Genomic DNA, 121,896 nt, shown 5'->3' on the forward strand with positions numbered 1-121,896 from the left:
GGCCTTTTTTTAAGGTTACATTTGTTTACATGTTGTCCATTTAATAGAGCAGGATTTCATTTGAGGTTTGGAACCATATGCAAGGGAACGGTGGGGGCAGAGCCATGTTGTAGCTTTGCTGTTCATTCCAACTTAACCCTTACTGCGCCAAAGCCGTTGTCTCTACATTGATTTTTTTCTCACGTTCTTGTGATTAAGCACGTAGCTGTTGACAGCTAGTTGGCCAATATCCCCCTTGCTATTTAATAGGCTTTCATTGAACAGGGATTTTAAAAACTGATGTGGCAAAGCATTAACATCATAATCCACGCAAGTGTCGTTTTAATGTGCTACTGGAGACGCTAAAATGGCTGATGTGTGTTGGCAGGTGTCCGTGCTCCTTCCTGTTTTCGCAGGTCGCCCAGTACCATCATAAGGCTTCTAGCCATCTAGCTCTGTTCATTAAAACAGCCAGTAAGTCAGTCTGTCTGTCTGTCTCTTTCTGTCTGTCTGTGCCAATGCAGGTCCCTGTAGGGCAGCCATGACAGAAACGGTGACGGCCAGGCACGGCAAGTAAGAGCGGGGCTGTAGGGGATGGGGGGCGGACGGGTTGGTGGGGGTGGGGGGGGGATGGTGGAGGGGGAGGGGGGCTGGGAGGAGGGGGGACGTGGGTGGGTGATGCATCCATGGCAAGTAAGAGTGGGGCTGTGGGGGATGGGGAGGGGCGAGGGGGGGGGGGCAGAGGAGGTGGGGGGTGGTGGGGGGTGAGGGGGAGGGGGGAGGGGAGGCAGGAGGAGGGGAAGGCAGAGGGGGAGGGGGTGAGAGGTGGCAGGTGGATGATGAATCCAACCCTGCCCTAGGATAAAAAAAAACAGCTGTAAAGAATAGTCAACCTTTGAATGACCTTGCCATGGTCAATCACTGAGCTCTTCTCTCTTTCTCTCTCTCTCTCTCTCTCTCTTTCCACCCATCCTCCTCTTCTGGTGACACAGTGATAAGGACCAGTAAGTAGCCGGAGGACAAGGGGGGCTTCATCTCTGTCTGTGTGTGTTTATGTGCTCGTCCCCAACACAATGGTACATCCAACAAGAATGTCACAATATAGCGTCTCAGTTCAGCTGCTGCCTGCCAAAGCCAGGGGTGAACACACACACAAACTCACACACACAAACACACACACAAACTCACACACACAAACTCACACACACTAACACACACAAACTCACACACACTAACACACAAACTCACACACTCCGTGCCGGTCGGCAGGAGCAGGTGGATGCAGGGGAGTGAGTGTGTGTGTATATTTATGTACGTGTACATTTGACTGAGTGAGTGAGTGAGTGAGTGAGTGAGTGAGTGAGTGAGTGACTGACTGACTGACTGACTGACTGACTGACTGACTGACTGACTGAGTGAGTGAGTGAGTGAGTGAGTGACTGAGTGAGTGACTGACTGACTGACTGACTGACTGACTGACTGACTGACTGAGTGAGTGAGTGAGTGAGTGAGTGAGTGAGTGAGTGACTGAGTGAGTGAGTGACTGACTGACTGACTGACTGAGTGAGTGAGTGAGTGAGTGAGTGAGTGAGTGAGTGAGTGAGTGAGTGAGTGACTGAGTGAGTGAGTGAGTGAGTGACTGAGTGAGTGACTGACTGACTGACTGACTGACTGACTGAGTGAGTGAGTGAGTGAGTGAGTGAGTGAGTGAGTGACTGAGTGAGTGAGTGACTGACTGACTGACTGAGTGAGTGAGTGAGTGAGTGAGTGAGTGAGTGAGTGACTGAGTGAGTGAGTGACTGACTGAGTGAGTGAGTGAGTGAGTGAGTGAGTGAGTGAGTGAGTGAGTGAGTAACTGAGTGAGTGAGTGAGTGACTGACTGAGTGAATGAGTGAGTGAGTGACTGAGTGACTGAGTGAGTGAGTGAGTGAGTGAGTGACTGACTGAGTGAGTGAGTGACTGAGTGAGTGAGTGAGTGAGTGACTGACTGACTGACTGAGTGAGTGAGTGAGTGAGTGAGTGAGTGAGTGAGTGACTGAGTGAGTGAGTGACTGAGTGAGTGAGTGAGTGAGTGAGTGACTGACTGAGTGAGTGAGTGACTGAGTGAGTGAGTGAGTGAGTGACTGACTGAGTGACTGAGTGAGTGACTGAGTGACTGAGTGAGTGAGTGACTGAGTGAGTGAGTGACTGAGTGAGTGAGTGAATATGTAGGTATTACCGCGCAGTCATGAGCACCGCTGACGGTCTCTCTGCGCGGTCGGCAGGAGCGGCTGGACGCAGGGGACTCGCCCCACGGGGGAGGACCTGACGGACGAGGAGAAGGAGATCATCAACAGCGTCATCGCCCGCGCAGAGAAGATGGAGGCCATGGAGCAGGAGAGGATCGGGTGAGAAGCCTGATCCTGTCCCGACCCCCTCACCTTTCCCACAAACAAACATACCCCTACAAAATCGTACCCCTGATATGATTCAAACAGCTTTCCCAGTGTTCCAAAAACATTGCCCATGCTGCCTCAGTACTGGAGTCATGCTGTGGAGAGTTTCTGTGCCTGCTTGGCTTGCCTTATGTGAAGTAATCAGGCTCATGTCGCCACATAACGGAGTCAATGTGTGTTTCTGCTGTGCTGTCTGGTGTGACCAGTTACCAACAGCTCTGATTTAAGTCACGCCGATTACTCAACTTACTGGTGGAACATCATTGAATTGCCTTGTGTTTTTTTTGGGAAGACATTTGCAGAATGAGAGAACGCTGGTTCCTCTGTCCTATGCGGCACTCTCTTCTGCCTCATTTACAGATCAGGGTCTCCCATTCCATTAAAAGTCAGGACTGTGTGGCGTACAGAGGCCAGGAATTAAAGACTGTAATTATGAAGAGAGAGTGGGGAGGATGGGAGTAAACTCTGAAGGGGGGTGGGGGCAGACTCTACGTGGGTCGGCTGTTTCTGATTATGTGTTTTGGCTGTACGTAACCCTCCTTCCAGAGGGTGGTGGCGTAGACAAGCTTGGCCTGCCACCCAACCCGGGGAGCTGTTGTCCCACCCCAAACCCCAGCATCCGATAATGGAAAACCCTTCAACCCTAGACTCTAACCCTAAATCATAAAACCTAAGCCTAAACCCTGACCCTATACCCTAACCCTAAACGTGTAACCATCAACCCTGACCCTATACCCTAAACCCAAATCCGAGACCTTAAACCCTAACCATAAACCCTTCCCTTCATCCCGGTTCTGATCGCTCACCCCCCCCCCCCACAGGCGGCTGGTGAACCGGCTGAACGACATGAAGAGCGGGGCTCTTGGGGACGGCGTCTCCCGATGCCTGCTCTGCGGGGAGCAGTTCGGCGGGGCGGGGGCCAGCGCAGTGGTGTGCGCCGAATGTAAGAAGGTAGGGTACCCCACTGTCCGGCTGGGGCCCAGAGCAGAGCTGCGCATCCCAATGACATCATCACTAGGGGACCACAAGACAATGGGGAACGATACACTAAAATGCGCACAGCACCTCTGAAATAAGTGCTTATGGACCACGATCTGGGGGAGGCATCGGTTGCTTTGCAGGCGGTGCGTGTGTGCGTGCGTGTGTGTTTGTGTGCATGTGTGAGTGTGTATGAGGTAAATTATTCACAGGAAGAGGCAAACAAATTACAGAAATTAATCGACTACAGGTATGAACTGTGTACATATAAATGCACATTGCGTGTGCATGTACTGGAAATACTGCCCAGCCCAGGAGACTCACCTGGGTTGTGTGCTGCAAAATGATGTCCTCTGTAACTTTAAAACTGGCTTGAATTGACAAAATATTGATTGGCAGGTTGGGGAGGCAGTGAACAGCTCTCCAGTCGTATTTGAAATGTCACACCAGCAAGCTCCATGTGGGCATTTGTGAGAGTGTGTCAATGTGCATCGTATGTGGTCGCTTGCACGTGTGTGTGTGTGTGTTAAAAGCAGGCATGCCTGAAGGCGCGTGTGTGCGCGCACCGTGAGTGTATGTGTGAGTGTGTGTGTGTGTGTGTAACTTCCTGTGGAACCCGTTTCCTTCTGCAGAACATGTGCACCAAATGCGGGGTCCAGACCAACAGCCGGCCGCGTTCAGCATGGCTCTGCAAGATCTGCAGCGAGCAGAAAGAGGTGAGCCAGGGAGGGGGGGAGGGAGGGAGGGAGGGAGGGAGGGAGGGAGAGAGAGAGAGAGAGAGAGAGAGAGAGAGAGAGAGAGAGAGAGAGAGAGAGAGAGACACACACAGAGGGAGAGACAGAGCGAGAGAGAGACAGAGAGAGCGACACAGAGAGAGACATGTATGTATGTGTATATATATATATATATATATACACGTAAGTATATATTTTTTAAATAATTGATGACATTACACTGTACATTGTGTTCATTGTAATGTGTTTTGTAAAGCTTTGGCAACACGTATACTGAAGTATGTCATGTCAATAAAGCATTTTGAATTTAATTGAATTGAAAGAGAGAGGGAGAGAGACAGAGGGAAATAGATTATATGATTATTATATTTTATTGGAATGGAACACACTGCACAGGACATGTCATTTGCCAGTAGCCATGGTAAATGACCTAATCATGGTAGAAATGGCAGTACATCTGTAGTGTTTCATGCTGTGGGGGAGCAAGTCAGGGACCGGAGAAGGCTGGGAATTGAAAGAAACTTCAGCGTAATAGCAGTACAAGAGGAACAAATGGAGTTTCCACCGAGCCATGAAACCTCTACTGCTGTGGGTTGCTCATAAAACAGCCAGGTATTCTTCTACTCTGGCCTTTACTCTCCACAGATTACAAACACAGCCAGACAAATTCTTTCAGTTGGATTATCACAGACAAATCTTGGGGAACAGAAAAATAAAATTACAGGAATTACACCTAGTCTGTCCATTTTTCTTACTCTTTTCTTTGTACTTACAAAAAAAAAAATCCCACATGGTGTGCTTCTGGCTTGGATTTCACTATTTGGTTTGATAAATTTGATTGTTCTCAGACTTTCACATTCAGTTGTGAAATCCTTCCTCTTTGCATGTAATCCCCACTGTAGTATTTGCAATGATTTATGCATAGAGGCCATCATATATTATTCATGAGGAATTCATCTGTTATTTCATATTGGGCTTAGCTTTGGCCAGACCCGCATCAGACGATACTTAGAGCAGTCTGCTCATCCTGTTCCCGAACGGGGGGGGTGGGGGGGGGGGAAGAGCACCTGGTATTCACACCAGGCCCGATTTTGGCACGTTCTCCTGCCCGTGTGTGTAATCGGTGTTAAAGTTCCAGTCGGAGCTTTAATTTTTCTGGGCTCCAATCCAGGAAAGACGGTAAACCCCCCCCCCCCCTCCACCCCTCATCTAATCTCAGGTGGAACCACGCAGAGCTGGCACCAGGGGGCAGCGCCCCCCTGTGGAGTGCAGAGGAAGTATCACAGCTTGCTTCATTTCGATTTTTTTAATATATTACGGATTGAATTTGTGCCAGCTGGCACAGCCTCCGCTCCCCCCCCCCCTCAAAAACCCCTCCCCCCCCACGGGGGTTGGATACGCACAGTGACATGACAGCTATTGTATCAGCTTAATTACTATCATCATTGCGCTTTTGCTGATGTAAGAATCCCTCCCTCCCTCCCTCCCTCTCTCTCCCTCCCTCCCTCTCCTCTTCTCCCCTCTCTCTCCTCTCCTCTCCCTCTCTCTCCTCTCCTCTCCTCGGCCGGTCGCTCAGGTGTGGAAGCGTTCGGGCGCCTGGTTCTTCAAAGGAATGCCCAAGCAGGTGCTTCCCGCTCCCATGCCCGTCTCCAAGCAACAGAGCCCCAAAACCCAGCCGCGGGGCCCCCAGGAACCCCCGGCCCAGCCAGAGGCCACCAGCGCCCCCGGGGCACAGGGCAGGGGTGAGCATCGCATTCTGCGGAAATATATTCACTCTTCCGGATGGGTCCAGAACGCAATCCACCGCTTTCCCTTACAGAAACAGAATATGCTCTGATTTATTGAAAAATAGATGCATTTCATCAAGCTCAGGATGAAATATTGATACACTGTAAAATACATTGTGTGAGCAAATATCAACGTTATTATGACTTTATATTGACATTTAACAATGTGTGTGTGAGTGCGTGAGTTTCTAAAAATACATTTCTTTCATTTTTTGTATTTTCCAAGATGTGCATATATTTACAATATGCATATTCTGTTCCTGAAAAGTCTTCTGATACTGCAGTCTTGGGTTCCACAGTCAGCATTTGACATGGTAACCATTTAGTTAACATTTAATTTATTTAATGACATTTAATTCCCAAGGGCTTCAGCTGTCTCAGTGTGAAAGGTTGAACAGTGGTTAGACGCAGTATTATTTTCACCATCTGAAAGGAGAACCAGGATGTATCTGATCTGAGCTGTCAGATGTGGTATTCTCTGTGATGCACCTCTGCTGTTTTCTAACTTGGTAACACTGTGAATGGCTGTTTAGGGAAAAGGCAGCGATGTTTTAGGAGTAAGGATATATTACACCTGTTGTGTGTCTCAGGGCCTGTGGAGACCCAGCTCCCCAGCACAGAACAACAGGTGACAGGTGAGTGACGTTGCCCCTCCCCCACACCATTTATGCACTGAGCCACAGTACCTCTATGGTGCATTGACCCCTGACCCTTGACCTCTGATCTAACACCATAGATTCTTTACCCCCACCACATACTCGGCTCCAAACTCATAGCTGTATTCATAATTTTTGTGCAGGAGTGGACTATCGAATGCATTTACAGAATCTGTGCTGACTCCCCCCGGGAGTGCGTGGATAAATGTGCTGGACTCCTCCTTCGTGGTGGGGAGTGGGTGTGGCAGGCAGAGCATGCTGGGATTGGGCTTTAAGGCTCAGGGCCCTGGTGATGCATTGGAAGCATACTGTAATTGTCAGTAAAATGTCACTGTAGACCTGTGAAATAGTTCCCGCAAAAGTTAAAATAGATTACCGTGATCTATGTTGCTCACTATGTGGGTCAAGAAGAGTCGGCATAAAAGCATCCGTGCGTGTGCGTGTGCGTGCGTGCGTGCGTGTGTGTGTGTGTGTGTGTGCGTGTGCATGCATGCGTCTGTGTGTGCATGTATGTGTACGCGTGTGTGTTACAGAAGCTGACCCCTCTGGGAGAGGGAGAGGAGCCCGGCCCCCTGTGGCCCCCAAGCCCTCCGTGGGACGGGTGGGCCCAGGCGGGGCAGAGACGGGGGACTCCTACCTGAGGGAGGGGGGCAGCGAGGGCCAGGACAGCCCTGTGGTGCTGAAGAGGGCCGTCCCGGTCCACAGCTCCAGACCCCCCCCAGCCTCAGCCACCCCCATGGCCCAGCAAGGTAAAACACGGTGCCCCCCCCCCCCCCCCCCCCCCCCCCCCCCCCCCGTAAAGGCACTGCCTCAGTTGTGATCCCAGCATGCACTGCACTCTTATATCGGTGCGTCAGCTAGCACACTGTGAAGACTAGTGGACCAAATCCTGCTCCCAGATGGCTAAGCTGAAATTTTCCCAGTAGAAGCCAGCAGTTTAATCAAAGCAGCAGTTTCTTCAGTCTAGAGTGTGTAGGGATAAGGTTTATGTTGCATTACTGGCATTTTGTAGGCACTCCTATTCAGAGCAACTTAAACCCTTTTTGTTTTGTTTTTTACATAGTATCCATATATATAGCTGGATTACAAACCCAGTTCCTTTTCCCTTACTGATGCTACACTAGTGCTATGATCAGCCCAGGTGTGTGATTTCTGTTTGTGTTCCCCAGCAGCACCCCCTGAGACGGAGAGCAGTTACTCTGCCACCGGCCAGAGGGAAGAGAGAGCGCCCCCTGCTGCCTGGGAGGAGAAACGACAGCCGGTCGCGAGCAACCCTCCCCCGCCTCGGCAGCCACAGCCCCCCCCAGAGGAGGACGAGGAGGCTAACAGCTACGACTCGGATGAAGCCAGTAAGAGCCTCATCTGATCCCTCATGAAATTATAATGTATGTACTGTAATACATTGAAATAGGCTTGGTGGGTGTAGGTACTTTCTCCGGATGAAGGTGCTGTGGGTGTAGCTGTGGGTACAGGTGTTGTGGGTATTGGTTCTATTAATGTATGTTATGTGGGTGTAGTTGCTGTTTCTCGTGTAGGTGCTGTGGGTTTAAATGCTGTCTCAGGTTGTAGGTGCTGTGGATGTATGTGCTGTCTCAGTGTAAGTGCTGTGGGTGTAGATGCTCTCTCAGGTGTAAGTGCTGTGGGTGTATGTGCTGTCTTAGGTGTATGTACTGTGGGTGTACATGCTGTCTCGGGTGTAAGTGCTGTTGCTGTAGGTGTTGTCACAGGTGTAAGTGCCGTGGGTGTACATGCTGTCTCAGGTGTAGGTTCTGTGGATGTAGATGCTGTCTCAGATGTAGGTGCTGTGGTTGTAGATACTGTCTCAGGTGTAAGTGCTGTGGGTGTACATGCTGTCTCAGATGTAGGTGCTGTGGTTGTAGATACTGTCTCAGGTGTAGGTGCTGTTGCTGTAGGTGTTGTTTCAGGTGTAGGTGCTATGGGTGTAGATGTTGTCTCAGGTGTAGGTTCTGTGGATGTGGATGCTGTCTCAAGTGTAAGTGCTGTGGATGTAGATGCTATCACAGGTGTATGTGCTGTGGGTGTACATGCTGTCTCAGGTGTAAGTGCTGTGGGTGTACATGCTGTCTCAGATGTAGGTGCTGTGGTTGTAGATACTGTCTCAGGTGTAGGTGCTGTTGCTGTAGGTGTTGTTTCAGGTGTAGGTGCTATGGGTGTATGTGCTGTCTCAAGTGTAAGTGCTGTGGGTGTAGATGCAGTCTCAGGTGTAAGTGCTGTGTGTATAGATGCCATCACAGGTGTATGTGCTGTGGGTGTATGTGCTGTCTTAGGTGTATGTGCTGTGTGTTTGGATTGAGGCTCCTCGCAGAGCTAACGCACAGTCTTTTCTGATCCAGCTACGCTGGGCTCCCTGGAGTTCAGCCTGATGTTCGAACAGGAGAGCAGCACTCTGCACTGCAGCATCATCAGAGCCAAGGTAACTTACCACCTCATTCAATCAATCAAACTTTATTCATACACGCGTGTTTTACAAAGAATCTGTCACAGTATGCCTTAGCCTAAACTCCAACAGAGCAAGCCAGAAGTGACAATGGCGAGGAACAACTCCTTAGATGGTATTTCCGTGCTCGAATATGGGCCTCAGCATGAATTAACGTGACGATTCAATATAGTTGGTGGCAGTAGGCGAGTGTAAGCTATTAATGTGGGGGGGGTTCATGGTTATTAAGCAAATGCTTAAAAGTAACTATGTACCAACCCATACCTGGGAAGTCACCCAAGGGCCTAAAACAGCTATCCCCTACAGAGCAAACCAGTTTTAGCTGAAATACAGGATGTCCCGACAGCAATGTTAGTGACCTCATGGGCAATATTGCTGTGGCATGATAGAGCTAAGAGAACCTTCCCCCCCCCCCCCCCCCGTCTGGGATACAACGTTCCCAGTCAGCCAAAGAGCGCACGTCCAAGAGGCTCGTCTGGCAGAGTGTGACAGAAAGTGGCAGTTTGACGTTCTGGGACGCTGATTTGGGCGATGAATGAGAGACTCTGTCGTCCCTCTCGCCTCTCTTCCCCAGGGTCTCAAGCCCATGGACTCCAACGGACTGGCCGACCCTTACGTCAAACTGCACCTGCTGCCAGGGGCGAGCAAGGTAAGGCCGAGTCCATTTCCTCAACACGCCACAAGGGGGCGCTGTCGTAGACCGCCGTTAAACCAGGCTGCTGAGGACAGGGGGCTCGGGGGGAGGGGCAGTGTTGAAATGCAGTGCGGGAGCAGGTCTTCAGCTCAATGAGCACGTCGTCTCTTTCCTTCTGCAACTGGGTCACTTTAAGTGCTTGTTTTGGTATTTGCATTACCAGTTATTTGCTCCTTTCGAAACAGAATATTGCACTTATGTAGGTCGTGAGCTGCATAGGTCGCTTTGGAGCGGCTTCTGAATGCCTAAATGTAAAATGTAGATGTATTTCATACGGCTCATAAAAACATTAGCATCTGCGTATTAGCGTCAGCTGATAATGCCGGACAGAGAGGCCAGAAATAGACTGTGAATATAGGAAGCCATTAGGCCCTCACACTCATTTCACTGTGTGGGGTTCTTATTGAATGGCAGCAGCTAAGCTACAGCTTGGAAATCATAAAGACATAAGTGCGTAAGTGCATTTCCATTTTTATTGCTTTGGCATGTGCGGGGGGGGGGGGGGGGGGGGGAGGGGGGGGGGGGAGCTGAAGCAGAATTAATCCTGTAAGAGAGTCGAATGTAGATTTCATTCATTAACTCTCAAAACCGTTTTTGTAGAGAAACATCATTATACTTATTATTGCCTTGTAACTTATTATATTTATCTCACTTTTGTGATTATTTTTATGTGCCTTACAGCTTTATATGAATATTAGCCGTATGAGTCTATAATTTATATTATGCATATACACTCCGTGGTGTGGGAATGTTGTTGGCCAGGCCTATTACTCAGATTAATCAGATGGATGCACTTGTGTTCTAACAATACACTCTGCTCTGGATATGAGCATCTGCTGCATTAATGCTAATCTAATGTAAGTAGCTGAAGTAGTTTTGTCTTCATACTTGGAAACATATTTCATCCACTGATTTTCAAACTTGTTTCGTGGAGGGAAAAATAAAGTTCTCCAGAGACCCGAGGACAGGAAGAGGAAAAAGGGCAAGCACTGGAAGTCTTTCACACTCGAGAGCTGACTAATGAAAGCTTACGGTGCGTCAGGGTTTGTGCTGTGAAATCAGCACAAACAGGAAGAATTGGCTGTGCATTTCTATGGGCATATTTCAGTTTGAGTGACAGCTGTGATTTATTTTTTCCTCGCTGGGTGGTGGGGGGGGGGGGAGTTTGAGAAACTCCCAAATTAATGTTCCTCCAAAGCGCTGCTGGCGGAGGTGAAAACGGACCTCAGCTGTCATGTGACGCTGAGAAACGCAGTGAAAAATAAACTCTGATAACGGATGTTTCTCTGGCCCCCCCTCCCCCCCCCCTTCAACTCCACTCCCTGCCCCGCCTCAGTCCAACAAGCTCCGGACCAAAACACTGCGTAACACACGCAACCCCGCCTGGAACGAGACGCTGGACTACCACGGGCTCACGGAGGAGGACATGCAGCGCAAAACGCTCAGGTGAGCGCCCCTCAAATGTTCTGGGGGCGGGGTCAGTGGGCGCCACTCAAATGTTCTGGGGGTGGGGCCAGTGGGCGCCACTCAAATGTGTAGGGGGCGGGGCCAGTGGGCGCCACTCAAATGTGCTGGGGGTGGGGTCAGTGGGCGCCACTCAAATGTGCTGGGGGCGGGGCCAGTGGGCGCCACTCAAATATGCTGGGGGTGGGGTCAGTGGGCGCCACTCAAATGTGCTGGGGGTGGGGTCAGTGGGCGCCACTCAAATGTGCTGGGGGCAGGGTCAGTGGGCGCCACTCAAATGTGCTGGGGGTGGGGTCAGTGGGCGCCACTCAAATGTGCTGGGGGTGGGGTCAGTGGGCGCCACTCAAATGTGCTTGGGGCGGAGTCAGTGGGTGCCACTCAAATGTAATGTGGGCGGGGCCAGTGGTAAGGGCATGGGGCATGGTCAGGGCTGGAGGTGGATTTAGGGGGAGGGCAGGACTGGGGGCAGAGTCAGGGACAGACCTGGGAGAGGAGTCGGGGGCAGGGCAGAACAGGGCAGGGCTAGGAGTGGGACATGTTGGAGGGGGCAGGGCATTTATGCCTACTGGGTCACCAACTGTAACACTGTAAGCCCTCTTCACCACTGTACACAGGCCCGTGTACCCTTTAAAACATTATATGATGGCTTTTATATGATGGCTTGCTGTGAGCTGCAGTGTCTTAACATGCAGTGTGGTGCAGGCAGGGGTCTGATATCCAGAGGGCTGCGGGTTTGAATCCTTGGTGGGAGAACGTTGTACCACTGAAAACACAGCGTTCAGCTCAGGTCTATCAAAATGAATGTGCATTAGCTGGGTATCCAGGGATGGGTATATGAAATAAAACATGATGAAATAACAGGGGACAGTGCAATTTAAGGAGCGTGCTCTCCGGCAGGCTCTCGGTGTGTGACGAGGATAAGTTTGGGCACAACGAGTTCATCGGGGAGACGAGGGTGGCCCTGAAGAAGCTGAAGATGAACCAGAAAAAGAACTTTAACGTGTGCCTGGAGAGGGTGGTCCCGGTGAGTCTGTCCTGTTAGCACCCAGCCAATCCTGAAGCAGTGCCTGATCCTGGCTGTGAGTCATCAGGCCTGAGTTAGCCAATCCTGTTCAGGCGTTACAAAAAAACAGCCGTAGAATCACAGATCGGCACGGATATATATTTGCCTGTGCTTTTCATATACAATGCAGGTTTCTTTCCTCTTTGACTTGTGTTTGGTTTATAACTCTGTGGTGCCTACAAAGCAAACCACATACCTCCGCCAGTTCGATTGTAGTTTATTGATATGTTTATTTGAGAGCCATTCTGTAAGATAAGCATTCGTGTCCCTCGGTAGAACTGAACATCCGACTCCACATTGACCAACACCGACTGAGGTAAATCAAAACAGAAAGAGGAGATCTTAGACCCTTTTCAGTCTCAGTGATTGCGACCAGGCCTGGGGGAGTTGACTGTGGGGGGGGGGGGGGTAAGGTGATGCATGCTGGGATGCATGCCAATTCAAAGCAGCTGAAACCACCAAACAGTGTCGCGTTTCCCGTTTTTCCCCTCTTGCCCAAAATATCCAACACTTTGCAGAATATTTCCCTCAGATTCCAGCAGGCATAAAAGAGGAAGTGAAAATGTGCTGTAAAAACATAGCTAAGAGGCAGAGTGTGACAGTTATAGCAATGTGTCATGATTTTTTTAATCATCATATACAATGTGCAATTCATCGTATAAGGTTTGTGTTGTAGTTGTTATTACCTAACATTGGCTTGGTTTGATTAATATTATCAGTAATGGCACCATCATCAGTCTCATTATAGCAATGTTTCAGCATATGCCAGGGATGCTGTTGTGCGTTTCCTGCTGTGTGTTTTGAGGTGCTTGACTTGTTCTGAGGAAGTGATGCCAAGTGTTTTTGGGTTTGGCTGAAACGGGACTCTTCCCTCTCCCCCTCCTCAGATGAAACGGACAGGGACGGCGGGCTCGGCGCGAGGAATGGCCCTTTACGAGGAGGAGGTAACGTTCTGTACCCAGCATGCTCTCTGCCTCTACCCCTCTGGGCACATTCGCTCTGCAAAATTTGTTCCCTCGTCATCCGATTGGTTCCCGCTAAATTTCAGCCAGCGTTGAGTTGCCATGAAACCTCAGGCCGTAGGTTAGTGTCTCAGGTGTGCTGTTTGAGTGTGGAGCTGCAGTAGGTTGGTGTCTCAGGTGTGCTGTTTGAGTGTGGAGCTGCTGTAGGTTAGTGCCTCAGGTGTGCTGTTTGAGTGTGGAGCTGCTGTAGGTTAGTGTCTCAGGTGTGCTGTTTGAGTGTGGAGCTGCTGTAGGTTAGTGTCTCAGGTGTGCTGTTTGAGTGTGGAGCTGCAGTAGGTTGGTGTCTCAGGTGTGCTGATTGAGTGTGGAGCTGCAGTAGGTTAGTGTCTCAGATGTGCTGTTTGAGTGTGGAGCTGCAGTAGGTTAGTGTCTCAGGTGTGCTGTTTGAGTGTGGAGCTGCTGTAGGTTAGTGTCTCAGGTGAGCTGTTTGAGTGTGGAGTTAGTGTCTCAGGTGTGGTGTTTGAGTGTGGAGCTGCTGTAGGTTAGTGCCTCAGGTGAGCTGTTTGAGTGTGGAGCTGCTGTAGGTTAGTGTCTCAGGTGAGCTGTTTGAGTGTGGAGCTGCTGTAGGTTAGTGTCTCAGGTGTGCTGTTTGAGTGTGGAGCTGCAGTAGGTTAGTGTCTCAGGTGTGCTGTTTGAGTGTGGAGCTGCAGTAGGTTAGTGTCTCAGGTGTGCTGTTTGAGTGTGGAGCTGCTGTAGGTTAGTGTCTCAGGTGTGCTGTTTGAGTGTGGAGCTGCTGTAGGTTAGTGTCTCTGGTGAGCTGTTTGAGTGTGGAGCTGCTGTAGGTTAGTGTCTCAGGTGTGCTGTTTGAGTGTGGAGCTGCAGTAGGTTAGTGTCTCAGGTGTGCTGTTTGAGTGTGGAGCTGCTGTAGGTTAGTGTCTCAGGTGAGCTGTTTGAGTGTGGAGCTGCTGTAGGTGATAGGTGTCTCAGATGTGCTGTTTGAGTGTGGAGCTGCTGTAGGTTAGTGTCTCAGGTGTGCTGTTTGAGTGTGGAGCTGCTGTAGGTTAGTGCCTCAGGTGTGCTGTTTGAGTGTGGAGCTGCTGTAGGTTAGTGTCTCAGGTGTTGAGCTGCTTGCTGACAGGTGTGTGATTTGTGTCACAGGGGAAGGAGGGCGGGGACGTGGAGGAGAGGGGGCGGATCCTGATCTCGCTCATGTACAGCACCCAGCAGGGCCGGCTCATCGTGGGCGTGGTGCGCTGCGTCCACCTGGCCGCCATGGACGCCAACGGCTACTCCGACCCCTTCGTCAAAATGTAGGTGCCCGCGGGAGGAGGGGGGCAGTGAGCGGGGGGCCGGGAGCGGGGGGTCAGGGGCGGGGTGCGGAGAGTGAGGGGTCAGGGGCAGGGGGTGGGGAGCGGCAGGTAATGGATTACAAGAGATTGTTGTGACGAGATCACAAGAGATTCTTCGGGTTGAGTTCTTTCAGTAGAACGAGGGGACATAAATGGAAATTAGCAAAAGGTAAATTTCATGAATTCCGTACAGGAAGAATTTTTGTGGAATAGCCTGCCAGGTCACGTAGTAGAGACAGAAACTAGAGGGGATTGATCCTATCTAGTCTGCAGGTAAACAGAGGTACACTAGGTACAATTTAGTCAGGAAAATGGCAAGCGTTGTAGGGCTGAAAGGCCTGTTCTCGTTGTTATGTTATGTTTTGTCATGTCATGAATGTTGGAGACAGAGTGTTGAGGCTGGGGACTGCTGGGGGCAGGGGGGCTCATCCTGTTAAGACACTACCTGGACTGTGTCAGTGCCAGCTGTGGCCGCCAGCCCTGCAGGGTGATGCACGTCTGGACCCAGGTCCGGGTTCACAGCTTCTCACTGCGCACCAGCGACCCCTGCTGGTCAGCCGGGGCTAACACAAAACTTGTTGTGCTGCGTAATTGTGCCCCTCCACTGGGAACGATGTGGATAAAATTTTAATTTAAGGAAAAGGTTCCCAGTTTGAATGCGTAAAAGTGTCTACAGTATGATTATAAGAGGCCAGAAACCACTCGGGTCAATTATAGGGGCACGACTCCCATGCTGCCCTGAAGGGGAACAGCCGTCTTGGGGAACGCGTGCAGCCAACGGGACTGGGAACTCCGAGACGAAAGTTAAAAATAGCGACGTAGAAAGACGCCCAAATAAAATGTGGGAGGGAGGCTGAATATCTCTGACTGTGTTTTCTCCTCCTCCTCTGCAGCTGTCTGAAGCCTGACATGGGAAAGAAAGCCAAGAATAAGACACAGATCAAGAAGAAGACCCTGAACCCTGAGTTCAATGAAGTGAGAACTGCCCTCCTTTTGCTTTCAGTTTCTTTTCTTTTTTTTTTTTTACTTCCTTGGCTGTGAGTTTAGAACTATTGAGTTCACAAAAAGTCTGTACATTTTCCAGGAATTATTTCGGCCAACTGTACTTTTTCGACTTCACTCTTAAACTTATTGAACAGTAAGGAAAAGGAAGTGCTAACCAGAAGGGTTTGCTGCCCCCTGGCCTAGCTGGTGCTTGTGTCATGTGACTTTTGGATTCTGAAGGTACCTTGGAGCTTTGGGGTTAGAGACAATATTACCAAAACTACGAAGGAAGATAAAAGTTGAACTAATTAATAGAATATTCCGGTTGGAGTGTGTCTTTTCCATTAGCACATTAAGACATTACAGTTCCCTGCAAACATTCAGGAAAATAATTTGAACATTTTGGTGATGGTGAGGAATGAATCTTTGCTGGGCCTTGTGTGTTTTGTCCAAGTGGTTTTGTGATGCTTGTAAAAACTTGTGTTATTGGTCCTGTGTTCCAGGAGTTTTCTTATGATATTAAGCACAGCGAGCTGGCAAAGAAGACCCTGGATATCTCAGTTTGGGACTACGACATTGGAAAATCCAATGACTACATCGGTAAGACAAAGATTTAGCACCGTTTCAAATCTTCTTTTTGCTCCAGACCTGGAATTCAACTGGACAATTTGACCTCAACTTTGACGAACATTTAAAAACAAGAATAACTGTTTTTTGTCAGAAACAGCTTGGCGAGTTCATTAATCAGTATAACTAATCTCGCCAAACTGAGTTTGTGTAGAAAACATGTAATGCTTTACTTATAGGTCAGAGTTAGGGACAAACATTTGATTGACCCTTGTGATGGCACGGACTGAAGCCAATTATTCATTTATATTTGAATATGTTTTAAAGGCTTGAAAAAACATTGGTGTAATTGTACTGCCAGGACGTACACTTATAACAAGGGACACAAGTTTATCTGGGGCAATTTCCTCACCTGCAATTCGGTAATCTCTTGGCGAGAGATCGATTGAGCCCGCTTGTCAGTCCAGTATAACTTTGCCCCTCTCTAGTAATCTACATCAGTTGGCACTAATTAAGCACAGACAATGATTGACAGCGGTATTGCGCCACACACACGTGCTTCTTTCAGTGCAAAAAAAACAGCAGACATGTGGCAGACATTTTTATTGTGCTGGGCGGTAACATTTTTTCCCTAAACAGAGGGAAAGAGACATAAAACGTGTAAAAAAAAAATTAACCCTATACATCTATCCATCCATCTATTATCTATACCTTGCATATCCTGGTCAGGGTCATGGGGGGTGCTGGAGCCTATCCCAGCATGCATTGGGCGAGAGGCAGGAAGACACCCTGGTCACCAATCTATCGCAGGGCACACATGCCATTCTCTCACATGCTCATACCTATGGGTGTGTCTTTGGACTGTGGGAGGAGTTAACCCTCATGAGAACATGCAAACTCCACACAGAAAGGCCGCCCATTTGCCTAATCGTAACAATGAGATACTTTGCAGCTGTGCATGCTTATGAACTATGAAAGGCCGAAACAGATGAGCTCAGATGAAATTAAAATGCAAACTGTGTTTTAATTTGATCGCGGTATGTTGTTTTAACACTTTTCTGTCATTCCTTGGCGGTGCTTAGTGTGAACTTGTCCATGGGAAGAGATGCATCTCTCTGCATTGACTGAGTTGGTTGAAATGGGCTGTTATGATTTTGCCGTCTGCGTAATGTATATATTTGGAACGATTTTTCCATCTCTGTCCCAGAGCTACTGGCACAAGGTGAGCTTTGCGTGGCAAATTGAATGCATTTGACATCAAACCTTTGAACTTGTAACTTGCATTACACAAGACAAATACAGTTATATTTGTTGAAATCAAACCTCAAGGTTCAACAGGCATTGCTTGATGCTGTCTGCAGCTGTGGTATCAAGGTACACAAGAGATTAAGTTACCTGTCTAACTTAAAACTGCATGCAGTTCATTTCCCTTGCAGGAACAAATAACCTGTGTAAAAAACATACTCATGGGTTCCGTCTGTTGACTCCTCTGTGACCACAGACCACAGACTCCACTATCTTGACTAGCTCCCTTTAACCTGGTCCTTTCATGAGTCAGTAGCCTGAGGTCTGTGCTTCTGCCCAAGCTGTCTTGCAGTGGGAGCAGCCACTCCGTTTCTCACACGCCTGTTTAAAAATGCGTGCTTGTTTAAGCACCGTCAACTTTTTTCTCGAGTTCCGTCTTTTCTGTCATCTGTCAGATTTTGGATGAAATCTGCCCGCCCACTCAATTCTGCTTTTTCACTGACAGAGGGTTCCCCCCCTCCCTCATTTCAGACGGCGATTGATGTTCTTGTCAGTAAATGTCAGTCTATTGATGGTTTTTTTGTGCTTGTGTGGATTTGTTGCCAGCCGTGCTAAATTAACGGACTCCATCGGTATACAGTGTGCCAGCAGGGTACTGTTGCACCCCAGGCAGTCCCTCAAAGACTTTTTTTGTGTTTGACATTCCGCCCATGTCCCGTTTCTTCCTCACACCTGGTGTAGTCTATTACATCAACTAATTGCTTTTTTTAAGTCGCTCTTTTTAAAGTTGAAATCATTTTGAGTAACGTGCCCTGGATAAACTGGTGTCCCTGCTTATTGCAGAGAAGCAAAGTATGATATCTCACGTGAAAAGGGATTTCCCACCAGGTTCGGGAGGACAGCGGCAGTTGATCCTGGTTTTCATCATTACTCAGTGCTTACTCTGTCCATTAAATGGTAAATGGTAATGGACTGCATTTATATAGCGCTTTTATCCAAAGCGCTTTACAATTGATGCCTCTCATTCGCCAGAGCAGTTAGGGGTTAGGTGTCTTGCTCATTAAAGCCAATTAATGAAGTCACTGGGACTGAGATGTGGCTTTTAAGCAGGAGACCCCTCGTGACTCTTTGGGGCCAGGAGTTTTGGGGGCCCCCTGCTTACTGTCGGGGTACACGAAACATCACACGCTATGCCCTTTGTCGCCCCCTGCAGGTGGCTGCCAGCTGGGCATCACGGCTAAAGGCGAGCGGCTGAAGCACTGGTACGAGTGCCTGAAGAACAAAGACAAGAAGATCGAGCGCTGGCACACCCTCCTGAACGAAAGCCACGTGTCCAGTGACTAGGGCAGCGCCCCGCCCCGTCCTGCCCCGCCCCGCCCCGCCCCGCCCCGCCCCGTCCTGCCCTGCCCCGCCCCGTCCTGCCCTGCCCCACCCCACCCACTCGCATGCCTGCCCCAAACTTGCATTTCCTGCAATGGACTTCAACTCTTCCTGCACGCTGGGTCCAGCTTCCCTTAGCCCCTCCGCATTCCCCTATTATCTCATACTAAATAACCCCTGACTTCCCCCTGACCACAGATTCTCTTATTATGTACATCTTATTACCTCAGGTAAACCCCCCCCCTTCTATTCGCCCCCCTCCATTCGCCCCATGCGTACCCTGGTAATGCCTTCATGGACCAGTCACTCCTTTAGTGTTTAGGGAACTCCTTCTTCTCTCTCCCCCTTTCTCTCTCTCTCTCTCTCTCTCTCTCTTTCTCTCTCTCACGCATTCTCTCCCTCTGCCCCTCTCAGAGATGGGCAGAATTCCACAGCTCTTGCCTCTTACCACAATCAGAAGTCTCGCACATTAGCAAATGATACATTGATATATATATTCATATGCATAAAACCACTGCGGTTGTGTTCTTTTGAATCCTTATCTTTAAAACATGTGTGTCAAAAACACTTTAAATTATGATTTGTAAAATATGTTTCTGAGAATGAATATATTGACGGAGTGATTTCACATAGTTCAGCCTATCGGGTATGATGTCAAATGTATTGCATTGTCTAGCCCTGTTATTACACAAACCACAGAAACCCTGAAAATGCACTGGCTTGAGAAAAGAGGCCTTTTGAATTTGACTCAGCAATACATTCTACTACATTTAACGGGATTACACCCTCAGCTTTTGCTGGATCATTAAGATCTCCTGGCCGTACCTGCAAATATCTCCTGAAAGCTACATATGCAGCTTATTGAACTTGCATGTATATAGTAATAATAATCCACAGAACAACATGGAACCCTTATAACAGATATTACAACTGAAAATCCAAAATGTAATAAAACTTTGGATATATATGTCAGAATATACTGCATGTACAGAGTTTGGGTATATCAATTGCCACCTCTTTCCTATATGCAGTAATGTATATAAACTATTCTATACTGAAAGAATTACATATTTACAAATATATCTTAATACTATTTCTTTATTACGTAGATGTTACATATATTGTAAAATACTTTGTACAATATTATGTGCCTGTGTCAGTAGCTGACATATTTACATGCAATATATGCCACATATTTTGACATATGTTCATTTACTTTAATTACATTTTGGATTTTATATATAAACTTCAGAAATGGGCATCTTTGAGAAACGGTGATAAAATAAAGTCGGTATTATGAAAAGATTGTGCATGCACATCTAATTTTATAGACATGTGCAAATGATAGTGTGGGAGAAGTGTATTTAAACTGAGAAGAATGCTTCATGGATGAAAATTCTTTTGAAGTTTGGTTTTATTGACATAGTAAAATGGCTGCTCAGGCATCGTCCTGGAGAGCTGCTTCAGGGTTTGTCTTCCAGTCAAGTATCCCACCAGATGGGTGAATCTTCTCAAGTTTCCTCAATGAACAGATTTATTATGGCTGTGTCGGAATCAGCACACTTGCCTACTATTGAGTTGAGTTGTTGAGTACACTGGATGAGAGAGTTAAGTAGGCAAACTTTTCTCTAAATGTAGTGTACTTAAAATCCCAGGATGATATAGTTATTTTCATATACTTATTATGGTATGCTTATTTACACTTATTATACACAAGTATATTGGGGACCATACTTTTCAGGAAGTAAACAACAATTTTGGTCCCATAAATATGACAAATGGCTTTGCTTTAAAAATTAGGCACAGCCTTGCTGACATTTTCCATCAACAACAAGGACAACAAAATAAATGACGTGAGCATGGGCGTTAGGACAGAACATCTTAGCGACACTTCCACAGTATGGTTGTAAAATAATATGGAGGATACTTTTTTTGCATACTGCCTATTGCATACTCAAAAGTACACAGTATGCTTATGAGACAGTACATACTGCGAGGACACAGTACTTAGGAGGCTGATTCGGACGTGGCCTGAAACTTTCAGACTGTGGAGAGTCGGTTCCACAGCTCTGTAGAGAGCAGTGGAAAAATCCTGCTTTACTATAATCGTTAAGGTCAAAGTTCAGCAGACGTCTTATTCTCCTCTACAGGAAGATGAGTGTCTCTTTTGGCAGTGGGAATTTTTTATCCTTTGGCAAAGGTGAAATGACATAAAAACGGCTGCCTCCCAATTCACCAATCAGTGCTAGCCATACCCGGTCTGGGTTATTCCTAGCGCTAGAGGGTTTTAGGGGTGTCTTGTAAACAGATGCTGACTTAAGCCTCATGCAGTTATTGGTCATATATACTTAGACAAGACCAGAACTGGGGCAAAGACCATATAAACCCTTTCTGCAAACTATACATGGAAGTCCAGTTCCATTACTCCCATTTGACAAACACTCTTATCCAAAGCAAATTACAATGAGAAGACGAGTGCATAAATCAGGTTGGAGAGCAACAGTAACCCTAGAGGTGGGAGGTAAATACTCAGAAACCACAAATGTGCAAACCTAAGATCGACTGTAAACTAGTTAGGCCTGTTAGGGAAAACAAAAGAGCACATTAGCAAAACGCAGCAAATAAAATTTGGCAAAATAACAAGATTGCAGTGCAAAGAATATCAATAAGCAACGTGACGGAAAAATGAAAGCGCAATCAATAGTAATCAATCATGCCCGCAGTAGTCGAGCCATTGGCAGATGTGCTAGAGAGGGTGGGGGGAGTGTGGGGGGGGGGGGGGGGGGCGGTAGAGGCAAGGTATGATTTTAAGAGGTGGGTGTTCAGTTTGTGTTGAAAGGCGGGAAGGGGGGGGGGGGGGGGGGTGGCAGGACAGACTTCGGGCGTGACCTGGAAATGCCGGCATGCTGAGGGGCTGCCCATGGGGTACGAAGTTGGAACCAAGGATTTAAATTAAAATTATAAGACTAAAATTCCAATATTCTTCTGATGTCAAGAATCAAATAAGATTTTCACAAGCTGTGATAGTGCGTTTCAGTGTTTCACCCCGCCAAAAGTCTCCTTTTGTCACTGTAAGTTCCACATTGAATTGCAAAGGTGCACTGAATGACACAGGCTACCTTAGTGAGTCCCGTTCGGATCGCATTTAGAGTTTGTGTCTCAGCTACGATTGTAGATGTTCAAAACACACTCACGTATGTACGTATACCAATGAACGCTATATTGCGAAGTATATTATATAAAATTGTTTGTTGTTGAGTTGTTCTAATTGTTTCCACCACGTGAGAGAGACTCACTTGGTCGATTGCACTGAAATTTCATAAGCGCCCTACTGACCTGGCTGCTTATCTGACATAATTTCTGGGAATTTCTACTTTATCGATTCCGTCAGTCGGACATTGACAGCGGATGAGCGTAAATGTGCAGCTTCGCCTGCATGACGCATGTTTGTGGCCCCGTTGTGCAGCAGGCAGACACGCAGCTGCTACGGTATGCCCCCACCCCAACTCCCACCGGGCCCATTGCTCCATTCGTGCTTTTGGCATGCGAGTGTAGACATAGCTACTGCAGACCAAGGAAAGCACACAGGGGGACACAGCGGGGATAACCTCAGGCTTCACTATTGCAGTTTACATGCTAGATTTAACCCTGCACGAGATGTTTTGTGGGTCATAGGGTAGGGTTTTTTGTCTTTTGTTTTGCGATTTTCTTTCTGTTTTAGTTTTTTCCCGCACCCCGGGCACCTTTGCGCTTTTCTGCTTGGTGCGCCTTGTTTGGTTGAACATTTTTTTTCAACCTTGGGAAAGCATTGAGTATTGAGGAAGAGGAAGGACATGCACTTATTTGCGTCCTTTTACTCAATCCCTTTGAAAGAAGGGGTGGAGCTTAAGACGTGACGTGAGTCCAGCCGAAAGTCCCGAACTAACTTGGAGACGCCGCTCCACGTCCTCCGTGAAAGATCAGTAAATGGTCCTTGGCTGCGTCATTTTGGAGACGCCAAGCAGGTGCACCTTGTTTTAGGAACAGATCCATGTATATTTGACTTTTCCCCCTTCTTCTTTAAGGTGTCTCGTTTCATGGTGATGTGCTGTCTTTTCTTAATTTTGTCCGCCTATTATGAAATTAAACACGACTTATTTATTTGTAAATACGTGGTGCATGCTCTGGGGAACAAGTATAAGTATGATTGCAATATAATTTGCATGTAAAGGTTTTACATGGAATTTGGTTCACACTAACAAATTAAAGGTGACTGGAAAACGACTGCTCTTGTGAAGATTAATTTTCTGTGTGCTTGTGTTCCTAAGGCTTTTCTGTGCATTCAGCTCCTGACAGTTCCACTGTCAAACAGTACACAACAGAACCAACATTACCTCATTAAATTTTCAGACTAGCATGGTGATGCCGCAAAGGAGTCCATAAAGTGCTCTCGTCTGCATCATCACTTATGCTGTAGATGGTTTATTAGAAATGGCACTCGGATACATTTTCATTACAAGGGTGTCAAGATATATGGTGACTTTTAAAATATGCAATACCGTTAGAATAAGCAGAACAATGGTAGTGGGAATGATTATATGCTATCATGTAGGCTAATTATGAATGCAGATAAAAGTAAAACTACTCTGCAGTTTTTGTTGTTGAACGTGAGAACATTTTTTAGAGGATTCCGGTTATGTTGTTTCATCAAGATCTCGGGAGAAACGCGGATATGATTTGGGGAAAAACCTTGGCGTTGAACTCCGCGGTTAATATCTAGAGATAACCGGCGGAGCAACAGAAGCCGCCCTCGTCCACGCGTTGTACAGTGGTGACACGGCAGAAAACTTTGTGCACATCAGGCGAGGCTCGCGCCGACCGCTGTCAGGTGGACACGCAACAAGTCGCGTGGTGGACTTTGCCTTTGTTGGTAAGCAAACACCGAATTTCATTTCATAAAGGGTAAAAGTTTGCGGGCCTCGGCGCGCGGCTCCGCGTGCGCATTTCTCAATTTTCAGCTGCGAACTGTACAGAATGACACTGAACGTATAGCCCACAGGACGTTGGTGTGTAATAAGGAAAATAAACTTGTCCTAATGTGTTTTCCCCATAGTATAGGAAATCCAAAAAGTACAATACCGGGATGAATCACATTTTGTGGCGGCAGTATTTAGAGTACTATATTTGACTGGTTGTGTGCAACTTCATTTAAACGTCTTTGCCTAAAGTTTGCATTTTGTCTTTTATGTGTTCTTCGGCTGAAGGCTGTATTTAAAATAAATTAGTTAATAGAACATGATTTTAGTTGTTGTCCTCTTTATTATTAATACTACATTATTAAAAACGACAGAAACCATTTATAAAACAAAAAAACAAAAAAAACTATTGTTATTAATATCATAATATTGTTATTGTTGATATTTTTAAACAATTGTGTTATTTCTTATTATCATCCTCGGTGGAATTGGAAAAAGGTTTACTGGGCTTATTACGGAGAAAATTATGATGTTTGACCATCGAGGATAATAATAATAATAATAATAATAATAATAATAATAATAAATGCATTATTATAAATAATAATAAATGTGCTGTTGATTTACAACGCTTTTGAATACATAAACCAACTTTCGACAAAGCGTTTTCTGGGTACTGAACTAACTTTTAACTTCTAAGCATTTAAACTTTAGGGACAACAATTATCATCTATGAGTAATTCCCATTGGAATTTGAAACTGTCCTGTTGGCATACTCGGGAATATCTCACGTTAGATGAAGATAAGTCATGTTTAATGTCCTGTATTGTTTAATGATATGCCTACACTGATAACGTGTATTTACGATGCATTTTTAAATGCTATTTATCACCTACTGCACTGGTTATCTAGGCAACTTCTTACGTTTTTTATAGTCTGCTATGCACTACGAAAGAACTGTTATAGGCTACTTATCTGCGTTTATGCACGTTAATGTAATGTCGCCTAAAAATACTTCTAACCCCTCCGCTCGTGGATAATCTTGCGTTTGTTGTAATGCCAGGGACAAGTGTTTGTCTGCCAATATGGAAAAGAAAAATCATGCTAATTTGTTTAGTTGAAACATCACCTCATGCTCAAAGGGGTGGCGCGGCCGCCGCCCACTTTCGTCCAGCCTGCTGCAGCCTACACGTTCACTGAAATACGCCTGGTAGTGACCTTGTTCAACGCTACCGGGGAAATCCCACTTTTAATCATTTAAAAGCAGACTTGTAGTTTGTGTTGGTTTCATTCGCCCACAGGCTGCCATCTGTTGTAAGCCGATTCCCGTTGCTGTTTGCCTGGACTGTACACACCGTATGCCAATGAAGTTGTGTAAAAAGTATTTTTCTGCGACCAATTCATCCTGAAAAGACGCAGTGACATACTGTTATGAACAGTAAACGGTCAAAATCGGCTGTTTTTGTTATACATTTTTCCGCAGACCTAGCCTAGTTGGAATATTTTATCCCAATTAGGCTACTCAGCACATTTTTATGATAAAAAAAGTTATTTATTGATTCCTATTATTATTTATTATTACCTATCTGAAAGTTTCAGTTCAATTTTGGTGCTGATATGCAAATCGGAAATGCCCTGCGCGTGGCTATACTCCTAGCGTTGTACAGTTTTGCAGGCGCAGATGTAACCGCTGGGGCAGGCAGCGGGACTTTCTGCTATTGGACGAGCAGCGGCGCTCAGGGTCGCTCCCATTACAGCTTCTTGCGACTATCAGCTAATAATGCACGCCCCAGGTCCCTGCAGCTGTACCACAGCGTCTGGACACGCGATCGGGGCCTCGTGGACTGCGCGGTGACAGACGAACCAGCTGTCGCGGAGCGCTACTTGTCGCTATGCCGCGGAGAGCAGTCCGAGAAATTCACCGACGTCCCAGAGACGCGTTTCGACGTCAGCTTGCTTTTTGCTCCGGATAACCCGTGTGCAGATCCGTTTCCAGCGGGAGTCCAAGCGTCTAAACGCGTGAAGAGGCAGATCAACGACCCAGACCTGGCAGAACGTCAAGCTCGGGATGGTTCGAAAGTAAAGCTCCGGCGCCAGAAGCGAGCGTGGATCATCCCGGGGACAGTTTGGTGTGGCTCTGGTAACAAGGCGACCAATTACAACGACTTAGGTGTGTAATAAACGAATTTTGTGTATTCTTTGAAAATAAATAAGTTTTGTACCCACTTAGACTGGATAGGCTATCGCCTATTGGGTGCAGGTGTGATTTGGAAGATGACAATACATTTTAAGAAAGTTGTCTTCTTGACTCAAAGTGAAACTGCCGGTTTTAAATAATAAATGTAGCTTATTCAAAGCAGTTGCTTGAGTTTCAACACTGGCATGTTCCAATCGTGCGACTGGTTGTCTGATGTGTTTACCTGTGTGTGTCTGCAGGATTGTTCGCGCAAACCGATATGTGCTGCCGGGAGCACGACCATTGCGCGGACACCATCACGTCATTCAAGTTCGGCTACGGTATCTTCAACCGGCACTTTTTCACCGTTTTGCACTGCGACTGTGAGGACAGGTGAGCCGCACCCAGACGCCGAGCCATGTCCAAACCCCGCATCCCACGATCTGCTTTCAGAACTTCACCCCGTTCAGTAACACTCGCTCATTCTTATTATGCTCCCAATAGAATAGAATAGAATAGAATAGCTTTATTTTTCCCAGTGAGAGCTTCAGATGAAATAGCCGACATAATAATAAAGTAAGTAAATTAAGCTCCATCCATGTACTTTGCATCATTATCTTGATGTTGTAGCTTGTCATGCCTCCTAGTTAGACTCAGCATAGGTTTGGTTAGTGTGTTACTGTGTGAACTGGACTTAATGTGTTTATGGCTATGAATAACTGTTGCAAAATGAGTATTGTACCTTATCGGACCTGTGTTTTGTAGTTGTTCCAATGACCTTTGGTGTGCATTTATTGTATGTCACTTTGGATAAAAGCGTCTGCCAAATAAATTTAATGTAATTAAAAGTAAACAATTAACATATACTACGTTATGAAATAAAATGACAGAACTCGCATTTAAAGATTCCTAAATGACTACAAATTAATAATTCTATCAAGGGAATTCTTCCATACATAAATTACATAGAACTGAACACTAAATTAGGTAATTTTGGACTATGCTAAATCAGAAAATTAAACATTAAAATTAAAGTGTGCCATGTGATTGATGAGTCTAATAGATGTAGAAGGACACTGTGGTGACACAAGGAGCATTGTTGTCAGGATCCATTTCCGGTGGAAACACTGCCCATATGCACATCAAAGTTTTAATATTGTGAGCTTAATTAGTGTGCAGGCTGTTCTTATTGTGCTTTGCCATTTCGCCAGCCTGGACCCTTAAGACTGGGATGTGTGTAGCCTGTGTACAAACCTGATACCCACAGCCCAGCATAGATAATAGATTTCCTTTCCCAGGTCTCTGAATAATAAAATAGTTATTGCTGTTCAGCTATTGGTCGGTTTGGTGATGTGATCTCTGTCACCTCATGTGAATTTGGAATTAGGCGCCCGTCACCCGAGCTGCGCGGGCACGCTCGTTCCATTACTTCCTGCGCCGCTATCAGGTCACGTGGGCGCGATTGGCGGCTCATACGGTGTAGAGCCTGAGTCTGTTTGCCCTCGCACCCGAGTGCCACGAGACGGAAACATCACAAACCCCGCTGGCTGGAGTGAGTGATCGGCCTGGCACAGTTCTCCTGCTGAGCGGTTTATTGCTTTGCAGATATATGTGGCAAGCCTTTCAGGAAGTGCATGGGCTGGAAATGCATGCAGTGCATAGTGGAAAATTTCAGCTCGGTCAGCAGGAATGAGTCGGGGGAGGGGGGGTCCATGCTGATTAGATTGAAGGAGACGGCAGAGTGGAGGAAATTGCTGAACATATATATTTTCTCTCTCCTTCGCTGCCCCTCTCTCTCTCTATCTTTCCCTCTCACCCCTTCTTCCTCCCCCCCTCCCCCTCCTCCTCCTCCCACTTCAGGTTTCGCCAGTGTCTCCTCACAGCAAATGACACCGTCTCCAACATGGTGGGCTATGGCTACTTTAACCTCATCAAGACCCCATGTTTCACCTTTACGGAGAAAATGCAGTGCACCCGGACTAACTGGTTTGGCATGTGAGTGCAACCAAGTTTTTATCAGCAGATAATGAGTTAATGTCTGATCCATGGGCATATAAAGTATAAGGAGACACACACACACACACACACATATATATATATATATATATATATATATATGTATATATATATTTTTTTATTATTATTATATTTTATTTATTATTGTTTATTTATTTAATTATGCAGGGAGGTCCTACAGAAGTCTCCTGAAATCTTTCTGTCATTGATTGGAAAGCATATCTTGAAAGAGAAGCTTTGACCTTGAGATAAGCACTGGTTTCAAAGTTTCATTTTCAGAAATGGGATACAATTCACTTCAGGCGGTTGGCACGTTTTACTGCTTTTTTTACGTTCCTGTTGCTTTTTTAGTGTCAATCATTTTGCAGAAGTATAATCAGCTGCATTCATAAAGACTATCAGCTGTTGCTTTAACGTCACGTGTAGGCTGTCAGAGTTTAGTCATTTTGCTTGGGCCAGGAGTGTCAAACTCCAGTCCTGGAGTCCCACAGTATCTGCAAGTTTAACTCCAGTCCTGGAGGGCCGCAGTGTCTGCAGGTTTAACTCCAGTCCTGGAGGGCCGCAGTGTCTGCAGGTTTAACTCCAGTCCTGGAGGGCCACAGTGTCTGCAGGTTTAACTCCAGTCCTGGAGGGCCGCGATGTCTGCAGGTTTAACTCCAGTCCTGGAGGGTCACAGTGTCTGCAGGTTTAACTCCAGTCCTGGAGGGTCACAGTGTCTGCAGGTTTAACTCCAGTCCTGGAGGGCCGCGATGTCTGCAGGTTTAACTCCAGTCCTGGAGGGTCACAGTGTCTGCAGGTTTAACTCCAGTCCTGGAGGGCCACGGTGTCTGCAGATTTTTATGGTTTCCTTTCTATCTGCAGCCTGAAGGTCTTGACAACACTGAATAACAGCCGCCACTGCAAGCCACTGGATTCTGACACCGGTGGCCTCGACATTCAGTTGTTTCTCATCAGGTTATGCCATAGGCCCTTGGTCCTAACTCCTCAAACTGCTCTCCGACAGGTGCACGTTGTCCGAGATGTCCCCCTATGCCGTGTTGCAGGAGCCCATGGAGTACAACGCTACTCAGCCGGTGCCCGAGGATGAGGGGTTTGGCAATGCCACTGTCCCGTCAGCCACTCTGGGAACCGGGAACGTCACCTCCGACTCCACGTCTCCGACGCCCACGCTCACGCTCACGCCCACACTCACGCCCACGCCCACGCCCACGCCCACGCTCACACCCACGCCCACGCTCACGCTCACGCCCACGCTCACACCCACGCCCATGCTCACGCCCACGCCCACGCTCACACCCACGCCCACGCCTATGCCCATGCCCACGCCCGTCCCGAACGTCCCGTCTCCCGCGGCGGGAACCGGCCAGCCACCCGTCCGCGGGCCCAAACCGCGGCCCCGCTGTCGCCCCAGGGGACCTGCCAGAGGGCCCGCCTCCAGGCCCGGAAGGAGGCGGGGCTTAAGGAGGAAGGTTTGCGAGGAGCAGCCGAATTCGCCTCTTCCTCCAAAGGGGCGGGACTCAGATGCAAATCTTACTGCTGTGAGCGCGGCGGGGGGAGGAGACCCGATTGCCCCTCCCCACGAGAGGGGTGACCCCAGCTCAGAGAACGCCCTGCCCACCGCCCGTCCCAGGACCCCACAGCCTGTCCCGCATAACCACCCTGCACCCTTGGAGGACATCAGAGAAACAGGTGCGTTAAAGGAGACGGAGATAAAGAGACGTTGCTGAGGGGTCTTTCGTTTAGTTAAGTAAGTCCAAAAGCTGCTGCATGTTCAGCATTTAGCCAATCAGATAAAGCACTGAATCATCCATAAGGCTTGTATTTAAAATGCCCCTTTTAATAAACCTTCAGTAATGCTGCAAAGCAGGAATCTCGGACCCCAGTCCTGCAGGGCTACAGTGTCTTATGGGTAGCAGTGCTTGCATTTCACCGCTCAGGTGCTTAATCTAGGTCACCGATTGGCTGAAGAGTCCACTCTAGTCCATATCTTGTTTTCAAGGCTTTAACTTGACTTCTGATGGAAAAGGAACTAGAAGGAGCCGCAGACAGTGCCTTAAAGTCAGTTTAAAGAGCCCTGAGAATTTAAGAGATGCTTATGATTGGAATCTGTTTTAACTCAGCTGGCTGGGACTGTGAACATGTGAGCTGTCCAAACATTTGGAAAGAGCAAACAACAGAAAAAAAATGGTTGCGGTTACAGGAACAATCTGGGACAAACCCCACCCCTACCCCATGAAGCCCCCCCTCCCACCAAAAACTAAAATGGGAGTGAACTACCAAAATTCAAGAAATGTAAATTTAGTCATTCAAAGTTATTTTTGCGATGTACATTCTTGTATCAGGAGTGACGCACCATTCATTTCATGTGCGATAAGTTTATATACAAATATCTGTATCTTCAGTATGTACTCTTTTTTTTTTTAGAAAAGGGTATAATTTGATGGTATTTTTTCCTTTCTCTTTGTGTAGAGACACTGCAGCCCTGTGATTGCTACAAACACCTGGACGAGTGCAGGCTCAAGATTCCACCTCTGGGCGAGAGATTTGGCCTGAAAAACCTAGAGCGCAAGACCCTGTACCATTGCAACTGTACAAACAGGTGAATCTATACCACTGTGCCTGTACAAACAGGTGAATCTATACCACTGTACCTGTACAAACAGGTGGGGGGTTGGGACCATATCGCCCCACATTGCACAGGGTGGAGCAGGGGTGGAACCTTACCACTCCACACTCAGGGGGGTGGGACCATTCCACCCCACACTCAAGGGGTTAGGACCATATCACCCCACACTCAGGGTGATGGGGGGGTGGTTCGAACCATACCACTCCACACTCAGGGGGGTGGAACCATACACCCCACACTTAGGGGTGTATTTACACAGGTCCACTGATGAGACCACCTTTGTGCAAACAGGCTGTGCTACTGTAAGCAGAACACCCAGCTGACACAGCGAAGCTCCCATTACATAAAGCTTTGAGATGGCCATGCCCCCTGGAGCAAGGGGGGCTTATCTCGTTAGCCTAGCTGTATGACCTCTGACCTCCGACCCCCATGGACCCAGCAGGTTGGCTCACAGGTCACTCTTCTCCCTGTTTCAGGCTGGCCCAGCAGCTTCAGGCCCTGGAGGAGCCGGACGGCGTGCAGTCCCTGTTGGTCGATTTCGTCTCCCAGTCCTGCTTCCTGCTGGCCCCCCCGGAGGAGTGTCCCGGAACAGCTCAGGGGTCAGTGGGGCCACAAAAAAATATGGAAAACTTTCAAAAGTTTTTTATGTTGTACAGTCAAAGGAGAGGAAAAAATATAGTTACAAAATAGGTACAAAGTACATCCAAAAAATGTTATATAACCACAAAAGCGCAAATAAATATTTGTTACATTCCGTGACTCTACAATAAAGTAAAAAAATTTTTTAATAGACTCATTTAAAAGTGAGATTTTCAGCTTCATCATGATCTCATAACAAGCTGTAGTTTCTGTAACGAGCTGTGGTTCTGGTGACAGGGTGCGGTTTCTGTAAGGAGGCGTGGTTTCTGCCCCACAGGTGCCCCCCCGCTGTTCTCTCTGAAGCCTCGCATCTCCGCCTGGCGCTGTCCCGGCGGGAAAACAGAGGGGGGGAGAAATACGCGGAGACGCCCATCCTGAAGGTCAAGAGGCACAACACCAGGAAGTCCAAGAGGAAACAGATCCCAGTCAAACTCTACAAGAAGTGCCTGAGGATCATGGACTCCAAAACGTCACAAAGGGCCGAAGGGTGAGAGCAGCCTCAGACCAATGGGCGGGGGGCAGGGGCAGAGCGTCAGTGTGTGTGCAGCTTTTTATGCCCAAAAAAGTGCCCTGTTTTAATGAGCTAATTCATTCTGTAGCCAGTCGAGGACTTAAATCATGAATTACACTTGTGTTCGTTTCACACTCTCAAAGCACTTTACACTTTGGAGTGGAGCTTCAACCTCCACCACCATCTGGGCTTACACCAGTTCATGACCCCACGTCAAGTTATGTGAACCCCTGTTATGATGAATCCCTGTTCACCAAATACATGGACAAATGCATGCTGTACAAACAGGTATAATCAAAAGAAATAGTTAAAAACTCGCTTTGACAACATTAGGTTCAAACCTAATATAACCACAATAGTCTCTAGTAGCCAGTTTTGCTAATCAAGAATAATAATTAATCTTACATTGATAGATTAATATGCTGTAAGTATATTAATTTTACAACAAAAAACTATATTTGTTGATTCAATTCTATAGCAGTTTTGTGGAAATTTTGTTTATTGAAAACAAAAAAAACTTTTCTGATCTTTTCATATTTTAAATATTGATGACATCCATGGTAGCAGTTAACATATATTTCATGCAGTTAGTCTTTTATTTCTCACTCCGAAAAAGTTTTAAATAGGTGCTACAGCGGTGGCAGTGTGTACACCCTCTTTCTCATAAAAAATGTTCCTGGATGTGTTCAAACAGGAAAAGCAAACTGTAAAGAGCCCTTATTGTGATCGACTAGTCACAGGTAGTGCTGGTTGATTTGATAGGGAACCATTGTAAATGTATATACGTCTATGTAAATATTTTGGTTAGAAAACATTCATGAAAATGTTACGGATATATGTTTTTTTAAATGTAGATATGTTATTTATTATTTGTACATTTTGTTGTGTTGAAATCTGTTTTGTAAATAGCTTGTGTCACTGATTAAAAATGTCTATAAGAGGAGCCTGGTCATTAGTGTCATTCATTTTGAGAATTTAGATACCAGCAAGACCATTTTTGACAAATTACATACCTGTTCACTCCAGAGTCTGTCATAATGCTATGCGATGTTAAAGGAGTAGATGTCAGACGTGAACATTGGATGTAGGGCTTTAAGCAGCAAATGGGTTTGAGGATATGCACTGCAAGCTCCATAAAATTTGTTTATCTCAACAAATATTTTAATTTTATATTTCAACTTTAAATTGTATTTCTATTACTTTTTTTCTAAATGAGACAAAAATATAATCAATGACATGAGACAGTTTGACACTTTTGCTTGTCAAGCAAAAAAGTAGCTTAAAACAAGCTAATATTTTCTACTTGACATTTTAATTTATTTTTGTTCATATTTTCATACTTTCAAAAATCAGACATTTGAAACATAAAGAAAAATTTGTATTGCCAGGGTTGTGTATCCTTGATAATATCGTTAATAGTGTGATTGTTAAATATTTATTTGGTACAAAATAGTCACATGACGTATATAAATAATATAATGTAACAAAATTATATAAACGCATGGTGTTGCCAGAAATCCAACAGTACCATCTCTCAATCTGGGCGGGTTGGGAGAAAAGGGAATAAAATATTAACGTAATGCAGATATTGTTTTAGATTGTACAAATATTTCAAATAATCCTGTAATGTGGTATGATGAGAGGAAATATAAATTATTAAATATACACAAGCTGTTATGCACTACTCAAATGCATATTGCAGTACAGTGGTTGATACAAAAATATAATATATAATATATAATATAATATCTGTGTGAATAATTAAAATACTGATAATGTGTGTAATTTAATTTGTATGCAATTTAATTTAAAGCATGGAGAAAGTTCAAAAGTTCTCAAAAAAAGTGAAAAGATGCTTATGGGCAAACATGTGATGTCTGAACTGCTTTGTGATATCAGTTCTTATCAACATTATACTTCCGATTTTAGGAGAGGTCCAGTCTCACTGTCCAGCTACTAAACAGATAAAAATATCACCTGATATTCTGACATCATCTTCATCGCAGACTGCTTTCCTGCCCTTCCAAACTGGGGTTGCCACATCCAACAGTTTAAAGTCCAACAGGCAACATCTCAAAAGCAGCTTTTGCCAAACGTTTACGATTATTGAAAAAGTGTTTCGAGGCTCACGTTGGTGATAATGCACTTTAAATAAATTTGACTTTGACTTCGAAAATGGAAAGCCTTTATTTTCAGAATTTTGTGTCTATGGGATATCTTTATTTATGCTGTTGCCGTGATTAAATGCCACACCAGTTGTTTAGATCCCGGATGCTGTTTGACTGAGACTGCGTTTTACTGTGATTTGCGTCAACATACCTCGTTTCCAGGACTGAAATTGGCAGCTGAGAGCAAGCAGTGTTTCAGTGTGAGGCATATGTCTACCATTGCGACACCATTTTATTGATGCAATGTGCCAAAGTGTTTGGATCGCTTAGCCTCATCTTAAGAAAAAAATTTTTTAAAGCTGATTGCGGCTTTTTTTCTGTACATCGGCAGGGAATTCCTTGGCTCTATGTTAAAACTGAAGTGCTGAAATAAGATATTTGAAGCATTAGATTTCAGGTTTAATTATTTTGATTATATACTAATTATACGTATATATTATATATGTTTTGTTTTTTTAAAAATCCCATTAAACCAGTTTCTAATCTCCCTCTAATACCATATGTCTAACATAACTCAACATATGACCTGATCAAACTGGGGAGTATTTCATCAACCAGGATGACTGTGTTAGCTGGATAACTTCACTGAGTAAAACCTGGAGCAGCTCTTTTTACTTCAGTCCATACAGAACATGGACTGAAGTAGAAAGAGCTGTTCCGGCTCTTACTCAGAGCTGTTATCCAGCTACCATTGTGTTTCCCTCCGTCACATTTCTCCACAAAAAGACTCAATATGAAACTTTGTGTGACCCCTTTTATTATTATTTGAAAGACATTGAAGGGCTTGCAAATAAATTCAGTGCTGCGCTATTTACAAGTGTCTTTCTCCGGTGAGAACGTGCAGTATTTTAATGACTGCATGTTCTTCTACACACAGAAATAAAAACTTTCTAAAAAACATGTCAAATATATTTGAATAGGTTTTAAATACAAAACATCAATTCATTAATTGCTTTGGAACAGGTAAGAAAGATTTATTGTAAGTAGTTGATAACCATATAACAGTACCTAGTTGATTTTTAGAATATGCAGACAGATTAAATATGTACTTACTCAAAAGCAAAGAGCCTCTTCTCCTGTTCCTCTATATAGACAGGTGAGAAATTAAAGGAAAAACTGACATGAAGTGTCTTAGAACAGCTTTGATGCGACTTGGCATAGATTATACAAGCCTCTGGAACTCTACAGTAGGGATGGAACACCATTCTTCCAAAAGATATTCCCTCATCTGGTGTTTTGTTGATGACCAGTGCCTATGGTTTTTGCAGCACTGAACTCTCCAATGTGCATTCGTCTTTGTAATGAGGGGTTTACACACTGCAACCCTACGATAATATCTCTCTTCATGTAGTTGTCGGTGGACTGTTCTTGCTGACACAGTCTGATCACCTCCTGCATTGACATTCTTAGTCACCTGAGGAAACAGGTGCTCTTCTGTTATTCCTTATTTGGATTTGTTATGCTCACTCATGTATTCAGATATTTCCTTAATTTGTCACCCATCTGTGTGTGTGTGTATATATATATATATATATATATACATGTGTGACTGCAAATATGAGGCATTTTATCTGCATTGCCCTCTGTAAGGTATGTTGGACTGTATGTTTAATCCAAATCTCAGTAAAAATGTAAAATTATATAAAATTAAATAAATTTACAACCCCATCATTTCCATTTCCAGGCCTGTCTTTGACTAAGAGGGCTTTTGTATACCAGCTCTCTCTGGACACATCACACAATGGCCTTACAATTCATGATTAATGCAAATTTTCATACGCAGCCTATATGAAGCTTTTTTTTCTCTCACACTTCCTGCAAAAGGGGAATAACACCACACTACATTTCAAAGATTGCTGCACATGTAATGATGAATAAACTACTAAGCATGTGTTGCACTGTAAAATTGCACAAAACGCCAATGAAAGCAACTTCTTTCTTCTGAACAAAAAGTACTGCAGTTTTACCGAAGCCCCTCCAGCCTTATCCCACCAATCTGCAGAGTGGAATTTCATTAACTGCTATGAAATACAGTGAATATCATTCATACATTGTTGTTGCTGTTGCGGTTGTTGTTCCTGTTGCGGTTGTTGTTGTTTTTGCTTCTGCTGCTGCTGTTGTGGTTCTTGTTGCTCTTGCTGGTGACTTGGTTGTTGTTGGTGGTTTGGTTGCTGGAGGCAGTTTGGTCATTTTTGGCGGCTTCCTCATTGTTGGGTGCCAACTCTTCCTGAGGCTGCTTTCTGCCGAGGAGACCGTAGAAGAGTTTCTGGAAGGTTCTGCTGAAGGCAGGGCAGGAGAAGTAGCAGATGATGGGGTTGAGCACACAGTGCAAGTAGGTGAAGCAGAGGGAGGAGTAGAAGGCCAGGCTGACCTCTGTGAAGTAGGAGCAATCATTGTACTGGTACTTCAGGACTACAACAGCGATGCGGGAGATGTTACTGGGGAAGAAGCAGATAATGAAGACCAGTGCCGTGGTCAGAACAAATTGGACAGCCCTCTTGACCTTAGCCCGGTTTTCTATCTTGCCCTTGAGCTGCCAGGTGATGCGAACGGTGCTGAAGGTGATGACAGAGGCAGACAAGAAGAACTGGACCATGTACAAGGTATTGTGCCAGGTAGAGACGGGGTCAAAGCCCATGCAGATGTTGAAACTCTCGCACTGGGTTCTGTTGTTGCGGAAGAAGAAGTGCTTGTCTGCGAGCAGGTAGGTCGTCATGGAGAGGATGAGCACCCAGAGGCAGCAGGCCACCCCTTGAGCGTACCTTGCCCCCATCCGGTTGATTCGGTTGCGCGGGTGGACAATCCTGAGGTAGCGATCCACCGCCACGGTTGATAGGAAGAAGATGCCCGCCAGCCGGTTGCAGGCCACTAGGAAGAGCAGGAGACGGCACAGGATGTCGCCGTGGATCCAGTTTTTTCCATGTAGGTAATACTCAGCCCTGACTGGCAGACAGAAGAGCAGCACGGAGTCAGCCACAGCCAGGTGAGTCAGGTAAACGGAGTTGGGCTTCCAGGTGTCCATATGGAACATGAAGGTCCACAGCACCAGGGAGTTGCCCATCAGCCCGAACAGGAACTCCAGGAACAGGACCGGCGGCAGAACCTGGTCCATGATGGGCGTCTCAAATGCACAACAGACGGGGGCACTGCTGTTGGCCATCATCGGGGAAGCGAGCATGCAGATTCTAGAACCTTCTATCCCTTTCCTGCCCTTCGTCAGGGACCTGCACGCTCAGCTCCGGTGGAAGGCTTCTGCGAACTGCGTGCTCTGTGGCTGAACTTGTGAGGGCTCTGTGAAGTTACTGTCCACGCATGCAAATGAACCAGTGCCACAGCTGGGGTGTGTTAGCCTCTCAGGGATTCCCAGCAGCCCGGAGAGACACAAATCTCCCTTTTTAACACAGAACACCAGCCCTCTCACTGCCTAGAGGGACCTCGGTAAGAGTGGTAAGACTGGTGTCATAGTTGGGTCATGCATTCATTTGAAGTCACAACGTTAAGAAGGCACTGTGGTTTTGGGATGTGCACAAACACATTTTGAATGATAAGACTTTTGCAGGATTTGTGCTTCTGTCGAGAATTCTGTCATTAAATAGTGACTGTATTTGTTTGATCTGATGTCCAAACTACAGTTCAAGGATAGGAGATTTCATTTCACAAGTACAGAATTATACAAGCACAAGAATGTTTCAAACACATACAGGTTAGGTTTTCAGAACGTTTCAACATCGGCGATTTAAGTCCCTAAAACTTGGCTAAAGAATCCACACACCTTGTTCTCAAGGCCTTAATTTGCTGTTGATTGACAGGAAACCATAAAAAAAAGACAATCCAAGGCTGGTGTTGGAGCTTAGCTTAGCTAAATTGTCTTGGACAAGGCTGCCAAACTCTGTTCCTGGAAATCTACCGTCCTGGACATTTTTATTTCAAACCCAGTTTGGCACACCTGATTCTACTAATGAGCAGCTCAGTGACATCTCTTGCTGTTGAATGAGGCGTGCTTTGTTAGGGTTGGTATGAAAACTTACGGGTCAGTTGATCTTCAGCAGGGGTCCCCGATCTTATCCAGAAAGGGCCAATGTGGGTGCAAGCTTTTGTTTTAACCAAGCGGTAACACACTTGATTCTACTAATCAAGGTCTTTAGCAAGGACTCTTGTGGTTTATTAGTAGAAGCAGGTGCGTAACTGCTTGGTTGATACAAAAGCATGCACCCACACGAAGAGAATCACCAACAGACAGGACCTGATTCGAACCTGGGACCCTGATGCAGGGAGGTAACGGTGAGTAGCTGCTTTATTTTAACATGCTTCAGTGAACCCAATCAACCACCCCCCCCCCCCCCACCCCCCCACCCCCAGCCCCTTATGACCAAATAAGGGTGGGATATCTCATCTGCAGGATTAATTATGGGGATCTGTGCCACTCACTGTCGTATTGACTAATCCATACAGAATGCCTGGCCAACACAGCATATCACTAAGGTCAGAGCTGTTCTGAAAGCAGCCATTCATTGTCCTAATTTGTTTTGTTCCTGTGAACACCTACTGAATGCAGCCCACATTTAGGCTCTGCTTCCTTGACTTTTGCATAATTCCTGGCTACCTTTCAGGTTTTGCCAAAAAGGAGAGGAAAAATAATTCCCAAACAAGATGGTAGTTTGCACGCAACGTAGTTCTGGTCTTCTGCTTATACTCTCAATTCAAATTCAAACCAATTATCCCAATTAATTTTTGTCTACAGCTACCCCACAGGACCTGGTAGGGCAAAAGCTTTCTAGTAGTTCCATTGCTTATGACATTACCATAACCAGAATCACTGGGAGGAAGCTCAAATGGTTTAGCCTGAACTCCTGATTCCCACTCTATCTCCAGGACACCTGGGGTGGGAAATGACCACCTGTGTTCTGGTGTCTGCTCAAGACCATGCAATCTGATTGGTTCTGGGCAGTTTTTGCCAGCAATATGTTGCAGGTCATTGGTTAGCATGAATCACAGCCTCCAACTGGAGCCCCACTGTCACAAGGTCAGCTGAGCATTAGCAAATCACCTTGAAGTTGGGATTAATTATTTCACATCAGCATAAACCCGGTCAGGCTCATAAGACCGTAAGGTCGTAAGCCTGACCAGTGATGTTAGGAGCAGTTGCCACCCGCTGGATTCTTTTTGGTAGGTTAGGATAGGGATCACACAGCCAGAGCCAGTTAACTGCGGGGTTGAATCTTTCGGTTGCCAGATTGAGTGTCTCTAACTAGGAATTTGCCAAGGACATCATGATTAACACGCCTGCTTGTCCTATATGTTTCGTGGGACCTGGCCTTAATGTCCCTTCTAAATGATCGTACCACCTATGACGCCATGTGTATGTGTAGACTAAACACAGCTAAGCAGGACATGTCAGAGAAACATTGATTTTTTTGTGTGAGTTTGCGTGTGTATATGCTCAGAGTAGAGATTAGCGATGTACTGGGCTATTCTGATAAGAGTGTTATTTGACGAGAGTGTTTGCTGAGCAAACTTCAAATATTAATTATTTGAACATACTATTCAAGATTATAAAAGGTATGAAGCTAAATGCAATGATTATCTGCACATGCCTTTTCACTATAATCTACACTAAGGTTTATTTTTATTTAATATTAAATTGTCTGTAGGTAACTTTAGATCAGAACAGATATTCAATTTTAACAATTCATAAAAAAATAACATTCTGCTTTTTAATGGGGGGTGCCATGTCGTGACCTCCGCAGACGGGCAGTCCAGGTCTGCATACAGCGTGAAAATGCTACACACCTTCTATAAATGGTGCTGTCCGAAGCATCCTGCTCCTGAACGCCGTTTCCTTGGCTGTTAGCACGGCGACTGTGTGAAGCGCAACCGACTGTGTGAAGCGCAACCGACTGTGTGTTGGTGGCATTAAAAACGCTCACGGTTTATTGCGGTGGTGCGTAAGAGGCAGGGCCAAGTTCAGCAGGAAGTCAACTCGTTTTGGCAGGAAGTCATTTCCCAGCATCCCGAACGGCCGCTGCAGAACGCGCACCCATCGGCCTTTGGTTCCCGCGGAGTGGCATGCCAGAGGTCACAGAGAGAACAGAAAGGCCTCGCGGTTCTCAAGCCTCGTCTGTGTACACGGCACAGTTTGAGCTGTCAGTGAACATTGCTAAAGCCTCAGGTAAATATTTAAGTCTGATAGACAGCTCAAACTTTTCTTTTTTTCCCCGAAAATCAATATACACTGTAGTTCAGTTCACGGTGCTTTGTTTGCAAATGGGACGACTTTAATAAAGACTCCACTGTGAATGAGACCAAAATGATCGTTTTATTAGCCAAAAGATTGCTTTAGTGCAGCGTCTTACAGGAGTTCACAATCATATCAGACCTTTGGCAACGGAGAGAAGCAGCTAGAAGTTACAGAAGTGAAGTGTGTTAGCCAGGGAGGAGGCCCACTCCCCAGCTCCTGTACAGTAAATAAGAGAGAGAGAGAAAATGGCATTTCTTTTAATGCGGTGGTTCACATTGTGGCGCACTCCTTAGTGAAAGAGCGGGGGGGGGGCATGAATGGAGGGAGGTGGAGGTTGTTTCTGGTCTCTACTTCTTCACCTCACCAAGGTCACCAATGCTGTCATCATCCACCTGTGGGAAGAGAATATCCTCATAACAGGGTAGGTGTGGGTTGGGGGCGGGGGCGGGGGTGGGGGTGGGTGGAGCTCAGCTAGCTGACTTCTCTGTTTTAAAATGGTAGTATTCAGAATTGCAGTAGGAGAATGATGCTGCATTTGGTCGGTCTCGTCAACATGTAAAGGCAGAACAAATAGCCCAAGTGACCAAGTCGTATGTACAAGGTGCTTGCATTTGTGAGGTAGGTTTGTCACGTGAACAATGTTGTCAAGAAACTGGACCGGTGAGATCGCCCACTGCAAGATGTAAATAATAGAAGCCAGGCATGAACTCTGCTGTTTCTTGACATTAGCGGAAAACGAGAACAGAGTAAATCTCACATCCTCACCAAACTTGGCAACTCTGTTTAAAAACATGATAGATAAATAGGCCTAAATTAGTTATATTTACCATTAACCTAGTACATTGTTGCTATTGTCCAACAAACAACTGCAGGGAGAGGTCAGTGATACGTCACAACTGGTTAACTTGGATACCCTGGAACTTGTGGAAAAAGTAAGTTTCTGACAAGTTGCCATATTGAAACTACATCGGCTTCCGCGTGAAGGCGTTAGTGTGAAACTTGAGTTGTGGTTGGCGAAATGCAACCGTTGTTGTAGCAACTTGTCAGCAACTTAGTTTTTTAAAGTACATAACAGTTTTGAAATTCACAGTTGAGATTTAAAGGTTGTAATTTATGTCACAGAACAAAACGTTTTCTGTTTGATCTGACCCCTGTCACCTGCAGAAGGAGCAACCAAACACCAAAAACAAATCAATTAATCACCCGAAAGCCATATGCTCAGGGTAGTGATAACACACTGCAGCAATACTCAGTGGAACATAACACTTCTACAGCAATACTCAGTGGAATATAACACTACTACAAGCAATACAGGTACAAAAACACCCCCATCTGGGTCCTGCAGTAACACTTAAAGATATCAATTTGGAAACTGTATGTGCATAAGATTTATGAGAGAATATTCAAACATAGTAAATATTAAATTTGCTAAGAGGTTTATTTTTACACTTGGTATCCTACCGTTCATATCATGGCTTTAGTTCTATACAGCCTGATTCATGTTGAGGTGACTCACAAACAATATGCAGAAAATATGTTTGTTTGTTTTTGTTTGTTTGTTTGTTTGTTTTTACAAAGCTGACAGAAAAAAGAGAATTCCTGAGAAATGCCATCCTAGATCGAGAATTAGGCTTTCAGCAGCTATTCCTGAGATAGCAGTTTTTTTTACCACAAAAATCCCCAAAATGAATGTGAATAATACCTTACTGAAACACAAAAACAGATAAATACGACCGTAATTAGGCTTTCGTTTCTATATTAGTCTTAATTACAATGCTATACAGATAAACTTGCATATCAGCTTCCTCAGATGGTTTCAAAGCTTACAGCAGCGTTAGTGTATCAAAATATATTGTTGGAGTTGGAGCCAATTTCTCAAGAGCTGTTGTAAATATGTAAAAAGTGCCCCCTAGTGGCTACATGAAATAATGAACATGACTGTGAAACCAATAATTAGAGCAGGTGTGTGTTGGCTTAAACCGGACGAAGACGCTGCCAACAAACTGTTTTAACACTCCGCTCTACACGCTTGATTCTGAGCCAAATACTAGCCTAGAATATTTGATTTAGGCTATTTTGATTTGATTTGATACAATTTTATTTTGCTTTTGCTTTATTTTGATGCATGCATCCTAGTCTTTTTTTGGTTATTTATTTTAAAGCCATTGCACCACACGCATACAAAAACAAACAAACAATAACCTTCGTGGATTAGGCTACTTCAGACATCCAACTATCAAGATAATAAAAAACGTGGATAATACAAAGGCAATTTATGTCACACATAAGCGCGTAGAACTGTACCGAGGGGATTAATTGAACTTATATTTGTGAACAGAAAGACGAAACAAAAAGTTTTTTTTTTTTTTTTTTTTAACTTTCAGATCTTCGGACATCGTTCGGATCCGATTGGATTGTAATGGGAGATCGTTTGAGCTTGCCTCGGCGGACTTGTTGAATTCATGTGAACATTAAATTAATTGCATTTTTGAGATATACAAAGACACCACGTCTTTAACATATAGCCTATCTGCAATAATAATAGAGATGATGCTGTAAAGTGATGGGCACGCAGCGCCTAATAGCCTGTCGCGGAGCGCCCCGGTGCACGAGCTGTCAGTTCTCAGAAAATCATTTTGAAATCAACAGCAACCGTTGTTCTGCAACCAACTATTATATTTGCAGGTAATGTATAAAGACCATCATGATTCGTTATGATATAGCCTAACTGTAGGAATGTAGTGTGATGTGTTTTTCGTTGTTTAATCAATTGTAGCCTACATATGAATAATACTATTTTGGAGATCGCCAAATGAAGCTAACCGTTAGCTATCTAACAAGTGGGTAGGTGCTCGCTGGGTAGCTAAGCTATCTACCTGCTGTTTTACAATAACGATTGTATTGTAATGTTATTTTATGTATTGAGAGGAAACCAACGGACATAATGCATAGTATAGTAACTTAGTAACTTATGAACTGTTATTTTAATTAATATGTTAAGAACGAGTAAAATACTAATAGTGAATTGAGCAAAAACGTAGCTAACGTTAACTAACGTCCTGTTCGGGTAAGCATATGGTTGCCAAGGCAACAGCAGGAGTGATTTCGCTCACTAGGCAGTAACGTTAACGTTAATGAAATAGTACATAATATACTAAATTCTATATTGGGTATCTTATGTATTACAATGTGTTTTGAATGGACAGTGTGTTTGTAATGAGTTATAGCCTATTTATAATAGTAATTCATTTAGATATAGGCTAGTGTTTATGTAATGGAATGATATATGTGTTGATGTGGTTGTTTATATTTGTTGTTGATATTTATCACCGTTTATTGTTGTCAGTTATTCCTTCCCGTCCGCTGTTGAAATTAACGGGTCTGTTATAAGATGACGTTACGCCTTTGTGTGATTTGCGTAAATCTTTCTCTGAAAATTTCTGTCACAAATGGAAAGGGACTTGACTCTAATGGAGTCAACCTTTTGGTTTAAGACGCAGCTTTATAGGAAAAACATGCCCTATAAAAGGAAGAGGCTGAACTGAGTCAGAAAGCTGAATTACAAGCAAGGAAAGAAACATTGACTCTGAAGACTGAAATTGCTGAAGCAAATGCAAAAATCAACAGACCTGGAACACTGGAAGGAGCAAGAAGTGTTCAAAACTCTGGCTACAAAAAACATGTGGAATGAACATCTTGCATAGACATGTTGATGACAATGAAGGTCATGTTAAATCTGATGATGGTGTTGATGAGAAAGATGAAGAGAATGGTGCGGTACAGATAATCAGCCATACTGCTCACCAAAGCTCAAGAGCCCCTACTGGCAAACAGTTGTATGTGGGACCCAGAGAAGCAAATTCTAAGCAGCAGCTTTCTCCTAAGAACAAAGAACGTTCTTCTGCCCGCAAAGTTGTTCGAAGTGTTCAGGTTGATAAAAATGTTAACATACTAACAATCATGCAAAGGTCAAATTAAATAACAGTGATGTTTATAAAAGCACAGAGACTCTCAACACTCCCATCTTGAGAAATTACTGTCTTTAAAGGCAATCCACTGAACTACATGACTTTCCTCCGTACCTTTGAACACCACATTGAAGACGTAACGAGCAATGATCGTGACAGGTTGTTTTTTCTTGAACAGTTTGCTGATGCTCAACCTAAAGCACTTGTCAGAAGTTGTCTGCATATGAACCTAAGAAGGGATACAAAGAAACTACTGCACAAACATTTTGGCAATAATGTACTGATCGCTTCAGCATACCTAGAAAAGGCACTGAACTAGGCCATTCTCAGAGCCAGAAAGACAGGAAGGCACTTCAGGAGTATGCACTGTTTCTGGGGGTTTGTCATAATGCAATGATTGACATTGATGCACTTGAAGACATGAACAATCCTTCACACATGAAAACGGTCATTTCTAAACTTCCGTTCAAACTTTGACGTAAATGGAGAGGTGTTGCTTATGCTTACTGTGAGCACACTACTCAAAGAGCCAAGTTAAAACAGTTGGTAGACTTCATTGAAAAACAGGCAAACATTGCAGCTGACCCTCTCTTTAGAAACATAGAAGATGTTACGCCAAAGGCATCAAAGGAGCACAAAGGAGGAAACCCCAAAGCTAGTGGCACAAGTCTGGACAACCATACAACAATGCCACAATCACATCTGAAGAGGTTCAAACTCCAACTCCGACAAACACCACAAACCCATCAGGACATGCTTGTATTGTAAAGCAGATCATGCTACAGAGGTGTGCAAACAGTTGGAGCAAAAGAAACATAAAGAGAAGGTTGACTTCTTCAAGGCAAATGGCATTCGTTTTGGATGTGGGACAATCTAAGTAAGGACTTCAAAAGGCGACTGAGTTGCAAAATATGTTCACAAAGACACCCCACAATCTTGCATATTCAACAAAGGAAGACAGAAGAAAACAAGAAAGACGATGTGTCTACAAACACAGAGAAAAGTCTGTGTTTACTCATTGCTGCTACCTCCTCTGTTCACTCTGAATTCTCCTCTTGAAATATTTCAGAATTTCATTCTTGAACTGCCAATCAGCAAGATTTGTTTTGCTTCTACCAGCCAGTAACTGAAGAATGACTAAGACACGCTTACACTCACACATACACTTGCACCCTCATACATGACATGACATGAAGAATACATTGATTTATTGAACATTTAGAGTTTAGTTTACTCCTATTTTGAGTTTTGTATTGTTATTATGCACCCTGCCCATAACAATAGGGACCGGTGTGTTGGAGCAAATTTCTCAAGTGCTATTGTAAATATGTAAATAGCGCCCCCTTGTGGCTACATTAAATGGTTAATAATGTAATTACGTGGCTGTGAAGCCAATAATTAGAGCAGGTGTGTGTTTGAACCGGTGAAGACGCTTCTGACAAACAGTTTTTTTACCACTCCGCTTTACACCCTACCTTGATTTTGAGCCAAATACTAGCCTAGAAAATTTGATTTAGGCTAGTTTGATTTGAGTTGATACATTCTTTTTTTTGCTTTGATATATTTCTTTATTTTGATGCATGAATCCTAGCCCCTTTTTGTTTTGATTACTTATTGAAAGTATTATTGCGTTCAGATGCTTATTGCATACTCATACAAAATTAAATAAACAGCCTGCTTCGTGGATTACTTCAATCCAACTATCAAGATCATCAAAAACGTGAGTAATACAAGTAGAGAGGACAATCGAAAAATGTATTTCCGGAAATAGTATTGTGATTAAAATATCAGTTTAGCCTTAAGTTAATGTACTGTGAACTGCAATTGTACATAAATATAATATTAATGTGATGTGTCTGTGTTTGTGGCCTTTTAGCCTTTAACTTTTAAAGATTTAATTCAATCTTCTACTGGGACTTTTGCCATTTATTGAGGGTGTGACAGAAAATTTTGGTGCTGCTGACTATAATCAAATGTTTTTCACATTTACCGTTCGATTGAGCAAGTACCATTCAAAGTACATTTTCATGGGTTAGTGCTGTCAGATTGCGCTAGTTACTTCACATTAGCCTTGTACGGCAATCAGTAAAGGCTAACAGCACAGTACCACTGAATACTTGTCGCTTCTATCACCACTGTAATGAACTAAAAAAGGCAACAAACTACATTTTCTGCAGGAAATGTATTGTTGAGCTCACGCACATACACTTCTGGCGACATTCTAATGCTCCGTTTTGCCCTCCCTAATACAAGGCAAAGAAAAGTTATGTCACACAGAAGCGCATAGAACTCTCACAAAGGTGTCTTCTGTGGCTTAACTGAATTTATATTTTTGTGAACAGAAAGCCACAACATATATAATAAACACATTAATTGTATACATATTTTCTCACAATTTGGAATGTCCTGTGTGTGTGTGTGTGTGTGTGTCCTGTGTGCCTGTGTCTGTGTGTTTACTCATTTCTGCTACCTCCTCTGTTCACTCTGAATTCTCCTCTTGAAATATTTCAGAATGTGCATTTTTTTCCAAATAGCCACTGCAGTAAAACCCTTAACTGTACCAACAAGCATCTAAGAACCAGCATGTGCCCAGCATTTCTGATCTTAACAGCATGTGGACAATCACAGCAGAATAGAGACAATGGTTTTTTGAACGCTGTAACGGTTGGTGTTACCGTGATATTACGATTTATCCAAAGCAATCAGGTCTCATTCTCCTCAAAAAAGCACAATGGTTGGTTGAAATGACCGTGCCCCGAATAGGTGTCGGTAGCCCCACCTCTTTTTTTTTTTGCTTTTAGGAAGACTGACTGTTCAAATCAGCCGCTCTCACCTCCTTCACCTCCAGCAGGGGGCGTCTCTCCACCTCCAGCTTCCTGCTGTTGACTGTTTTCTGCAGATGCAGAGGCAGGATTCACACTGAGATCAGATCACACGCATCACGTTTGTGTGTGTGTATGCGTGCATGTTTGTGTGTGTGTGTGTATGCGTGCATGTTTGTGTGTGTGTGTGTGTGTGTGGACACCTGTCTTTTCTCAACCAAACAGAACCGTTTAAGCAGTTGGAATCAAACAACGCCCAACTAGGCCAACTGGCGTCTCATGGTTTGCTGGTCTATAACTGGCTTCTGTCACGGAATTTGGTGGTAGAAATGGAACTTTCAGGCAAACTCTCAAGTAGGGGTGGGCGATATGGCAAAAATATCATATCATGATTTTTTTCAGGCATGATCACGATCCACAATATGATCACGATTCTTTTTCATGTTGGTTTTTAAGACTGTTTTGCAAGTTAATGAACAATGCAATCAAACTAATATGTAAGAAAATATTGCCCTTCAAGGAAACAAAACCTAAAAGAAAAAGAATAACAGAGGCCATTTGGGCCAAAGTACCAGATTTGAATCAAGTGCAATTCTGCAAAGTATTAAGTTTGTACGGCTACCGCTAGCCTCTAGCTGCGTGGCTGTGCCTGTGGCACTCACGTGAGATCCCCTGATTGTTTGGCTTTCCCCGTGTTCTTTGGGGTGCTTTCTCTTGAGGTGATTAAAAAGGTTTGTCGTGTTGCCATCCGATGTGCGAACATTTTCTTTGCAAATAATGGTGTTTTGCGCCGTGTCGGTTTTGGAAAACCCAAACCAGTTCCATATCACAGACGTCAAATTTTTTTAAGGACCGACTCCTCCTTGGTGTCAGCCATGCCGCTATGGTGTCACATGATTTAAGCGAGATGAAACACCAAGTGGTCACCTCGTGATTTATAAAGCACATAAAAAGGAGGGTGGACCTGAACGGACGGTTAAAAAGGCACCAAAATAATAAGACACATCCCTTTTTTTAAAACCTGCGGAGATTTTTATGTAAGTTAATGTAATGTTGCCTAAAAATACTTCTAACCCCTCCTCTCATCATGGATAGTCTTGTGTTTGTTGTAATGCCAGGGACAAGTACGTAAGTGTTTGTCTGCCAATATGGAAAAGAAAAATCATGCTAATTTGGTTAGTTATTACATTACATTACAGGCATTTAGCAGACGCTCTTATCCAGAGCGACTTACACAACTTTTTACATAGCACTTTACATTGTATCCATTTATACAGCTGGATATATACTGAAGCAATGTAGGTTAAGTACCTTGCTCAAGGGTACAACGGCAGTGTCCTTACCCGGGAATCGAACCTGCGACCTTTCGGTTACAAGTGCAGTTCCTTACCCACTGTGCCACACTCCGTCTAGTTGAAACATCACCTCATACTCAAAGGGTATGCGCGGCCGCCGCCCACTTTCGTCCAACCTGCTGTAGCCTACACCTTCACTGAAATACGCCTGGCAGTGACCTTGTTCAGTGCTACCGGGGAAATCCCAATTTTGATCATTTAAAAGCAGACTTTTAGATTGTGTTGGTTTCATTCGCCCACAGGCTGCCATCTGTTGTATGCCGACTCCCGTTGCTGTTCGCCTGGATTATACACACCGTGTGCCAATTAAGTTGTGTAAAAGTATATTTCTGCAACCATGTACTGTAATGAACAGTAAACGGTCAAAATAGGCTGTTTGTGTTATACATTTTACTGCAGACATAGCCTATGCTCAGTTGGAATATTTTATCCCAATTAATCAGCACATCTTTATTGTAAAAAAAAAAAAAAAAAAGTTATTTATTTATACAACGCCGTATTATTATTATTCATCTCATCAGCAAATGATGCATACCCCAGGTCCCTGCAGCTGTACCACAGCCTCTGGACGTGCGACCAGGGCCTCGTGGATTGCGCGTTGACAGATGAGCCAGCTGTCGCGGTGCGCTACTTGTCGCTATGCCGCAGAGAGCAGTCCGAGAACGCTTTTCGGTCCCAGAAACGTTTTTCGGCGTCAGCTTGCTTTTTGCTTCGAATAACCCGTGGCAGTAGAAGTGAGATGTAGACTGTAGGGCTTTAAGCAGTAAAAAGGATATGCACTGCAGGCACCACAAATATTTTGATCTCAACAAGTATTTTAGTTTTATATTTCAACTTTAAATTGTATTTCTATTACTTTTTTCTAAATTATACAAAAATATTGTCAATAACATTAGACAGTTTAACACATTTCGAGATTTGTCAATGAGGTAAAATTTCACTTATCAAGCTAAAAGTAACTTAAAACTTTTTTTAAAAGGTATGTAAAAAAACAGGTTGGGCAGAGTAGGTTTACATAGAGCACATATTCCTCAACAAAATGTCCTCTGTAAAAATGGACAAAATATTTTCCCTTTCAAGTATTTTTATTCATATTTTCATACTTTCAAAAACCAGACATTTGAAACATTAAGCAGGGTTCAACGTTAAGGTTTTTTTTTCACTTGCCCGGTCGGACATGCCAAATCTGGCCAATCCTTGCCCATTTAGGGGGTACCCTATTTAAAGCTTTATAACTCCAGATGTGAACACCACAGAGACTTGAACAATGGCTTGAATGAAGCAAGACATTTGTACCATGTACAATACTAGCTTAGATTACTTTATATTCATAATTTTGGAAGAAATTAAGTGCCACAAATACAATTGTCTAGGCAAAATATCTAAAATGAATTTACTCCTTTTTTTTTTTAGTTTGCAGTGAAATACTGGGAGATTGCATGTACACAGCAGGTTGAAGTATACATGTCCTGGATCAAAACTTCTTGACCACAAGTTCATAAAATCTAAGGGTGGATATGTAGAACTACTAAAGATCTATGAAGCAAAATCTAAGCAGTATACCCAGCGTCTTCAAATTTACCAAAAATGTCCAAATTATGCATTGCTGTAAATCACGTATTTCACTACAACTGTTTTTACTCAAGAAACTCACTGTGCAATCATTTTAGAGTGGTAATTACAAGCTTTCTGTCAGTACAGTGGTCTAAAATAGCTAGGGGTCCAAAATGTAATGTGTTTTGTCCATTGTAAAGCATATAAATGAAGGTTTATGAAGGTTTAAGATGAAACATTGATATTTGATTTAAACATAATGCAAAAATATTGTCACACAATGCTGCACAGTACGTAAATGTGTAATAATTAACTCTTGTATTTCTATACCCTGTACTCTCGTATGTTTTCTTGTATGGGGATGGGACGATATGAAAACAATTTTTAACCGTCCACCATGTTTTGGCAATGTTCCAACATACTCGTCATCATTGTTGCATGCATCACAAAAACTATTACACTACTAAACTATTAAACTAACGCTTACATTACAGTGTGAAATATTTACATTATATAATACCACTAACCTGTTTAAAGACACTCAATTTCAAAAATAACGTATATAACCGAAATATTTTGAGCAGTAATACTTACAAAGCAATAATGAAATGTAATTTGTGTTCAGTAGATAGGGAGACAGTAAATCAATGACAGTTCTATCCGCTTCTGTTTTGCTCCAGAAAACAATGTCAGATAGGTCTATCAGCAACCATATGGCTTAGCTATGCCCAAAAGTCCTCAATAATAATAGCATTTTCCAAGAAAATTACGTAAAATCGTTGACAACGTTTCGTTAGGTGCAGCGTCTTTTACTGCTACCACAGAGTGAATGCAATGATAAGAAATTTTTCAGTTACGCTGACCTATAAAACGCTAATCCAAAAGCAAAATTAGACATGTTATACATCGTTAGAAAGCTAATACTCTCACCTGCTGAATAAATGAATTGTCAATCTAGTCAGACTGTAGTAAAAAGGGCGACAACACCGTAAACAACGTGTGGTATTACGCACAGCTATTTTGAAAGGTACCCAGTCATCACAAATGCGCGTGTATTTTACAAACGTATTGTCCAAGATAATATATGACCACTCAGTCTCAAAAGGGACATCTCTACACGTAAACCCAATGGTAAGGTTGTATATTTATTCAATATTTAGTCCCAGATATTGACTGTAGAATGACATGGTATCATTTTTTAAAACTTTGTCTTGTTTATTTCGTTATTGACAGCCACACGTCGCACTACTAGCCTACTCATATCTTGATTGGCCAACGGCGTGTGCCAATATTCTCCGACGCGTGCAAGAGGAGGGGGCTATGCTGTGTGCCAGAGAACGAGAACATAATTTATGATACGGCGATTGAAAAAATGATTGAAACATTTTTTATTGAATTTTTTTTTTAACCACTTGCCCGTTTGGGCAAGTGAGTTGCTGTATTTACTAGCCCAACGTGGCATTTTACTTGCCCCGGGCAATCGGGCAAGCCTTATTGTTGAACCTTGATTAAGAAAAAATTGTATTGTCTGGTTTGCACATCCTTGGTAAAATTGTGATAAATATTGTATTAAGTATTTAAGTATTTTGGCTGTAGAAAATAGTCACATGACATAAATAATATACAGTATAAATATATAAATAATATAATGTAACAGTACCATCTCTCAATCTGTGCGGGTTGAGAGGAAAGGGGATAAAATATTTATGCAATGCAGATATCGTTTTAGGGTTAGGTTAGAGTTTAGGAATTGTGCAAATAATTCAAATAATACTGTAATGTGGTGTGAGTGGAAATTGTAAAATATGCACAAGCTGGTATGTATTACTCTAATGCATATTGAAATACAGTGGTTAATACAAAAACAAATCATTAAAATACTGAATAATTAAAATATGAATAATTGAAATACTTAAAATGTGTGTAATTAAATTTGTATGCAATTTAATTTAAAGCATGGAGCAAGTTCATTCTCAAAAAAGTGAACGCAAACACATTTTACTGCCCACATACTTCAGAGAGATATTGTAAACAAATCCAGAAAATCCATGGTTATACAATGGATTATTTATAATTAATGCAATGGCAATCATAATTATTTGATTCAAATTTTTAAAAATGCATAATTATCATGAATTGTCATACTTGATGCTGATGATTTTTGTATACCTCTAGTGCCGGGAAATGTTATTGGACTGTACACATTCCATTTCACTGGGTTTGCCTTCAGCTTCCCAAGTGAACCACACGCGACATCTTGCGCTATTTCTGAAACACAGAAGCCATAGGCATTGGTCGGCTGTCCGCCGTGTTGACGCTCATTGTTGGAGTTTGCGGATAAAAAAATCAGAAGAAAACAAATCCTGGAGGGCGGCTGAGTCTTCTGGTTGTTTGTCGCATTTCAGAACTTGTCATGTGATTTCATTTAAGTCATCAATCGTCATCAACGTACCTTGTTTTCAGGACTGAAATTGGCAGCTGATAGCAAGCAGTGTTTTAGTGTGAGGCATATGTCTGCTGTCAGCTATTGTGACACCATTTTACTGATGCCAAGGCTATATGCCAAAGTGTTTGAATCACTTAGCCTCATCTTAAGTAAAAAAAAAAAAGATTTTTAAATTAAAAAGCTGATGGCAGCTTTTTTCTGTATATCGGTGGTGGAGTCAGTATTTACAGCAAGAAAACATGTCAAATATATTTTTAATAGGGTTTAAGTTTTAAACATCAATTTATTAATTGTTTCAGAACAGGTAATAAAGATCTATAGTACATAGCCTATGACCATATAACTGCACCTAGTTGTTGATTTTTAGAACATGCAGACAGATTAAATATGTACTTACTCAAAAGCAAAGAGCCTCTTCTACCTTTCCTCTATTTACAGTATATATACTAGACAGGTGACAAATTAAAGGAAAAACCAACATACAGTGTCGTAGTAAGGGGTTAGGCCACCAAGAGCCGCCAGAACAGCTTTAATGCGACTTGGCACAAATTATACAAGCCTCTGGAACTCTACTGTACGGATGGAACACCATTCTTCCAAAAGATATTCCATCATTTGGTGTTTTGAGGATAGCGGTGGAGAGTGCTATCTAACACGTCGGTCCAAAATCTCCCAGATGTTCAACTGGGTTGAGATCTAGTGACTGCGAAGGCCATACAATATGATTCACATCATTTTCATAATCATCAAACCATTCAGTGACCCCTTGTGCCCTGTGGATGGGGGCATTGTTATCCTGGAAGAGGCCAGTCCCATCAGTATAGAAATGTTTCTTCATAGGATAAAGGTGATTACTCCGAATAAAATTTTTGTCTTTGTAATGGGGGGTTTATACACAGCAAACCCTACTATAATATCTCTCTCTATGTAGCTGTTCTTGCTGACACAGTCTGATCACATCCTGCATTGACATTCTTAGTCACCTGAGCTTCTCTTCTGTTTTTCCTTACATATTACACAAATTCATGAGCATCACAGTCATCGAATGTATACTTTTGACCACCATTTCCAACCCTATTCACTGATGTCTTTCCCATAGATGTACTGTAAATGCAGATGTCAATTTAGTCACTGTTCCTATTGAAACACTAGCCAGTTGAGCAGTCTTTGTAACTAAAGCTCCTGCAATTCATGCTTGAATAATGAACCCTAACCCTAAAATCATGGTCAACTGGGCCTGGTCAACATTTATATGCATGCCACAGATCATGATAGAATGTCAGTTGTTTAATTATATCATGCAGTACACCTGTATGGAAGCATCTTCATTCGTTATGTTCTCCACTCATGTATTCAGGTTTTTCCTTTAATTTGTCACCCATATGTGTGTGTGTGTGTGTGTACATATATATGTGTGTGGCTGCAAATATGAGGCATTTGTATCTACATCTGTAAGGTATGTTGGTCTTTTAATCCAACCCACAGAGTAAAAATGTAATATTATATGTTGGAAAATTTGCAACCCCATCATTTTCATTTCCAGGCCTGTTTTTGACTAAGAGGGTTTTTGTATACCAGCTCTTTCTGGACATCACACAATGGCCTTGCAATTCATGATTAATTCAAATTTTCATACGCAGTCTATAAAAAGCTTTTTTTCTTCTCTCATGCTCTCTGTAAAAGGGGAAAAGCACAACACTACATTTCAAAGATTGCTGCACATGTAATAATGAATAAACTACTAAGCATTTGTTGCACTGTAAAATATCCATGAATGCCAACCAAATTGCACAAAACACCAATGAAAGCAACTTCTTTCTTCTGAACAAAAAGTACTGCAGTTTTACTGAAGCCTCTCCAGCCTTATCCCACCAATCTGCAGAGTGGAATTTAATTAACTTCTATGAAATACAGTGAATACCACTCATACATTGTCGTTGCTGTTGTGGTTGTTGTTGCTGCTGCTGCTGCTGCTGTTGTGGTTGTTGCTCTTGGTTGTTGTTAGTGGTTTGGTTGCTGTTGGGTGCCGACTCTTCCTGAGACTGCTTTCTCCCGAAGAGTCCATAGAAGAGTTCCTGGAAGGTTCTGCTGAAGGCGGGGCAGGAGAAGTAGCAGATGACAGGGTTGAGCATACTGTTAAAGTAGGTGAAGCAGACTGAGGTGTAGAATGCCAGGTTGACCTCTTGGAAGTATGAGCAATCATTGTACTGGTATTTCAGGACTATGACAGCAATGCGGGTGACATTACTGGGGAAGAAGCAAACAAGGAAGACCAGTGCCATGACCAGAACAAACTGGACAGCCCTCTTGACCCTAGCCCGGTTGTCTATCTTGCTCCTCAGCTGCCAGGAGATGCAGACTGCGCTGAAGGTGATGACGGCGCCAGGCATGAAGAACTGGCCCAAGTACAAGATATTGTGCCAGGTGGAGAGAGGGTGGAAGCCCATGCAGATGTTAAAACTCTCGCACTGGGTTCTGTTGTTGCGGAAGAAGAAGTGCTTGTCTGCGAGCAGGTAGGTCGTCGTGGTGAGGATGAGTAGCCAGAGGCCGCAGGCCACCACTTGAGCGTACCTTAGCCCCATCCGGTTGATCCGGTTGCGCGGGTGGACAATCCTGAGGTAGCGATCCACTGCCGCGGCTGTTATAAAGAAGATGCCTGCCAATCGATTGCAGGCCAATAGGAAGAGCAGGAGACGACACATGACGTCGCCGTGGATCCAGTTCTTTCCCCGCATGTAATAATCAGCCCTAAATGGCAGGCAGAAGAGCAGCACGGAGTCAGCCACAGCCAGGTGAGTCAGATAAACGGAGTTATTCTTCCAGGTGTCCATATGAAACATGAAGGTCCACAGCACCAGGGAGTTGCCCATCAACCCGAACATGAACTCCAGCAACAGGACCGGCGGCAGAACCTGATCCAGGATGGGCGACTCGAACGCGCAACAAACGGGGGCACTGCTGTTAGCCATCATTGGGGAAGTGAGCACGTGGATTCCAGAACCTTCTATCCCTTCCCTGCCCTTCGCCAGGCACCTGCACGCTCAGCGCTGGTGGAAGGCTTCTGCGAACTGCGTGCTCTGTGGCTGAACTTGTGAGGGCTCTGTGAAGTCACTGTCCACGCATGCAAACGAGCCTGTGCCACAGCTGGGGAGTGTTAGCCTCTCAGGGATTCCCAGCAGCCCCAAGAGAAACAAATCTCCCCTTTTAACACAGAACACCAGCCCTCTCACTGCCTAGAGGGACCTCGGTAAGAGAGGTAAGAGTGGTGTCATAGTTGGGTCATGCATTCATTTTAAGATACAGTGTTAAGAAGGAACCCTGGTTTTGGGATGTGCACAAAAACATTCTGAATAATGAGACTTTTGCAGGATTTTTGCTTCTGTTGAGAATTCTGTCATTAAATAGTGACTGTATTTGTTTGATCTGATGTCCAAATTATATTTCAATGATATGAGATTTCATTTCACAAGTACAGAATTACAGAAGCACAAGAATGTTACAAACACATAGAGGTTTTCGGTAAGTTTCAGCACCGGCGATTTAAGTCCCTAAAACTTACTGGCTGAAGAATCCACACACCTTGTTCTCAAGGCCTTAATGTGCTGTTGATTGAAAGGAAACCACAAAAACTTTCCGACAGTCCAAGACTGGTGTTGGAGATCCCTGGCCTAGGTAGAAGGTCTTGGACAGGACTGCTGAACTCTGTTCCCAGAGATCTACCGTCCTGGACATTTTCATTTTAGCAGTTAGCAAGGACTCTTGTGGTTGATTAATAGAATCAGGTGTGTAACTGCTTGGTTGGGACAAAAGCCTGTACCCACACTGGACTTTTTTCTTTGGTAAGACTGAGGACCCTGATCTCCCGAAACAGAATTGGCAGCCCTGGCCTAGGGCGTTTTTTTTATTTTTAAGGCAAATCTTTACTTTGATCTTGTTTATGCTCTTCTCCTTGTCCTCCTCCCAACTGTATATTTATCAGCTCTCATAACTGGTTCTTCCACAATTGATTCTGGAGAACACAGACAAGCATGTCTTGTCCTCCTAGCATCACTCATCAGGTGGAAAATCCACTAATAAAAGTCCTTCCCAGTATTTTTTTTTTCCAATCACCCAGGTTTGCTAATTAGCATAACACTTCAGCCAGGAGGTATAATTAATTTGTGAAATCAGCTGGCTGAGTTCATGCGTGGAAGAAACACATGGCAGGACTTTAATTTCTGACCCCTGGACTTGTACCTCTGCTTATCTGACTGCAGTTTGCAAGTTGGGCACAAACGCCCATGAGTCGGAGGAAGATATTCCATGTGCAACTCAACAGGGCCAACAGACCGGACCTGATTCGAACCTGGGACCCTGAAGCAGTGAGGTAACAGTGAGTAGCTGCTTTATTTCAATGTGCTTTAGTGAACACCCCCCCCCCCCCTTACCACCAAACATGGGTGGGATATCTCATCTGCAGGATCAGTTATGGGGATCTGTGCCACTCACTGTCATATTGACTAATCCATACAGATGCCTGACCAACACAGCATATCATTAAGATCAGAGCTGTTCTCAGAGCCGCCATTCATTGTCCTAATTTGCCTTGTTCCTGTGAACAACTACTGAATGCAGCCCACAGATTAGGATCTGCTTCCTTAACTTTTGCATAACTCCTGGCTACCTTTCAGGTTTTGCCAAAGAGAGGAAAATCAATTCCCAAACAAGATGATAGTTTGCACGCAACGTTGTTCTGGTCTTGTGCTCTCAACCGGGAATTCAAAACAATTAGCCCAATTAATTTTTGTCTACAGCTACCCCACAGGACCTGGTAGGGCAAAGGCTTTATAGTAGTTCCATTGCTTATGAGATATTATCATAACCAGAATCTCTGGGAGGAGTCTCAAATGGTTTAGCCAGAACCCCTGAGGGAGATAGCTGCCTAGCTAGCAATCTCTCTACCTGGTTAGAGAGATATGGAGAGATCACTAGCCAGCTAGTGAGAGGGATAGCTAGGTGGCTAACTGAGATATAGAGAGGGGTATGGCTAACGAGATAGCAATAACAAATATTTATCAGTGTCCTGACATAACTATAGAAACAAAAGTTCATATGTGGCTATATGGCAAATATATGTCTTTGATGACGCCGTTATTTCTCTTCAGTAATATGTAGTTGCACGAGACCACTAAGAGGATACAACGGGAAGCTCCTGCCCCTCTCTCAGCCTAGTGAACTTCAGCAAACCATCAACCGAGTTGCTCGCTGTGTGAAGTCAGTTGCTCAGTTGGTCGTGCTGCTGGGCATTGCTCAGCTACACAGAGAATGAATGTACTTCTGGAAACTTGGGTGACGAAATGCTCTCTGTGTGAACGCACCATAAGAGTTAGAAAATGTAATGTGACATTAACGTGCCTGACACCGATCTGAACCACTTCCTTTGAGCACAGGCTTTGATAGGATACCCAATTCTGAGCTTGAAATTGAAAACGTTTGTATTAAATGTGTGCTGGTGCATACATACAGCAAAGTAGCTGTAGCAAATTGAAATAAAATTTCTGTTGAAAAACAGCATAAATAGCAAATGTGGAATTTTCTCTTAATGTCTTGTGAGAGACCCAGTCAGTGCTTTGTTTGCAAATGGGGCAGCTTTAATAAAGACTCCACTGTGGATGAGCAAAGGAGACCAAAATGATCGTTTTATTAGCCCAAAGATTGCTTTAGTGCAGCGTCTTACAGGAGTTCACAATCATATCAGACCTTTGGCAACGGAGAGAAGCAGCTAGAAGTTACAGAAGTGAAGTGTGTTAGCCAGGGAGGAGGCCCACTCCCCAGCTCCTGTACAGTAAATAAGAGAGAGAGAGGAAATGGCTCTTCTTTTAATGCAGTGGGCCGGGGGCGGCAGGTTCACGTTGTGGTGCACGCCTTAATGAAAGTGCAGGGGGGGGGGGGGGGGGGTTAATGGAGGGAGGCGGGGGTTGTTTCTGGTCTCTACTTCTTCACCTCGCCGAGGTCGTCAATGCTGTCATCATCCACCTGTGGGAAGAGAATACCGTCATAATGGTGGGGTTAGGGGGTGGGGGCGAAGCTGAGTTGACTGAATTCTCTGTTCATTCAGAATTGCAGTAGAAGAATGATGCACCATCGACATGTTGTTCTTGTCAACATGTTGGAAAAAATAGCCCAAGTGACCAAGTCGTATGTACAAGGTGCTTGCATTCGGGCGGTCATTGGCAACTGGAAAATTTTATAACGTGAACAATACATATGTCCGCTTATTAGACCTTATTTTCTGCAGAAAGCAAAATCCCTATGGGGGGAAAAATAATTGTAAATCTGCCAATGGAACCCATGGCTGAAGAACACCCGTGACACCCGGGGTTTTAGAACTACAAACTGTAGCTCTCTATTTGAGCCAATGGAAAACGCGATCTATTGGTTGATTCAAAGTCGTCGGTGACTGGCAGCTGTGTTCTCCTACCACTTTATCATACAAACAAACACTTCCCTTGGGTTTCATCTTCTCACACAAGCACCGCACGTCTCACTTCGTCGGGGGGGGGGGGGGGGGGGGGGGGGGGGGGGGGGACACATTTTCCAAGCGCACGCAGTGTCAGGTCCGCTCTCACCTCAGGCCACTTTTCTTGAATGACGTCGATGATGTCGTCTGTGAAGTCTCCCTGAATGATGATTTCGTCCTCTGCCGTCACCGAGGCACCGCAAGAGAACTTCTGGGCGAAGAACCGCTGTGCTTCTTTAAGGTCGATATCTGCAGAGGGAAGGGGGAGGGGTTATGCAAATTAGCATAAGTCACGCGCAGGTGATTGGAAGGGGGCGGGGGAGCAGGGCTTACCAAAGGTTGCCAGGCCACAAACCCGGGTCACATATTTCTTCTTGGCTCGTGGGATTTTTGCGATCGTTACTTTCTGGGGAACAGTTTTCTTTTTCTGTTTGATCTGACCTCTGCCACCTGCAGAAGGAACAACCAAACACCAAAAACAAATCAATTAATCACCCCAAAGCCATATGCTCAGGGTAGTGATAACACACTGCAGCAATACTCAGTGGAACATAACACTTCTATAGCAATACTCAGTGGAATATAACACTACTACAAGCAATACAGGTACAAAAACACCCCATCTGGGTCCTGCTGTAACACTTCAATTTGGAAACAGCATGTGCACAGGATTTATGTGAGGAATTTCAAACTTAGTAAATATTAAATTGCAGAACAGGTTTATTTTTACGCTTGGTACTGTTAACAAATATAATTTGAGTATTAGCAAAAAAGTAAGTACCACCTCAGGCTTTGGTGCTACTACAGCCTTGATTTATGTTGAGGTGAATCACAAACAATATGCAGAAAATGTTTTATTTTTTTATACAAAGCTGACAGAAAACAACAGAGAATCACTGAGAAACGCCATCTCGTATCGAGGATTAGGCTTTCAGCAGCTATACGTGAGACAGCACCGCTTTTACACAAAAATCCACAAAATGAATGTGAATAATACCTTACTGAAATCCAAAAAGAGATAAATACGACCATAATTAGGCTATAGATGTTTCTATATTAGTCTTGATTACAGTGCTATACAGATAAACTTACACATCAGCTTCCTCAGATAGTTTCAAAGCTTACAGCTGCGTTAGAGTAAGCGCTTGCATAAAATAAACAAGGCAACAAGGCAGAGATTGCCGTTCTGATTTGAGTGCACCCCACCTTCTGACCTCTTTCATCCTGAACTTTTTTTTATTTTTATTAACTGTATCCCTATTTTCTCCCAATTTGGAATGTCCTGTGTGTGGGTGTCTGGTCATTGCTGCTACCTCCTCTGTCATTCTGAATTCTCCTTTTGTAATCTTTCAGAATGTGCTTTTTTTCCCAAATAGCCACTGCAGTAAAATCCTTAACTGTACCAACAAGCATCTGCCCAGCATTTCTGATCTTAATAACAGCGTGGACAATCACAGCAGAATAGAGACAGCGGTTGATTGAAATGGCAGTGCCCCAAACAGGTGTTGGTAGCTCCACCTCTTTTTTTGGTTTCAGGAAGACTGACTGTCCAATCAGCTGCTCTCACCTCTTTTCTGTTTTTTCTTTTCCTCCTCCTCAACAGCAGGGGGCGCCTCTCCATCTCCAGCTTCCTGCTTTTGACTATTTTCTGCAGACCCAGAGGCAAGTTTCACACTCAGACCACACGCATGCTTCCCATGATTCCCTTTGATTCTGTTTTAATAATGAAGCTGAGATTTTGACAAACTACTGTGGATGTGGGCAGCTTATCTTAGCCCAAAGTTTTAACACAAACCTGCATGGATGAAACTAAGGATATTTGATAGCCATCAGAACCTTTGCAGTGCCACATAGTCTTACACAAAAATACACATAGCAGTAACACTTAGTAAAAAAAAAAAAAAAAAAAAAGACCAACACTGGCATTTGACACCCTATTGTTACACCGAATAAAACAGTATTTATAAAGCGCCTACCAAAGTGCATGCATAATAAAATAAACACGGTGAGTATGCTATGTGTGTGTATGTGTGCGTGCGTGTGACTGCGTCTGTGTGTGTGCGTGTGTGTGTGTGTGTGCGTGCGTGTGTGTGTGTGTGTGTCTGTGTGTGTGCGCGTGTGTGTGTGTGCATGTGTCTGCGTCTGTGTCTGTGTGTGTGTGTGTGTGTGTGTGTGTGTGTGTGCGTGTGTGTGTGTGTGGCCTCCAGTCCTTCCTTTGGGTCATAGGTTCCTCAGTGTTCAGGGAGAAGGACACTCAGCTTGGGCAGCTGAGAGTCACAGCTGTAACACTTCCCTGACGGAAGGAGGCCAGTTCTTACCTACACACATCTTGGCGAACACGTCTGGAAAGTTCTTCTCCAGCCACTGCCTGCATTTTGCTGGCTCAGGCATGTACTCACAGTACTGTGGAAAGAGAGAGAGGACAACCCTGATCTCTGCCACCTGTCATTCCTCAACCAAAACGGAAACATTTAAGCAGTCGGAATCAAACAACGCCCAACTAGGCCAACTGGCGTTTCATGGTTTTCTGGTCTATAACTGGCTTCAGTCGCGGAAATTAGTGGTAGAAATTGAACTTTCAGGCAAACTCTCAAGAGATTTGCAAAGAGATTTTAGAACAGTGTTGGAGTGTAAACCATCCATCTATTCTGAGCGCAATAGTATCCTAGCAACAGAGCGTGGAGCCTTGGATACCTGGGAGGCCAGTAAAACGCACCCCGATTCAGGGAATTCGGGCCGTTTCTACACAAAAACAAAGAGGGTTTTACACCTACCTCTGTTGGCAGGGAGCAGACTGCAGGGGAGAAACACAGACATGTTAGAGAAGCAGGGCACTCTGCAGGACATTTTCAACTGAGTTCACACAAACTCGCAGGGCTAACTCTAACCAAGTGTACTGGCATTGCATGTGAACAGCACCCCATAATCCCCAGGGGATTTAAGCGCGACGAAACACCAAGCTGTCACTTCGCAATCGCAATTTCTAAAGCACATAAAAAGGAGGGTGGACTTGAACGAATAGTTAGAAAGACATCAAATAACGACAGGCATCTTTTTACCACACCTCTGGGGATTTCTAGTTATTTTTTGGCACCGTCCCCCCACTCCACCATCTAAACAGCTGCGTCCAACTCTCGGAGTAATCCCTGCATTTTTTTCTCTCACCTCCACAGTAAAGCACTTTCAGTGGGTACTTAGCATCTGAGTCAGCGGCCCTGCGCTCCACTCTAGTCTCCGCTGAACCCGATTCAGCATTTTCAGTAGTAGCCATGATCTGGAGTCTGAGAGAGAGAGAGAGAGAAACTCAACCAACACCTGCACCTGAAAGGACATGACCCAATACAGTGAGTTCCCAAAGCTTGAACCATGCAGAAGACCCAGAGGGTCTGGGAAATTGAGAAAAATAAATGTCTATATTTCAATTAGTGGTAGTACAACCATTGCAATTTACTTATACAGTAGTAGACAGATACATGCCTTGTTCAAATAGACAATGTGATCATTTAGACACCCATATACCCGTCTACAACTCTGCAACTTGTAGATGGTATTAAAGGTGGTAGTAAAGTTAATAATTTTATTGAAGCGGATATCAAAATGAAAGAGGCTTTTAGATTAAAATGTTTGAATACACTTTTAGTGCAATTTTTGGCACGAGGTTCGTAAGAAAATCTCGGTATTTAATATGTAGGCGTACGCAGTATATTCATACTGCCATCTAGTGACTAAGAAAAAGAAGTGACGTGAAAGTGAAATCCATGGCAAAGCTTGCTGTATAAAACCAGGCGAATTGAAATCCACCACGCGACGGGAACTCTTCTGAGAGTGCATTCTGTGTTATAATTTCAGCCGAATCTAATATAGAGAAAAATCCCACTCACGACAAAACATGCTATTTTTTTAAATTATTCGTGCCGTCGACTAAGCATTTCAATGAAAAAAATAACCAAGGCTTACTAATTCCTTGTATCAACATCGTTATGACGCCATCAAAAGTCTTGTCAGGCACTGAAAATAACAATATACCAATGAATGTGGTTCAAGACCCGTTTGAAACTCAATGAGAAGCTTCACAATAATCTGTTGAGTGAAGAGACACCGTCTGCGATGCACTTTAAAAAAAACATTTATTCGATTTATTAAAAATTAAAAAGATGCCTAGGATGTCATTTCCAGCAGCTTAGCCTCTAGAAATTATTTAGAAATTTTAGAACCTGATATGGAACATATCCCATTGATATGGGTGTTCTTTTGCGACATATATCAGATTTACTGACCATTTCGATAAATTTGATTATTCTGATCAACATACAATAATTGAGACATGGATCAGATTCATCCAAATCCGATTTTAACCGCATGTGGAGGTAGTCTGGCTCGGGTCCTGGTGGTGTTGGATCGATTCAGATCCAACCCCGGCGCCTTCTGCTACCAACAGTCTACTGACAAACAACATTTCATAACAAACATGAGGGATTTGCTGGAAACCCTGCTGATCAACTATAGAAATGTGATTTTAGAATTACAATTTAATTTGGCAGCCGCTTAAGGAAAAAGCGATTTACGAAAGTGCATTTAACATGGTAGGCAAACCTCGTTACAGCCAGAATTAGAGCTAGAGACAGGCAAAATTACGATCCGTTGCCAGATCACAGTCTAAACGCATAAAATCCATGCAACACAACAAAACTGAAGTGTAAACACATGATTAACATATACCGGATGTGCGCGTATCCGATTTGCCACCCAGCATAGCGATTAAAATAAACCCTTTCCAATACCCTCCTTTCAAATACTGTTGTTCATATTCAATGAAAATGAAATCTGTTTTGAAAATGTATACAGATGGCTCGGCAGTTATATAGTTAGCTTTCTGGCTGTTGATGAATACAGGACAAAAACTGCTGTCGAGATAATTTTACTTTTCAATCCGATGACTGTCAGAAGTTAGCAAATTAGCCAGGAGGCGAATTTAACTAAGCTACAGGTTTACACTGCTGACTATTAGGAGGTAGCCAGCTGGCTTCAAAAGTTAGCTGAGAAACAAAATACCTAACAAGTTTGAATATTTCAGTAACACAGCATGAAATATCTTACAGGAAAGACGCCTACAAGCACCTGTCACACTAGCAGTATTGAATAACACGTTAACTTTTAGTAGCTAGACTAGTAGCATACACGATAATTAGCTGGCTAGCTATGTTAGCTACCAATATGGTTGCTGCCTTGCCACTTCCCACTCATTCATTTTTTAACCCCCGAATCAACGAGACCAAAGTGGTCAAAACAATACCTACCCCGTAAATACAACCTTTATATTACGTTCTGTTAAATAAAAAAATAAGCATTATTATGTAGTTGTTAATCGCTTAAAAAAAATAACAAACAGCAGAAGCACACCTCTCTTCTGACAGCTTTCTTTCGGGGTCCTTTCAGTCTCTTTCCTAACCGACGCATAGTTTAGCGTCAATAGAAACTCATTCAGTTGCCTGAAAAATTGATTGTGGCCTTTTCATACATCAAGACTCTGCTTGACATGTCTGTACATCTGTCACAATTACTGGCTTATTTTTAAAATAATTTAAAAATGAGATTTTAAATGAAAAACTTTCAGATTTACCGTAGGATTAAAACCAGTCTGCCCTAAAAGAGCCAGTCATCATAGACATGTAAACCTGTAAGCGTTTAAGTTGCGGAACCGTGGTTCACGGTTTTGCATCGCTTAAACAACAGCAGCGGTGAAAACATGGCTTTTTGTCAACGAAATTAGACTAAAGAAACAGTAGTCTAGACAAGAAAAAAGAGGAAACTAATGCGACAAACTTCCAAACCATGTGGTTGTAACTAACAGATAGGTTAGTCTTTGAAATATGTTTTGGTGAAAGTTAAAGCAGCAATTTTCAGACTGAACATTTTGAATGTTCACACATTTATTTAAAATATACTTGTCGTCTAAATATTTTTTGTTTTCAAAAAGATTATTTTTAGCATTTTGTAGTTCCGGTCACGGTACGCCATTTCCTGTAAAACTGAAACACGAGCCTAAAATTGAAAAAAAAAAAAACTAGTATTAAAGTAGTAAGGATGCTTCAAAGACTGTAAACTTAGTTTAAAACTTTGCCGTTTTCCACCATAACCTGGGAACCGGCTTGTTGGTTGTCTGGTGAGCTCGGAAAAAGACCAATAATGCTTGCAAGCGTTACCAGTAATAACTAATGTAGTATGTCAGAAACTGTATTAACGAGTGGCTAATGCTTGCTCAGTTACCTGCTAGCTAAGAACGTTAATGTTCGTTTTACAAAAATGTGCGTCGCTTCAGCGCCAGCTAGGTTTATTTAACTGGAAAGTTTTAACTTCAGCTAATAGTATCTGTTGCCTTGTAAAGTCCAAGTCGCAGCTAAGTGAGAAAAAAGAAACTAAACCTGCCATTCCATGATCTATCAAGTGAAGTGCACAATTATACGTAATTCGCCGACAGGGACATTACGTCTTGTATCGTGTCTATTTATTCTCATCCACAAGCCATGAGTAATGTGCAATGGACACAGATAAACGCAAATTCAGTTCAAACGAAAGCCTGAAAAGTTCAGCACCAAGTTTTTCTCCCATATTCGGTAAGGCATTTTTATGGATTTGGGTATAATCTGGATAGTCAGTGCTATCTACCGTAATTGTACAAGTGTAATCCATTGCTAGTGCACAATAACAATTACCTTGATGTTCACTTTAATTTACAATTCCCAGCAGTGTCATATTATCGAAGGGTTTTCTGTAAGTTCACCACTGCATGCTACATGAAAATGACCCAGCAAACCTTTTCCGTCTCTCAGGTACTTGCACAGATATCTGGCACAGCACCCCAGTTAAAAAGGTAACTTAACTATAAGAGTCTAAATCTACACTCTACAGTATGTCTATGGAAGATGCAGATTTTCGGAACAGATATAAGATGGTATTGTTGTATACAATGTTTTGTTTTATCAAAGGAAAATATACAGAATTTAATCACTGCTTTTGATGAGATTTGAGTTTCTGTCCCTGTTTGAATAACCTTATTACAGTTTTTAAAAGTTATGCTCTCCCAGCTGCCATCCTATCTGTTAAATTCCAATATACTCATTATTTAACTTAGTGGTATGCACTCTTGTTTCATTTTCAAATGTGTAGCAAATTATACTTCTGCCCACAACAAAGTAAATGTGCATAATGCCACCTTAAATAATGATGTCACCTGGGTTTAACACCTTCCATTTGCCCCATTGTTGTACATCAATTCAGAGAATTTTTGGAGGCTGAAGATTAAATGAAATGAAAACAGTGCTACAAACCTCGAGTTATGTCTGAAATATTGTGATTGTTGATTATTCGAATTACATCATCACTTCAAATGGATAAAGACAAAAGACTTGGTTTTGATGCATGAAGCTCAGGCCAGTCTGGTTATTCTGAGGGTAGGATGGGACAAACGTAGTGTGAGTTTTGGGCAGAGGTCCGTTCTGAGCGGCGAGCATGCTGAAGGCAGATGCTGTACTGACACGGGACGCTGGTGTCTTTTTTTTTTTAGCAGAACCATGTCAGAGCCCCTGCAGAGCCCTCCCCTCCGTCGGCCCGGCTCAGCACCGGGCACGGGACGTCCCGCAGCCTCCGCGTCTCCCCCGAGCACAGCGCCATCTACAGGCCACAGCGCCAGGTACGACCAGGGCCTGTGTTCACCATGTTTAGTTTAGTTTAGTTTACAGGCATTTATCCAGAGTGACTTGCATTGTATCCAGTTATACAGCTGGATATATACTGGAGCAATGTGGGTGCAGTACTTTGTTCAAGGGCACAACGGCAGTGTCCTACTGGGGAATCGAACCTGATTACAAGACTAACTCCTTAGCCGTTATACTACACTGCCGCCTACACCATGTCACATTACAGTCACTTAACTGTATTCATGAAGTGCCGCAGAGTCTGACTGCTGATCCAGGATAAGTTTACCCCACAAGCCCAAAACAGATGAGGTTTAGGATGTGCACAGGAGAAAACTGATCCTGGGTCAGTATGTATACTGTGAGATGCCAGGGCTAGACTTGAGAAACACTGGCTGAGTCATTACCAAGGATGGGAAGGTGTTTAATTTTACTGGTATATTTACATTTTCGGCATTTATCACACACTCTTATACGGAGTGATGTGAACAGCTTTAACGTAGTTGAAATATATATTACATTACATTACATTACAGGCATTTAGCAGACGCTCTTATCCAGAGCGACTTACACAACTTTTACATAGTATTTTACATTGTATCCATTTATACAGCTGGATATATACTGAAGCAATGCAGGTTAAGTACCTTGCTCAAGGGTACAACGGCAGTGTCCTACCCGGGAATCGAACCTGCGACCTTTCGGTTACAAACCCAGTTCCTTACCCACTGTGCTACACTCCGTCCATATTTGCCTGTGATTTTCATGTGTACCACAGTTTTCCCGCCTTTTTCTTGTGTGGTTTGTGTCTCTGTGGTACCTGCAAAGCTCACCACACACCACCACCGGTTTGGATGTAGTTTTTAGATGCTGTTATGTGGGAGGTTGTTTTTGTAACGAGAGGCATTGTAGTGTGATTATTTATTTTTTTGGGCCTGTCCCTGGTGATTGTCATGAAATCGGGTTCATCGGTGTCTTGCAGAAGGTGACGACGGGAGTAGCGGTAACGCCAGGAGCGGCGGTGAAGGCGGGCGGCTCAGTGACGCCGGTAACAGGGAATGGGTCCATGATGGCGGGAGCGGCGAGCGGCACCGTAACGGCGAGCGAGGCAATCGCCGCGGTAACGGAGAGTGCCGTGCTGCAGAAACAGAGGCGGGAGCTGCAGCTGCTGATGGCCGAGCTGAAGGACCGGGACCAGGAGCTGAACGCCATGGTGACCGCCCACCACAAGCAGCTCCAGGCCTGGGAGCAGGACCGCCAGAGGGTGCTGACCCTGGAGCAGAGGAGCGCGCGGCTGGAGGGTGACAGCAGGGGGCGCCCTTTTTTCTTTCTTTTTTTTACGTCTTTATGGCAGCTCTCTCACCAGTGTTCGCAATGCAGTTCTGACTTTCTATGATTGTGTATTTTGGTCAGTAATATTTCATCAAATATTCTCAAGGGATCTGCAGGAGTGTTTTCAGATTTTGCTGAAAATTTCAGCATCTGGATTAAGTATTTCAGGTCTGATTACACAGTAATCCTGAATGTAGATGCCTGCATCACAGAAATATCAGTTATGTTTGGCTGCTGGTCCTCATCAGTATTAATAATACTAATCAGTGGCCAAACCCTTGCTAACACTGCGTTTTGTCAATGCATGTGAAAATACAGGGTTAATACCCCTCGGATGATGGATGGCTATGATGGATGGTTATATGCAATAAGGCACAGTTATCCCAGCCTACTGAAACCAGCCTTTCCTTAGCGAGTCCATTGTGTAGCCTTACGGAGCCACCAGTCAATCAGCACTGACACAGTCACAAATCCATTTCACACCATCGGGCTCATCCATGCCCTGGAACAGAGCCTTAACAGGATGAGCCTCCCAGCAGGCCTGTCTACCTAGGTGATGGGGAGGTTCCTGCATTTCTCAGGCGATGGGCGGGGTTTCTGCGTTTCCCGGGTGATGGGCAGGGTTTCTGCGTTTCCCGGGTGACGGGCTGCTCTCTTCGTTACCCAGGCGAGCTGCAGAAGCGGAAGGAGGTGATCCAGGCCCTGACCAAGCAGCTGCGCATCGCGGAAGCGCGCCAGCAGGACGACCGCGCGGAGCTCAGCGCCACACAGCTGCAGCTGCAGCAGCTCAGCCAGCAGCACCTGCAGTCCAGCAGCCAGTGCCAGGAGCTGGAGGTACCCGCAGCGCCCTCTGGTGGACACTGCACACAGCTGCACTCACAGTCACTGTGTACTCGCATATCAAAACATGCTTTTATCAGGGCTCAGCAGCCCAGGACCTGGAGAGGCTCAGTCATTTCTGAGCTCATGGATTAAGCTGAAAAGACATGGAAAATGAAATGCATGATGTGGCATTAATAGATAATTGTGTATTCTATGAGTATTTCATCTTTTGAAAAAGTTTTATCATTACATTATATAAATGGTGTCACAATAGTGACGATTTCGCCTTTTGGATTTTCTTCCCTACATTAAAGTTATTCCTACATTCAGTATGCTTACAGCCAGAATGCACTGGACATTCCTTATGTGAAATGACTTGTAAGAGAGACACAAGAAACGTACGTGGATATTATTTTTTCATCTTGAGTAAAGACAGTCTCTTATCTAAGTAACACAGTCTAACTTCTAAGCATTGTATGTATTTTCCTGTGAAATATACTTTATACTTTTCATGGTTAAGTGTTTGGAGATGCTGTAAAGGAGCAACGAAACGAGGAGTTGAGCTCACTCACACAGTGGCACAGTGATACAGGTTGAGCAGTAAAGTAACGGCTTGCGCTGCCCCCTACAGGAGAGAAACCAGAGCCTGAACGCCACCATCCTGGAGCTGTCCTCTCAGGTGGGCAGGCTGCAGGCGCACGAGGAGGAGCTCACCGCCATGCTCAGCCTGAAGGTGAGAGGGCCCCCCTGGCCGGTCACATGACCTGTGACATCACAGGCTTTCCACCTCCCTCTGTGACATCACACCCGCAATCAAACACAGGGTTCCTCATCTGTAATAATCTAATGGCTGCTGGGTGACTAGGAATGGCCTGTAGCGCTCCTGGTGTGAGCTCCAGACAGACACCGGCCGTGTGTTGACAGGATAAGGACGTGACGAAGGCCACCGACCTGATCGTGGAGCTGTCGGGCCGCTTCCAGAGGCTGGAGGAGGCGCTGAAGGAGCAGCGGTCGCGGGAGGCCCGGGCGCTGAAGGAGGCCCAGGAGCTGAACCGCCGCTGCCGGGAGGCCCGGGCGGAGAGCGGCCAGCTCAGAGGTACAGCCGCCGCCGAGGGGAGAGACCGCGCCATGGTCACTCACATACAGCACGGGCCACAAGTATCAGGCCACCTGGAGCTTTTTGCCATGGTCACTCACATACAGCACGGGCCACAAGTATCAGACCACCTGGAGCCTTTAGCCATGGTCACTCACATACAGCACGGGCCACAAGTATCAGGCCACCTGGAGCTTTTTGCCATGGTCACTCACATACAGCACGGGCCACAAGTATCAGACCACCTGGAGCCTTTAGCCATGGTCACTCACATACAGCACGGGCCACAAGTATCAGACCACCTGGAGCCTTTAGCCATGGTCACTCACATACAGCACGGGCCACAAGTATCAGACCACCTGGAGCTTTTTGCCATGGTCACTCACATACAGCACGGGCCACAAGTATCAGACCACCTGGAGCCTTTAGCCATGGTCACTCACATACAGCACGGGCCACAAGTATCAGACCACCTGGAGCCTTTAGCCATGGTCACTCACATACAGCACGGGCCACAAGTATCAGACCACCTGGAGCCTTTTGCCATGGTCACTCACATACAGCACGGGCCACAAGTATCAGACCACCTGGAGCCTTTAGCCATGGTCACTCACATACAGCACGGGCCACAAGTATCAGACCACCTGGAGCTTTTTGCCATGGTCACTCACATACAGCACGGGCCACAAGTATCAGACCACCTGGAGCCTTTTGCCCTGGTCACTCACATACAGCACGGGCCACAAGTATCAGACCACCTGGAGCTTTTTGCCATGGTCACTCACATACAGCACGGGCCACAAGTATCAGACCACCTGGAGCCTTTTGCCCTGGTCACTCACATACAGCACGGGCCACAAGTATCAGACCACCTGGAGCCTTTTGCCATGGTCACTCACATACAGCACGGGCCACAAGTATCAGACCACCTGGAGCTTTTTGCCATGGTCACTCACATACAGCACGGGCCACAAGTATCCGGCCACCTGGAGCCTTTTGCCCTGGTCACTCACATACAGCACGGGCCACAAGTATCAGGCCACCTGGAGCTTTTTGCCATGGTCACTCACATACAGCACGGGCCACAAGTATCAGACCACCTGGAGCTTTTTGCCATGGTCACTCACATACAGCACGGGCCACAAGTATCAGACCACCTGGAGCCTTTTGCCCTGGTCACTCACATACAGTACGGGCCACAAGTATCCGGCCACCTGGAGCTCTTTGCCATGGTCACTCACATACAGCACGGGCCACAAGTATCAGACCACCTGGAGCTTTTTGCCATGGTCACTCACATACAGTACGGGCCACAAGTATCAGACCACCTGGAGCTTTTTGCCATGGTCACTCACATACAGCACGGGCCACAAGTATCAGACCACCTGGAGCTTTTTGCCATGGTCACTCACATACAGCACGGGCCACAAGTATCAGGCCACCTGGAGCTTTTTGCCATGGTCACTCACATACAGCACGGGCCACAAGTATCAGACCACCTGGAGCTCTTTGCCATGGTCACTCACATACAGCACGGGCCACAAGTATCAGGCCACCTGGAGCTTTTTGCCATGGTCACTCACATACAGCACGGGCCACAAGTATCAGACCACCTGGAGCTTTTTGCCATGGTCACTCACATACAGCACGGGCCACAAGTATCAGACCACCTGGAGCTTTTTGCCATGGTCACTCACATACAGCACGGGCCACAAGTATCAGACCACCTGGAGCTTTTTGCCATGGTCACTCACATACAGCACGGGCCACAAGTATCAGGCCACCTGGAGCTTTTTGCCATGGTCACTCACATACAGCACGGGCCACAAGTATCAGACCACCTGGAGCTTTTTGCCATGGTCACTCACATACAGCACGGGCCACAAGTATCAGACCACCTGGAGCTTTTTGCCATGGTCACTCACATACAGCACGGGCCACAAGTATCAGACCACCTGGAGCCTTTTGCCCTGGTCACTCACATACAGCACGGGCCACAAGTATCAGACCACCTGGAGCTTTTTGCCATGGTCACTCACATACAGCACGGGCCACAAGTATCAGACCACCTGGAGCTTTTTGCCATGGTCACTCACATACAGCACGGGCCACAAGTATCAGACCACCTGGAGCCTTTTGCCCTGGTCACTCACATACAGCACGGGCCACAAGTATCAGGCCACCTGGAGCTTTTTGCCATGGTCACTCACATACAGCACGGGCCACAAGTATCAGACCACCTGGAGCCTTTTGCCCTGGTCACTCACATACAGCACGGGCCACAAGTATCAGACCACCTGGAGCCTTTTGCCATGGTCACTCACATACAGCACGGGCCACAAGTATCAGACCACCTGGAGCTTTTTGCCATGGTCACTCACATACAGCACGGGCCACAAGTATCCGGCCACCTGGAGCCTTTTGCCCTGGTCACTCACATACAGCACGGGCCACAAGTATCAGGCCACCTGGAGCTTTTTGCCATGGTCACTCACATACAGCACGGGCCACAAGTATCAGACCACCTGGAGCTTTTTGCCATGGTCACTCACATACAGTACGGGCCACAAGTATCAGACCACCTGGAGCTTTTTGCCATGGTCACTCACATACAGCACGGGCCACAAGTATCAGACCACCTGGAGCTTTTTGCCATGGTCACTCACATACAGCACGGGCCACAAGTATCAGGCCACCTGGAGCTTTTTGCCATGGTCACTCACATACAGCACGGGCCACAAGTATCAGACCACCTGGAGCTCTTTGCCATGGTCACTCACATACAGCACGGGCCACAAGTATCAGGCCACCTGGAGCTTTTTGCCATGGTCACTCACATACAGCACGGGCCACAAGTATCAGACCACCTGGAGCTTTTTGCCATGGTCACTCACATACAGCACGGGCCACAAGTATCAGACCACCTGGAGCTTTTTGCCATGGTCACTCACATACAGCACGGGCCACAAGTATCAGACCACCTGGAGCTTTTTGCCATGGTCACTCACATACAGCACGGGCCACAAGTATCAGGCCACCTGGAGCTTTTTGCCATGGTCACTCACATACAGCACGGGCCACAAGTATCAGACCACCTGGAGCTTTTTGCCATGGTCACTCACATACAGCACGGGCCACAAGTATCAGACCACCTGGAGCTTTTTGCCCTGGTCACTCACATACAGCACGGGCCACAAGTATCAGACCACCTGGAGCCTTTTGCCCTGGTCACTCACATACAGCACGGGCCACAAGTATCAGACCACCTGGAGCTTTTTGCCATGGTCACTCACATACAGCACGGGCCACAAGTATCAGACCACCTGGAGCTTTTTGCCATGGTCACTCACATACAGCACGGGCCACAAGTATCAGACCACCTGGAGCCTTTTGCCCTGGTCACTCACATACAGCACGGGCCACAAGTATCAGACCACCTGGAGCCTTTTGCCCTGGTCACTCACATACAGCACGGGCCACAAGTATCAGACCACCTGGAGCTTTTTGCCATGGTCACTCACATACAGCACGGGCCACAAGTATCAGACCACCTGGAGCTTTTTGCCATGGTCACTCACATACAGCACGGGCCACAAGTATCAGACCACCTGGAGCCTTTTGCCCTGGTCACTCACATACAGCACGGGCCACAAGTATCAGACCACCTGGAGCCTTTTGCCCTGGTCACTCACATACAGTACGGGCCACAAGTATCCGGCCACCTGGAGCTCTTTGCCATGGTCACTCACATACAGCACGGGCCACAAGTATCAGACCACCTGGAGCTTTTTGCCATGGTCACTCACATACAGCACGGGCCACAAGTATCAGACCACCTGGAGCTCTTTGCCATGGTCACTCACATACAGTACGGGCCACAAGTATCCGGCCACCTGGAGCTCTTTGCCATGGTCACTCACATACAGCACGGGCCACAAGTATCAGGGCCACCTGGAGCTTTTTCCTTTTTTTTTTAAAACTAGGTAGAGAAGAATTCAGTGAATATGTTATGAAATTCACACGTGTAGATACTATCACACTCAGGCATACGCTCCACACACAAGCACACACTTACACACGTGCACACACACACACACACACACACACACACACACACACACACAGATACATGCAGACACACACACGTAAATCACGTCCGCTGCTCTGGAAGGATCAGTCACATGTTGGCGTCGGGTTGAGCGCTTTTGAAGAGCGGTCACCTGCTCAGCGGCATGCTGTCTGTTCTCTGAGTATCGCCGTCTCATCGCTCTGATCACGCAGAAAGGCACAAACCCATGACACCGTGTGCGGTTTCGCAATTTCAGGAAGCAGGTCGTGGGGGTGTGAATCGCCCAAAGGTTTCTGCGGTGCAGGAACATGTTTTGCTTATGCGGCCCGGTTGGGCAGGGTGCGTGTTATAGCTTGATTCAGTGTCACGATTCACTATCTTTCATCTTTGTTTCTGAGATGATTTGGGACCTGCATTTTCAGAAAAGGGGGATTTAAAATCTGATTGTAACGAAGTTAAACTTAGATTTCTGTGGGCTATCATTTTAAATCGGCCCTTGGGTTTGCGTTTAAACAACGCTGTTTTTATGCATGTACTTTTATGAGGCAGTGGTGCTTAACCCTGGTCCTGGAGAGCCACAGGGCTGAATGGTTTTCATGGTGGAATTGATCTCCATTTAGCTTAAGTGATCAATTAAAGAATTAAAGAGTCACCTGACCTGTTTTTGGGTCTGAAGGGGTTTAAGGGAAGCGTGCTGCCTCTGCGGCTCTGCGGTGACCAGGCTGCATGGGGGGCTCCTTTGCGGCATGGTTTTCGGCATGCTTTGCTGCATGCTTTAGCGCATGCTTTGCCGCATGCTGTGCTGCATTCTTTACCACGCTTTGCTACATGCTTTGCCGCATACTTTGCCACATGCTTTGCCGCATGCTTTGCCGCAAGCTTTCCTGCATGCCTTGCTGCGCGCGCAGACTGTCGCAGCACGGTACTAAAGCACAGTGTCCCTGCAGAGGAACTGGGGGAGAAGACTGAGGACATCATCCGGCTGAAACAGGAGAACCAGAGACTGCAGCGGGAGCTGGCTGCATCAGGTACACCAGGGGGGAGGGGGGAGGAGGGGTAGATGAGGTTCTGATGTGCTGGAGGTGCATTGTGAGTTGATTAGGTTCTGATCTGCTGGAGGTGTATTATGGGTAGATGAGGTTCTGGTGTGCTGCAGGTGCATTGTGGGTAGACGAGGTTCTGGTGTGCTGCAGGTGCATTGTGGGTAGACGAGGTTCTGGTGTGCTGCAGGTGCATCGTGGGTAGACGAGGTTCTGGTCTGCTGGAGGTGCATTGTAGGTAGATGAGGTTCTGGTGTGTTTGCACAGGGGAAGATGAAAGCCGGAAGGATGAGCTGCTCCAGCTGGCCCGGTCCAAACAGGACCGCACTGAGTCCGAACTCCAGTGCCTACGCCAGGTACACACACGTGTTTGTGTTCACACCTTCTACACACCCCCATTGCATCCTGTGTACGTGCTTCTCAGAAGAAATTCAAAACCCTATTCACTGTTTAGAGCCATATCACATATGACTTCACTGTACAGATGTGTGAGATATCATATGAGTACATATGTTTCAGTTATATATAATAAACAATATAAGCCATTCAGGGCATGCTCATATCAAATTGCAGGTTTTTGATTTAAGTCTCTCTCTGACAGCTTCCTTGTGAACTGTCCAAAAATTCCACATAAAATTGGGCCAAGTGGGCAGCCAAGAATGTCTTATTTTAAAAGTGTCATTAATTGTGCAGCTTGCTTATTTGGTGACCATGTCAACAGCTGCATTTTTCCAGTATGAGCAGTCTGTGGGTTTGTCCTTTCAGTTTATTATTATTATTATTATTATTATTATTATAAACCCAGCCGAACCTGAAAAGCAGGACAGTAAGTGTGCAGGCATGTCACCGTGTAACAATTTGTCAGTTTACCAGACTTGAAAGACCGGGCTGTGCACATTTTTTATTGGAATGGTCTGGAGCCAGTAAGAGCCTGGATTAAAGTCAAGGACTAGAGCTACACAGATAAACCTGCAGCGTTTGTGTGGAGTAACAGCTCAGTGTGCCCTCTGTGTGTCTTAAGTGTTGCTGAAAATATTGAGAGGGGGCTGCTTTAATATTTTGTAACATTTAGCTCTGACACTCAAGAATGTGTTGCACCACATAGAAACAGCTTTTACAGCTCTGTCATTTGCTACTCTAGGATGTAGCTTTATTTGTCTGACTGAGAACAGAGCTCAGTAACTGCACAGCAGTATACCCAGTGTGTCTGATTGAGAACACAGCTCAGTAACTGCACAGCAGTATACCCAGTGTGTCTGGTTGAGAACACAGCTCAGTAACTGCACAGCAGTATACCCAGTGTGTCTGATTGAGAACACAGCTCAGTAACTGCACAGCAGTACACCCAGTGTGTCTGGTTGAGAACACAGCTCAGTAACTGCACGGCAGTATACCCAGTGTGTCTGACTGAGAACACAGCTCAGTAACTGCACAGCAGTATACCCAGTGTGTCTGACTGAGAACACAGCTCAGTAACTGCACAGCAGTATACCCAGTGTGTCTGACTGAGAACACAGCTCAGTAACTGCACAGCAGTATACCCAGTGTGTCTGGTTGAGAACACAGCTCAGTAACTGCACAGCAGTACACCCAGTGTGTCTGACTGAGAACACAGCTCAGTAACTGCACAGCAGTACACCCAGTGTGTCTGACTGAGAACACAGCTCAGTAACTGCACAGCAGTATACCCAGTGTGTATTCAGTGACCTCCCACTGGAGATGTGGAGATGCGGATGCCTTTCAGGCAGCGAGAGGCTCGTTTGAAATGCAGCGTGACGTTCCTTCTGAAATACTTGGGCTTGCCACAAACCGACTCCCCGGCATTCTTCTGCGGCGGCTGCACATCGCCATACCAACCGGGGCGCGTGCCTCTGCCGGGAGGAATGCTTTGGGAAATGGCCGTCCCCCCTTGTTCTGTTTTCTTCCCTTTGCGTTTGCGGTTTCCCAGTCTGCCGCCGTACCCAGCGTCCCGTGCGGTCGGCGAAACGTGTTTCAGATGAATCTCAACCACAAACCCCACAGACCAATCCATGGAAGCAGCCAGTCAGATATCTCATGTGAAGTCTGTTGAATATAAGTGTATTTTATTAGGAGAGCATGGCATGACCTGTCTGTCTGTGTGTGTGTGTGTGTGTGTGTGTGAACTTGTGTGTGTGGTATATGTCTGTCTGTCGGTGTGTGTGTGTGTCTCTTAGGTGTGTGAGAACCAGCAGAACGACCTGCAGCTTCTGCAGCTCAACCTGGAGAGCGCACAGGAGACACTGCTGCAGCGCGGGAGCCGGGCGTCGCCGGGGAGGTGAGTGGGCGTCCCATGGCCTGGCTAGCCGCATCGCGAGAGTTGTGCTGAAGCACTACAGTCATGATAAAGCGCTACAGTCATGCTGAAGGGTTACAGTCATGCTAAAGCACTACAGTCATGCTGAAGGGTTACAGTCATGCTAAAGTGCTAGAGTCATGCTAAACGCTACAGTCATGCTAAAGTGCTAGAGTCATGCTAAACGCTACAGTCATGCTAAAGTGCTAGAGTCATGCTAAAGTGCTAGAGTCATGCTAAAGCACTACAGTCATGCTAAAGCGCTACAGTCATGCTGAAGGGTTACAGTCATGCTAAAGCGCTACAGTCATGCTAAAGCGCTGCAGTCATGCTAAAGCGCTACAGTCATGCTAAAGCGCTGCAGTCATGCTAAAGCACTACAGTCATGCTAAAGCGCTACAGTCATGCTAAAGCGCTGCAGTCATGCTAAAGCACTACAGTCATGCTAAAGCGCTACAGTCGCACTAAAGGGTTATAGTCATGCTAAAGTGCTAGAGTCATGTTTCTCCCAAAATTAAACCTTTACTACTGTAGTTTCATTTCAGGTGGGCATAATGTTTATGGGTTTCAGAATGACTTGTAGAAATGCGTTGAACTCGTCTCGGGTGTGTGTTGGGTGGCATTGCACGTGTATGTGTTGGACTGCAGGTGTGTGTGTTACATTACAGGCATTTGGCAGACGCTCTTATCCAGAGCGATGGATAAGAGTGTCTGCCAAATGTGTGTGTGTGTTGGACTGCAGGTGTGTGTGTTGTATGGGACTACAGGTGTGTGCATGAGTGGGAGTGTGTGTGTGTGTGTGTGTGTGTATGCTGGAATGCAGGTGTGTGTGTTCTGGATGGGACTACAGGTGTGTGTGTGTTGGGCTACAGGTGTGTGTGTTGTATGTGACTACAGGTGTGAGTGGGAGTGTGTGTGTGTGTGTGTGTGTATATGTTGGAATGCAGGTGTGTGTGTTCTGGATGGGACCACAGGTGTGTGTGTGTGTGTGTGTTGGGCTACAGGTGTGATCGTCGAGTGGGGTTGGATTAGTGCGTTTTTAAATTTGAAATGCTGGGGGACCCCAAGGTGGTTGTTATGATGATGATTGTCGTGGTGATTCTCACCTCTTCTCAGTCAGGGGGACCTGACCTCCCTGCTCCTGGACTGTCCCGCCCTATCACCCAGGAGTGGGAGGAGCCCCAGGCTCACGGATGGCCCCTCCCCATACAGGGCCTCCCCCCGTATCGTCGCTAACGGAGACCTGGGACCCCACCCACGGTCCCCGGACAGTGTGAGTGATTCATCATCAATTAGGGACCCCCTGGCCACATCTGGTCTGCTAGCAAGTCTTCTCAGATCCAAACACCAAATGTTAATTAAAGTAGAAATGTTACTGTACATTGCTTCAGTTATACTAAAATAATATAGGTTTGAAAGAAAAATATGGAATACATCAAGGCCAATTGAATGTAGGCTATATATGCCTACAGTGGCTACTTGAGTGCCAATTGATAAATAATTAATAGAATAGGCAGAAAAAGAATCAGTTTTTGGAGAAAGCAGGGGTGATGCAAAGTGTGCCAAAGATGTACATGAGCTGCGTTTGGTATTATCAGTTAGTAGCCTGTACTCCCAGTCCCAGCATTCATTTGGGTGGGCGAGGGGGGAGGGGGTGGTCTGGCGCAAAAGGTATTTGCTACGTGAGAATTTGGCCCCGGGTCAAACCTGTTTGATGACCCCTGCTCTAATGGACACAGCTGCGATGCGCTGTCAATCAGACTCATTTCAGCCAATCAAAAGATAGTGTGCAAATAACCAACTGCTGGTTGAGATTGCGTCAGGGTGTATCGGTCACAGCTCCGCCCACTTCTTGTCTCTCATCCAGTGGGATTTGAGAGTTACTGAAACAGACGGTGAGGCGCCTCGTTAGCTTATAACTACTGAATGAGAAATATGCAGCCTTTCACACGTACCCCACGCTGGCAGTCGGCGTTGGGCGCTGGGGCGGCGATACCCAGCCATGTTTCACACGCTGAGCGTGAGAGCTGAACGGACAGAGACGGCATGTTTGGCGATGCTGGCGGTGCAAATCCTTTTTTCTTTTCCTTTTTTTTTTTCCTTTTAACAGACTCTTGATGGGCGGCTCTCCCCGACGAGCTGTCTGCAGCGCCTGCTGGCCAAGTCTCAGGAGATGGTGGCCAGCCTGGAGCTCGGCTCCGCCCACATCCTCTCGGCTGACCATTCGGCACGCAGCCCCTCCTGTGGCTCCGCCCCCGGGCGGGGCGGGCGCGAGGCCGCCCAGGTACGCTCGCTCCGACGGGGCGACGGCTCTTAGCTGGCGGGGTGAGATCTGGGGACTGCCTTTCGCCAGGAATGCCAGAGCTGTGCAGATATGTGGAAGGGCCTGTTTCACCGCCTGCCAACTCTGACTGGGAGACTATCCATTAGAGACTGCACCCACTACAGCCAAAATTCTGTCACCTGCCTGCTTGTCAACCCAACGGGCCAGTAAGAGTTTAATAATCGGGTAGCACGTCTGCATATTGTGAACGCATTATGCCCCAGAGTGAAAAGAAACTGAAATCTCAATAATTGTTGCCGTGGAAACGGGAAGAGTCTGTGGACAGTTACATTCGCAGTTAAACTAGCTTAACTGTCAAAGTCTGTTAAAAGCAAAAATGGTTTCATTACCATCTTGCTCACAGTTGGGTTCCAAACAAGCAGTGTAGCATCTTTATTGTAATATGTCTTTTATGCCTAAAAAAAAAACAAAAACTGAAATATATCTTCTGTTTTTCCCCATGTGTCCTTCCCAAATTATCTTTGTCCTGATCCAATCCCTCCTCACTCTGCTTTTTCCATAGGTTGGCACTGCCTGTGTAGATGCTAATGCCCATTCACATCCAGGTAAATATTAACAGGACGTCAGGCCTAGTGAAGCAGCTCACATGACAGAAACAGCCCTGGGGGTGTGTAAATTACTCCCACTGGTGTGGCTCCCACCCGTCACATTGTTATTTTAATCGTCTGAGGTTCTCCTGTGTCGGGACTCAGACCCGTTTCTGAAGGAGAAGCTGCTACCCGGCTTCTCTTTGTCATTAAAAGTGAATGGATGTTTGGAAGGAGCTTTTGTGCAGCTTGTGTAGGATTTTGACACTACCCTAAAATGAAGGGTTATTCTTCAGAGCTCAGAATGCAGTTCTTACATTTGAGGCATTTAACGGATTCTCTTGTTCGAAGCTTAAATTAGTTTACACGGCAGGGTATTTTACTGAAGCAGTTCTGCTTAAGCACCTTGCTCTTGGGTACCACAGCAGTGTCCTACCTGGGAATGAAACCTGCAACCTTGCAGATGCAAGCTCAGTATGGAAAGCTAATGGTGCCAAAATATCTAAAAAAAAAAAAAAAAATTTAAAAAGCATTTCATCACAGTTATTTTTGACAGGCAGAAATGTCTGTGTCAACATGGCATTACAGTATTGCTTGTGTCAACTCTGTTAAAAGAATCTCAGCCAATAGCAAAGCTGGAATTGTGTGTAAATTTGCATATTGCATCAAGGCATGTGTTACCACAACAATATTTCCTGAGCATGCTGATGAGCTCCATTATATTCAAGAAATAGTGATGTGCCCCTTAAAGTAAGCTGTGCTTGGCATTCCATACATCTTAATCACCTCAACGTGTCGTTTCTATTCGTCGAAAGACGAGCAGTCTTCCCCTTGGTGACATGCCAATTTTTGCCTTGCAAACAAGTCAAAAATAACCGTGATGAGATGTATTTAAGATGTTTTGGCACCCCTGGATTTCCGTAGCTCAGTTTGTTACCCATTATGCTAAATATCCACCCCAGTGCTAATCATCTTTCATCTCCTCATATGTATTGTCAGTACATCAGTTTGTGATTCATGACTTCAATTTGTTTTCCATTTTTAAATGTGACAAAGCTAACGCAGCCAACTGCTGATGCACAGCAGTGCTTGTGACCTCGAATGAGTGTTTCTGCAAATTAAAGTTTTATAACTGAAGCTCGTAATAAAGTATGAGTAATCTGGAATCTCAGCCATGATTTATAGATGAGATCTTTGTGACAGATGAAAGGCGCTAACTCTGATGTTCACTTAAAACCTGCAGTTCTGAACCATTGGGATGCAGGAGGAAGCCATTTTGTTGGCGGTGCCAATAAGACGGTGTGATCCAAAGTAAGTGTGTTTCTTTTTTTGTTTTGTTTTGCTGCAAGCCTGATCATAACCTGTTAAAGCCATGAAAAGTAGACAAAATGGTTTTAGATAAAATTTCAGAAGTATCTGCCCAACACTGCTATGTTTGTTTTTGTCCAACATCATAAAAAATAATAATGATAATGTCTTGCATTTATGCAGCACTTTTCTCACACTCAGAGCGCTTTACAGTGAGAAACAGGGGAAACTCGCCTCAGCCTCCACCGATGTGTAGCACCTACCTGGGTGATACACGGCAGCCATTTTGCACCAGAGTGCTCACCACACATTAGGCGAGGTGGACGGGGAGAGAATGATGAAAGAGTTGTGGGGTTCCTTTAGGGTGAGACAATGGGAAATGCAGACAGGGGCTTTTCCCCTGGAACAATGGCCAATGAGGGGTCGACGCTGTTGGTATGACTGCCAGGCGTGCCTGGACCATGCTGCACATTACTGCCATGCACAACTGAGGCAGTTCACATTAAGCAACTACCGTCTTAGCTCTCAAAAGTTGAATAGTGATATGCATTGTTAAATGTGTAACTTCAATTCTCCGAATAATCAGAGATCATCTATATTGTGTCGATATGAGTACTTAATTCCCAACATATATTTTTGTCAATGAAACTACAAAATGAATTTTGTAGGACATAACTAAAATACAGAAGATTTATATTCTTTCTAAGATATATATTCTTATATTCAAGTTAGGGTATGGGTAGGGGAGGGTCTAGTCATTTAACAGGACGTTTACAGGTTGAGTGACAGGTACGTATCGTATCGTCTGTCACCAGGATGTCCGTTCTCCCGCGGCGGCACAGGTACCTCAGACTGGCGGAGCCAATGGGGAGGATCCACACGGGCGAGGACCTGGTCCCCATGGAGGTTCTGTAGAGGGGGACCCAGTGTGGGGCGGCGCGGGGCAGGGCGGGACACCTGCGGACTATCACAGGGGAGCAGCCGACCGAACCCAAAACCGCCCTGCCCTGTCCTGTCCTGCCAGCAACAGTGGCCATTCTCTGCACTTATACAGTATGGGCAGCCTGAAAACCAAAGAGCACATTTGGCAGTGATGTCAGAGTTGCTAAGGCAATGCAAAAGTCATTTTAAACATGCGTTTGTGCTCACACAGAACTGGGCAAATTTCTTAAGCCAGGAACTAGTCTTTGTGGGGGGGGGGGGGGGGGGGGGGGGGGGGGGGGGGGGGATTCACTCCATTATTGTATGACCAATCAGAAGAAATGTGGCATTCATACTAGAATTGTTCAATAAGAATAATGCCTGGACTCTTGCCTCAGAATTTGCAGTGCCTACACAAGGTTCAAACGGGTCACCATTATGTTCTCAAGTAAATATCTACAGTCCGGGTAAGGGAAAAACGTGAGAAGTGTGCCATTTAACCTCACCGCCAAAAGTAAGCTGAAAGGCACGCAATACAGTTTGGTGATTGGCGATGAGTAATTCTTCAGCGTCGAACTGCATCTATTGTCCTGCAATTGACTGGTTGCCTAAAAATGCATTATATGAAGCCACTAACTAGACTGTAACCTATTTTTAATCAGTTGTCGTGTTAAACCGGTTTTTCAGGAAGGGGGAAGAGCACTTCGTTGTGTTTGTCATGTGTTCCAGTTTTGGTTGCTATAATCCTGCCCGATTGCTTGAGCAGCTGAACTCTCACATGGGGGGGGGGGGGGGGGGGTTTACACTCGCCAGTTGAAATTTGATACATGCTAAATTATTGACACTAAAGCTTTTTCTACAGCTGATTTTTTTTTTTTTTACTTGACTATTAAAGAACAACTCAGGTCCAAATGTATAAATAGCAGTGTTGTGAATTATGCAATCAAGAGATTTGTGTTCTTGCTGGGTCAGAATGCTGAGCTGATTTTTCACATGTAGTTTGCCTGTGGGGACAGTGAGCATTTGGAATTGTTGTCAGAAGCAACATTCCTTCGTATTGCACTGGTGTAGTCATGCCATTCTTCTAGGCTACGGGAGAATCTGACATTTTAAAACTTTTGAAGTCCTTTTTTACCATTCAAACTTTTATGAGAAAACTTGTTTTTTAAAAGTTTGTATTCCGTTAACTTTTTAATTGAAGTCGAGTGTTAGTAAATTGAGAAGTGCTAATAATAACAATAACAACCATTTAGACCTCTCTTTCGTGGTGCTAACATCATTTAAAGGTAGCTGATCGTTCCAGACATACAGCATTCTAGACAGACTGCACATACTTAAGTTAATTTTATAAGGGCGTTTGTAAATTAATTTGTAAAAATGTCCATTTTACAGTTTTATATTCTGTTCGCACTGTCGAAATGGTTCATACATTACTGAAAAATAAATTTACTACAAAACAATAACTGTGTCCTCTTGGAGCTTACAGTGTCCTACTCCTAGCTGCAAACGCGTCTGTTCAGCAGCGCGAGGAATGACGTACTGCACGTAAGTGCAATGGAATTCTTCTAAAAGAACGCCATGCACCATCCTACTACTTAGCAATCAAGATCCACTTATGATCTACGCGGTAAATCGTGACACCTTTCTTGTACTACTACCCTGTCCCGATATTTAAAATTTGTTTCATCCCCCCACCTTAGGAAGGAATCCACGTATCGTGAACATAATACGCCCTCCCGTCTCCCGTGATGCAGCTACATTCATTTAAAAGAGCAGTTCCCCTCCCCTCCCACCCCTGCGAGTGCAGTGCTTTCGATGAGGCTGCGTTTCCATTGGCTCGTCTCAGAACACATCACCTGCATGTACACTTCAACTGTCTTTCCACATGCTGTCTTCTCCGTAATACTGTGGGGGGAGCGGATGTACCGTCGATTGCTAATATTGGGCTAAATATACCGACAAGACCCCCTGGGAATACTGGAACATGAATACTTCGAGGATGAAAAGCCGAAGAGCCGAACACAGTTTGGGGGCGGAGAAAGAACACTTTGACAAGCAGCAGGTAACACTACAAAATGGTTTTTGAGGTTTGTTTTTAGAATGACTTGAACCTTGTGTTTAAAGACTTACGGGACCCTCGTTGATGTGGGGGTAATAATGTTTTCTCCGATGTGTCTTTTCATTTGACAGACGCATGCATACGCGTGCAGGTGAAGCTGAGCGGACAGGTGCTTTTCGCTATTACATCACGCTCAAAGGTGTACGTATTCTGCGGATATGGGCCATTTTAGGTGCAAAAATACTGACTAGAGGGATGTCATGTAGCGTTACAGTAGTAGCCTAGGCCCACTATGCGAAAAGACGACGGAAAAGCGAATCGAGTTTTGATCTGGCATTTCAATCATCGCGGAGATTTAGCGAAACGCAGCCTATACAAAACAAATGCTACTTAGTAACGCGGAATATCCTTGTTTATAATCAGGGAACTGCCGAACGAGAGAATGCCAGCCACATATAGAGTAGTTTGACTTAAGTTTAGGTAGTCGTTGCCATTGACCAACCTGTGTGTAGTGTTAAAATTCAGTTCATTATCTCTGTTTCCTGTCATCTCTGTCATCCTCTTTAGTGTTTCTGGAGTCGTATAATGTGTGTTTATATGCGGATTCCACGTGTACGTTTCTAAATCGGCAGGCCACTGTTCATACAAGAAAACGGGAGTAGTGTAGCTATAACAAATAACTGATGGAAAACCACAAAAAATACAAGTCCTTTCATTGTGTAGGCTACGTATAGAACATCTGGCCAAGTTGAAAACCTTGGTAAGAACAACAAGGAAATGCTGAAAGACCGAAGAAACATGCAGTCGAACTTGTTCAAAAAAACGCTGTCATTGTCACACCATTGCCGAGGGGCGCCCGCGAACTCTATTTCTGTTAGTTTCTCGTCTCAAGTTCCCCGGCTCAGGAGTTTTATGCAAATCGTAAATGCAAATAAACAATCAGCTCTTGGGAAATTATCTGCCACCACCATTTGTTGCAACTTTTGACATCTGTTTTGCATTGCTCAGGAAATCCTGCATTGAATCAGATGAACAGTTTTTGCTGCTTAATTTCGCATAGAGAATGTCATTGCGATACATTTTGTCGAATAAATAAATCGCAACTTCGTGTTGTTCTTTCTGTCACAATAGTGTAGAATTTCCTCATGCCTGTGCGTTGCAGTTGCGTTTCCTGCCCACTCTGGCACAAATGCCTCCTACAGAAACTGTCACGTGGTGAGTTGGCGTAGACGCTCGAACTGGTTGCCTGGTTTCACACCATTAATGCGTAGCTCTCAGCCGGCCACTAAACCGTGTTTGATGCGTCTATAGATTTTTGACGAACTCTCGGTCAGAATTACCCCCAATTCTAAACGCCCCACGTGCATTGCACTCCTAAAACACTCGGACGAAACATACCGTGGTACAATAACATGCTGACAATAACTGTTTAATATTTTAGTAGTTTTAGTTTCTAAAAAGCCATTAGTGTGTTCTTTAGCTGAGAAGTCAGGGGCCTAATGACATAATGTAACAAGGATTATTGTTTGGCTGTGGTTCTGGGTGCACAATCAATGGACACAGGTGACCAGTGTCCGGAAATATCGCTGCCTGTACAGATATTGAGTGGATAAATTGCTTCGGTATTAAAATATTTAATATCACTCATCCAGTATTCTTTAAAGTACGCATAGGTTTGTGCTTTGGAATACAATGGCGAGAGCTTAGCTTGCAGTTGTCACATCTATCTCAGCGGCTTTCAGACTCGGTCCTGGGGACCGGACCCCTTGTGTATGCTGGTTTTTGTCAGAGACAGTTTCTTGATCAATTAAGGACGTTGAAAGCATGTTTAATTTATAACATAATTTTGCACTTTCACGTATTCCAGGTTTTGTTCTTTGCCATTTTCTGACATTAAATTCGTAATTATTCACAGATCATTTATTGTCAGTACCCAGGTGTCCACGCTTTCCATCTTCCATTACCAAATAATTTCATATCTGAGGAGTGTTGCTGCAATGAACATTATATGATTTTTTAAATTTAGTCTATCTCCTAGTAACATGCGACCACTCACAACAATCAGTAATATATCCCAGCAAATGAAGATATTATGCATAAAGAAACGTCTACAGTGACTGTGAAATGCAGTCGTTCACGCTTATCGCTCATTGTTGTACCTGTAAGATGGCCTTTTTTTTACGGCTAGGCCTTGCTTTGTTTTTGTTACGGAGTCTAATGTTAGCACTGAAACCTGATCTTGTTTGCATGGAGTGTAGGCTTTTAAATGTTCTGATAAAAGGTCAGAACATTTTAAACGTTCTGACCTTTTTAAAAAATCATTTCTTAGCAGTTACTCCTGTCTGTGTGTTTGACAGTCCCTGTTATACAGTCACTGGTTTGTATGGGACTGATGATTCCATTCTTCTATCGCTGATCCAGCATTGCTGCTCAGCCTGTATGTTATCTTACCACATCAGCCAGCACTGTGGTCGACACTGTTGCTCCCCAGTTGATGTGTGTCTTGCCACCTGGGCTCCCAGTCATGGCACTGACTGTCTGAAGGTCTGACAAAATCGGTCTTCTTTTAAACCCATGATGAAAACTTCCTTTTTTATGGGATTTTAAGGGTTAAATTATTTTGATTTTAAATAACCTGTGCACTTTTTTATCGCTTGCGTGGGAAGCTCTTTGCGACTCTGACATTTACAGAAGTACTTTAACTGTTGGGTTGTGTTGAGTGTATTTTGTAATTTATGCATTATTTTTTGTGTTTGTTCTTGTTCAATGAAGCACTTAACTGTTTTGAAGAGTGCTTCATAAATGAATTTCACTAATTATCATTTTAGTGGTAATGCTGATGTTGTGTTGTTCTGTTGTCATCCAGAACAGGATGCAATACTACCTGAAAATGGGAAGGTCTTGATGTGAATATAGAGCTTTTTACAGCATTTCAAAATATTTTATAACTTGTGTTTTTCAATGGAAGCTACCTCACTATGCAAACAAAGACCTTATTTTGTGACTACAACTTTTTTGTAACTAACTTTGCTACATGTAAGATTTTGGTTGTACGCCCAAGAAATATGATAAAAGGAACAAGAGCAGAGTATATATTCGGTTAGTTTCAATTGTCTCAATAATTCAAGTGTCTATAATGTCCAGGCTTTGAAATTTGGATTCCCTAATGGTTTTTTAAAGAAAAGGCAGTTAAGACATTGTGTTCAGTGAAACCTGTAACACTTTCTTTTAATACTGTGTAAAAACACCAGGTCCATCGTTTAATTTGTAATACTCTGAAAATGGAAAAAAAGCGATAACGTTTTGGTGTAGACATAACAGTTGATTCCACTGATCTATGAAATATTTGGTGGACCTACAAGCAAAGGAAGAAGAATCTGTGCCCTTTCTCCTTCTGAGATAAAGCAGACCATTTCAGAAGTGCCTGTCCTCATCCTACAGCCAAAACCAGTCTAACAGGTTCTGGTTCGTCCATTCCCTTGAACACGTGAAATGCTTCCTTTGACTCCGTGGTGCTGGCATGAGAAAATCAGAGCTGTTGTAGTTTGTATCGATCAATAATGGCCCTCTTTGTTTTCAGTTTTGCTTTTACAGTCAACAGCATATGTGAATCCGGAGAGTTATAAGACTCTCCTCACTGATGTTTTCCTGTTGGTATTGTTCCCGAGGTCGACCCACATTAAACCTACTGTTTACGCTGTCTTGGTTTGTGTCAGTTTTCCACAGCGAGTCGTGTCATCCTGGAATCTTTTTCATGTTCACAAGGGCAAAATGAGTCGCGTTCAGATGAGAAACACCCTTATGCGGTTATGACTTTAGCTGACAGGTTTTTTCCCCTTCATAGATGGGAGAAGAATCTGTGATTAGCAGAATGCTAATCATTTTTCTAGCTTTTGGCTTTCTTCTGTTGAAGTGCAGGGTCCCTTCATGCACTAGAACAGAGCGTTAACTGATACCAGACCATGGGACCCATCCATGCACTAGAACGGAGCCTTAACAGATACCAGACTGTGGTGCCCATTCGTGGGGATTGCAATCTGAAGGTTGCAGGTTCAATGCTCAGGTAGGACACTACCACTGTACCCTTGAGCAAGGTCCTGAACCTGAATTTCTTCAGTACAATACAACACAATAGCCAGCAATGTCCAGCTGTATGAGTGGATGCTATGTAAAAATGCTAAAAATTGCTGAATGCCATTAATGAAATGCAGGACTCTTGGGGTGATCCAGTGACCCCAGATAGCGCTGCTGTTGTTTCCTGCTGCTGATGAGAGACTCAGCACAAGCAGAGATGCCACAGGCTACACCTCCCTCACCCCAGAGAACACACTACACCTCCCTCAACCCAGAGAACACGCTACACCTCCCTCACCCCAGAGAACACGCTACACCTCCCTCACCCCAGAGAACACGCTACACCTCCCTCACCCCAGAGAACACGCTACACCTCCCTCACCCCAGAGAACACACTACACCTCCCTCACCCCAGAGAACACGCTACACCTCCCTCACCCCAGAGAACACACTACACCTCCCTCCCCCCAGGCTGTCCACCTCTGGAGGGGCAGAAACACATCTTCCTCAAAAAAACCTGAAAACATTAACGTAGAGACGAGAGGATTTTCAACAATGCGTGCATTTTTTTAAACAACAAAAGGAAGAATAAAAGAGGCCTGTGGCGTACAGTTGCTCTTTGAAAATTGAAGTGACCCACATAAATTGTTTGAATAACGGACTATTACGAACCTGCCGCAAGAAAACGTACGAAAGACGAGGACTTGTAACTGCCGTGTTGTGAGCTGCGTGTTACAGTGATGCCTCCGTGTTAGTGCTGCCCCTTGTTGTTAGCTGGGTAAGAGTTCAGCCGTTGCCTTGGTGATAATGGCCTTTGGGTGAAAGAAAGGGGTTTCAGCGCTTGGTGCTCTTTCTTTGTAATCACTGTGTGTCGGGATCCGCCATTGCAGTGCTGTCCCTTTTCCAGTCCCTGGTTTCTTTATCGACCGCGAGCCAGACGTCTGCCCTGGAGACATGCTGGACGTGAGAAGCCTTCGCTTAGCTTTCGTTTGACCCAATCTCTTCTGCCTTGTTTAATCCAAGGGTTTTTCACCTGTGTGCCCTTTCTTCATTTTGGATATTTTGTGACTATATTTGTGCATGACTCCCTTAATTTAGAGATACCATATACAGTACAGTCAGCACGGATGTTGGTGCAGCTACTGTATATCCATGGCATTGCCGTTGCTCCACACAGTATTACTGAAATAAAAAAGGAACAAAATGGAAAATACATATCCATGGATGTAAGTGGGACACGGCAGGGAATTATGCTGGTGTTCTTGTAAGAACACAAACAGGCAGCATTAGTTCTGCCCTCAGTCGGTTATAGATACTATTATTTTATTTAACCAGTTATTCAGATTGAAATTGACTTTGTATGAGAGTGCTGGATTGCAGACTTTAATATTAGTGTTTATCATTATTAGTCAATAATAGCCAATCTGGTAATACAATGAAGAGTTGTACTTACAGGGAGGTAACATTTCAGGTGAATTTTTAGTTACAGGAGAACTAGTTTTATACCCAATTTGTGCCCTACCCTCATAATATTTGGTATTTTGCCTGTATCTTCAAAAGACCATTTGAAGTGATGATGTCATTGAGATATATAACCTCTTTTTTGTATTTCGTTTTCTACAGTGGGAGGAGAGGAGGTGTTATGAACAGGTGTTTTGACATCAATCTTTGGGGTGTGGCTTCAGACTGTTGTGAGCTATTATACGTATTATACGTGACACACAGATGAATTATTCTAGATATGAGCCAACATGGCGATTTTTGGCTGGAGTTCCTCTTTAACTTTTGCTTAGAACTCCTACATGGAACCTACCTGAAGGAGTTACCCATTGGCCCTCCAGCCCATCTCCCGTCACGACCGGAGTCATCCCTGCCTGGCTTCAGTTGCACATTCTCATTAAAGCACTGTCATTTTCCGGTTTATTATGCGTGTATTATGTCATCAGCATGCCGCACAGTGGTGTGATGGATAGCAAGAAGGTCCCAGCTGGCGTCTCTGTTCCTCTGGCTACTCCAGTTTCCTCCCACGCTCCAAAAAAATGCAGGTTAATTAGAGAGTCTAAATTGCCTGTAGGTATGAGTGTGTGATTGAATGGTGTGTGTGTGTGTGTGCGTGTGCGTGTGCGTGTGCGTGCGCGTGCGCGCTGCAATGGATTGGTGACCTATCCAGAGTGTATTCCTGCATCTTGCCCAATGCATGCTGGGATAGACACCACCCCACCCCCATATGACCCTGGCTAGGACTAAGCAGGTTAGATGACGGATCTATGGACGGATGGGTGGGTATGTAAGCAGCTTTTGTCAGTTCATTGGTGCCAGCCAGTGGCAGAAGGGGTTCCCTGAGTCAGGTTCTGCTCGAGGTTTCTTCCTGTTTCCAGCCTGGGGGTTTTCCCTGTCACTGTTACCCTAGGCACCCCCCCCCCCCAGGGTAACAGTGACAGGGAAAACCCCCAGGCTGGAAACAGGAAGAAACCCCGAACTGAAGGCCGTTGTTTCTGCGAACTGAAGGAGGTGAGCGTTACAGTATGTCCTTGAGAGCCTGAACCCGGCGGTGGGTGTTGAACTAAGCTGATAAGGACAGGTAAAAAAAACAGGAGGGCAGAATACCTGGCCGCCCCACACACCTGAGCCCACAGCCACAGCAGCAGCCCCGTGTTAGTCTGGCACAGAGCAGCGCAATGTCCAAGCAGGCGGCCGCTTTGCTGAAACGCAAGGAAGACGAGGTAAGAGTCGTTAAATGTCTATAATGAGGATAGTGTGGTTAAACTTCTATTGGGAAGAAAGCCCTTCATCTATAATGAGCAAAGTGTTAACCAGTTAACCAGGAAAAGAGTTATAAAAATCAGGTTTTGTGATGGCAGTGAAGGCAAGGGTTAGGGGTCATAATGTAAAGGTCACGGTGTAGTATAGTGGCTAGGGAACTGGGGTTTGAATGTGTCAGCTGCCGGTTTAGTTCCTTGGTGAGGCTTGCAGTTGTACCCTTGAGCTGGGTAATTCTCCAGTATTGTTGAGGAAACATTCAGCCGTATAAATGGATAGTGTGTAAGAGTGTAAATGCTACAAGCCATGGTTGTTGTAGTCTGCGGGTAAAGGAGATTTGCAAGTGAGAGGATAATTTTTGCTGGAGTAAGCGTTTCCAAAGCGGCGCTGGCAGAAAGAGGTCAGTGAGTGATACGGTCACCCGGCCCACTGTCTGATGTGTGGAGTATTGTGTGTATTGAGTATTGTGTGAGTACGGTGCGAGTACCCTGTGAGTATTGTGTGAGGGAGTAATGTGTGAGTATTGTGTGAGGTAGTATTGTGTGAGTATTGTGTGAGGTAGTATTGTGCGAGCATTATTGCCCTTGCGTTTGAGTCTCCTGGCTGGCAGTCATGCATGCTGGAAACGGTAGAGCTACTCTGTGGGGTGGAAAAGGCATGTGGGGCTCCAGTTCTCGAGTCCCTGGCCACAGCGACCTTGGACACATCTGAGCTCCAGAGACAGAGAGATCCATCTGGCCCTCGCACTGCCCTGGATTCAATCATCATCTGTCTTTTACTTAAAAAAAAAAAAAAAAAAAAAAAAAATTTGTACTTTTTGCATTTCCATAACTCATAATATATACAATATTAAACGTAAAAAATAAGACCTAATGTGCATAATGTACAAATAAATAAAAACACTCAATACATCATGTAAGACAAGGTACGTAACACATTTAATATACAAAGATACAAACACACACGACCCGACACAAAATACTCACACACAGCTACGCACGCCCACAAGCGAAAGAAAAAAACAAACGAAACAAAACCAAAAAAAAGTGGGGGTGCACTGCCATTCCTCTTTATCTGTAAAAAAAAAAAAAACAGACAACATAATCAAAGTTAATTGTTAGTCTGTCTTTAACTTTGTCTGACAAACAATTAAATGCAAATGTGCATTTTTTGTTCTTTGCAAACAGTTTTGAGAGTTTAGCGATCGCTAGAAGCAGCTCGCCAAGCTGCGTTTGTGAAGAGAAAGTGCGCGCACTGCTTTGCTTTGCTAGGAAGTCAAGGCTAAGGACTAATGTTGATTGAATGCAGGCCGCTGCATGCTGTCAGTCCTGGAACGCCAGGGCTGTGTGTCTTTTAGGGCTTTAGCTTTTCAGGGGAAGTTCACCGCTAGCAGGAAATTTGGGATTTGTTTTGATGGAAAGACTTGTATGAGGTTGAAGCGTCAATAGTCTTGAATTCGGGACAGTGCTGGCTGAATGACCTGCAGCTATGCCATAGCAGGGATGTTATAAGTCATTTGGGCTGCACCAAGGCTGTGTTCTCATGGATAGTGTTATAAATCATTTGGGGTTTGCTGAGGCTACACTCACATGGATAGTGCTGCAAGTCACTCGGGGTGCACCAAGGCTGTGCTCACCTGGATGGTGTTTTAAGTCATTCGGGGTCACTGTGAAGTGTAATTTAAGTCCACTGAAAACTTTTTAGCAGCTCAGTTACAGCCAAAAATATGTTTGTACCTCAGAACAGGTTTGTCCACTGAGGTGTGAACTGCCACCTGAGTCCCCATGCTGGCAGTACAGGAAGTTCACGTGGTGACATTTAGCAATGAGCACAAGCCTGGCCATTATAATACTGATAAACTCTGAGGAAGGGAACAAAACGAGCAAAATAATCAACCAATCGCAACAAAAAAGAGCTGGCTCTGTGGCCCAGGATTCGGGCCCTGATTGGCTGATCCGGAATAGAGGTTCTGACTCAAACTGTACAGTGGAGTGTCTGTGTTTAACCCCCAGGGTCTGTAAAGTGGTGTTGTCCTTTGTTACTAAGCTCTGTGTGTGTACACCTCATGGGGTGGGGGGGGGGGGGGTGCGTGTCACCACATGGCTCCACCCTTTGCACACACAAAAAGACTGAAAGACTGCGTGGCGTTTGATAGGCGGGGATTTCGTTACACCCATTCACGGCTCCTCACAGCACCTGTCTGTCCGGTTTGGGGATGCCAGTGGCATCCTGTCCCACCGGTAACGCTGTCTACCAAACCCCCCTTCCCCCCCCCCCCCCCCCAAGAAAACCTCTGTGTTTTTCCATTTTCATTATAAACAGGTAGAGCATGACCACACCCCCACAACCTGTCTCTCATTTTTGCCCAAATAAGAACAACCTGTGGTTCATCTGGGTTGTTGGGGTGGGGGTGGGGGGCTGTTTGTTTTGTCGGCCGTTGGTACATACAGCACACAGACCCCCCCTCCCCCCCATTCCAAGCACAGTCCCTTGTGAAGACTCCTTCTGGCTAAGGGCTGGGTGAAAGGATTTGCCCTTGAGGGTGTACCTGATTCAGTACCTGATTCAGGTGCAACTTTGTTTTGGCTGAAACTCAGCTGCTAGCAGAGTTTCTTAATAGGACTTTAAAAAATGCAGACCGATGCCTCCTCCCTGCTTTGCAAACCAATCAGTGCTTTTATTTTTCTCAGATAAGCCAATCAGATAAGTGACATGTTAGATAAACAAGTATATTTTGTACAGAGCCATTCCTTCTGTGAGTAAATTCTCTTAAATCTTGCTGTAGTGCCAGGATTATTATACCTCCTACAGGTGTATTTTGCTAAGTGGAGTCTGGAATTCGACCTGTTTTAAGCCCCAGGACTTCAACTCTCTGGGCACGCCCCAAAACATCGACCACGCAGAAATCCCTCTGCCAATCCTGGTTTTGCATGCGAGCACCTCCATAATTATAAACTGTAATAATTCTCAGTAATTAAAATGATTCTGTAATAAAAGGCAGTAATTTATCTATGGTCCAGCTGTCTCTGCCTCATAAGTGTTGATTTAATATTGCACCTTTTACGGCAGAACTGTGTGCGTGTGTGTGTGTGCGCGCGTGTGTGTGTCTGCGTGTGTGTGTTCAACTCCCACAGCTACTCTTCAAAGCATTCTTCCTCCTCCATTAAAATTTATGACAGTTCACTCACATTCAGCACTGAGTATTTGGTTTTTTTGTGTATGTGTTTTCAAGACTGGCATCCAAAAATGCAGTTTTGGCTTCTCACTGTTTTATAGTTGTCAGAGGTAATGTCTGTCCCTCTCCCCCTGTATCCCATATGAATAGCAAAAGGACTATATTGGAGAAATATGTTTGGTTTGAGCTGTTCTGTGTTGAGAGTATTGAAATCGGTGTGCGGAATGTTCCGGATTCCTGTAGGCGTCAGGTTCCTGTAGGCATGACAGCTGAACTGGTGGCTCCTGGCTGAAAGTAAAACCACTGCCTGTAGTGGCCTGTTCTAGGAAAACCGCCATCTGTGGTGGCCTGTTTTAGGAAAACCGCCATCTGTAGTGGCCTGTATTTTTGTTAGCTGCATGACCCCATGCTAAGCTGTACCGCTGAGTTCATCTAGACTGTTGATTGAGCAATTCCAAGTTACTTATCTTCGGTTTGATTTAATTTTGCTGGTTAGGGGTTCAAGCCCGAAGGGCTGAAACCCTATTGTTTTTGCTTTTGTGCTGGTTTATTATTAATCTTCTTCAGAAATGTTTGTGCAAATTCCCATGAGATGGTAAATGGTAGAGACATGAAATTTTGCCCATTGATTGGAAGTTGTGTGCAAGTGCTGCCCAAGAAATAAGACCCTAATCGGCCTGATGGGGGCGCTATAATTAAGGGTCAAAATGTTGACATTTGAAAAGTCATAACTCCGTGAGTCCGATTTACATGAACCTTGCTACAGACATCCATCTATCCTCACTCTTCAAATTTGCCTCAAGAACCATTAATTAACTGACTGAATTACTGACTGAGTTACTGACTGATTGAGTTAGTGACATTGCCAGTCATAAAGGTGTTTCATATCTAAAAATGACATTCAAGAATGTAAATTGGAACTGGATTTAGCTCGAATTAGTATATATGGGTATATCCTGGAATTATATGGCACCTCGAGTGTACCAGTAAAATAAGTTCTTGTATGACATGATGATGATGATGGTCCTATGCTACTGTTAGTTTGTTGTGCAATTAAACCCTTTCATTCATTCATTGAGAATGAACATAGTGTGTCAAGTCAAAGTCCTTGTATGTATAAATGGACTTGACTAATTACTCTGATTCTGACTAGTTCTTATTGCACTTCGCAGCTTTCGCCTTCTAACAGTCCGTGTTGGCTTGAACCCCGGAATCGCCGGTTGCGGCTATATTTTGGTTTGATGTTATAGTGATTTGTTTTGGTGTTCTAGTTTCTGAATCCAAGGGGGGGAGGGGGGTGTATCTGATTAATCTGCCTGTGTGAGGTTCTGCCCTGTGCGGGAGGAAGGGGGCATATCACTTTCTGGAAAAGGAGCAGTCTGCCCTCCTTCCATTTTAACATTTTTATTCAGACAGGGGGCAGCAGTGAGGGTCACAGACTTCTCAGTACAGAAAGTGCTGTGACAAAGGCAGGCTTCTGCTCTGAATTTGATTTGCCCAACCGTTTAAATGAACTTACATTTTAGCTTCATTTACATTTGCTGAGCTGTGCTCCCATATGTCATGTCAGAGGTGGTTATACAGCTGATTAGCTCATTGAGCCAGGGTGTAAATAATGGAAATTAAAACTTGCATTTTCACACTGATGCTCCAGTAATGGATGCTTTCACCCCTGCTGTGAGAGTATCCAGGGAGTGCTCCATGAATGCTTGAGATTACTCTAGGGAATTTTTAGGGAGCACTTGGGGAATGCTCTGGAAATTCACAGGAAACTCTTGGGGAATATTTAAATAGATAGGTACTTTATTAATCCCGAGGGAAATTTAGGGAATTCTCAGGGAACATGCAAGGAATGCTTGGAGAGTACTCCAGAAACGCTTGGAAAACTTTTGGGGAATGTTTTGGGAAGAAATGCTTGGGGGAATGCTCTGGATATGCTCAGGAAACTCTTGAGGAATGTCTAGGGAATGCTCAGGGAATACTTTGGGAATGTTTGGGGAATGCTCCAGAAATGATCGAGGAGCACTCGGCGAACTTTTATGGCATACTTGGGAAATGCTCCGGGGACACTGGGTACAGAATTTGGAGGACGCCTTATTGACCCGATGCCTCTTCCTCCTCCTCTCCACTACAGCTCAGCAGCATCAGCAAAGCCATCAACGGCACAGAGGCGCCAGTGAAGGAGAAGCACGTCCGCAGTATCCTTGCACACGCTAGCGCAGCCGCGTGCGCGCGCCGTAGGGCCTTCTGTTTCACTTAGCATCCTGGTGTACAGTAAACCCTCAGAAATAATACAATAAGCCTCCAGCAAGACAGCTTTTCAGGAAATGAGAAAAGAAGGAATTATTAAATTAGTTTTAGTTACATGGTGGTTGAAGTAAACTTTATTAGTCAAAGTGCAATGGAACATTGACTGTACAGACCTGATGGTGTGCGCTTTCTAGTTCTTTATTTTCAAATGTTTTTTATAGCATAGTAAACATTTCTTATTACTTATTATGTACAGTATATCTATATTTACCTTTATATTTACTCTATACACTGTTTTGTACAGGTAAGCAGTTCAATCAAGAAAAGTAGGGGCAACATAGCTCAGGGGGTAAGAGCGGTTGTCTAGCAGTCGGAGGGTTGCCGGTTCAATCCCCTGCCCTGGGCATGTCGAAGTGTCCCTGATGCAAGACACCTAACCCCTAATTGCTCTGGTGAATGCGAGGCATCAATTGTAAAGCGCTTTGGTTAAAAGCGCTATATAAATGCAGTCCATTTACCATTTACCAAGTAGCATCATTTTATTGATTGTGTGTATGAGAGAAAATGTGTGTGCGTGTGTGTGTCCGTGCATGTGTGAGTGTGTGCGCACACGCGCGTGTGAGTCTGTGCGTGTGAGGTGAGAGACAGTAAGGGAAAAGCAGGGGTGTGTGTGTGAGGCGAGAGACAGTAAGGGAGAAGCGGGGGTGTGTGTGTGAGGTGGGAGGCAGTAAGGGAGAAGCAGGGGTGTGTCTGTGTGCGTGTGTGAGGTGAGAGACAGTAAGGGAGAAGTGGGTGGGTGGGTGTGTGTGTGTGTGTGTCTGTCTGTGTGTTTGTGTGAGGTGAAGGACAGTAAGGGAAAAGCGAGTGTGTGTGTGTGTGTGTGTGTGTGTGTGGTGAGAGACAGTAAGGGAGGAGCAGCGGTGCGTTCTGTGTTTGGGCTCCTTGACGACCCTGCAGGGATCATCCTGGGGACGCACCGGGAGAAGGGCGCCTTCACCTTCTGGTCCTACGCCCAGGGGCTCCCGCTGGCCAGCAGCCCCATCCTCAGCTGGAAGTTCTGCCACGTGCTGCACAAGCTGCTGCGCGATGGACACCACAACGTGAGTGCCTCTTCCTAGCCCTCCTCTTCCTCCCTCATCACAGTGCAGCAGAGACCTCTCTTCCTTACCCTCCTCTTCCTCCCTCATCACTGCAGCGGAGACCCCTCTTCCTCACCATCCTCTTCCTCCCTCATCACAGTGCAGCGGAGACCTCTTTTCCTCACCTTCCTCATCCTCAGCACAGTGTAACAGGGACTCCTTTGTCCTCACCCTCTTCCTCCTCACCACAGTGCAGCAGAGACCCCTCTTCCTCATCACAGTGCAGCAGGGACCCCTCTTCATCACCTTCCTCTTCCTCCTCGCAGTGTATCCAGGCTGCTGTTAGATATGTGTCTGTTGTGCCTGTCGTGTGAGGGCTGATTGGCGTTTGTGTGGAGATGCCGGCGAATTACCCTGATTGGCTGTGCTTCTGTCTCTCAGACCCTGCAGGACTGCGCGAGACACAGCAGCAATGTGAAGGAGATCGGACAGCTGTGGGTAAGAACAGAACAAATCCAGCACTTCATGAAGAGAACAGGCCATTCTGGCCCATCTTGGTCAAGGGTGTAAGACACCTGGAGTACCATGGTGTCTTCTGGTTTTTGTTGTGTTTCAGTGCCAAAGTGGCTAATATAAGATATTGATTGGCTAAGGGCTCCACACATCTTGAGGCCAAACTTGGCTACTGGCTGAAAGGAAAACAAAAAGACCTGCTGACGCTGCGGCCCTCCAGGACTGGAGTTAAACCAGCAGACACTGCGGCCCTCCAGGACTGGAGTTAAACCAGCAGACACTGCGGCCCTCCAGGACTGGAGTTAAACCTGCAGACACTGCAGCCCTCTAGGACTGGAGTTAAATCAGCAGACACTGCGGCCCTCCAGGGCTGGAGTTAAGCCTGCAGACACTGTGGCCCTTCAGAACAAGGCAGTATGACCCCCCTATCTTGGCTCATCAGTTTGCACAACGAAGACCAGTCTGTTGCATGATTTCATGCCAACTTTGATTTTTAACGATTTACTTCGCATTTTTTATTAAGTCGTGAATTACATCTGCAGACTGGACATGTTCAATACGAGTGTGAGCCAGCGCTGCTGTAACAGCTGTTTCTAAATGCAAGTCAGAACAAATAGTTGGAACCAAAATCAGCAAACACACCAGTCCTCCAGAAATTGAGTTGTGCTTCCCTGATCGAAATGCTATCTGCCAATCATGGACATGAACGCTTGTGATGACACAGTTGCCCAGAACCCCACCTGTTCTTCAGCCCTCTAAGGCACGGGCCGTTCAGGATATTTTGCAAGGAACAAACTACAGAAGATTTGTCCTTGTGGAAAGATCCTTCACACAACCATATAAAGAGCACTGATGATAGCTGAACAAATGTACTGTTTTGTCAACATGTAAATTGTCAAGTGTGTGGGCACCAAGGCATTTTAAATTCTGAGTGAGACTCGCTCCGTTCTTGTTCTGCCCCTATCCAGGGAAATCTCCACGACCGCTACGGACAGTTGGTTGCCCTGTACTCCAGACTCCTTTGCACCAAAATGGATTTCCACCTGAAGGTGAGGAGGGGTCCATCACCCCGAGCGCTGCAGCAGCTGGTGATAAACTATGCTCTCTGAGCAGTACAGTATAGAAGTGCACTCCATCATAGCAGGTCCTTCAGCAAAAATTCCTTTGAGGTTATTCATTAGATCAGCCTCCACGTTCCACTTATTATTCTGCTTTTCAGTTAAATACTGTTTAAAAAGAATAAAAAAGGAGAAACAGACATCTTCAGACATCTTCATTACAATGAATTTGTTGATGTTCAACTTCCTAACCAAAGCATAGCAGTGTGGAAGGTGACTTTGCTTGTATGATGCAGGATTGTCCATTTTTCTGATTTTTATATTTTTTCCCCTGATTAATTAAATTAATTAAGAAATACTGATTTCCATACCCCAAATGTCTTTGGGGCCACTAGTATCTGGCTTCATTGCTTAACATTCCCTCTACCAGCTGTCCGAGCTGCAAAGCATCTTGATGTGTGTGCTCATGACATACCCAAGTCCTCTGCATCTGGTCGAAACATTTAGGATCTGGAAATCGGTATTTCCTGGATAAACCAAGGAAAAGTAGCATCCTTGATCAGGAATTAGGCCCCTTTCTGAACGAGAATCTTCCAGAGAATATTGATGGTGAAATTGCAAGGCCCAAAAGATCAGTCCAGTGAATGAGTTTAGTGGGTCTGACGTGTGTTAGTCGGTGGCCTGGCCCTCACCAGCATCCCCCCCTCTCCATTTCAGCACACAGAGATCCGGGCCAACCTCGAGGCTTCTGATGAAGTGCTGGAGCGCGTCGCTGGGACGGACATCAACAATGTGTGAGTGCATTTACTATACCCCCCACCCCCCCACCCCCTCTATGAGAGCCCTCCCACCTCAAGTTGGGAGCATAAATTAGCGGGGGGCCGATTCGAAATCCATGCATTTGGAAGAGCATTTGATGTGTACCAAATGGCTACACCCATGATATAAAACTCCCGTCCTGAAGGGCCTTAGGGCCCGGCGGTCAACAGCCAATTAAAACCTTGCAAACAAGGTATGCAGACTGCTTAGCCAGTGTGTTTTCCTGCTTTACGACTCTGCAGTTTAGAGTGAATATCTAAGTACACTTCTTCTTTAAGACCATATTGTTTATCTAAGGGTCCTTTTGCTTCCCTCTGGCAGATTCCAGATAACCGTGGAGGTGCTGGATTACATGGATGCGGAACTGAAGCTGGCTGAGACAGGTGAGTGTCCTTCACCTCGAGCCTCAGCCCAGTGCACACCTTATTCACAAAGTATAACTCTTCACTTTAACCCTCTCCATATCAGTAAGAACTCAACACATAACTGACAATGTGAAAATAAGCTTTTATCTTTACCAACCGTCTGGGAAAAGTTCTTTCTTTTGACGGTTTCAGTTGGCAACATGTTGACAATTCTCGGCAGACCTGGGACAAATGCGTATTTGTTTTGGATTCAAATACTTTTCTGTGCCCTATTGATCTTGCCTGGTGTAATTGAGCCAGCCAATATGACCAGAAGGCGGGTATGCACTTTTTGAGAGTATTTCATTGGTTCCAATACACCAGACAACATTAGTAAAGCAGAGAAAAGTATTTGAATCCAAAACAAATACATATTTGACCCAGGTCTGATTCTCGGTCATCTGCAGTATTTCCGATGTGCTTTTGACCCAGGTCTGATGTCTGTGCAGATTCATACTTTATCATTATGACTGCAAGGAGCCAGGGAGTCAAACTACTTGCCCTCCAGCTGAGACGCATTACCAGTGTGAGCAAGATTGCTTAACACAGCAAACTGGCAGACACACTCAGTCATATACTGAGTCTGTCTGGCCAAAAGCTAAAATGTTAAAAGCTTGTCAACCGCTAGAGATACAAGATGATTCACCCCTGATGTTGGTAATGTTATTTCAGTGAACATTTAATACCAACAAATTTTCAGAGCCTTCTGTGGCTAGTGCTAGCCTGTCTAATCAAATTGCATTAAGTGAGGTGGAGTTTGACAAGGGACCAATCAGAACGCACAAAGTGGGGTGGAGTTTGGCCAGGGCCCAATCAGAGCACACACAGTGGGGTGGAGTTTGCTCGGGCACTCATTGCATCTCCGAGTAGGACTGCTGATCTGGGAGCAATTTTGTCTTTAATGGATAAGGTCCAGATTTGGAAAGAGGAAACCTGATTGTAGATTGGCCTGACCCTTCTGTTAAATGCTTTGTGAACATGGGCCCTGATGCCCTTTTCTTCCTCTTCTTGAAGTGATCCGGCAGCTGAACACCTCCATCGCCATCTCCACCACCACGTCAGGGCAGTGCCGCCTGTCCCCACTCATCCAGGTCATCCAGGACTGCAGCCACCTCTACCACTTCACCGTCAAGCTGCTCTTCAAACTGCACGCCTGTGAGTGATTCTGCCCCACCTGTGTCCCCATCTACCCCACCCCTGTCCCCATCTGCCCCACCCCTGTCCCTATCTACCCCTCCCACCCATACCTGCCTCTTCCCATAAATGGCTTGTGTTCCTATAAATCTTCAGGGCTGCTGATGTTAATATGGGCTGGTTCTGTGTTGCATTTGTGATGTGAGTGAGATGGCTTCTCAGTCTGGGGTTTGCGCTGCAGGTTTGCCAGCTGACACCCTGCAGGGACACAGGGACCGATTCCATGACCAGTTCCACAGGTAAGGGGGGAAGGGTTGGGGGGTGGATTCATGCTGATCAACACCACTCGTGTGTTGAATGCCATTGGTGGGTACCAGTGTTAAACTACAGTTGGATATGTACTTCAAACAATTAAACTCTCAAGAGTCCAGTTAAAATATGAAAACACTTCTCCAAACAAAAAATTTTACCAGCCCAACTATATAAACATATTGTACACAATATTGTCCTTGTCTTTATTTATTTTTATTTTATATTTATTGCTTTGCTCTTGTTATCTTATTCATGTTTTGAGTGTGGGAAAACCTTTTTATAAATAAAATGTATTCTTTTTTCTATTATTAAATACGGAAGATGAATTTTGTAATCAATATTGGTGAAAGTAGAGGTTTCATTTAAAAATTGTTAGTAATCTACAGGAGCTGTTACTGGTGCCTTAAGTATTTAAATAATGATTTGATGTTGGGTTGGGCCAATCCAGATACCACCTGTTGTGAGACCACTTTCTGTAAAGAAACCCAGCACCGACTCAGTTAGCATCTTTGCGAAGGCAGGGCCCATTAAAAGATTAAAGAGCGTTGTCACACAGTGTGGCCTCTGTCCCGGAGCCAGCTGTCACCGTGCCACGGCTCTGGCGCCCCCCAGATTTGGGGAAAGATTGAGAGGCTCCAGAGACGATCCGCCTCTAGTAGGGCTTTAATGGGCACTGTTTGTTTCCTGGTCTTTCCCACCCCAGGGGACGTCCATAAAGAGCCGTATTTGCATAAAGTGAAAAATTTACAGTGAAAATGTAAAAAAGGCTCCTGACATCACTGTCCTCTTGTCTTTCAGCCTGAAGGGCTTCTTCAACAGAGCCAGAGACATGATGTACTTCAAACGGCTCATTCAGATCCCTAAGCTGCCTGACGTAAGCCATGGGAAACAGCGGCTGTGCTGGGAGGGGTGGGGAGGGGGCGGGAGGGAGGGGGTGGGAGAGAGGGGGCCGGGATTGGGGAGAGTGGGGATTGGGGAGGGTGGGGGAGGATGGGGGGAGGGTTGGCACAGGCAAGGCTGTTTCATCAAATACTCCCACCTAAGAGCCTAAGCCACAGGTACTTGCATTCACTCAGTCACTCGTTCACTCACTCACTCACTCACGCACTCATTCACTCTCATTCACTCATGCATTCACCCACCAACTCACTCATTCACATACTGGCTCATTCCCTCCGTCACTCACTCACTTGCCAAATGACCAAATGCTTCCTCACGTACTGACTCACTCACTCGCACTGAGTCGTTCGCTCGGTCACTCACCGAGTCACCGACTCACTCACTCGCACTGAGTCGTTCGCTCGGTCACTCACCGAGTCACCGACTCACTCGGTCACTCGCTCTCCTCTCTGTTATTTTCCCTCCCTGTGTTGGTCCCGCGTCGGCGCTGCCGCTCGCGCAGTCCCCGCCCAACTTCCTGCGGGCGTCGGCGCTGGCGGAGCACGTGAAGCCGGTGGTGGTGATCCCGGACGAGGAGCTGCCGGACGACGAGGACGGCGGCGAGCCGCTGGTGGAGGTCGGCGAGACGCCGCAGTATCACACGCAGTTCCAGATGCAGCAGCAGCAGCCGCCGCCGCAGCCGCAGGTGAGTCTGCAGCGAATGCACCCGCCCCCGGCTGACTGAGCGCACGCTGCTGCGGACCGTTTTATGCGCTGCACCCGCAAGGTTTTCTCTCCACACTAAAGTCCGCATCAATTTTTGGCTTGCGCATGCTCCATGGTAAACTTGATAGATGCAGTCGCCATGGCAGCGGCCCACCTCGACAACAGATATATATGGAGACCCATTTCTTTTAGCTGCAAACTGATTTTATAATGAACAACGCCAAACCAGAAATGGCTTTAAATGAATCGTGCATTTCTCTCTGTCTCTGTGTTCTGGCAGCTTGATATATTTGATCAGGCCTTCGGGCCCCCAAATGGAGGATTCGACCCCAAGTAAGCTTTCCAGTTTTTTTTATTCTTGTATTGGAACATAATTATGTAATAGTACAAACATTACATAAATCAACTTATTTCAATGTTTCATAATTGTTTGCGTGGCAGTGCAGTAGAATGTTTGAGGAAATGTGCTGAGGTTTTATTTGGGTGGGGCACTGCCATTGTGGCCTGGAATAACCTGAAATATTCTGCAAATATCCAACTGTTTAAATGGACTGTATGTAAAATAAGTAAAATGTAAAATATGATAAGGGCATTTTCTCAGTGCTTGAATGTAATACAAATGTAATGATCTGACCTGGCAGTAACTGATTGTAAATTTTAAAAAGCATTTAAAACTGCAGATTGTCCTGTCCACTGTTCATATCCTAGCAATGCTCCATATATTTAGTTTTAACTGTTTGGCTTAAAAAGGAAGGGAATGCAAGTTTTTCCTATGTCCGATTATGTGCACTGAAGTGAAAAACCAAAGAAGGTGTAACTGAATACTAAGATTATTCTGGATACACAGTTTTTATACCTTATAAATTCAGTGTAGACTCACCTTCAGCATAAAGAAGGTTCTCAAACAGGCTACAGAAGCAGCAAACTCTTCATTTAGGACCTTTTGTATGAAATCATGCTTGTCTGTGCTCTCCCAAATCCATACAGAAGGTTGCAGCAACAAACAGTGATAAAATATTGGGCATTTCAAACTGGGGTACTGTGACATGACTGCTGTGGTTGTTTTTTTTATTCCAAACTGGGATATTGTTACATCATTGATGTGGTTGACTTTTTTAATTTCAAACTGGGGTACTGTGACATCACTGATGTGGTTGACTGTTTTTCATTTCGAACTGGGATATTGTGACATCACTGATGTGGTTGACTTTTTTATTCCAAACTGGGGTACTGTGACATAACTGCTGCGGTTGAGTGTTTTTTTCATTCCAAATGGTACTGTGACATCACTGCCGTGGCTGAGTGTTTCTCATTCACAGGGACTTGCAGATAGAGAGCCTGAAGCAGGAGATTGAACTTCTGAAGGCGGAGTTGGAGAGGATCAAAGGCGAGGTAGAGAGAAACAGCATTTTTTTTCTTTTCTAACTGTTATGTCTGTACAATGTTTGCCAACTTGTTGTCGTGACCCGCAGAGCAGACATGCATTGCTGAATGCTGTTGAAGTGCTGATGTGTATGTATGTGTGTGTTTGTGCTTATCTGTGGATGTGCATTTGTGCCCATGTTTCTCTGTGTGCATGTGTGTGTGTGTGTGTGTGGGAGAGAGAGTGAGACAGAGAAACATCTTTGACCACCTATTGTCCCCTTCATTCCAGGCCCAGCGCTACATCACACAGCTGAAGTCCCAGATCAACAGCCTGGAGGCAGAGCTGGAGGAGCAGCGGGCACAGAAACAGCGCACCCTGGTGGAGAATGAGCAGCTGCGCATGGAACTGGAGACCCTAAGGAGGCACAGCGCTGAGAATGAGAACGCACAGTTCTCCTTCATGGAGGCAGAGAGTGAGTGTGCCTGCCTGACCGTACAGCCACTGAGCCTGAACCACTGAGACTGACCCACAGCCACTGAGACTACCATACAGCCACTGAGACTTAGCCACTGAGACTGACCCACAGCCACTGAGACTTATCCACTGAGACTGACCCACAGCCACTGAGACCACCGTACAGCCACTGAGCCTGACCCACTGAGACTGACCCACAGCCACTGAGACTTATCCACTGAGACTGACCCACAGCCACTGAGACTACCATACAGCCACTGAGACTTAGCCACTGAGACTGACCCACAGCCACTGAGACTTATCCACTGAGACTGACCCACAGCCACTGAGACTACCATACAGCCACTGAGACTTAGCCACTGAGACTGACCCACAGCCACTGAGACTTATCCACTGAGACTGACCCACAGCCACTGAGACCACCGTACAGCCACTGAGCCTGACCCACTGAGACTGACCCACAGCCACTGAGACTTATCCACTGAGACTGACCCACAGCCACTGAGACTTATCCACTGAGACCACCATACAGCCACTGAGACTTATCCACTGCGACCACCATACAGCCACTGAGACTTATCCACTGAGACTGACCCAGCAACTAACACACTGACTGACCCTCTTAGACCACTCCACAAATACTGTGACTGACCCACTGAGACTGCCCCACAAACCGTTAGACTGATACACTGGGACCACCCCGTAAATGCTTAGACTGACCCGCTGGGACCACCTCACAAACACTGACTTGCATACACAGGCACTGAGACTGACTCATAGAGACCAGCTAACACCAGCTGACACTCACATGGATACTGACAGTGGCCTAGACAGCAGTTCTCTCCAGATCTCACACTGACCCTTTCTCACTCACTCAAACCACAGCTACAGCTCTGTTGCTCAGACACTTGTATTTACATTTAGCAGACGCTGTTATCTAGAGTGACTTACAAAAGTTCAGGCCAGGCGCCAAGACCAAGCCAAGTTATCGATAAAACAGTCAATAGTAGCAGTCAGTGCATTACACTACAACATTCAGTGCCACAGCAGGTGGAGAAGGTAGAAAGGAGTATGTAGTGTTTTAAGTAGCAAATGGGTCTGATGTCGTGCTGCATGTTGCATAGGTTTGGCTGGCAATCCCTAAGCCTGGTTTGCTGTGTAAACAGGTGTGTTTGCATTTGCGCATGATTTAGCGTAGCGCAGCAGTGTGATGTGTATACTAGAGAGGTAAGATAACAGAAGCGAGTGAAACACCTTCAGTAGAGATCAGCTGACCACCCCCCCCCCCCCTCCTCATCTGCAGGGAGGGCTCAGGACTCTGAACTACGCTACACCAAGCTGAAGGAGAAGCATGCTGAGCTAGTCTCCAGCCACGCCGAGCTGCTCCGTAAGGTAACCACTACCGGTCCTATCCCAGCTTCACACCCTCTCCGTCACCTCCATCACGTTCCGTCACTTCTGTCGCGCTCCGTAACTCTCCTGCACAGTCGGGTCGGGCGCCAAAACTTCACTTCACTTCCCTCAAATTCAGGAAAAAAGTGGCCTGACCTGAACTCAATGAATTCAGTTTGACGTTTGTGAACGTTTTTGACTCGTTCTGCTGAAACTAAGTGTGCGTTCGCTTCGTGGTCAGAGTGCCGACACAGTGAAGATGCTGACGGTCAGCCAGCAGACGCAGGAGGAAGTCGCCCGGACCAAGCAGCAGCTGGCCTTCGAGGTCGACCGCGTCAAGCAGGATGCCGACATAAAGGTACCCCCCCCCCCCAACTGACCCGCCTGTCCTCCTCCTCTTCTGCTCTCCAAACGCTGCCTGAAGAGGGGGGGGAGCGGGGTGGGGGAGGAATTACAAACGCTGAATTTTATGTTATTGATAACACTACATGAACCCTTTGACACAAGGCTGACATAACACTGTCTTACATGTGTTATAACAGCTGTCATAAGATGGCATGACAGATGATGTCAGTTTATGTCAAATGACATAAAGCTTTTATTGGTTAATGTTACAACATACGTTACCATCATAACACTTACCGATAAAAGTATTTGACATGAACTGAGATCAAATGTTATGCTATCTTATGATAGCTGTTATGTCATGTGTCAACAAGTTCAGGTGAAGTGTTACAGTTTTATTTTATTTAATTTTATTTTCTGTGCTGCTTGCAGTCCCTCTCCCACACAAGCTGGCGCCTGCTTCACTCAAGTGGACAGCCAGAGTGTGGGGGTGTGTTTTGAGATGAGGAAGAGGAAGGTCTTGTTTAATGTGCAGTGATTCTCTGCTTTCTCCCTGCGCAGCTGGAAGAGCAGAAGTTTGAAATGGACAAGCTGAGGCGGGAGCTGGAGGAGAAGAGGGTGGAGCTTCTGCGGACACAGACCTCCCTGCAGACCAATGAGCAGGTTTGTTAGTCCTGGCCTCCCGCCACCCCCAACCTACCTCCAGCCCCCCCCCCCCCCCCCTCCCAAAGTCACAAAGAGTGGGGCCCCTGAGGGCCCAGGGGAATCGGCAGGAAGTGGAGGAGCCGCCGAATGCTATTAGTGACTCACGGTTTCCAACCAATCATTGTGTTTTGCGGTAGACAGCAAAATCATTTTGATTGGGTGAGGTAAGTCAATGATTCACAGCTCACATAATGAATTTAAATGCAGCTATCCTGATATTGAAAAGGGCATATACCACATCTCACAGTGCCTTTGGGATGTTAGAGCATTAATGTCATGAGTGGGAGCAACCTTCGCTGCACCTGTAATGGTATTCTTGCTCTCCCACTGGAGTAGGGTTAAAGTAAAGTACAGCCTATAGAGAATACGTCTCACTAATGCTACTGTAATGCTAAGGCTTTCAGAGCAGACCGCTCGCTCTTTCCACAGCACGGCTAAACAAACTGCCCGAAAACGTCCGTAGGCGATGTTTGATGATGTTGGACGGTCTAGAAGGTGTTGGAGAGACACGCTGTGCTTTTCTCACATTTCGTTTAAGCAGCGATGGCTCCATGATTGCGGGTCCTCCTCGCACATCGTGCTCATGAAGGAGCCTTTTGATTTCCAGCGTGTGAGCTGGTGCGTTGCGGTTGGGTCTGTGCATATTTTGTGAGGCTGCGTGCCACATGATATCTCTGTGGAAGGGATCTCTTCCCTGTGTGGGCGCGCGGTTGTGCAGGAGAATTAGCAGTTCGCCAGCGCTGGCACCAGATGCGATGGCCAGCATCCTCTCCACCACTTTGGATGTCTAAAGCCGGTGTTTATCCAGTTCTCTGATACCAGCCCTTTGCGCAGGATAATTTAGCAGACACTAAATGCATTACAGGCATTTAGCAGACAGAGCAACTTACACAACTTATTTAGTTATTTATATATTTATTTTATATAGCATCCATTTATAGAGCTGGATATACACTGAAGCAAGTACCTTGCTCAAGGGTACGATAGCAGTGTCCAACCCAGGAATTGAACCGATCACCTTTAGGTTACAAGCCCAGTTCCTAGTGTACTACACTGCCACCCACAATTCAAGAGATACATGGAAATATATTTCCTGATGCTCAAAGTGCTTTACAGTGATCAGGGGTAAACTCACCTTGACCACCACCAATGTGTAGTCACCCACCTGGGTGCTGCACGGTCGCCATTTTGTGCCGGGACGCTCACCACACGGCAGCTTTTCCTACATGTGTGGGATACCAGTGCAGCCTTTCGGCAGTGTGCCTGTTCAGTCGGGCGGTGAAATGGCGGACCTCGTGGCGTCGGTGGTTTTTTAAAGCGAGCTCGTTGGCGAAGCCCCTGCGGCTCAAGTCGTGTTTGTACCACGGATGGGTGATGTAATGGGACGGTACAGCTGTGACCGCTCCTTTTTTGATCGCGATATAAGGCCTTGTGTGTCTGTGTGTGTGGGTGCAGGCCACAGTCCTGTGTCACTGTTTTTATCGGAGAGATTGCATTAATAAAAAGGTCCTTGAAATTTCCAAAAGAAGTACCAGACATAGAATTATTACTTCACTTGATTTGTTGAAATTTGCGTTATATTTGATACGCTGCAGAACCTACCGCTTTAATGTGAACTCTGTGCGTGTGCGCGTGTGTGTGTGTGTGTGTGTGTGTGTGCGCGCGCCTATGTGTTACAGTCGGGGGAGAAGCTGAACAGCGAATTGCTGGGGCTGCAGGGCCAGAAGGAGGCGCTGTTGCGTGCCGTGAATGAGAAGGAGGCGGAGCTTTCTACCCTGCGCCAGTCTGCACAGCTGCAGCAGTCGTCCCTGCAGCAGGAGAGAGAGAGGAGCGCCAAAGAGATGGACGAGCTGCAGAGCAAGCTGAAGGACAAGGTGAGGGGCCTGTCTACAGCGCCGTCTCATAAACATGATGTCACAGTCTCATAGATTTACATTACTATTCTTACAAATATGATGTCACGGTCCCATAGATTTGACAATCACTGTTCTTCCAAACATGATGTCACGGTCCCATAGATTTGACATCACTATTCTTACAAACATGATGTCACGGTCCCATAGATTTGACATCACTATTCTTACAAACATGATGTCACGGTCCCATAGATTTGACATCACTATTCTTACAAGCATGTTATCACAGTCTCATAAATTTGACATCACTGTCTTACAAGCATAACATCATAGTTTAGCAGATATGATATCAGTGTCTTACAAACATCATTTATTACCACTGGGAAAAAAAAGTTTGCATGTTTGACAGACAGCACAACAGCACAACACTGTCACATATAGACCCTGTCAATGAAGCTCTCTCGCTGTCTCTTGCTCTTTCCCCCTCTCTCATTCCCTCTCTCTGTCTCTCTTTAATTCTCTCTCTCTCTGTCTTCCCCCCTCAGTGCTGTCGTTTCTTGCTCGTTTCATATTTCCCAGTAGACTAAGTTCTGTAAAGTCTGGGTTGGAGCCAGACGCACAGACAGTCATAATGATGAGATGCGTGTGTGTATGTGTGTCTGCTCAGCTGATGAGATGTGTGTGTGTGTGGATGTGTATGCGCAGCTGATCAGGTTTTTGTATGTTTGTCTGCGCAGCTGAGCCGGGAGGAGCAGCTGGAGCAGCAGCTCCTGGAGGACCAGTTCTTCCTGCTGCAGGGCACTGTGACCGAGGCAGAGAACATCATCCAGGACGCGGTGGCCAAACTGGACGACCCCCTACACCTGCGCTGCACCAGCTCTCCAGGTAACCCCGCCCATCTCAGCCCTTCTCTCACCTCCGGCACCGCTCAGTTCCAGTCACGTTGCTGTTCCAGAAGTTTCTTTGTGGTGTGTGAGCAGAAAGCTGGGTAATCCAGGTTCTGTTCCAGAAGTTTCTTTGTGGTGTGTGAGCAGGAAGGTGGGTAATCCAGGTTCTGTTCCAGAAGTTTCTTTGTGGTGTGTGAGCAGGAAGGTGGGTAATCCAGGTTCTGTTCCAGAAATTTCTTTGTTGTGTGTGAACAGAAGGCTGGGTAATCCAGGATGTTTGAGCTGTTTTATTTGCTGCCACAATTTAATCTGCCTTCTTGTTCTCTTTCTCTCTTTCTTTCTCTCTCTCTTTTTCTTTATCTCTTTCTCTCTCTCTAGATTACCTTGTAAGCAGGGCAGAAGCTGCTCTTGGCTCTATCGACAAGGTGAAGCAAGGCCATAATGACTACCTAAGGAACATGAAAGGTTTGCTGACTATCCTCAGTTTACTGCCCTAAACCCTACTCTCCAAACACTGTCTGCCACCTACATACCCTAAACCCTACACCCTACACTCCAAACACTGTCTGCCACCTACATACCCTAAACCCTACACCCTACACTCCAAACACTGTCTGCCACCTACATACCCTAAACCCTACACACTCCACTCCACATTCCCTAAACACCTTAAACCCCAAACCTGAGATATTACCTGCACTGCACAAGTTACTGAGTACGTCCAGTTATGTGGGCACATGCTATAAAGACACATTCGGTTCATTCTTGAGTTCATGTCCGGTTACAGAAACACAGATGGGGCCACAGAAAATCAGTTTGGTCAGTAAGTGGGCATTGGGCCTGTAAATTTTGGACCCCAATGATTTAGAGGTTCTGTGACCCCTGGTGGTGGCCTGTGGTGGTGTGGTGTTGGTGAGCGACGGTAAGTGATGGCGTGTGACAGGATGTGATTCCCCCCCCCCCCCCCCCCCCCCCGCTCACTTCCTGTCTCGCCCCTAGACGCCAGTGGGCTCCTGCGGGCCATTACCCAGTTCTCCCATCTGGCCGCTGACACCATCGTCAACGGTAGCGCCACCGCCCACATGGCACCCACCGACCACGCCGACCGTGAGTGCCCCCGCCAACGCTAACTCCGCACACACTCCTGCTGATCTCCCAGCAGCCCCTGGGGCAGCAGCTTGATGCTGTGCCAGCCACTCTGTCTAGCATAAAGCAGCTTTTCTCCTCATATATTCTATAGGCGTACCAGATACTGAACTCCTGCGCTCCTTCCACCCTCTCTGTTTCCAAAGCTGTGTTTCTCAGCCCTGATCCTGGGGATGCTGGGGACTGTGTATGCTGCTTTCTGTTCCAACCATAGTAACAAGCTCTACTTGTTCTTAATTAGATACTAATTGCTCCTAATTAGACTTCTTATCTATTAAAGGCTGATTTCACACTTAAAGCCACACTATGTCAGAAATATCCATGTATGCCCTTAAAAATAAATATCCCTGCTCCTCCTCCCCTCCTCCTCTTCCTCCTCCTCCTCCTCCCGACCCTTCCTCTTCTTCCAGGCCTGACGGATAACTGCAGAGGCTGTGGCACGGAATCGCTGCAGTTCCTGCAGGAGCTGAAGTCCAAGCCCTCCCTGCAAAGGGCCAGCCCGGCTGCCACCCGCACCATCATCCAGAAGATCCTGCAGCTGGCCCAGGTGAGGGTCCCCCGGGCCCAGGGTCTCCGCTCTCCTAAGGTGGCTTTTGCACGTCTTTACCGTCCAAAAAAAGAGACAGGCTGGGGTTTGTATGTAGCAGAGGTGATCTCGGGTGACCCCGCGTGACCTCAGGTGGTGTCAGGTGACCTCACGTGATCTCAGGTGGTGGTGTCAGGTGACCTCACGTGATCTCAGGTGGTGGTGTCAGGTGACCTCACGTGATCTCAGGTGGTGGTGTCAGGTGAGCTGCAGGTGATCCGTGGTCCTCGTGACAACCAGTGAGAAAGCTGTGATCCGCGCTGTCTTTAAGCAGTGATACAGTAGATGCATATGTCAGTGCCAGAGAGAGGTGAAGCCATCATTAGTGACACGCTGTCCGAACCAGCACGTGCACAATGTCGATGATGTAAAGAAAATATGAGCTAAATGCATCAGGGTCAGGTAGAATTTTTATAGTGAAAGTAAACTAACATTGATGAGGGTGGCGGCAGCGGGGGTTGGGGGTGGGGGTCGTACAGCAAATGCAGTGTTGGCAGACTCACACAGCTCTAAAAAAGATTCCAGTGGGAAGAGTAGAGGGTTCCTTGGTTGCCATGACAGCGGCCATGACTGACAGGTCTCCGTCCCCCACACAGGACCTCAGGCCCAAGGGGTCGGACATCCGGCAGGACGAGCTGGGAGACATGGTGGACAAGGAGATGGCGGCCACGTCGGCGGCCATCGAGGAGGCCGTGCGGAGAATCGATGTAAGAGCTTGTTTCCCCCGCCTGTAATTACAGGCACAGATCAGCTGATGGGTTCATTTAGGTGTTTTAGTGCTGGGCTGAAACAGGAGCCCTATGCCTCTTCTCCAGTAGCACTGGACACAGCTGTCCTGAGAGATACAGGGTTTATACAACATACATACCATGAACGTTCTGCATAATTACAGTACATTCATGCCTATAATATATTCAACAATGGTCATGATCTCCTTGAATTAAAATATAGACTTTATTAAATTGTTTTTGGCATATAATCATTAGCTCTTTGCCTTTGTTGTTGGTCGTATGGCTTTATTGTAAGTCAAATAGATGCCCTGGTTACCTGCATGGCCTGTTCTCATCATTGTTGCATGTTAGCTTCTTTTTACATTCTTCTTCTTCTTGAGCTTATATATGTATGTGGTTTCTCCGTAATCCCGTATCCTTTATGTTTACATGTATGTTTTTTTTTTACCAACAGGAAATGATGAACCAAGCCAGGAGGGACACCAGTGGGGTCAAACTGGAGGTCAATGAGAGGTGAGCAGCACACTGAGGACCAATGGCTGGAATGCTATGCTAATTAGCCATCATTGCTAACTAGACGATTGGTTCGGAAGTTTCTTTGGTCAAGCAATCAGTCGATAACCATTTAAACAAATAGTCGATCCCGAGGAGGTCAGAATTGCTTCTAGGTGTGTACAGTAGCCAGGAAGGTGTTGAGGTGACTAGTCAGGTTGATTATTTTAGAACTTTTTCACTGATCATGGTCTCTCGAGGAGGGATATTCAGAAGTCGAGTGTAAAAATATTTTTAAATGTCTCTGTTACAATACCTGTGTTCCTGTTCACAAATGCAGTACTGAGTCAGTCTGTCTTTTGCTTTACATAAATCAGAGCGTAATGTGGCTTCCATGAATGGTGTGCATTCTCAGCATTTATTCAGGCTAATGCATCTCACTGGCAGCACTAACACACTGTGTTATGGTTTTGAAAGAATAAAAATGGGAGAAATCAATCAGGAGTGCAGAGCCAAAGCATCATCTGACCCTCGTGATTGCAGCTTTCATTATCAGTTGTGTCGTTCCACTAGATAATTTGTAATGTAGTCTTCTACCTTTGTATGAGGAAACTGCTGATTCTGTTAGAGAGATATCAGGTGGCTGTGGGCCTGTACAGTATCGTTACATGCAGACCTGGGTGATACGTGTTTGTTTTGGATTCAAATTCTTTTCTACACTTTACTGATCTTGTCTGGTGTATTGAAACCAATCAAATACTCTCAAAACATGCAAACCTCGCCTTCTGGTCATATTCGCAGGCTCAATTACACCAGGCAAGAGCACAGAAAAGTATTTGAATCCAAAGCAAATACATATTTGACGCAGGTCTGTTTACATGAGTGCACTTGACTTTGTAAGCAGGATATCATAAATACCATAAGATTTTCAGAAACTACAGTTCTTAGTGGTAGAGCACGCCATTATAAAGAATTTTAAAAAATTTAAAAAAACCCTGGACCCATGTTCGTAACACATTTATAGTGCTGATCTAGGAACAGTGCTGTAGTTTGGCTTATAATGGATAAGGTTTGGATATGGCCAGTGGACATCTGATCCTAGATCAGCACACCTACTCTGCAATGCTTTATGAATGCCTTCCCAGGCTTCAGAGCTGTATTATTTGTAAAAAAAAAAAACAATAATCTCAGCATCAATGAAGAACATGTTGTGCAACACATGCATTTACGGTGCAGGTGTGATTTTTTTCCCCCGCTTGAATTCTGTCTCTATGGTTTCTTGTGCTTTTCTGTGTTTCACTGCGTTTGTCTGCTTTTTTCCCTCCAGAATCCTCTTCTCCTGCACTGACCTCATGAAGGTGAGATAACTGCCACTTTGATTTGTGGTGTAAGATTTGGTTCAGTGCCCACTTCCTGTTGGGTGTGGTGATGGGGTCAGTGGCCACTTCCTGTTTGAGTGTGGTGATAATTCAGTGGCCACTTCTGTTGAGTGAGATGATGAGGTCAGTGGCATCATCTGCTGCCAGTTCTTTGCTCTGTAACAGTGTGCCTCTCCCTTGGCTCATAGGCTATCCACCTGCTGGTGATTGCTTCCAAGGACCTGCAGAAGGAGATTGTAGAGGGTGGACGGGTGAGTAGTGACTGTGGCGGAACACACTGACCAGCAGAACTGGGCTCAGATGAGCCATATGGAGCAGTTAGGCCCCACTATGCTTTGCTACACTGACTGATCTCGGCTTTAAGATGGCTGATCTCGGCGCTACGCTGGCTGATCATGGCATTATGCTGGCTAATCCCAGCCCTATGCTAGCTGATCTTGGCGCTACACTGGCTTGTGTGTGTGGTACTGACTCACCCGTTCTCTTCACAGGGTGCGGCCTCCATTAAGGAGTTCTACGCCAGGAACTCTCGCTGGACCGAGGGGCTGATCTCCGCCTCCAAGGCTGTGGGATGGGGTGCCACTCAGATGGTGTAAGTCTGGACAGACAGAGGGACAGACAGATGGACGGATGGACAGACGGACAGGGCTTCATTAGTTACCCTCAACTTACGTTGTGACTTTGCCCAATTAATTGCTTAAATATAATTCATTTTCATTGGTCCAACTTCTTATAGGTATTATAGGCACAACTCTTCAAAATGCCTTGGTTTCTGAAATTGGATAAAATACTGCTTGTAAATTACTAGCTGTGGGTGTAGCAAAAATAAGCTTGTTTTTTCATGTAATAAAGATGGGTATCAGTGTAAAATAGTGGTTAGGGAACGGGACGTTTAACTCCGAAGCTGCAGCATAAATAGATTGTACATAAAAAATGTGAGCAGTATAAGTTGCTCTGGATGGGAAATCTATGAGCTGAATGTGCAAAATGTAAAGTTAGCGAAACCCCAAGTGGCGCCTGTGACCCTTCTCCGTTGCCCCCCTCCTAGCGAGTCGGCCGATAAGGTGGTCCTGCACACCGGGAAGTACGAGGAGCTGATCGTCTGCTCCCACGAGATCGCTGCCAGCACCGCTCAGCTGGTCGCCGCCTCCAAGGTAACCATCTTTACTCCGGTCGCCATGTCAACAGAGCCCCCACCCCCCACCCCCATCCCCATCCTCAGCCCAAGTCATACCTGTTTCTACTGATTTATCCCCACTAGCCCTAGAAGTTTCATTTCCCAAACAATCCAAACTGTTGAATGCTGATTGAGAAAACGTGTATCAGTTATGTGAAGATAATAACTAGTGCCTTAATAAAATTTGGGGGAAAAATAAAATTTTAAAAACAAAGATTGGAGACATTTTGGTCAGGGGAACACCAGCATCCTCTCCTCTTTGTCTTTCTACATCCTTAAGCATTTAGCGGATACTGCAGGTGTGCAACTTACACACACACAATCCTTTTATACAATGGGATAGTTATGGAAGCATTGCGGGTTAAGTACCTTGTTCAAGGATTGAACATTTATGTCCCCCCTGGGAATTAAGGTTGCAGCCTTGGCGCTGCAAGCACAGCTTCCTAACCACTGTAGCACACTGCTGTCTGTACACTCTTTATAGAGGTCTGATGGTGTATTTACACTCTATTGTCTTCTGTCCCCCCTCTCTCTCTGCCCATCTCTCTCCCCCTCTCCCCGTCCCTCTCCCTCTCCCCCTGTATGTCTCTCTCTTACACCCTCCCCCCTAACCATCTCTCTCCCCCCCCTCTCTCTCTCTCTCCCTTTCTCCCCCTCTCTCCCTCCCCCCTCCCTCTCACCCTCTCCCTCCCCCGTCCCCCCTCCCTCTCCCTCTCTCTCTCCCCCTGTATGTCTCTCTCTTACACCCTCCCCCCTAACCATCTCCCTCCCCTCTCCCTCTCCTTCCCTCTCACCCTCCCTCTCTCCCTCCCCCCTCCCTCCCCCTCCCCCCTCCCTCTCTCCCTCTCCCCCCCTCCCCCTCCCTCCCCCTCTCCCTCCCTCCAGGTGAAGGCCGACCGCAGCAGTACGAGGCTGGTGACCCTGCAGCAGGCCTCCCGTCGTGTTAACGAGATGGCTGCCAACGTGGTGGCCTCCACCAGGACCGGGCAGGACCAGGTTGAGGAGAAAGGTGAGGGCGCGGCAGCCTTTGAATAATGTGGAAAAGAGAGCCCTCTTACCCCAAACCCCTGCCTCCTACCCCCACCCCCTGGCCCCCAACCCCTGCCTCCTACCCCCACCGCCTGGCCCCCAACCCCTGCCTCCTACCCCACCCTCTGGCCCCCAACCACTGCCTCCTACCCAAACCACTGCCTCCTACCCCCACCCCCTGGCCCCTAAACCCTGCCTCCTACCCCACCCTCTGGCCCCCAACCACTGCCCCTGCCTCCAGCCACTGGTCCCCACCTCTTGCCTCTGGACCCCAGCCCCTGCCTCCTACCCCATCCCCCGGCCCCTGCCTCCAGCCACTGGCCCCCACCTCCAGCGCTCGGGCCTTACCACTGGCCGAGGAGAAACTGAAGGCCTCACTTGCTTCTTTCCTTGCTCTGCAGACACCATGGACTTTTCCGGAATGTCCCTGATGAAGCTGAAGAAAGAGGAGATTGAGTCACAGGTCAGTGAGCTTAGCTTTCTGTGTGTATGTGTGTGTCAGTGTCAGTGTGTGTGTGTGTGTGTGTGTGTGTGTGTGTATGCCTGTCGGTGTCAGTGTGTGTGGGTGTGAATGTATGTACATATGTTTGTATGTGTTGAGGTTGTTTTGGCAGCCTCTCTCCCTCTCTCTGTGCAGGTGCGGGTGCTGGAGCTGGAGTCTGACCTGGAGAACGAGCGCGTTCGGCTCGGGGAGCTCAGGAGGAAGCACTACGACCTGGCCGGCGTTCCCGCCGATCAGGAAACCGACGGCAACGGATTTGCCACCCCAGCTCCTTCCTCCCCCAAACCGGCCAAGCCTTCCGTCTTTAAAAAACCAACGCTGCCACAGAAACCAAGCCTGCTAGCAAAGAACCCGGTAAGACGGACACGGGAGAGATGAGCTTTAGCACAGTCATCATCAGAACACTGTATGACTGACACAGGAGAGATGAGCTTTAGCACAGTCATCATCAGAACACTGTATGACTGGCACAGGAGAGATGAGCTTTAGCACAGTCATCATCAGAACACTGTATGACTGGCACAGGAGAGATGAGCTTTAGCACAGTCATCATCAGAACACTGTATGACTGGCACAGGAGAGATGAGCTTTAGCACAGTCATCATCAGAACACTGTATGACTGACACAGGAGAGATGAGCTTTAGCACAGTCATCATCAGAACACTGTATGACTGGCACAGGAGAGATGAGCTTTAGCACAGTCATCATCAGAACACTGTATGACGGGCACAGGAGAGATGAGCTTTAGCACAGTCATCATCAGAACACTGTATGACGGGCACAGGAGAGATGAGCTTTAGCACAGTCATCATCAGAACACTGTATGACTGACACAGGAGAGATGAGCTTTAGCACAGTCATCATCAGAACACTGTATGACTGACACAGGAGAGATCAGCTTTAGCACAGTCATCATCAGAACACTGTATGACTGACACAGGAGAGATCAGGTTGGGCACAGTCATCGTCAGAACCCCATATGACTGACACAGCAGCTTTGGCACAGTCATATTCAGCTATTTGCAGTGTTTAATTGTATTTTATGGGTTTTTAGCTGTCAGTTTATCTCAGTAACATAAAACATGGGGAGAATTCTATCAAATGTCCAATACCTTGCTGCTCCTCGTATTGTTATACCCAGTACTAGTTGTTAAACTCCTGCCACTGTTAAACCAAAATGCTTCTCTTGCTGCTAAGCTCCTCCTACTGTTAAACTTAAATGCTCCTCCTACTGTTAAACTCAAAAGGCCCTCCCACTGCTAAGCTCCTCCAACTGTTCAACTTAAATGCTCCTCCCAGTTCTAAGCACCTCCCACTGCCAAGCCTCCACCCAACCCCCACTGTCAAATCCTCAAGCTGAGACCTTTCTGTGAAAATAATCCAGGTTTATCCATCATGTCTCTCTCCTTCTCTCTGACCCCCCTGGCCTTCCCTTCCCTTTTTTGAATTACAGTTCAAGTTAGGCAGCAGCTGAAGGCGACTACCTCCACTGGCCTGACGACTGCGCAGATCCAAAAGAGACAGGATGTCCCTCCCCTGTTTGTGTGGCACCCCCTAGTCCCACCCCCCCCCCCCCATTGCCAGCATATCCCAGCATCCTCTCTTCCTTTGCTCTGTCGTCATGGCTGCCCTCGTTCTACACCAGGACTGCGTCTACTGCCCCCCACCCTACAACCACCTGACCACCCACCTCCACCTCCCCCCCCCACTTCACTCCTACTGACAAACATGAAAATAGCTTTGAGTTCTGCTCTGCCTTGTTTCTGAAAGAACAATAACGTGTCTCTCTCTCTCTCTCTTTCTCTCTCCGCCTTATCCAACTGCCTGCAGCTTGCATTGGGGTTGCACAAAGCTCTGCAGGATTATTTGCACAAGCAGGTGTAGAATATATTCAGGGAAAATGCTGAGCTCAAGTGGCCATTGTAAAGATCTTCTGCTACTCGCATAAGAAAATACTTTTTAATGTAGTGCTTTTAGAGGTTGAAGAAAACTTGTATTTTTAACTTGGCGATGGTGCCTCTTTTTTTGTCGATATTTTGTGTCTGCATTGTACATTAGCATATGGAAATATTTTGATCAGAATATAGAATGCAGTCTTGTACAAGGAATGTCTCGGAGGGAAAAACTGATGACCTATATTTTCTTTTTTATGTTTTTATCCTGTAGACATGTATGAATCATATCTGTAAACAGATATTTAGTAACCTGTGGAATACACATCAGAATATGCAACTCTTATTTCAGTCCAGTTTTCTTCAGTCTTTTGCTAAAAATGCTTTGTGTAAATGCTTTGTGTTTTCTAGTGCATTTGCCATTTAATGTAGATCATCGGTATAAGGGCACACATTTAACAGGGTTTTAGAGCAATCTCTGATAAATCTTAAAAGTCATTAATCTTTCCAATCTTATAAGCCTTAAATCTTTAAAATCTTAAAAGTCCTAAATCTTTCCAGTCTTTAAAGCAGTGCTGCAGTTTGCATAGGCACAAAAATACACTAATAACTGAAGTAACATCTATTATCCAGAATTTCAGTCTAGTTTTCTTTTCAATGGATTGGGTTTTGTTTTTTCTTTAGTAGTTTCTTTCAGGTTTGATGCACAAGCACAAAATTAGGTAGCAAAGCACACAGATCACTTGTGTCCGGCCAGTGAAGAGCAGGACGTGATTCCTGAGGAAACACTTAGTTTTAAAATTTCTCACAGTCGTTAATGAAACCTGGCCTTTCAGTTGAAATGACTTTTTTTGTAATCAACTTTTGCCTTTATCACAATCACTCATATTTTGAAATATATCACAACCACATTCTGCTGCTGAACGTCAGCTGTGATCCTCTGTGTAAGGCAGAGCTGGGAAGTGAATGTGACCCTAATGTTTTTGTTGCGTTGCCTAAAAAAAAACCTGGGGTTATTGAAATACATTACCCATGATGATCTGCTGTTTGACCTTGCAGACCATTGGAGAACACTCTCCATGACAGTCCAAAGTAAGGCTTCTTTACTTGTCCTTTAGCTTAGTATTAGACCAGGTGCTCATCAGTTACTGATTCCCTAGCCTCTGAGTTCTGTGAACCCTGCAGTTCCTCTTATATTATTGGTGCTTTTTTCCCCCCAGATTATTATTTTTTAACCAATAGGTCAATATGGGACTTTATAAATCTGCATGTTAAGCCATCAACACATTATAGTTCCTTACTGAGCTCCATTAATGATTCAGTTATCATTTCCCAGGTCACAGGTTCAGGAAAAACACATGGGCCTACATGTAATTCTTGTCACACTAAGCGTTAATTGAAAACCTTAGGTGTTCACTAAAATGCGAACAGCCCTCTTAACAAGGTTTAAAGTGGTTCTATGGGTGTATTTTAACTATGAATAATTTTTTTTAAATGGGGAAATCGAATTGAGATATGCTTTGCTCTGTGGTTCTTTTCCTTTATGAAACCTTCATTTATACAATCAGATGTATTAATATATTTTAGTAAGGATTATGATACTATGTTTTCTGTAATAATTGTAAAGCTTGGATTAACAATAAATCTTTATGCACACTGGACTTTTCTCTGTCTCATAATTACAGATCTGAATAATCTAATAGACCATGCATACTGTCCCTCTTTTCATAATTTATGCCATATCTTGTATTGATCCCAGAGTGTCTCCCAAAGAATATCGCTATTTTGAACCTCAGGCTTTTGTACTTGGCTAAACATGTGATATTGAAGGAAAGAGTATTCATTTTAAACTAGAAACAAGCCCATGTTAAACAGTAAAAAAAAAAAAAAAAAAAGCCAAACTGGATTATGTCATTTGAATATGTCGCCCCCTGTTGGGGATAATAGATATTATCATTAGATGAGGCATGTGGCCATATCCCACAGGACAAACTATCACAAGCCCTGCCAGGTAGAGTGGAAACTATTTTAGGTGGCCTTGATTGCAGGAAACTATAAAAACAGAAGTGTAGGAACGTGTGCATCTGCATGTGAGTCACGGAAACAATCACTAAAATAGGGTGCTTGTTAGAGATTATATACAGAACAGCTTCATCATCTTGTTCTGTCTTTGATTACACATTAGTGTTACGTGAGAGTTGCACATCAGAAAGCAGCAGTTTGTGTATTTTTGAACAGTATTGTAAACTGGAGAAAACAAAGGCAAGGCAAGGTTAATGATGAATGAATACAAACCTATCTCATAATTAGTAAAGCTCTGGACATCAGCCGACATTAAACTACATGCTCACAGGTTTATACAAGCTTCATGGTTGACATCACTAATTTGCTTTATAACACCAATCCAACCATCCATCCATTATCTATACCTGCTTATCCTGAGCAGGTTCGAGGGGGGTGCTGGAGCCTATCCCAGTGTGCATTGGGCGAGAGGCAGGAATGCACCCTGGACAGGCCAC

The 121,896-nt window shown here is 45.3% G+C and overlaps 7 protein-coding genes across 14 annotated transcripts in view; 4 read left to right on the forward strand and 3 right to left on the reverse strand.

The window, feature by feature from the left end:
- Positions 1–18,743, forward strand: part of LOC118213240 (rabphilin-3A-like) — a 34,811-nt gene extending 16,068 nt beyond the window's left edge. For 2 of the 3 annotated variants that reach the window (XM_035392067.1, XM_035392068.1), the window contains 18 exons: positions 504–552; positions 972–983; positions 2,244–2,366; positions 3,236–3,365; positions 4,025–4,108; positions 5,703–5,868; positions 6,504–6,548; positions 7,103–7,318; positions 7,739–7,918; positions 8,924–9,003; positions 9,602–9,676; positions 11,058–11,167; positions 12,083–12,209; positions 13,136–13,192; positions 14,369–14,520; positions 15,453–15,534; positions 16,047–16,143; positions 18,569–18,743. In XM_035392067.1, the coding sequence (XP_035247958.1) occupies positions 521–552; positions 972–983; positions 2,244–2,366; positions 3,236–3,365; positions 4,025–4,108; positions 5,703–5,868; positions 6,504–6,548; positions 7,103–7,318; positions 7,739–7,918; positions 8,924–9,003; positions 9,602–9,676; positions 11,058–11,167; positions 12,083–12,209; positions 13,136–13,192; positions 14,369–14,520; positions 15,453–15,534; positions 16,047–16,143; positions 18,569–18,699 (1,899 nt within the window). In that variant the 5' untranslated portion in view covers positions 504–520 and the 3' untranslated portion in view covers positions 18,700–18,743. The remainder of the gene's footprint in view (positions 1–503; positions 553–971; positions 984–2,243; positions 2,367–3,235; positions 3,366–4,024; positions 4,109–5,702; positions 5,869–6,503; positions 6,549–7,102; positions 7,319–7,738; positions 7,919–8,923; positions 9,004–9,601; positions 9,677–11,057; positions 11,168–12,082; positions 12,210–13,135; positions 13,193–14,368; positions 14,521–15,452; positions 15,535–16,046; positions 16,144–18,568) is intronic. The other variant, XM_035392069.1, reaches the window with a different exon arrangement.
- A 5,578-nt stretch (positions 18,744–24,321) lies between these two features.
- On the forward strand, positions 24,322–32,601 carry pla2g3 (phospholipase A2 group III). Its single transcript, XM_035389994.1, has 7 exons — positions 24,322–25,860; positions 26,127–26,259; positions 27,727–27,861; positions 28,886–29,571; positions 30,352–30,481; positions 30,985–31,107; positions 31,425–32,601. Exons 1-7 carry the CDS (start codon positions 25,308–25,310, stop codon positions 31,636–31,638), a joined length of 1,974 nt encoding a protein of 657 aa, XP_035245885.1. The 5' UTR covers positions 24,322–25,307; the 3' UTR covers positions 31,639–32,601.
- A 2,035-nt stretch (positions 32,602–34,636) lies between these two features.
- Positions 34,637–37,165, reverse strand: LOC118213178 (hydroxycarboxylic acid receptor 2-like). The gene has a single exon (XM_035391938.1). It carries the CDS (start codon positions 37,002–37,004, stop codon positions 35,871–35,873), a length of 1,134 nt encoding a protein of 377 aa, XP_035247829.1. The 5' UTR covers positions 37,005–37,165; the 3' UTR covers positions 34,637–35,870.
- Positions 37,166–52,935: 15,770 nt separating this feature from the next.
- LOC118212520 (hydroxycarboxylic acid receptor 2-like) lies at positions 52,936–55,285 on the reverse strand. The gene has a single exon (XM_035390455.1). It carries the CDS (start codon positions 55,179–55,181, stop codon positions 54,111–54,113), a length of 1,071 nt encoding a protein of 356 aa, XP_035246346.1. The 5' UTR covers positions 55,182–55,285; the 3' UTR covers positions 52,936–54,110.
- A 2,574-nt stretch (positions 55,286–57,859) lies between these two features.
- denr (density-regulated protein) lies at positions 57,860–64,463 on the reverse strand. 3 transcript variants are annotated; one of them, XM_035390456.1, is made up of 9 exons: positions 64,109–64,151; positions 64,006–64,033; positions 61,874–61,989; positions 61,483–61,502; positions 61,027–61,111; positions 60,276–60,356; positions 59,042–59,158; positions 58,818–58,957; positions 57,860–58,224 (listed from the first exon to the last, which is right to left on the reverse strand). In XM_035390456.1, the coding sequence occupies exons 3-9, from the start codon at positions 61,977–61,979 to the stop codon at positions 58,180–58,182; spliced, it is 594 nt and encodes a 197-aa protein (XP_035246347.1). In that variant the 5' UTR covers positions 61,980–61,989; positions 64,006–64,033; positions 64,109–64,151; the 3' UTR covers positions 57,860–58,179. The 3 variants fall into 3 exon arrangements, with proteins under 3 accessions (XP_035246347.1, XP_035246350.1, XP_035246348.1); XM_035390459.1 differs by lacking the exons at positions 64,006–64,033; positions 64,109–64,151 and adding an exon at positions 64,329–64,463; XM_035390457.1 differs by lacking the exon at positions 64,006–64,033 and having other exon boundaries at positions 64,109–64,202.
- A 228-nt stretch (positions 64,464–64,691) lies between these two features.
- Positions 64,692–82,460, forward strand: ccdc62 (coiled-coil domain containing 62). Of its 4 annotated transcripts, none has more exons than XM_035390451.1 (15): positions 64,692–65,322; positions 65,539–65,579; positions 66,273–66,398; positions 67,385–67,703; positions 68,402–68,568; positions 69,188–69,289; positions 69,481–69,652; positions 74,669–74,749; positions 75,029–75,117; positions 76,957–77,057; positions 78,192–78,348; positions 79,183–79,359; positions 79,922–79,964; positions 81,190–81,257; positions 82,070–82,460. In XM_035390451.1, exons 1-14 carry the CDS (start codon positions 65,247–65,249, stop codon positions 81,249–81,251), a joined length of 1,713 nt encoding a protein of 570 aa, XP_035246342.1. In that variant the 5' UTR covers positions 64,692–65,246; the 3' UTR covers positions 81,252–81,257; positions 82,070–82,460. The 4 variants fall into 4 exon arrangements, with proteins under 4 accessions (XP_035246342.1, XP_035246343.1, XP_035246344.1 ...); XM_035390452.1 differs by having other exon boundaries at positions 82,097–82,460; XM_035390453.1 differs by having other exon boundaries at positions 79,186–79,359.
- Positions 82,461–83,968: 1,508 nt separating this feature from the next.
- LOC118212518 (huntingtin-interacting protein 1-related protein-like) lies at positions 83,969–121,036 on the forward strand. The gene is made up of 32 exons (XM_035390450.1): positions 83,969–84,237; positions 96,378–96,441; positions 97,451–97,593; positions 98,014–98,070; positions 99,054–99,134; positions 99,861–99,937; positions 100,284–100,345; positions 101,381–101,521; positions 101,742–101,799; positions 102,611–102,686; positions 103,215–103,397; positions 103,698–103,750; positions 104,737–104,809; positions 105,072–105,255; positions 106,561–106,649; positions 106,891–107,007; positions 107,556–107,657; positions 109,379–109,573; positions 110,293–110,440; positions 110,821–110,907; positions 111,442–111,549; positions 111,999–112,135; positions 112,771–112,881; positions 113,360–113,418; positions 114,725–114,755; positions 114,965–115,027; positions 115,268–115,368; positions 115,825–115,930; positions 116,839–116,962; positions 117,384–117,445; positions 117,620–117,838; positions 118,939–121,036. The coding sequence occupies exons 1-32, from the start codon at positions 84,160–84,162 to the stop codon at positions 118,957–118,959; spliced, it is 3,210 nt and encodes a 1,069-aa protein (XP_035246341.1). The 5' UTR covers positions 83,969–84,159; the 3' UTR covers positions 118,960–121,036.
- Positions 121,037–121,896: the final 860 nt, after the last annotated feature.

The sequence above is a fragment of the Anguilla anguilla genome, chromosome 14 (assembly GCF_013347855.1).
Source record: "Anguilla anguilla isolate fAngAng1 chromosome 14, fAngAng1.pri, whole genome shotgun sequence".
NCBI classification, from domain to species: Eukaryota; Metazoa; Chordata; class Actinopteri; order Anguilliformes; family Anguillidae; genus Anguilla; species Anguilla anguilla.

What these genes read in the sequence shown, in the direction of transcription:
- pla2g3 (XM_035389994.1), top strand. Translation starts at nt 25,308, where the DNA reads ATGCAAATCGGAAATGCCCTGCGCGTGGCTATACTCCTAGCGTTGTAC. An exon ending in GGAGGACATCAGAGAAACAG is followed by an intron (nt 29,572 to 30,351) that starts GTGCGTTAAAGG and finishes CTCTTTGTGTAG; the next exon opens with AGACACTGCAGCCCTGTGAT. An exon ending in CATTGCAACTGTACAAACAG is followed by an intron (nt 30,482 to 30,984) that starts GTGAATCTATAC and finishes TCCCTGTTTCAG; the next exon opens with GCTGGCCCAGCAGCTTCAGG.
- LOC118213178 (XM_035391938.1), bottom strand. Translation starts at nt 37,004, where the DNA reads ATGCTCGCTTCCCCGATGATGGCCAACAGCAGTGCCCCCGTCTGTTGT.
- ccdc62 (XM_035390451.1), top strand. Translation starts at nt 65,247, where the DNA reads ATGGACACAGATAAACGCAAATTCAGTTCAAACGAAAGCCTGAAAAGT. An exon ending in ACAGCACCCCAGTTAAAAAG is followed by an intron (nt 65,580 to 66,272) that starts GTAACTTAACTA and finishes TTTTTTTTTTAG; the next exon opens with CAGAACCATGTCAGAGCCCC. An exon ending in ACCCACGGTCCCCGGACAGT is followed by an intron (nt 78,349 to 79,182) that starts GTGAGTGATTCA and finishes TTTTCCTTTTAA; the next exon opens with CAGACTCTTGATGGGCGGCT.
- LOC118212520 (XM_035390455.1), bottom strand. Translation starts at nt 55,181, where the DNA reads ATGATGGCTAACAGCAGTGCCCCCGTTTGTTGCGCGTTCGAGTCGCCC.
- denr (XM_035390459.1), bottom strand. Translation starts at nt 61,979, where the DNA reads ATGGCTACTACTGAAAATGCTGAATCGGGTTCAGCGGAGACTAGAGTG. An exon ending in GAAAGTGCTTTACTGTGGAG is followed by an intron (nt 61,503 to 61,873) that starts GTGAGAGAAAAA and finishes TCTCCCCTGCAG; the next exon opens with TCTGCTCCCTGCCAACAGAG. An exon ending in TTCAAGAAAAGTGGCCTGAG is followed by an intron (nt 58,225 to 58,817) that starts GTGAGAGCGGAC and finishes CTCTTCCCACAG; the next exon opens with GTGGATGATGACAGCATTGA.
- LOC118212518 (XM_035390450.1), top strand. Translation starts at nt 84,160, where the DNA reads ATGAATACTTCGAGGATGAAAAGCCGAAGAGCCGAACACAGTTTGGGG. An exon ending in TGGGGTGCCACTCAGATGGT is followed by an intron (nt 115,369 to 115,824) that starts GTAAGTCTGGAC and finishes CCCCCCTCCTAG; the next exon opens with CGAGTCGGCCGATAAGGTGG. An exon ending in AGCTGGTCGCCGCCTCCAAG is followed by an intron (nt 115,931 to 116,838) that starts GTAACCATCTTT and finishes CCCTCCCTCCAG; the next exon opens with GTGAAGGCCGACCGCAGCAG.